Source organism: Oryctolagus cuniculus, chromosome 11, assembly GCF_051225735.1.
Source record: "Oryctolagus cuniculus isolate XC-2025 breed Fujian yellow rabbit chromosome 11, ASM5122573v1, whole genome shotgun sequence".
NCBI classification, from domain to species: domain Eukaryota; kingdom Metazoa; phylum Chordata; class Mammalia; order Lagomorpha; family Leporidae; genus Oryctolagus; species Oryctolagus cuniculus.
The window spans coordinates 15,334,115-15,471,939 of record NC_142877.1 but is presented as its reverse complement, the minus strand read 5'-3'; the positions used below and the strand labels follow the sequence as shown (position 1 = coordinate 15,471,939).

At 52.5% G+C, this 137,825-nt stretch overlaps 4 protein-coding genes and 2 long non-coding RNA genes across 22 annotated transcripts in view; 4 read left to right on the top strand and 2 right to left on the bottom strand.

Annotated features, from left to right (window-relative positions):
* L3MBTL1 (L3MBTL histone methyl-lysine binding protein 1) overlaps window positions 1-28,970 on the top strand; it is a 38,817-nt gene extending 9,847 nt beyond the window's left edge. For 4 of the 12 annotated variants that reach the window (XM_089307985.1, XM_089307988.1, XM_089307989.1 and 1 more), the window contains 18 exons: window positions 1-7; window positions 154-274; window positions 820-913; window positions 8,199-8,284; window positions 8,785-8,889; window positions 9,620-9,755; window positions 10,060-10,151; window positions 11,690-11,841; window positions 12,259-12,335; window positions 12,883-12,968; window positions 13,124-13,234; window positions 13,720-13,834; window positions 14,610-14,709; window positions 14,883-15,080; window positions 15,187-15,236; window positions 18,144-18,301; window positions 18,742-18,804; window positions 23,739-28,970. The exon at window positions 1-7 is cut by the window's left edge and continues 144 nt beyond it. In XM_089307985.1, coding sequence (XP_089164111.1) covers window positions 1-7; window positions 154-274; window positions 820-913; window positions 8,199-8,284; window positions 8,785-8,889; window positions 9,620-9,755; window positions 10,060-10,151; window positions 11,690-11,841; window positions 12,259-12,335; window positions 12,883-12,968; window positions 13,124-13,234; window positions 13,720-13,834; window positions 14,610-14,709; window positions 14,883-15,080; window positions 15,187-15,236; window positions 18,144-18,301; window positions 18,742-18,804; window positions 23,739-23,873 — 1,886 coding nt within the window. In that variant the 3' untranslated portion in view covers window positions 23,874-28,970. Of the gene's footprint in view, window positions 8-153; window positions 275-819; window positions 914-8,198; window positions 8,285-8,723; window positions 8,890-9,619; window positions 9,756-10,051; window positions 10,167-11,689; window positions 11,842-12,258; window positions 12,336-12,882; window positions 12,969-13,123; window positions 13,276-13,719; window positions 13,835-14,609; window positions 14,710-14,882; window positions 15,081-15,186; window positions 15,237-18,143; window positions 18,302-18,741; window positions 18,805-23,738 lie in introns of those variants that run through there. The other 8 variants (XM_089307986.1, XM_089307987.1, XR_016216567.1 and 5 more) reach the window with 8 other exon arrangements.
* LOC149123356 (uncharacterized) lies at window positions 8,248-10,064 on the bottom strand. Its single transcript, XR_016216572.1, has 3 exons — window positions 9,904-10,064; window positions 8,880-9,000; window positions 8,248-8,387 (listed from the first exon to the last, which is right to left on the bottom strand). It is a non-coding gene; the product is annotated as an uncharacterized LOC149123356 (long non-coding RNA).
* Window positions 28,098-31,647, bottom strand: LOC149123355 (uncharacterized). The gene is made up of 2 exons (XR_016216571.1): window positions 31,533-31,647; window positions 28,098-29,730 (listed from the first exon to the last, which is right to left on the bottom strand). It is a non-coding gene; the product is annotated as an uncharacterized LOC149123355 (long non-coding RNA).
* Window positions 31,648-31,963: 316 nt separating this feature from the next.
* SGK2 (serum/glucocorticoid regulated kinase 2) lies at window positions 31,964-52,835 on the top strand. 5 transcript variants are annotated; one of them, XM_089307997.1, is made up of 14 exons: window positions 31,964-32,329; window positions 34,914-35,065; window positions 35,653-35,712; window positions 36,221-36,270; window positions 36,804-36,861; window positions 37,019-37,102; window positions 37,965-38,093; window positions 39,012-39,124; window positions 39,377-39,413; window positions 40,357-40,443; window positions 42,532-42,627; window positions 43,318-43,473; window positions 45,876-45,965; window positions 50,565-52,835. In XM_089307997.1, exons 3-14 carry the CDS (start codon window positions 35,677-35,679, stop codon window positions 50,727-50,729), a joined length of 1,101 nt encoding a protein of 366 aa, XP_089164123.1. In that variant the 5' UTR covers window positions 31,964-32,329; window positions 34,914-35,065; window positions 35,653-35,676; the 3' UTR covers window positions 50,730-52,835. The 5 variants fall into 5 exon arrangements, with proteins under 5 accessions (XP_089164123.1, XP_089164122.1, XP_089164121.1 ...); XM_089307996.1 differs by having other exon boundaries at window positions 34,871-35,065; XM_089307995.1 differs by having other exon boundaries at window positions 32,003-32,329; window positions 37,962-38,093.
* Window positions 52,836-53,877: 1,042 nt separating this feature from the next.
* IFT52 (intraflagellar transport 52) lies at window positions 53,878-90,273 on the top strand. 2 transcript variants are annotated; one of them, XM_002721062.6, is made up of 14 exons: window positions 53,883-54,144; window positions 60,272-60,396; window positions 61,063-61,150; window positions 65,371-65,500; window positions 66,065-66,140; window positions 67,758-67,829; window positions 72,575-72,701; window positions 76,456-76,542; window positions 77,775-77,843; window positions 80,722-80,876; window positions 86,856-86,943; window positions 87,831-87,939; window positions 89,141-89,286; window positions 89,907-90,273. In XM_002721062.6, the coding sequence occupies exons 1-14, from the start codon at window positions 54,124-54,126 to the stop codon at window positions 89,952-89,954; spliced, it is 1,341 nt and encodes a 446-aa protein (XP_002721108.4). In that variant the 5' UTR covers window positions 53,883-54,123; the 3' UTR covers window positions 89,955-90,273. The 2 variants fall into 2 exon arrangements, with proteins under 2 accessions (XP_008272679.3, XP_002721108.4); XM_008274457.5 differs by lacking the exon at window positions 67,758-67,829 and having other exon boundaries at window positions 53,878-54,144.
* Window positions 90,274-106,411: 16,138 nt separating this feature from the next.
* Window positions 106,412-137,582, top strand: MYBL2 (MYB proto-oncogene like 2). Its single transcript, XM_002721063.5, has 14 exons — window positions 106,412-106,631; window positions 109,320-109,413; window positions 114,982-115,053; window positions 115,833-115,925; window positions 117,862-118,082; window positions 121,503-121,662; window positions 126,419-126,703; window positions 128,664-129,074; window positions 129,288-129,427; window positions 132,989-133,088; window positions 134,221-134,334; window positions 135,466-135,570; window positions 136,487-136,636; window positions 137,109-137,582. The coding sequence occupies exons 1-14, from the start codon at window positions 106,612-106,614 to the stop codon at window positions 137,235-137,237; spliced, it is 2,094 nt and encodes a 697-aa protein (XP_002721109.4). The 5' UTR covers window positions 106,412-106,611; the 3' UTR covers window positions 137,238-137,582.
* Window positions 137,583-137,825: the final 243 nt, after the last annotated feature.

The window sequence follows — 137,825 nt, the reverse complement described above, 5'->3', positions numbered from 1 at the left end:
AGGAGCGGTAAGGGGCTGCAGCCATACCTGTTCTGTCTTCGGCGCCCCCAATCCTGTTCCTGTTAGGGGCCTGGGTGGCGCGCGCGGGCGCGCGGTGGGGAGGGTACTTCTGTCTCCCAGACTGCCCTCCCCCTGCCCCATCCACCACCCCAGGTCAGTCATAGTGGAGCACTCTTCAAGCTGCGCCGGGGCCGAGCTCCTCAAACCCGTGAAGAAAAGGAAGCGCAGGGAATACCAGAGCCCGTCCGAGGAGGAGTCAGAACCAGAGGCCGTGGTAGGAGGGGACAGTGGGCAGGGAAGGGGAGATGGGCCTCGGGCCTCAATTCTCACTGCCCCCTCCCTCAAACCGCATCACGGGCCTGGGTCAGAGAAGACACCTGCCGCTGGTATTTTGGGCTCCCACCATGAGTCAGGTCCTGAACTTGGCTGGAGGGAAACCAGTAAATCGCTCCCCTGACTTTCCCACCGCCTGTCGTAGTCAGGTGTCAGGGTTAAGGCGTGTTCAGGTGAATGAGCTCCCAAGGTAGATGTGCAGGCTGGGGCGGGGGAACCCTCCCTAGGCCAGCAGGAGCACAGAGGTCCACTGCAGAGCCTGGGAGGGTGTTAGTGCTAAGCACCTCTCTCCCCAGGGGAGTGTTGTCAGCCTGTGTATCTAGGATGCGTGAGCCCGCGGGTCAAGTGGCAGGGCTTTGTCTGCAGAGCTGTGTCCCCGGGGGCAGGACACTGTGTGGCCGGAGAGCATACAAGTGCCAGGGTCACGGCTGGGCTTCACTCCGACCCACAAGGACAGGAAGCTGGGACCAGACTTTCCTTCCACAGGAGAAGCGAGAAGAAGGGAAGGAGCCAGAGGAACGGCCCACGGCCAGCACCCCCGAGAGTGAGGAGTGGAGCAGCAGCCAGCCTGCAGCGGCCTGTGCGTGTACAGCTTGGGAGGCTGGGTTGTGTTGCAGGAGCATGGGTTCGTGTGGGTTAAGGAGAGACACTGAGGGACAAGCTCGGAGCAGTCCAAGCTTGTGCGTTGGCATATGTGCATATGTTCTTGAAGGTTACATTATGTATTTGGTATTTTTTTTAAAGATTACTTATTTGAAAGACAGAGTCACAGAGAGAGGGAGAGGCAGAAAGAGAGAGAGAGAGAGAGAGAGAGAGAGAGAGATCGATCTACTGCTTTACTCCCCAAATGACCTGAGGCTGGGCCAGGTAGAAGTCAGAAGCCAAAGGCTCGCCTCTCTTTGGTTTATGGCCTCTTTAGACCTAAACATGGAGGGTGGGGGGAGCATCTGGCAGTAGTTGAGATGCTGTTTAAGACACCTGCATCTTTTTTTTTTCTTGAAATGCAGAGTTACAGAGAGAAAAGGAGACATGCACACACACATACACAGACAGAGAGAGACATGTTGAGAGAGAGAGACAGAGAGAGATCTTCCATTTGCTGGTTCTCTCCAGATGGCCATAACAGCCTGGGGCTGGGCCAAGCCAAAGTCAGGAGCCCAGAGTTTCTTCCAGGTCTCCCACGTGGGTGTAGAGGCCTAAGCACTTGGGCCATCTTCTGCTGCTTTCGCAGGTGTGTTAGCAGGGAGCTGGATGGGAAGTGGAACAGCTGGGTCTTGAACCAGCATCCTATATGGGTGCTGGTGGCATTGCAGGTGGCAGCTTAGCCTGCATTGCCACAGCGCTGACCCGGAGACACCTGCATCCCAGAGTGGGTGGTTTGAGTCCTGGCTCCTCCACTTCTGATTCATCTTCCTGCTGGGAGATGTAGATGGCCGTACGCATCCATCTACACCACTGGGAGGGAGGCAGTGAGGGGTGGCTCCCAGCAGATGCTGGGAGACCTGTTTTGAGTTCCAAGCTTCTGGTTTTGGCCTGGCCCAGCCCTGGCTGTTGCAGGCATTTGTAGCGTGAACTAGTGGGTGGAAGATCTCTGTCTCTCTTCCTTTCAAATGAAATGAAAATAAAAAAAGTAACAATTCTTTTTAAAAAGACATTCATAAGGAGAAGACAGTGTCTGGCTACTGTTGGCTTAACTGTTCAATCTAACTTAGGAAGATAGTTTCATAAATCAAGATTCTTCTAGCTGGGTCTCGCTGACTAGTAAAAAGTTGTTTCCGATTCATACTAACGCACTAGTGCACTGTGAACATTAATGTGATATTACTTTCTGGACATTCTTGCCCCCAACCCCATGCCTTTCCCCACCTCCCCATGGAAAGAAACTCTTACTAGTAGACAAAAGTTTTCACTTATGACTAAAATATTTTCCACTTACTACCTGGGTCTTCTGATAGAAGATTCTGGGGGTATGGATGAGGATGGGTGGGGATGGTGGGATTGCTGGAGTTTCTTATGCATGTACAGAATATGTCTTATCTATATTCCTTTTTAAAAAGATTTATTTATTTATTTGAAAGGCAGAGCTACAGAGAGGCAGAGAGAGAGAGAGAAATCTTCCATCCACTGGTTCACTCCCCAAATGGCCATAATGGCTGGAGCTGGGTTGATCTGAAGCCAGGAGCTTCTTCCAGGTCTCCCACGTGGGTTCAGGAGCCCAAACACTTGGGCCATCCTCTGCTGCTTTCCCAGGCACATTAGCAGTGAGCTAGATCAGAAGTAGAGCAGCCAGAACTTGAACCGGTGCCCACATGGGATGCTGGCACTGCAGGCGATGGTTTTACCCACTACACCACAGTGCTGCCCCTTATCCTTACTCTTTATGGTGGTTGGACGGCCAGCTAGGGAATTCATGTTCACAGCCCTTGCATGACGAGGCCCAGGGGCCTGCTCCAGTGGTTAGAGTTAGAGTCATGTGACTCTGTTCACTGGGCCTTCTCCCCACACAGGTGCCTCCTTAGCTTTTCAGCAGTGATCATCCTCTGATGCACTTTGGAGAAGCCTTCGCTTATTTAGTCACTAACAGCTGTTCTGATCATGTTAACAGTGCTGGTCTCAAGTCCTCTCACATTCTGCCCACATTCGGCTCCAGCATCCCTAGTGCCGTTCTTCAGCTTCAACTTGTCTTAGCCTTTTTAGATTCATAGCATCCAGTTCCATTTACTTATAGTTCTTTTAGGCCAACATAGTTGAGTTATTTATCTTCTAACTATTAATTCTTTACATATCCTAGAGGCAAGTCCTTTGTTAGATAAACAACACACCTATATAAAGATTTTCTTTTGGTGTCCTCTTTTTTCCTAAACTGTTTCTTTTGAGGACCAGGAAGTTTTCATTTTGATGATATCCAATTTATCAATTTTTAAGTGGATAGTACTTTATACATACTTTTTTAAAAAAAATTTTATATATTTGAGAGGTAGAGTTACAGACAGTGAGAGGGAGAGACAGAGAGAAAGGTCTTCCATCCAATGGTTCACTCCCCAAATGGCCACAACAGCCAGAGCTGGGCTGATCCAAAGGCAGGAGTCAGGAGCTTCTTCCAGGTCTCCCACGTAGGTGCAGGGGCCTAAGCACTTGGGCCATCTTCTACTGCTTTCCCAGGCCACAGCAGACAGCTGGATCAGAAGAGGAGCAGCCAGGACTCGAACCAGTGCCCATATGGGATGCTAGCGCTGCAGGCAGAGGATTAATCTACTGAGCCATGGCGCTAGCCCCTATCCATATATTCTTATAAAGTATAGGTTTTTAATAGCTTTATCAAGATGTAATTTACATTCCATACAATTTATCCATTTGAAGCATACAACCCAGTGGTGTTTCAATACATTCACAGTTGTGTAACCATCATCACCATCAGTTTAGAGCATTTTCATCCCCCCTAAGAGAAACCGACCAGTTACTGTCTCTCCACCCCTTACACTCTCCAGCCCTAGGGCCCCACCAATCTGCTTCTATCTAGATAGGAATTTCTCTATTTCTGACGTTTTGTATAAAGGGAATCATACGTGTGGCCCTTTGGGACTGGCCATGTCCGCTTCGCACAGTGTTTTTGAAGTTTACACATGTTTTAGCCTCTGTCAGCACTTCTTTTTGTTGCCAACTACTGTTGCATTTTATGGATCTACCACACCTCATTGGGGGATGTATAGGTTGCTTTTACATAGGGGCTATAATAAATAACGCTAGTATGAACGTTTGTGTACCAGTTTTTGTGTATATGTTTTCATTTTTCTGGAGTACATGGAGCACTATGCTTAACCTTTTGAGGAACTTCCAGACCATTTTCCAAAGTGGCTGCTCTGTTTCATGTTCAAGTCAGCGGGCTGTGGGGACGTCAGCTTATGCACATCCTCACCGTGGCTTTTTATTGTCTGTCTTCTCACAGTAGTCATGCAAGTGCCTGTGAAGAGTTATCTCATTGTGGGCTGGCTTTGCACTTCCCTGATGGCTAATGATGTTGAACATTTTTGTGTGCTTATTGGCTATTTATATATTTCCTTTGGAGAAATATCTTTCAGGTTTTTGCTCATTTTAAAATTAGGTATAAGAAGTGGATTCTATATTGAAATACAAGGAGTGCCATATGGAGTTGGGGAACAAGTAGAAAATATGAGTGTGTAATTCAGTACAAGACATCGATCAGTATGCCACTTGCAGCAACACTTTTTTGCTGAGGTCCTTAAAATCTGTTTACATGAAAAATTCTGTGCGTTGTTCATTTTGCAGGGGAAACAGCTTGTGGTGTTCATGATTTTTTAAAAAATTCAAATAATAGGGGCCAGCGCTGTGGCTCAGCGCATTAACACCCTGGCCTAAAGCACTGGCATCCCATATGGGCGCCGGTTCAAGTCCTGGCTGCTCCACTTCCGATCCAGCTCTCTGCTATGACTTGGGAAGGCAGTAGAAGATGGCCCAAGTCCTTAGGCCCCTGCACCCACGTGGGAGACCCAGAAGAAGCTCCTGGCTCCTGGCTTCAGATTGGCGTAACTCCGGCCATTGAGGCCAATTGGGGAGTGAACCATTGGATGGAAGACCTCTCTCTCTCTGTCTCCTTCTCTCTCTCTCTCTCTCTCTCTGCGTAACTCTGACTTTCAAATAAATAAATAAATCTTTAAAAAATTCAAATAATATGTTTTTCATAAATTTTACTTATTTGAAAGGCAGAGCATCAGACAGATAGGAAGAGAGGAGGATCTTCCTTCTGCTGGTTCATTCCCCCAAAAGACCCCAGCAGCCAGATCTGGGCCAGGCTAAAACCAGGAGCCAGAAACTCTATCCTGGTCTCCCACATGGGTGATAGGGGCCCTGGCACTTAAAGAGCTCAGAGTCTAGTTGCAAAGATCAGTTTTGTAAAGAGGTAGTTACATAGCAGCGTAATAAGTGTTGTGTTTGAGGGACCGTCACAGAACAAACTCTGCCTTATGGAGTCGAGGAGTACTCTGGAGTAGATCGGATGATACTCCTTCCTTGCATCAATCCACCCAGCCACCCATCTGCCCATCATTTAACAAACACTTGGTGATCGTCTATTTTGTGTAAGGACCCGTGTGAGGAGCTGGATTTATGACTGGATCTTGAAGGATGATGGAACGGTGGGAGGCTGGCACAAAGTAGAAAGGACCTGTGATGCAGGGGGGGTTGGCCTGTGCAAAGGCCCAGTGGCAGAGTGATAGAGTGGCCAGTTCACTGAAGTCTCTGTGCTGTGGAAAGCTGTTTGGATTTTTGTCTTTTGGGGAAAATGAGAAACCCTTGTGGAACTTAAAAAAAAAAAAAAAAAGTTTTAGAGATGTTCTGGCAGTAGAATAAATTTTAAGCAGAGAGATGAATGCAGAGGCTCTTGGACTAGTTTGAACGCAAAAAGGATGGCGAACATGGGTGGAGAGAGAGGGAGCAGATTCGAGAAAGAGCCGGGAGTCGGAGTCAGCAGGACTGAAGGACCCTGGGGAGTACCAAGAGGCGCAGAGAGTGGCTCCCAAGTGTCTGGCCTGTGTCACAGGATGGGTGCGTGGTGGGTCCCCAAGCTCGGGCAGAGAAGTTACAGGTTCTGGACAGGGAGCGCTTACCAAAGCAAGTGCTGGCCAAAGGCCTGTGGTCTAGGGAAGCAGGAACAAGAAAAGGAGCCTTTCTCAGGGGCCGGCGCCATGGCTCACTTGGCTAATCCTCCGCCTGAGGTGCCAGAATCCCATATGGGCACCGGGTTCTAGTCCCAGCTGCTCCTCTTCCAGTCCAGCTCTCTACTGTGGCCCGGGAGGGCAGTGGAGGATAGCCTGGGTGCTTGGGCCCTGCACCCGCATGGGAGACCAGTAGGAGGCGCCTGGCTCCTGGCTTTGGATCGGCATAGCTCCGGCCATAGCGACCATTTGGGGGGTGAACCAACGGAAGGAAGACCTTTCTCTCTGTCTCTCCCTCTCACTGTCTGTAACTCTGCCTGTCAAATAAATAAATAATCTTAAAAAAAATAAATAACATAAATAAAAAAAAGAAAAGGAGCCTTTCTGGACATCAAGGAAGATCACTGTGGCCGCTGGCCTCCACGGGGCCTTTGGACAAAGTAGAGAAAGGTGCCTCTTCTTAGCAGACTGATTGGAGAGAGGCAACCTGCTTCAAAGTAGACTCAGCTGTGTGGCCTGGCAAGCAGCCCCAGTGGATTTCAGTCCCCGTTCACGCCCTTGGCCGGGCAATCTATGCACCGTGCACAAGTTACACGGCTATACATGGAAGCTTTGGGACTAGGCTCAGCCCCTCGAGGCTCAGCCCATTGTTCCCCCACAGAAAAGGGATGCAGGGAGGAGCCTGGAGGCTTGGTCAGGAAAGGCATCGGGCTTGGTGGTCAGGCCTCTTTCCAGTGGGTTTCGGCTCTGCTCATCGGTGAAGCCGGTGAAGGGGTTGTGAACTCTGCCTAGCAGCAGGCATCGGGAGGACTAAGGGAAATCAGGTGTGTGGCGTGGAGGTCTCCAGAGCAGCTCTGGACACTCAGTTTCCAGCAGCAGACGTGGCACAGAGTGGGTAGAACGCAGTGACCTGAAGAAGGTGCACTGGCTGTGGGCAGTGACCAGCGAGACTGTCAAGACAGTGCAGGCCCAGGGAGGAATGTGGCCGTGTTGGGAGGTGTGTGTGTGGGGTGGGGGGTAAGAGACACAGCAGAGAGGGTGCTGGTCAGAGGCGTCTGCTCTGGAATGGGGGTGTTAGAGCTTGGCCATGTCCCAGTATGGCTAAAGGGAAGCGAACTCAGAATTTAAGTTCCCGGGAGCTGCAGAGGTGCCTGAGATGAGATCCGGGGCAAGTGGTCAGCCTCGTGGCTTACGTTTCAGTTTGGGAAGAGGAAGGCAGAAGGAAGGATGTCATCCAGGGAGGGCGGTGTCATCACAGTGACGGTTCTGGGAAAGTAAGCAGTATTCTACATGGGGATGGGGAATCCCAGTGGCAAGAAAACTGCTTGCTCTTAAGACTGAGTGGAGAACTGGAGGGAACCAACTCAGCGATGTGTTCTGTGGAGCAGTCCAAGTTCCACACAGGACGAGGAATAGCAAAGAGGCACACCAGGTACCCTAGCTTGCTGGGCTGGCCCAGGGCTCTGAGGGCTTGATGGTCCCATCAATTAGCTGATGATCAGAGTCCTGGCTCTGGCCTAATTGGGCCAGATAGATAGTTGAGTGTCCAAGCCTTGCTCCAGTGACTGAGGGGTATAGTAGGCTGCAAGGCAAATAACTTCTAACCACTTAGGCACCAACTAAGGGAAAAGGCATCTTGCTTGGGCATAGAGGACGCCAGGGCTTTGCAGGATGGTGGCCAAGAGAGCCAGGGAAGGCAGAGCTGGAACCCAGGACAGACAGACTTGGCAAAGACCCAGGAAGGATGGAAACTCCAGGCCAGCACTATGAGTTTGAGGGCAGAAGACTCGAGTCTCTCATTTCTGCGTGTCCAGCCTCCTCTGATTCTTCTTTGACTGTACTTCCCCTCCTCTTCCTCTGTGTTCCTTGTGAGCTTAGGTGGCACTGAGATTAAGTTCCCCAGCTAGGGACTCCTCCTGCATAACACGTCCGGCTCAGCGTCCCTCCACAGCAGAGACCTTGCGGCCTTCGTTGGTTGCTGTATAACCCAAAGAACCTCTGCTGACCGTGGCCTTGGGGGCGGGGCGGGGGGCCACCTCACCTGAGACTGCGGCTTGCCGTCTTGGCTGGTGGGACCCAAGGGTACATGTGAGTTCAGACACGGTGTATCGGAGATGTTAAGGCAGACTTCGGTCAGGGAAAACTGAGGCGAGCGGTGCATTAGGAGCCGGCCCATCTGTCTGTTCCCTACAGCATCAGGCGAGAAGGAAGGCTGGTCCTGGGAGTCCTACCTGGAGGAGCAGAAGGCTGTTACTGCCCCCGCCAGCCTCTTCCAAGACGTGAGTTGTGCAGTTTCCACCTGAGCAGCCATATCTTCCCAGTCCAGGGACTCCCACCAGACTCGCGCCTTCTGGTGTTTTCTGTCCGTCAGTCCTCAGTGAACTGGCAGAATGGAAGGAGAACTAAGTAAGAGCCCTAGGTAGAAAAGGTCCCCCAAAGGGGCTTCCAGGGAGGGAAGACCCGGGGGGTGGGACCTGGGCTCAGCCGTCACTGGGCCTGCCGGGTTCTGAACGCTGGTGCCTCCCACTCAATCCAGCGCTGACCTTTCCTTGACTTGGGCAAGAAGGAGCCTTTAGTCCAGCCCCGATTCAGCCCCCATTTTTCGAAGGACCTGGGAGCTTCTCTACCCTCTCGATCCCTGCAGTAAAGATCCCCAAACATTTGCCCTTTTGGAAGTACCAGGCAGGTGGGGCCTAAAGGCAGCTCCTTCACCCCAAGCCCACTAGGCAAGGATAAGGCTGCGTGGAAGCTGGGTCCCCTCCATTGTGTGCATTGGCAGTCCCAGGCAGTCCCTCCTAACAAGAACGGCTTCAAACTGGGCATGAAGCTGGAAGGCATTGACCCCCAGCACCCGTCCATGTACTTCATCCTCACCGTGGCCGAGGTGAGCTGGGATCCGGACTCTCCCTTCTGATGATGTCTGTCCGTGTGGCGTGATGGAGCCCCCTGGGGGATGGAGGCAGACACGGCCCCAGCTTGTCTTGGAAAGCACAGTCTAGCAGGGGATTTGGTAGGAACGCACAAAAAGTTTCTTTAAATAACAACAACAAACAGAAGTGTCATGGGACGGTGATGCCACCAAATGCTGGGAGCTTAGAGAGCCGAGGGCTGGAGAGGTTGGCGTGAGTCAGCAAGGTCCCTGTCCTTTGGAAGCCCACAGTTGTGTAGGGAGTCAGCCAGGTGGAAGTGTCAGTGGCAAGCCCCAGGGGTGCAGGGAGGGGCAGGGAAAGAGCGCTGAGTTCAGCTAGGGGGTGGGGGAGCATGGAGGAAGGGCCTCCTTTGCTGGGTCCTGCAAGATGGGTTGCAGGTGAGGAGGGGGTTGCAGGCAGAAGCAGCAAGTGAGCTGGGGCTGCGGGCTCAAGGAATCACTGTTAGCCCAGAAGGCCAAAGCAGGGCACGTGGAGAGCAGCCCTCAGCCCTGTGGGTGTCCTAGGGTCTACTTGTCTTGCACCCAGGCCTTGGGGCTGGTATGTCCATCAGTGTCCTCACTGTGGGGAGGGACAGTGCAGGGCAGAGGTCAGGATGGGGGAAACCTGGGAGTGATGGAAGGGGAGGGAGAGGGAGTGGGCCATCCGCGGACACTGTAGCCACCGTGATTCCCCTTGCGGGGCCAGGTGTGTGGCTACCGCCTGCGTCTGCACTTTGATGGGTATTCCGAGTGCCATGATTTCTGGGTCAATGCCAACTCCCCTGACATTCACCCTGCTGGCTGGTTTGAGAAGACCGGGCACAAACTGCAGCCTCCCAAAGGTAAGTCTGACTGGGTCGGTCCTGGTGAGCCAGGGGGTCCTCCCACCCCGCCCTTCTCCCCCTCCTTCCAAAGCCAGCCTCTCTTCATCACATCCCACGACTCTGCCCCAGGGCCAAGTTCACCAGAAGCCCTGGGGCTTCTGCTAACCCAGGTCCTGTCCTGCTTCCACAAGGGGTCCCTGGGCAGGTTCTTGAGGGTCGTGGGGTCTCCAGGCCTCCCCAGTTCTGCTGCTTCCACGTGGCATGCCTTCACCGCGGCCCAGCCTCTGCACAGCGCTCTGTTCGTCCCCCCCGAGGGGCCTAGGTTACAAGGAGGAGGAGTTCAGCTGGAGCCAGTACCTGCGCAGCACCAGAGCTCAGGCTGCCCCCAAGCACCTGTTTGTGAGCCAGAGCCACGTGAGTGCCCCTAAGCAAGAGCGGACATCCCCTGCAGCCAGAGCCCCGCAGCTGGCCCTGGGAGCCGTCTGGACAGAAGAGGGCTCAGCCTCTGGTGCTCTCAGCCTGTCCTGGTCTCTGCTGCCACGGAGAAGCTCACTGTGTCCCCCAGGCCCCCAATTCCTTTCCTCCTTCCTGTCTTAGTACGTATCCTGTGCTGTCAAGAAATACCCGAGGCTGAGTAGTCCCAGCTGGGCGGCTCCACCTGCTGGGCCCCTAGAGAGGGTCTCATGGCAGATGCGGCGTCAGGAGGGTGGAAGCACCATCACGCAGGGAGGGGAAACCACAGGGACTCCGGGCCAGGCTCACTCCTTTAGAGCTACTTGCTCTCAAGGGACTAACGGGGTCCTGCGAGAACTACGTGACCCTCTCCCAAGGGTGAGGCCCCCAGTGACCTCAGTAGCTCCCACTAAGCCCCATCTCCCTCTGCGTCCGCCGCCTCTCAACATCACCACACTGGGGGCCAAGCTTCCAGCACATGAACCTTTGTGGGACACCTTTTCCCAACACACACACACACACCCCGACCCCCACCCTCGGGACCCCTGGCCTGCCTCCCTCAGCCTGGGCGCAGACTCCCTGCTGCTCAGGTGTCTTGCTTCGGTTTGCCTCTACCCCAGCAGCTGCCCTTTCCTTCCTGTTGCGCCACGTGGAAGCTCTCCTGTTCATTCCCGGCAGCTCGCCTCCCGGCCTCTCCTCTGTTCAGAGCATCTGTCAGCCAGCTCTATGCAGCGGTCAACACGTAATCCCAGTGACAGGTCTGGAGATACAGGGAGCCTCCATGCAAAGCCTCACCACATCACAGGTCCAGGCGCCTTGGGCCATGGACTCCACCGTAGGGACTGTTACTCCCCCACCCTACTCCAGCCCCAGAGACCGTCCTTGCAGGTTCCAAGGTGACTGGGCGCCCCACCTGCTGTTGTGACAGGGCATGCAGACATCGCAGTCACACTGTGTACATACCTTAGTCCTGCTGCTGGCTGGCACTCTGTCCTGGAAGAAAATGCAGGTCGCACAGATTGTTGTAAAGAGGAAGGGAGGGGTTGGCTTTTGAAGCTCGTGCCTGGGACCTGGCAGATGCCCACTTAACACTGGTCCCCCCTCTGCTCCCTACCACACACGTCAGCACCGCCTTCCCTTCCACCTACCGCCCCACCGCCCCAGGCCGTGCCAGACCAGGCTGTGCCAGGTCGGGGAGACCTGAACTCAGCCTGCCAGGCTCTGGGTGAACGCACAGCCTCCCGCCAATCACTTTCCTTCTGCTACAATTCCAGCCACCCCTGAGAACACCTTGGAAGCCAGACATTCCTGAGTGGCTCAGAGCTTAGGTTACGATTCTGCCCTAGAGGGACCCCCTGATCCAGCCTGTTTCTCCCTCCTTCCCCCTGCCCGTCTCCCGGGAAGGCCTCCTAGAGCACCTACTTCTTCGTTTGCAGTGGGCTCTGGGCTAGCACTGGCCAGCCTGGCCCTGGCCGTGCAGCCCCTGTTCTTGCCCCTAGAGTCCCCCACCCCTGGGCTTCCAGGTGGGCATGAAGCTGGAGGCTGTGGACCGCATGAACCCGTCTCTCGTCTGCGTGGCCAGCGTGACCGACGTGGTGGACAGTCGCTTCCTGGTGCACTTTGACAACTGGGACGATACTTATGACTACTGGTAGTGGGAGGGCCCAGACTTGCCTGAGGGCTGAGGGGATGGCAGGGGTGATTCTGTACACATCTCAGGGACCAGCTGGCCCTGCTCAGTGCAGGCCTGGCATTCAGACCTGGTGCAGGGTGGGAGAGACTTGACTGTGGATCTGGGCTGCAGCATCAGAAACACAGCTCAGTGTTCAATGTTTCATCTCAAAATGTCCTGGCTAAGAGGAGCAAACCCCTGTGTTTCGTTCTTCCCTCGGACGGAATGGTGGCTCTGAGTTTTTAGTTAATGTGACCGTGTCTTTGTCATCAGCTGTCTGTCTCCCTGGCAGTAGCAGGTGGGATGAGGGTGGGCCCTAGGACCAGGCTGTCAGAAGACGGCAGGCGCAGGGCCTTGGAGCTTCTCTTGCGACAGTGACGTATTCTTTGGTTGCAGGTGTGATCCCAGCAGCCCCTACATCCACCCAGTGGGCTGGTGCCAGAAGCAAGGAAAACCCCTCACCCCTCCACAAGGTGACCCTGGAGCCTGAGCAAGTGCCCAGCCCGGCCCCACCTCCCCACCCCTGGCCCCTTCCCAGCGCCTCATTAGTTGGCTGTTTATATTCTGGGGTCTCAGCCTCTTGGTCTGGGAGTCGAGAGCCCTTGGGTTTTAGGGGGATTCTGCACACCCTGGCTCTGTTCATGTTTAGGCGAGCAAGTCAGAGGAGCACCTCAAGGGAGCAGGGAGCCCAAAGCAAGGAAGTGTGTCCTTCCTCCCAGGAGCATCCCACTGGCTCTGGCACCATGCAGGTGCAAGGGAGGCTGGAGCTGGAGGACCAGGGCCACAGCTGATGGCAGCCAGGGTCCCCAGATGCCCTGGGAGTGTTGGGGCGAGGCTGTGCTTGGCTAGCACTAGGACCCGTCCGCCCTGGGAGCTGGTACAAGCAGCTGCAGCTGTGTGTGTGTGTTGGGGGTGGGGGTGGAGATTCTGCTCCAAGGACCCCTTCCTGCTCCTGCCTGGGGACAGAGCTCTCCCCCGTGCACCTGGGAGGCTACACCTTGCTCGCACCCTCTCCTCCAGATTACCCAGACCCTGACAGCTTCTGCTGGGAGAAATACCTGGAGGAAACTGGGACCTCCGCTGTGCCTGCCTGGGCCTTCAAGGTGGTGAGTCTGTGCTCCTGGGCCCCAGGGCTGAGCTCAGCCAGGCAGGGTGGGGCCTCGGCCTCCGCTTTTTGGGGAGGCCACAGTTTCCCCAGGCACAGCACCCGTGCTCCCCGCTCAGCTGGGCTGGGCCTGAGGGCAGCTGTCCCCTCCTGCAGCGACCGCCTCACAGCTTCTTGGTCAACATGAAGCTGGAGGCCGTGGACCGCAGGAACCCAGCCCTGATTCGTGTGGCCAGCGTGGAGGATGTGGAGGACCATCGGATAAAGGTGGCCCCGGGACCCTGGCACTGGGGGAGTGGACAGGCCAGGTGGGCAGGGATTCTGTAGACTGGTTAGAGGTCAAGGGCGTGGCGTGACACAGACAAGGTCAAAGATCTTGGACCTCATTCTCACCTTATCCGTGCCTGCCTTTGTGGGCTTGGACAAGTCATTTCCCCTCTCTGAGCCTTTACCTTCTCATCTGTAAAGTGGGCCCAATCATCCTTGTCCCATCCATGGATTGACACAGGAGACGCTGATAGTTTAATGAGTGAAGCCCCTGGCAGTGTGGTGATTGTTACGGCATTGTGGCGTTGGCCCCTTGGATCTTCCACTGATCCAGAATCTTGCCTCTGATGGGCCCCAGGGCTGGTGGGGAGAGGCTGCTAGAGCTGGGGGAGTGGGGGAGGGAAGGTTAGTGGGGGCGGGGGGCCATCCCCACTGAGCTGGGATCCATGAGGAACACCTGACCTCCAAGGGCCTTCCCTCCACAGCTGCACTTTGATGGCTGGAGTCACGGCTATGACTTCTGGATTGATGCCGACCACCCAGATATCCACCCTGCGGGCTGGTGCTCCAAGACAGGACATCCCCTGCAGCCTCCTCTCCGTGTGTAGCCCAAGGGCACTCTGCCCCTGTCCCTGCCACCTGCCACCCCTCTGTCCTGCAGCTTGCCCAGGGGCCTCTGACCCCCACACCCAGGTCTGACACAGGGCTGTGGTGCCCACAACGAGCTCTGGGTTGCCTCAGGGCAGTGCCACACCAAGCAGTGCTGCTGCCTCCCCCGGTGAACTGTGGAGGTGTGGAGGGGCCGGCTCACCAGGGAGCTCGTGCCAAGGAGGTAGTTCTGCACTCAGGGTCCTCCGAGACGCAGCAGAGCTGCACGTGAGCGTGCGCGAGTCTGCTAAGGCAATGCTGGCCCTCCACACAGGCAGGGGTTGAGTGCAGCTCCTTCCACTCAGCCCTGCTCTCACCCAGAAGGTTCTGTATTTCCCTGCTGCCACTGTGTTGATAGCTGATCCTTCTTGGATGTTTGCCGCCGAGCACGGGCAGAGCATACGAAAGGTTACCCAGGTCTCGGGGCCGAAGAGCGGGACAGGAACGGAGCGTAACGTGAACCTGCCTGCTGTGCCCGGACCAGCGCTAAGTTGATCTTTCCCCTAAGGGAGAGGATCTGAGGCTGAGGGCCTGGCTTGCAGGGTCCAGCGAAGTATGTGGGAGCCGAGGCGTCCTACCCTGCCTTGGGGCACCTGTGCAGTAGCAGGCACTTGGGGAGCTCGTTCTGGTGCTGACCTACCCCGCGGAAGCTGCCCACCCCTGCCTTCAGTCCCCTCCCCCCACTGCCCAGGACCCTCTGCTGACTTTTTCCTTCCATCTCCTCCAGGGCCCAGGGAGCCCAGCGCTGCCTCCCCTGCGGACTGCAACCCCGTGAGCTGTAGAAGCTTGCCGCCCCCCAGGACCTCCAAATACAGCTTCCACCACCGGTGAGAGAAGGCCTCCTGCTGGCACGCGCCCGGGCGCTGCTCGGGGAGGGTCTCTGGCACATCTCCGTGCGGTGCACCAGGACTCACCTGCACGTTCTCCAACACGGCCAGGGGTGGCAGGGCCCAGTGGGGCCAAGTGCATCCTACCCACCCCAGGCCCTCTTCTGCCCCAGAAAGTGCCCCACTCCTGGCTGCGATGGCTCGGGCCACGTCACAGGCAAGTTCACAGCTCACCACTGCCTCTCGGGCTGCCCGCTGGCGGAGAGGAACCAGGGCCGGCTGAAAGCGGAGCTGTCTGACTCGGAGGCCTCGGCCCGCAAGAGGAGCCTCTCCGGCTTGTCCCCAAGGAAGAAGCCTCGCCACCACGGCCGGTGAGGAGCCCGGGGAGGCAGGACCAGGGCTCTCTGGCTGTGGGGCTCATGCCCTGCTGGGCCAGGCATGGATCGCCTGCCGCAGACTCACTCCTTCTCTCCGCAGGATCGGACGCCCTCCAAAGTATCGGAAGATTCCACAGGAGGATTTCCAGAGTGAGTCCCGTCTCCCCCTCCCAGGGCCCAGGGCAAGTTCCACGGCTGGTGGGCTGGCACGCCTGGGATGCCCTGAGCACCAGAAGCGGGCAGGGAGCTGTCTGTTCGTTGGAGATGCTCTGGGGGCATAGAGCAGTGGCAGGAGCAGAGCTAGGGGCCTCAAATGACCTTGAGCTCCCACCTTGTGGTCCCGCTGTGCCAGGGCCTTGCTGTGAGTCTCTGGGAAAGACACACAGACCCTTTCTGGGCCACTGGCTCTCCCCACGAGGCAGGATAACACCCCGGGCCCTGCTCTTGGCCGACTCCAGGCTTCCTGGGAAGGAGGCCATCGATGTCACTTTCTAGCTGTGTGACCTTGAACACGCCGCTTACCATCTCTGAGCCACAGTTTCCCAGGTAGAACGTGCCTCTCAAGTGTCACTACCTGACATGATGGTGGTTACTGCTCCACCTGCTCTCGGGTGGACGCTGTGTGGGTGCTCTTCACATGTGGTTGCCAACTCTCGCAAGTGCCCTGTGCTGTATGTGACATATGTGACAGGGAGGCGTGTGAGGCTCCGAGGGTAAAGTCACTGGCTCAAGATCGTTCACTGTGTAAGACACTGAGCTGGGATTGAAACTTGAGTCTGACTTCTGCCACCTGCTGCCGATACACCAGGCGGAAAAGCACCCAACTCAAACCTCGGTTCACTCCTCAATCCTTTGTATTAGTTTACACAGGTTGCTGCCACAAAACGCTATCACCTGGCTGGCTTAAGCGACAGAAATTTATTCCTCACACTCCTGGAGGCTGGGAGCGCAGGGCCAAGGTGTCAGCAGGGCGGTTTCTTTCAAGGCCCCTCTCCTTGGCTTGCAGGTGGCCACCTCCCAGCCGTGGCCCCACCTGGTCTTTTCCCTGTATGTGAGCACCCCACCACCACCATGTCTCATTGTATATCTAGATTTCCTCTTGCAAGGAGCAGCAGTCAGATCGGATTACAGCCCACCCTAATGGCCTTCATTTCACTCAGAGGCCCTTTCTCCAACCACACCAGCATTGTGAGGCGTGGAGTTAGTAGGAATTTTGCCAGGGACACGACGTGTTCTGAGGGGAGGGCAGAGCGAGCCTGTACTGGGTGGTGAGTTTATCTCGCGTCTTCGGCTGCTGGTGCAGGGCCTGCCACCCGGCAGGGACACTGGGCATCTTGTCTCGGTGGCATGGAAGGACATCATTTTAAGGCTAGAAGAGACCTTGGACACTCACCTGGTTCATTGCAGTTTCTGGGTCAGGCCCAGGCCACTCTGGTTCTTCAGGAACTGTTCTCTGATCCAGGTAGCGTGAGTGTGCACATGACACAGTGACGGGAAAACACAGCCCTGAAGTCGGATGGCGTTTTACGGGCTGGGAGACCTTGGGCAGGAGCACCACCTGTCCAAGGGCTGGCAGTGTCAGCACCCGGCTCCTAGTGCTGCGGCTCTCTGCCCGGCGCCCTCTTGCTGCCGTTCCACCCTCTTCTCTTGGTGGAGACAGAATTCCTGCAGCCTCAGGCCTGAGCAAGGATGAAGGGGGCCAGGGCTTCTGAGGCTCTTGTGGGCGTGGGGGTGGGGGGCGGTCCCATTGGTCAGCTCCCATTGCAGGGCCAGCACATGACCACCAGAGGGCACCTGTCTACCGTGTGGTCTTCTGAGCAGTTAAGTCCTGGAGACTAAGACTGGCCCAGAGAGAGGAAGGAAGGAGGAGGCCAAGGCCTCTAGGTACTTCAAGGACAGAGCAGGGGACAGAGTCCGTGTGTCCACCTGCTGGCCTCTGGCAGAAGGCACACTGGCCACTCTGGGTTTTGTCCCCAGGGAGACATCTGCGGATAGGTCTCAGGGTGGGCTCGGACTTTGCTGGTGAACTGCTCCACCCGGAGGCTTCCTGGCCAGCGCAGGACTTGGCTCTGCCTGCCCTGTAGTCTTGGGAGTGTCCACTGTTTGAAGAAACCAGGGCAGCCGTTTCTGACCTGGTGCCAAGTAGGTTGCAGTTAGATAAGATGGCGGAACTGCCCACGAGAGCTCCTGGCCTGTGCTCTGGAGGAGAAAGAAATGGAGGGAGGCGCCCTGCAAACACCATGCTGTCCCCCAGAGCCCACCCAGGTTGCAGGCAGGACCCTGGGCAGGGCGCGGTCGGGAGGCCCAGCCTGTGGCAGGTGGATGAGGTTACTGTGCTGGGTCTCACAGGAGATCCTGGTGCGTCCCGGGGGCTGTGGGGCTGGCTGGCAGTGCAGAGGGAGCAGCCTTGGGTGATACTGCAGTGGGGCAGTTGGGGCCCCGGGCGGGCACTCTGGCTTGGGCCTGGGGGCAGACAGGGCCCAGGGAGGGAGAGTCACAGAGCAAAGTGGTCAGGCAGGCTCCTGATGAAGCCAGAGAGGCTAGGGCTGGTGTGCAGGTGTCGATGCAGACCAAGCTGGTGGGAGTGGCAGGAGAGAGGCACTGGGGCCTGGGACAGCGGCAGCAGCCATGCGGTGGGACAACTGCGATTCTGAATCAGAAGCATTCCAGCTCGGAGACAGCCAGCCGGGGCCCAGAAGGACTTAGGAAGGGAAGGGCAGGCGGAGGACCTCTGACGTCAGGGCTGGGCTTGTTTGGGTTTGGGGGACCGTTTGGATGCAAGGTGTGCAGCAGCCTACAGACAGCAAGCATCCTTGTGGGCCCCCGTGTGACAGCCTCAGAGAGGCGGGGTGAGGGGTCGCCCCAAGTAACTGGCCTGCGAGTCTGCACTGAGGGACCCACTTTACTGGGAGGCGCAGTCAGGAGACACGATGACTCCCCTGGACTCACAGGATCTCGGGAGAGGCCCCAGGGTCCTGTGTGCTCCGCCCACTGAGCAGGCATCCGGGACGGGATGGGTCCTCAGCTCGGGCCTGCCAGCCTCCCTCTGCCTTGCAGCGCTCACTCCCGATGTCGTGCACCAGTCCCTCTTCACGTCGGCCCTGGCGGCCCACCCGGACCGCTCGCTGTCCGTGTGCTGGGAGCAGCACTGCAAGCTCCTGCCTGGGGTGGCGGGCATCTCGGCCTCGACAGTCGCCAAGTGGACCATCGAGGAGGTGAGGAGTGAGAGTCCCTCCCTCATCTGCCTCCTGCCCCTCTTCTCCCCTGGCGGGAAGGCTCGGGAGAACCCCTGGTCTGGGTAATCAGGGACCCAGGACCCCTCCCGACCCGAGCTCCTGCTCATCCCTTTTGTCCGTGGTTCCCTCTGGCTGCCTGGCAGGGGCTGATGGAGACACTGTCCTCTGATAGGCCCAGGCTGTGGGTGGGGGGTGTGGCCTGTGCCCACAGCAATCCCGCAAGGGAGTCAGGCCTCAGCCGTGCGCCTCAGGAGTGAGGAGCCTCACCTCGCCCACACACCAGCTCAGAGACGGGACTGGCGAGCAGAAGCGGCAGTGGCACAGCCCCAAGGGCACTGAGGCCACACGGGCTCAGGCCAGCTGCACGCACACACTCCCAAGCCCCAGCCCCTTGTCAGCCTGCTCCTTTGGTTCCCCAGGTCTTTGGCTTCGTTCAGACCCTGACAGGTTGCGAGGACCAAGCACGCCTCTTCAAAGATGAGGTAAGGTGTGAGTGCGGAGCAGGGGCCGGAGGCAAGGCCACTGTGTCCTCGAGGCGGCAGGAAGCAGGTGCCCTCCTCAGCACTGCTGCGGCCCAACTACTCACAGAGACCCGTGTGTCTGGGGGAAGTCTGGCCCAGCCTGGGGACCCTGTGTGTTCAGCGTCATCTTTAGGAAGGAAAACATACCCTGGAGATAGGACTCGCTTCACTTCTCTGCCCTATCTTCTATTTGCCAGACTTATCTCACCCGTCAACAAATTAAACTGATTTGAATGGCTCAGGCAATTCTGTCTACTGCAAAGATCCTAACACACACTTAAAAGCAGACCTGATTGCTTATGAAGATGAGAAGCAGTGAGTTGTGGATGAAAGAATGCTGGCTTGGGAGCCTGGGTTGGGATCCCAGGTCTGCTGATGCATTCCTTGTCTCTGGGCCTGTGTCTTCCTGACTATAAAAAGTGGTATACTGAGGACTGCCCTGTAGGGCCACTGTCAGCCCTGGAAATGAAGAATGAGACGTTGTATTAGAACATCTAGTGTAGTGACATCGCTAGCATGTTTGTGTGTGTATATGCAATAGCAATATTATTGAGTAACATGTAAATCATATTCCTATACCAGAATGCCTGATACAGTGAAGGTAATAAATGGTAATTCTGACTTTTAAAGAGATTTATTTATTTATTTGAAAGTCAGAGTTACAGAGACAGAGAGAGAGATCTTCCAACTGCTAGTTCACTCCCCAGATGGCTGCAACGGCCAGCGCTGAGCCAGGAGCTGCATCTGGGTCTTTCACGAGGGTGGCAGGGGCCCAAATACTTGGTCCATCTTCCACTGCTTTTCCCAGGCCATTAGCAGGGTGCTAGATAGGAAGTGGAGCAGCCAGGACATGAAGTGGCACCCATATGGGATGCCGGCATTGTAGGTGGTGGCTTTACCCACTAGGCCACAACACTGGCCCCATCTGAATTTTTTTTAAAAGATTTATTTGTGTATTCATTTGAAAGAGTGACTGAGAAAGAGGGCAAGACAGTGAAGGAGGGGCCGGCGCTGTGGCGTAGTGGGTAAAGCCGCTGCCTGCAGTGCCAGCATCCCATATGGGCGCCAGTTCGAGTCCTGGCTACCCCACTTCTGATCCAGCTCTCTGCTATGGCCTGGAAAAGCAGTAGAAGATGGCCCAAGTCCTTGGGTCCCTGCACCCGTGTGGGAGACCTGGAAGAAACTCCTGACTCTTGGTTTCAGATTGGTGCAGCTCCAGCTGTTGTGGCCAATTAGGGAGTGAACCAGCAGATGGAAGACCTCTCTCTCCCTCTCTGCCTCTCCTCTCTCTGTGTAACTCTGACTTTCAAATAAATAAATAAATAAATCCATTTTTTAAAAAAAAGGACAGTGAAGGAGAGAGAAATCTTCCATCCTCTGGTTTATCCCTCAGATGGCTGCCACAGTCAGGGCTGGGCCAGGGTGAAGCCAGGAGCCTGGAACTCTGGGTCTCCCATGTGGATGGCAGGGGCCCAAGCACTTGAGCCATCTTCTGCTGCCTTCCCAGGTGCATTAGCAAGAAGCTGAACTGTAGGTGGGTCAGTTGGGACTTGAACCTGCACTCCAATAGGAGATGATGGCTTTGCAAGCAGCAACTTCACCTGCTGCACCACAACACTGGCCCCTAGTTCTGGCTTCCAGTGCTCAGGTTTCCTTAAATAAAGAACTTCATGACTCTACAGAGTATGAAACAGTAAGGGACCTTTGATTTTGTATAGGGCTTCCTTCCAAACAATACGGATACCCTCCTTTGCAGCTCCTTCAGCCAGGGAAGCGTGGTCTCAGCAGCCCATCGCTGCCCACTCCAGGTCAGGTGGTCCTAACAAGGCCCCCATTTAACTAGCTTGTCAACCGCGGCAGGTGCTTACAAGTGAGGGAACTGGGCATCTTGGGCAAGGGCCTTCGCCTCTCTGCCTCAGCGTCCTCGTGTGTGAAATGGGGGTGACACTGGTATCGCTTCCTAAGGTTGTCGTGAAGGTTAAATGCATTAATGAGTGATGAGTGCTTGCTTAATTAAACAAGTGTGCAGCACCTAAGAAGCAACACGGAATGTCTTCTGTGCCTGATTCCCGAGGACCAGACATAGGAGCAAGGTTCTTCTCAAAACCAGCAGCCCTGGCCCTGCACAGCCTCCGCTGCCCCAGCTCTCTGGTCTGACTTCCTCTCTCACACCTGGCATCTTCCTTCCCTGACAGTACCCACCAGCCTGTCCCCAGAGCTAGCCATTAGCAACATTTTCTGTATTTGCTTCGCCTATTTTTGGTTGAAGTTTTGTTTTTATTTTATTCATTTGTTTGAGAGGTATAGTTACAGACAGAGAGAGGGAAAGACAGAGAGAAAGGTTTTCCATCCACTGGTTCACTCCCCAAATAGCCGCAATGGCCGGAGCTGGGCCCATCCGAAACCAGGAGCCAGGAGCTTCTTCCAGGTCTCCCACATGGGTGCAGAGACCCAAGGACTTGGGTCACCTTCCACTGCTTTCCCAGGCCATTAACAGGGAGCTGGCTCAGAATAGGAGCAGCTGGGGCATGAACTGGCGCCCATATGAGATACTGGTGCTGCAGGCGGAGGCTTAGCCTACTATGCCACAGTGCAGCCCAAAAATTATTTTATTATTTTATTAAAATATCGTAACTAGTGGTTCACAGGAACCTAACCATTTTTGAAGATTTATTTTTGTTTATTTGAAAGGCAGAGTTAGAGAGAGAGAGAGAGAGAGAGATCTTCCATCTACTGGCTCAAAAAACCATAATGGCCGGGGCAGGGACAGGCTGAAACCAGGAGCCTGGGACTCCAGCTGGGTCTCCCATGTGGAAAGCTGGGGCCTAAGGACTTGGGCAATCTTCCACTGCTTCTCTAGGAACACTAGCAGGGAGCTGAGTTGGAAGTGGAGCAGCCGGGACTCGAACTGGTGCTCATATGGGATGCAGCTGTCGTGGGAGGTGGCTTAACCCACTGTGCCACGACACCAACCCCTATATGAAGTCATTTTAAGGAAATTATAGACATCATGATGTTTTACCTTGAACACTTTCATTTGCGTGTCTTAAAGCTAAGGGCTTTCTGGCCAGGTATTTACCCTAGCAGTTAATGTGCCCCTGTCCCACGTCCAAGTACTGGGATGCGATGACTGCCTATAGCTCCCGACTTCAGCTCTTTGCTAATGCACACCCTGGGAGGTGGCAGTGACAGCTCAGGGGGTTAGATTCCTGTCACATGCATGGGAGACCTGGATTAAGTTCCCAGCTCTTGGCTTTAGTCCCCAGCCCAGTCCCACCCATCTTGGGCTTTGGGGGAGTGAACTAGCAGATGGGACCTTTCTCTCTAAGTCTATTTGTCTGTCTCTCTGTGTGTCTCTCTTCCTGTGCATCACAAATAAATAAATAAACATTTTCAGAAGCCACTAAGGATTTTCCCTATGTAAGCCCAACACTGTTGCCCCTCTCCAAGATGGACATGAACTCTGTTGTATGACCGCGTCCACTAACCAAGTCTGTATGCCGACATCTCCATTTCTCCATTGCCTCTGAAGAGTTGTTGGCAGTTTTTGAGGCAGGATCCAAACTGGGCCTGCATGATTGCTGTCCATTTTTTCATCTCTTAAATATCCTCTCTTTGGGAACAGCCCGTCTCATTTCTTTTTCACAATCTTTTTTTTTTTGCTTTTAAGATTTTTTTTTTTTTTTTTTTTTTTTGAAAGGCAGAGAGAGAGAGAGAGAGAAAGAGAAGTCTTCCATCTGCTGGTTCACTCTCCAGATGGCCGCAAAGGCCGGAGCTGCTCTGATCCAAAGCCAGGAGCCAGCAGTTTCCTCCGGGTCTCCCACGCAGGTGCAGGAACCCAAGCACTTGGGCCATCTTCTACTGCTTTCCCAGACACGTTACCAGGGAAGTGGATTGGAAGTGGAGTAGCGAGGACTCTCCCCGGCACCCATATGGGATGCTAGTACTGCAGGTGGCAGCTTAACCTGCTACGCCACAGTGCCAGCCCTCACTATATTTTAACAAGTCTTGTGAAACGTATTCTTCTGGGTTTTGTCCGTGGCTTCCTTGTGCTGACACTTAACTTACTCTTGTACCTTCTGCAATTCCCCAAATCCAGAAAAGCTTCGTCCAAAGGCTTGGTTAGTGTTGGGTTAGCTTGCTCTATCTACCTTTGTGTACCGTGCACCTAGCACTGCATCACTCTGGGACGCACGCAGGGTCCACCTGTCTCACTGTTAGCAACAGTGAGGTTGACCTGAGGGTCCACGTGGCAGCAACTACAGCAGGTTTGGGGTTCGGGGTTTTTTGTGTGATCGTTTTTTGGTTGGTTTCTGGCATTTCAAAGACTTGAATCACATGCCAGCGATCCATCCGGAGGTTGTTCAGGAACCGTCTGCAACAGGACGTGGGCAAGGCTGGCTTCCTGGAAGTGCGACCCTGCAGTCTGCCAGGGGCCAGATGGGGCCAAGCCCGCCCGGCCCCCTGCTCGGATCTCTCGCTCTCCTGAAATCCTGCATGATGTTTACATAAGGGCTCTGTGCCTACATTTGGTGCTGAGCCCACTGCGGCAGGTTTTTGAAGCCTCTGTCCGTAAGCACTTGACAGACTGAAAATGCAAATACTGACGCTCAGGCTGGTCAGCGCAGTGGGGAGAGAGAGAGAGGGGAAGGCTGCGTGCCGTGACGTGGGGAGACCAGTGGCTGCTGCTTTCCTTCTCCGTCCCCATGGCTGTCTCCTTTTTTCCTTTCTCTTCCCTTCTCTTTTCTCCTTTTCCTTCCTCCTCCCTCTCTCGTCCTCCCCCACATCCTCCCGTTCCATTGCACCCCCAATGCGCATCGCCGCCTTCCCTCCCCCGGCCCCCCACGGCCCTCTCCACCCTCTCCGATTTCCCCTCCCCTCCCCCAACCCCTCAGATGATTGACGGCGAGGCCTTCCTTTTGCTGACACAGGCGGACATTGTGAAGATCATGAGCGTCAAGCTGGGCCCAGCCTTGAAGATCTATAACGCCATTCTCATGTTCAAAAACGCCGACGACTCCTTAAAGTGACTGTCAGGCCCGGGGCCTTTGCTGGGCCTCCCGCGCCGGCTGATGCTTCTTTCCCAGCCTCAGTTCCTCATGTCCCGTTCTGTCCCTGTGCTCTGGGTCTGACAGGGGCTGGTCCTTCCTGGACAGCGGGTGGAGCAGAGGGGCCCTGAGAAGGTGGAGTCCTGGGGCTCGCTTGCCACCACGCATGTCAGGGAGGTGTCCCTGGGCTGGGGGCATTACCGACGGGGCAGGCTGAAGGGGCCCTGGTCCAGGCAGCCCCACGCCAAAGGTCTTTTTCTGAGCAGTGCACAGGAGTGGCGGGACTGGAGGTCTTTAGTCTGCTGTCCTTTCCCCTTGTTGGCTCCGCCACGACCACCCCCTTCTGTCTGCTGGCTTTGCTGCCCTCCTTTTGTGGCCTGGTTTCCTGGTGGCGCCCCCCAGCCAAGGCCCAGGCAAGCCCCTGGCTCTTCCCCTTAGATGTGTGGGCCTCAGAAACTTGTCCTGGGATCCACTGGGAACCTCCGGCCACCTTCCACCCTTTAGCTCAGAAGTGGGGGACCCTGCGCCTGGACACCTGCTAGAACATGCCCCATCCTGGCCCACTTGGCATCGTGGTGTCCTACGTCAAGTCCTAGTTCCGGCTGGGGGAAGGTGACGAGAGCCCGTGTGCAGCTGGCAGAAGTCTCCACTGCATTCTGCACACACCCGTCCTGTGTTGGGCCTGGGCGGGAGGAAGCCCGGCCTGGCAGGTAGCCCTGGCAGGAGGCCAGCCCGAGGGCCTGCCAGACCATCTCAAGTCTTTGGCCAGTGGGGCAGCTCCAGCAGGCTGGGACACCCCAAGCTGGGCACAGCATCCTCTGTGTGGCTGTAGATCTCAGCTAAGGTATTGCCCGGAGCGCGAGGGCCCCACGCCCGCCTGCCAGGCCTCTCTGTCTTGAGAATGTAGCACTGTGTCACGTGACGTCGCCTCCCGTCTGTCCCTTAGATGTTTGTTTAACGCTTACAGTGTTAGAACAGCCAGATTGGGAAGGTGGACTCCTCCCTTCAAGTATTCCAGGTCCTTTAAGCCCTTCTCCGCACTGCCACCTGGAGCCCGACTAGGGCTCTGGGACTTCCTCGCCCTGTCAGGTGGGTGCCCAGCCTCCTCCAAGCCACTGCCAAACCTGCGTGCTAGGACGGGCCAGAGTGCCCAGCAGGAGCCAGGGAGGCGAGGGACCAAGGCCACGCCTCCCCGCCCCCAGGTGCTGAGATGAACCTGCAGGGTGTGGGGTCAGGGGCCTTCCCAAGCCCCTTCTCTCAGTCATGTGTGTGCATGTGTGTGTGTGTGTGCACGTATGTGTAGGGCACTCTTAGCAGTGTTTGAAAGGGTGCTCAGCGTTGGGAAAACGTCAAGGGCTATTGTTGTTCAAGTACAAAGCTTTATTTTTTCCTTAGAAGAGGGATGCCCAAAGCTCTGCTGCTTTCCTGCCACAGCCCCTGGCAGGGGCCCCTGTCTCCCAAGGGGGAGGACAGCCATGCAGCCCCCTGCAGACCTCTGTGGGGCTTTCAGACCTGAGAGGCATCTCTGAGCACAACTTTCCTGGGAGGGCACAGGGCAAGGCCAGCTGTGAGGTGAGGGTCGGGTTTATAGAGGCCATGTGGTGCCCAGTGGCCCAGGGCAGGAGGAGCAAGTCCAAGCCTCTCTTTCATCTTGTCACCTGGGTTAGAACAAAACTCATCAACTGCTCATCCTGCGACGCTTGCCAGCTTGTGAGGTGCTCACAGCTGGTGCTGGGGGCCTCCTGGCCCCTAAGGACAGAGGCCACGGCAGCTTTGCTGTGCAGCTGCACCAGGCGTGCCAGCTACCTAGTACTTGCCTTCTGAAAGGCCAGCTGAGCCAAGGACCATGGAGAAAAAGTCTCAGGCTGTGGGGCCTCAACGCTTTCTGCACTGACATTGAATTCTTTGGGAAGAGAACAACTCATCAGATGTGGCAAGAAGTCTGGCCTCTTCACCCCATTCTGTCCCCAGCAGAGATCATCAGCCCTTGACCTGGGAATGCAGTGAGGGAGGGAGTTGGCCGTGGCCGCCCCCGCTGCCCTGTGCCCGGCTCTCTAGCAGTGGGTGCCACTTACCCTTTGACTCCTGCAGGCACACCCAGCCCCGCCCAGCCCTGGCCTGGGGCGGGGAGGACGGTCCCAGAGTCTGCGAACGAAGCCTTTTTGCACTTTTGATTCACATGCACTGTGGTGGGATTGCATTTCTGTACTTGCCTCTGCACATGTGGGTGTGCACGTGCGTGCGAGTTCTCTCAGAGAATCCACTGGTGTAAGCTGAAGCGCCTCCGACTCCGGGGTGAGAACAGGTTGCAGATGAGATGTGTGATGTGTCCTGTACTGAAACGTGGTGAATAAACGTGAGCCTCTGGGTGAGACGCAGCAGAGTCTGGTTCATTCCTCCGGAAACACCCAGAAAACGCAAAAGGAGCATGTCGTGAAGAGGCCGACGGGTTCTCCTGGCTGTACATTAGTCTGTGAGCAGGCAGGGAAGCGGCAGAAACACCAGCTGTGATCACCGTACCCTCTCCCTCGTCAGTATCTTTCATAGCTCTGCCTGCGGCTCCTCCAGACCGGGCCGAGAGAACGCACACCACGCAGCCAGCCACCTGGGAGTCCGTTGCCTCGACCCTGCCCTGGGAGCTTGCTTGCTTGACCCAGCACAGTGGTGCCACAGTAGCTTTGTCTCTGACTTTAGCATGAACAAGTGCCTAAGGGCTACCCAAGGAAGCCACTGGGGTTTGGGAAGGCTTAGCTCCAACTTCCCTTTCTGCAGTCCTGAAACCTCCTGTGCTGTTACCTTCTCCAGTGTCTGAATAGATGTCCATCGGCATCACGGAGAAACTGAACATCCACTCCTGCCTGCCACTACATCTGCTCGTGTCCCCCTCCCACACCCATCCTTCTCCCTCTCCTGTTCAGTGGGAGAGTTGATGCTTCCACTTGTCCAGAGCAAATCCTCCACCAACCAATGGTTGCAATAGGAGGAAAAGAAGCATTGAGAGACAACAAAGAGTTTTTGGAAGCTTAAAATGTGATCGCTGAGATTTAAAAAATCAACACAGGTTTGAAAGTTGATGACTTTACCCAGAAAGTAGAATAAACATAGATGGAAATAGAATGAAAGGAAGAAGTTAGAGAAGCTAAGAGGAATTCCAATGGGCAAGAAAAGAGGACATAAGTTTGATTAATCACAGACTTAAGGGGCAGGCTTTTGGCCTGCTGGTTAAAATGCCTGCGACGTGTCCCATATTGGAGCGCCTGGGTTCAATGCCCACCTCCGGCGCCTGGCCCTAGCTTCCTGCTGTTGCAGAGCCTGGGAGGCAGCAATGATGGATGGCTCAGGTGCTTGGGTTCAACAGAAAATGAACCGAGGTAAAACAACTTATCAACATAGTACAGGGGTGGAGGGGAGCAAGGTTATCTCAGTTGCCACAGAAAAGGCATTTGACAAAATCCATTTTCATGATTTAAAAAAAAAACACTCAGAAAACTATGAGGAGAAGGGAACCATGCTGTGAAAGGCTGAGTGCTTTCTCCCAAATATCAAGAATAAGACAGAGGTGCTTTTAAAAAAATATTTATTTGAGAGGCAGAATTACAGAGACAGAGGGAGAGACAGAGATCTTCCGTCTGTGGACTAATTCCCCAAAAGGCTGCAATGGCCACAGCTGGACAGGGCCAAAGTTAGGAGCCAGAAGCTTCTTCTAGGTCTCCCACATGGGTGTAGGGACCCAGACACATCAACCAGGAGCTGGATTGCAAGAGGAGCAGCTGGGACTTGAACCGTTGCCCATATGGGGTGCCAGCATCACAGGTGGGGGCTTAACCTACTGCACCACAAGGCCAGTCCTGACCAATGATGCTTCCTTTCACTTCTGCTATTGAGTCTTGTACTGCAAATTCTAGACAGGGCAATTCAATAAGAAAAGAAATAAAAGGCATCCAAACTGATAAGGAAGAAGGAAACTTACTCACAGATTACATGATATTCTATCTGGAAAATCCCAAAGAAACTACAAGAAAGTTGCTGGAACTAATAAATTCAGTCAAGTTAAAGATTATATATCAACACATAAAAATCAGTTGTGTTTCTATATACCAGCAGCGACCACTCAAAAAAGGAAAAAAAAAAAAAAGAAGAAGAAGCAATTGCATTTACAGGATTATCTAAAAGAATAAAATACCTAGAAATAAATTTAAAGGAGATGGGCCGGAGCCACAGCTCACTAGGCTAATCCTCCGCCTGTGGCGCCGGCACCCTGGGTTCTAGTCCCGGTTCGGGTGCAGGATTCTGTCCCGGTTGCTCCTCTTCCAGTTCAGCTCTCTGCTGTGGCCCAGGAGGGCAGTGGAGGATGGCCCAAGTGCTTGGGCCCTGCACCCACATGGGAGACCAGGAGGAAGCACCTGGCTCCTGGCTTTGGATCGGCACAGCGCGGAGGCTGTAGCGGCCATTTGGGGGGTGAACCAATGGAAGGAAGACCTTTCTCTCTGTCTCTCTCTCACTGTCTAACTCTGCCTGTCAAAAAAAAATGCAAATGAGACGAAAGACTTGTATGCTGAAAGCAATTAAAGACTTAACTAAATGGAAGGACATTTGTGTTTTCAAAGTGGGAAGACTTACTATTATTCAGGTGTCAATATTACCAGTGTGATCTACAGATCTAATGCAATCCATGTCAAAAACTCAAGCTGCCATTGCAGAGCTGGATTGATCCTCAAGTTCGTAGGGAATTATGAGGTGCTCCAAACAGCCAAAACAATCTTGACAAAGAAAAGAGTTGGAGAGCTCAATTCTCAGTTTCAAAACTTACTACAAAACTACAGTAATCAAAACCACATGGTATGTATTGGCATACTGCAGACATAGGCCAATGGAATAGAATGGAAAGTCCAGAAATGAACCCATATATCTATGGCCAACTGATTTTTTATGAGTGTCGAGTCCTTTCAGTAGGGAAAGAATAGTCTCTTAAACAAATGGAGCTGGAACGATTGGATTTCCAAGTTGTTGGATGATAACTTCACCTAATACAGAAAAATTAACTCACAGTGAGTCAGTTCACTAAATATGAGAAAACCCTTAGAAGGAAGCATGAAGATAAATATCCATGATTGCCAGTAGATTCTTAGATGTGACACCACAAACACAAGCAACAAAAGAGAAAGATAAATTGACCGTCATCAAAATGATATATAAACTTTTGTGCTTCAAAAGACATTATCAAAAGAGTAAAAAATCCCACAGGATGGGAGAAAATGCTTGCCATCATATCCAATAACTTCTTGGCCTTTTGGCTAAGATCAAGTGTAATTATATCCAACAAGGATTTAATATCCAGAACATAAAGAACTCCTAAAATTAACACAACTCAATGAAAAAATGAGCCAAGGTCTTTAATTTACATTCCTCTAAACAAGATATATGAGTACAAATGGCCAAAAAGCTCATTAGACATTAGGGAAATGCAAATGAAAACCACAGTGAGATAGCACTTCACATCTTAGGGTGGCTATAATCAAAACGAAGAAAAGGGGCCGGCGCCGTAGCTCACTTGCTTAATCCTCTGCCTGCAGCGCCGGCATCCCATACGGGCGCTGGCTTCTAGTCCCAGTTGCTCCTCTTCTAGTCCAGCTCTCTGCTGTAGCCCGGGAGTGCAGTGGAGGATGGCCCAAGTACTTGGGCCCTGCACCCCATGGGAGACCAGGATAAGTACCTGGCTCCTGCCATTGCATCAGCGCGGTGCGCCGGCCACAGCGCACCGGCCGCGGCGGCCATTGGAGGGTGAACCAACGGCAAAGGAAGACCTTTCTCTGTCTCTCTCTCTCACTGTCCACTCTGCCTGTAAAAAAAAAAAAAAAAGAAGAAGAAGAAGAAAATAAAATGCTGCCCAGATGAGGATGAGGAAAAATGGGGGCTCCTTATAGTGCTGATGAAGAAGTAAAAGAGTACAGCTGTTTTGGAAAGCGTTTTCCCCCCTCAAAAGCCTAAGCATAGAACTATATGACATTGCAATTCCACTTCTCGGTGGAAATTCACTTCAGGAAATCTACCTGAAAGAGTTGAATACAGATTCTTGTACACCTGTGTTCATTGCGGCACTGTTTACAATGGCCAAAAGGTGGAAGTAACCCAGGTGGCCATCAGGAGATGGATAGACAAACAATGGAATGTTACTCAGCCACACGAAGGAATACAGTTCTGAAACCTGCATCCATATGGATGAACTTTGAAAGCATTGTGTTAAGTGAAACCGGCCAGACACAAAAGGACAAATACTATATGATTCCACATGTATGGGAGATCTAGAATTGACAGATTCATAGACTGACAGTAGATGAGAGACTACCAAGCACAAAGGTAAGAGGAAATGTGGAGTTACTGCTTAATAGCTTCAGAGTTTCACTTTAGGGTGTTTAACGCGTTTGAGAAATAGAGAGTGGATTTGGAGAGACTTAGAAATAGTGGTGATGGTTGTGCAATATCATGAAGGTACTTGGATACCACTAAACTATACACTGAAATGGTCACAGTGGAAAAATTCATATTTGCATACATTTCCTGCAATAAACCACTGCTGGTGGCCATGTCTGTTGACTGAGCTTTTTACAGTAGTTTGGTAGATGGGTCAAGATTAACCCCAGAACTCCCACTTCACGGAGTTTACCAGACAGAAATACGACCTCAAGGCCACAGGACATGAATGCCAAGTTTTCTGAGGCTTTGCTACAAGTGTGAGACCAGTGAAAGCCTTCATATCTCATTAGCAAAGGAGCAGGACAAGGGTGGTGACGTGAATCCCACACTGCACTGAGAGGCAGCTGTCAAAAGGCTGAATCTCTGTGTAGTCTCTCACGCATGTGAGGGGGAAAGAAATGAATAGCTGAACAATATATGTAGAATAGGCCAGAATTCTTTTCTGGGGAAAAAGAATGGTAAACGGATACATAGGTTAGGTTAGCATGTGGACAGAAGTCTGGAAATATTGCCATCCTCGGTGAACAGCAACTACCTCTGGAAGTGAAGTTGAAGTTTGAGCTGGAAGGGAAACTTTTGCTCTGGATCTTATGGTCTTCTGTTGTTGGAATGCTTATGCAGTCGTGCCATTATGTGGATTTGTAACAAAAAAAAAGAACCAGAGCTCAGCTCTGGGAGTGCAGAAAGGGAGCTTGGTGGGGCAGCTTGGCTCAGGGAAGGGGCGGGGCCTCAGGTGCTGCCCTGATTTGCTCTGTGCACCTGGGCTGGCGCCTCCCCTTGCTGGGCGGAGGCCAGACCTGTGCTGATGTGTGTGTTGCTGGAGGCAGGGGGCGTGACCACACAGGGCCCCTCCAGAGCACATCAGAGCGATCGGTCTGTATGGCACTAGCTGATGGGAAAGTTGTTGACATTTTCATAAAGGAGAAAAGGAGGAAGCATTGTGAAAGGCAGACTCCGAGACGCCTACTGAGGAGGGGTTACTGGGAAGGGCTTTTCTCACGTGTCCAGCGGGCTAGCCCTTGCCCCTGCCCTGAGTTAGAACCCTCGACCCTGGGCGGCCTTGGGTCAGCCATGAGAAAACGTCCCGTGCAAGCTGGGAGGAGCTGAGCTCTGGTCCCTGAACCTCAGCTTTGCAAAGGGCAGAACTGGGCATGGGTCCCAACTCACCTGTGACTCACCTCCCAGGAAGGCGCCAGAGCAGGTGAGCTGCGGGTGGCAGGCTCGGCTGAATGTAAGAGAGTGCCAGAGGTGTCCAGCAGTGAGGGTCCCAGCGGGGAATGAGAGTCCCATCCCTGGAAAGGCCAGGCATTGGGGCTAGTAACCCCCATCAGGGAAAGGGTAGAAGGGAGGGTCCTGGGAGACAAGTCTTTCCACTGTCAGTCCTCCAGGTTGGAAGAGAAAGGAAAGCAACTCGGCTGATAGGGTGCCAAAAGGCTCTAGGGGCGAGTCAGCATTGGAGCTGGACCTTGGGCCCTTGGAGCACAGGGTAATTCCAGAGAATGGACATGTGACAGTGTCAGCAGGCAATTCAGAGACCCTCCCTGGAGTCAAGACACACACACACCATCCTCACCATGCAGTTCCCATGCAGCTCAGGTAGCTGAAGTCACTTGCCCAAGGTCACACAACTTAATTTGTGCAGTAGCTTTTAAAAGTTTCCAGGGTCCCCAGGGCAGGGCCATCCAGGAGCCAGTGGACACAGCCAGGCTTAGTAATCCACGTCCGGCAGTTAATCAGTAACGGCAAGGTCTTGAGGCCAGCTCCTGGTCGGCTGAGCTGGGAGGTTGAACTCCAGCGGGCTTGGGAGCCAGGACGACTGGATGACAGGTCACTCCTGACTCAGAAGGTTGCTGGGCAAGTCAGGATTGGACTTTAGGGCGGAGGAACCATGCAGAGGACGGACAGGAGGGCAGAACCGGGCACAGGGCTGCTGCCCAGGACTTGAGCTGGGACTGAGTTTGCAGGTAAGAGACCCATCTGAGAGCGGGACACCTGCCTGCTGGCTTCTTGGTTTGCTGATTAATTGACTAGTTAGCTAACTCCTAGCTACCTATTTACTTCCCTTTTTTCCCTCCTTTTTTCTCCCCTCCCTCTCTTCCTTCTTTTCTTATCTCCTAACCTCTTTCTTCCCAGCCATCCCTCTGCCCTCTCGGCTGCAGGATTTTCTTTCTCCCTAACTAACCTACTTACATCCTCACTTCCCTCCCGCTTCTACCCCTTTCTTGTCTAACGTCCGGCTTTTCCCTGAAATTCCAGGCCGCCGGATCTGGGGTCGCAGTGCCTGGGATCAGATTCTGGGTCTGTCGTTTATTGTCTCTGTGACTTGACCAAGGCACTCCCTGCCTCCATGCCTTGGTTTCCTCCTCTTCAAAACAGGGATGGTGATAGCTTTGAACCTGTGGGGTTGTGGGAACCAAGTGAGGCCAGGCTGGAACTTGGTGGGGCAGGTGGGTAAATGAATCCATTGCAGTGAAGACGGGGCAACCAAAGAGACAGGCACAGGGAAAGGAGAGAGGGTTCCCGGGGCCAGGAGGTGATCTGGCAAGGCTCCCAGGGAAGGCAATCGAGAACAGATAGCTAGGTTGGTTGTGGCAGGGGGTTGGTGTTCAAAAAGTTCATGGAAAATGCATATAAAAAAAAAAACTACACTCAGATTTCCAAAAATTTTTGTACCGAAATCAATTTATCTCTTCATTCTGTGTCTCCACAAACTTCTTGAAGTACCTTTGTGGAAGTCCAGAAATGAGGAGAGAATTGGAACTAGGGAGAGAGATTTGGGAGCTGTCAAGTATCGCTGCTTATGTCATTAAACTGGTTGCGATCGATTAGGGAGTAAGTGTAGACAGAGTTTCATGACCGCGCCTGCCGGCAGGCCAGTAGTTAAACATAAAAGGAAGGGGCGGATCCAGCAGAAGTGACAGAGGACGAGCAGCCAGGAGCCAGAAGGACACTGAAGCCAAGTGGGCAGAGTGAGTGCGTCAAAGAGGGAGTTGAGTAAGGTGAGGATGAAGGACCCCTCCCTGGCCTTGGCTCATGGAGACCTCCGGTCCGTTGTCTCGTTGGGGTGTTCGGATGAAAGCCTGTTGGGAACAGGTTCAAGAGAGCCGAGGGGGAGGAGTGGAGACCCTGAGTCCAGACTGAGAAGGGGAAATGAGACAGCATGTGGACAAGGTGTAGGTCTACCCAAAGTGGCCTTAGGTGGGACGTTTAGGTCATTTCTGTCACTATTATTTTGCTGTGATAAATGATGCTGCCAATTGAAAACCCCTTGTCATTGAAAAGAAATGTCCTTGTCTCGGGTGTGTGTTCTGTCAACACGACGTCCTGCCGATCTGTGTATTAGTTCAATATTTCCATTTTTTCTTTTCAAAGATAGAAGACTCTGATCTGTTCCTAGCATTTTCTTGGGACAACCCCCCCAGGTCCCTGGCATTTCAGAGCCCACAGAGAACTCTTCCCTGACTAATGCCCTCCGCCCTAGCTCCACGCGTCCCTCCCCTGTCATGTCCTGTAGCCACACGGAAGAACCACAAGGGAAGGGCAGAGTTGGGCCAGCCGGCACTTGCCCACTGCTCGGGAGCTCCTGGGGAGTGGAAGGGCCCATGAGTACCTGCTGACTGCTCTAGGCAGCAAGGCCCTCAGGAGCCAGGCTGCTCTGGGACCTGGTTTCTTACACAGCAGCAGAGCTCTGGACCAACCAGGCACAATGCACCAGAGCCCTTGAAGGGCCAGCAAGGAGAGGCCCAAAGAGCCAGGTGCCCAGGAGTATTCAAAGTCCAAGACCAGCTGGACAGAGCCAGACACCTGGGCCTCAAATTCTTCTTGAAACGTCTGCAGGTTCTTGGTGTCCAAGGGCTCTCAGCTTCAGGGGCTGAGGTCTCTGGGACCTCTTCTTCAGCCCCAGATGGTCCCCATGGGGCCTGGATAGGCCTGGGGCATCATAGTTTCTTATAGACAGGCCCCTACACACTTATACAGCTGTGCACACTGAGAAATTCACTGATGTACACCGATATGAGCAGACACATGATGCCATACCTATAGACATGATTACACAGTCATACACATATTCCTAGACAACTATATTCATCTTCAGACACACAGACACTCATGTGTGCACACTGACACATGCATGTTAACATACGTGAAAATGCACACTTGCACCAACTACATCCATACACATGCCACACACACTGAGCAGGGATGCACACAGTTCCAGAGGCACAGACACAGAGATAAATATACCAATGGGGTCACGTGGACACACACGTGCAGTCATCTCTACCCAGACTCATACACACTGACACAAATTCCTGAAATACACAGCTGCAGACACAAAAACACTGAAGCACATTGAGGCACAAAACACTTGCACACACACCCTGACTCACACAGTCACACACATTCTAACAAGCCCCGAGGGTTTCCAGGGCTCTCCTCGGGCTGTTGCCCTCCCCTCTTAACCCCTCCCCCACAGGGTACCAAGGTTTTCACCCTCTCCTAAGCTCTGCTGGACCCCACGTGACACTGACCAGCCCCTTGCTGCAGCGCTGGGAGATCCGAGCTCTGTGCTGGGGCCAGGCTGGCACCAGGCAGACACTTCGGCCCTTGTTGGGAGAACAGAGAGCCTCTCTTGTCTACTGCCCGTCCTCAGCCCCGACTGCTGGTTCCCTCTGGAAACCTGTCTTCGGACTGCGCAGGTAAGTGAGGCCAGCGTGGCCAGGGCCTGGGTGAAGGGTTGTCAGGTCGGCCCAGCCCTGTGGGTGCAGGTGCATCCATACTTGGCAGTTCTGCAGCTGGGTGGACGTCCTTGTGGCAAGGACGTAAGATTCAGCACAGGGCTCAGCCTGGGGCTGTCCGTAGGTATTCAGGGTCTCCAACGTGCCTGCCTGGGAGTCCAGGAGCTCAGCCTGCCCCCTCACTCAGTGTGACCCTGGGAATGTCCTTTTCTAGGCCTCAGGCTTCCCACCTGGGAGGTGGGGAGAAGGTTCAGACTTTCAAGCTGCCCTGGCTCACAGGGGTCTTGCCATCGTGGCTGTCCCTAATCCTTGATAAGACTCCGGCTGGGAGGGGGCCACCTCTGACTGTTCCCCTCCATCCCTCCTGAGATGTGTGGTGAGGAAGGCTGGGTCCAGCTCCTCTCCACACACGGGTTGTAGCCTCTGGAAGGTAGGAGCTACTCAGGCCGTGGCAGGTGCATGGTATTAGGGAGGAGTGAAGCCCTGGACAGGGAAGATACCCCACCCCACCTCAGCTCTTTCATGCTAACTCCTCTCTGTGCCCCCAGAGCCCACCTAATCACAGCTACAGAATGGCCTCTAGCCCCACCAGGACCCCCAACACACAGGTGAGTAGTTCTTGGCCCTCACACTCTTCATCGGGGGTCACTTCCTCCCAGGGCTGTAGAAAAGTGTAGAGACATGGACCAGCTTTGGGGGGGCTGTCCTGGACCAAGGCTGGGCATGCAGAGGGGTCACTGAACCCATAGAGGGGAACCATTAGCAGGGAAATTGAGAAGAAGGGGTTCAGGAAGTAGACGGGATGCAAAAAATGTGGGATTCATTGTGAAGACACCGAAATTCTAGTCGCAGCCCGATTACCTGTGAGACCTTGGACAGCTCCTCTCTGGGCCTTGGTTTCGTCACTCTCACAGTCAGTCAGCAGCTCCCCCCCCCACCCCCCCGGAGCTGTGTGTGATGGTGGATAAGTGGGTGGGTGGTGGATGGGTAGAAGGAGATGAAGGAAGGAAAGCAGGGAGGAATGGGTGCTGGCAGGGGTCAGGACCTGAGCCATGGGAGGGACTGGGGGGGAGGGACCTGCTGATCTGAGTCACCTCTTTCTTTGAATGTCTTTAGTCCGCAGGGGCCAGTGGGAACATCAACCTGGGGCCTTCAGCCAACCCAAAGTGAGTTCTGGTCTCTCAAGCTACTTTCCTTCCTGGGCTTCCCTCGCCTTAGCAATGAAAGCCAAGTTCTCTGATCTGGCGTTCGAGACCCTCTGCTGTCTGGGCTCAGGACCCTCTCCCAGCTTTTGCCTGTGCCCTACTCTCTACCTGGAATGCCCCCCAGACATCTGCCTCGTTAGCAGTTCCTCCCCCTCAGGCCTTCCTCAGGGCTCTGGGCCCCAGATCCCTGCCTCCTCCGCAGGCCTTCTGGGAATGTGCGTGGCTTTGTCTCCTCTTTGCCTGTTGAGAACTGGACTCTGGGCTTCCTGGGCAGGGGGAAGGTGGATCGTAGGGGCGCTCTCCTTACTGGGAGAAGGCAACTTTCCAAGGTATGGCTCCTGGAAGGCCCCCTATGTATCCCAGCCCCAAAGTTAAAAAGAACCCTGGCTCCAACAGAAAAAAGACCGTTTGGGAATACCAAGGAAAAAAAAAAAAAAAGAAAGCAAGTTTCCTGAGCTTGCAAATGTGACCCATGTTCTTCCGTTCTCCCCCAGTGCCCGGCCCACAGACTTCGACTTCCTCAAAGTCATTGGCAAAGGGAGCTATGGGAAGGTGAGTGAGTAGGTGGGAGTGGGAGGCCTGGGTCTCCCCTGCTCAGGCTCCTCTGCCTGCCACTTACAGGCAGAGGGTGCTCCCACACCTGCAGGGTGGAAGCGGGGGGAGAGGCTGGAGGAGAGCCAGAGTCACCCATGTTTGTGCTTCCGCTCAGGTGCTGCTGGCCAAGCACAAGTCCGACGGGATGTTCTACGCCGTGAAAGTGCTGCAGAAGAAGTCCATCTTGAAGAACAAGGAGGTACCAGGGCCCGCGCACCTGCTGTTCCTTTCCTGCCTCCAAAGATGCATCTCACCTCGGAGGGCTCCAAGGGCCTGGGTCGGGGGTGGTCACAGCCAGGGACCAGGTGGTGTCCAAGGTGCTGGCCCTCCCCAAGGCAGGCAGGCAGGCAGGCCGGCCACACTGCATCCCCTATAGGATGTTCAGGAGGGCCAGTGTGGCTCTTTCCCTTCCCTGGTGCACAAGTCATCTGCCCTGTTGGTGCCAGGCCCCTGATCTGTGCAGTGCGGGGGCCACACAGTTTACCCTCCAAAGGCCCTGCTGGTCATGGCCACCTGGATTTCTCCTTGCCCCAGCTGCCCTGAGTCCCTTTGAATACCTAACCCCCTGAGGAGGACTGAGAGAGAGAGGTTTGAATATCAAGTCAGGGACTCGAGAGTTATTGATGTTTACAAGGATGTTGTGCGGGTAGGAAGGGAAGGTCTTCCCAAGGGAGGTGGCCTTGGAGCTGGTCTTGGCTGTGGGTTTCGGATAATCTGAAAAGACGATGAGATGCTCTGTGTGTGTGTGTGTGTGTGTGTGTGAACAGCAGGAGCAAAGGTATAAATGTGGATGGTGTGGCCCTACCCCTGTGTCTTAAACTCAGCTGTCATAGATACTCTGTTTTTTACCCTGGGAGGCAGCAGTTTCTGATGCAGGGACCAGAGCTACACCTCAGTGGGTGGCTAGAGATGCGAATGACCACGCTGAGTCCTCAGTCCTGGGCGGGGAGCCTGGCCCTGGCCCTGAACGCAGTAGGGAGCCATGGAGGGTGTTTGAGCAGGGGTGTGAGAAGGTCCTGGGCAGGCGTGACCCTGCCCCCCACCTGCGCGACCCACAGCAGGGTCACATCATGGCGGAGAGGAATGTGCTACTGAAGAACGTGCGGCACCCCTTCCTCGTGGGCCTGCGCTACTCCTTCCAGACCACAGAGAAGCTCTACTTCGTGCTTGACTACGTCAACGGCGGAGAGGTGAGTGGCCCTGCCGTGGCGCCTCCCCTGCCCGCCGCACACCAAGTTATGGGCTGGCCTCACCTCACCCTGACAGTAGACCCATTGTGTAGCTGACAAAACCGAGGCCCAAGGAGGTTTATCACTTGCTCTCAGCCACCCGGCGTGTACCTGGCAGAGCCGGGTTGGAGTGCAGGTCTGCCTGACTCACAGAAGACCGTCCACAGGAAAAGGCGCTCTGTGGTCCGGGTTTCTGCAGCTCCCATTTTACACTAGGTTGCAGGCTGGGGGTAACCAGTCCCTGTGCTGCCTGGAGGCCTGAGCCACCAGGTGACCCAGGCACACGGTTGGGGACACACTGGACTGTCTCAGGACATCGCTGTGTCTATGGGCACAATCTAGTGGGACTCCCCTCAGTGACCCCAGGTTTAACCTGCTGCCAGAGGGGAGTTGTTGTCCTGTGTCCCAAAGTCAAGGGATTTTGGTACCAGCAGAATGGACCAAGGCGATTGGCCCACGGACAGACCCGGGCTGGGCTTCCTGTGGCAGCCGTGACCTGTGTCACTCAGTTGCAGGGGAAGCCCTTCTGTGAACTACCCAGGGCCTCATCCCCACTCTGCCCATCTCAGTCTCTGTGACCCTGGGCGAGTCACTGAGCTGTTCAGTCCCAGTTCCCCCTTACGTGAAACTGGAAAACCCGTTGGTCCCTTGAGGGCATTAGGAAGATTCCATGAGATAAGAGATGTGAAGGGCCTGGAACCCCATAGGTGCTTGGTCAGTGCTAACCCATCTGTCCTCCTGCTCACACTCTGGACACTGACTGCCCTGTGGGGCAGGGCAAGCCTGCACTCTTTGGCCAGGACTACCCTGCAGCTCGGGGAGGGGTGACCGTGGCAGCCAGAGCCCCAGAAGTCCTCTCACACACCTCCTCCTTGCCAGCTCTTCTTCCACCTGCAGCGGGAGCGCCGGTTCCTGGAGCCCCGGGCAAGGTTCTACGCCGCAGAGGTGGCCAGCGCCATTGGTTACCTGCACTCTCTCAACATCATTTACAGGTGAGACCTGCTGTGGCTCACAGCCAGCCCAGGCCCTTGTCAGCCCCACAGCCAGAGGTTGTGTAGACCCCTAAATCCTGATGAAGTCCCAGTGAACTTGGAGGTCTTCCTTCCTATAGCCACGTGCCTGACCCCCTGGGCTCTCCCTCTGCATCTCTGGGGTCATCAGTCCTCCTGCCAGGACCCTGGGTCCCCAGCTCTCCCACGAAATGTTAAGACATCACAGGCTTTTTTTCCTGCTATTTCCTGCAGGGACCTGAAACCAGAGAACATTCTCTTGGACTGCCAGGTTGGTATGTTTGTGTGTGTGTGTGTGCATGTCTACACATGCATGTTCACGGGTGGGTGTGCATCCTACATGCATGCAATATGGGAAGCAGATGCATTTCAGTCTATGTGTATAAGTGTGCCCATGCGTGTGTGTACACATGTATGTGCGCATTACATGCACAGGGACCCGTGTGTACCTGTGTGTACAAGGTCTGTGTGTGGCAAGGGCAGAGTCAGGTGTATGGCAGTGGATTCTTGAGACGGGGCTCACCAGAAACAGGCTGAGCCTGAGCAGTAAGTGCAGGCTTATCAGGGAACACTTCTGAGAGACAGACCTTTCAGAAGGGGACACAGACAGGACTGGGCAGAGAAAGGAACTGGCCTGAATTGAGGTTGCAAGTGAGGCCTCAGCTCATCTTACAGGAGTGAGTGAGCTTGGGTGGCCCAAGCTCTGATGACTCTTTAACTGGGGACCCAAATTGATGACCCAAATTTAATTGATGACCCAAATTGGGGCACTCAGGCAGAGCCTTTGTGCTACTACAGCAACCAGCCAGTGGCTGTGGATTGGCCCTGGGGCATAACTTTGGGTCAATGTCCAAGCAGTGAGGGGATGGGCTTGGCAGCTGTGAAAGAGGGCATCAGGACAGAGCCCACAGGACAGACAGAGCTCACTCCTCCACCTGCCTCCTGCCCGGCTGCTTTCAGTTCCCAGCCCTCTGTCAAGGAGGGCCTGTCCGGCAAGAGCACCCTGGAGCTGCCACTGTCATGGGGATGGATCTGTGATGAGCTGGGGGCAGAGAGAGACGTGCCATGTTCCCAGCTGGCACACCGAGTGGCCCTCCAGCCTATCCTGGGCATCAGACCCCCCCAGCTGCTAGCCTGGGCCGTGGAGGTCGAAGCCTCTCCGTACTGTCGGTTTGACCCCCTCCCCTTCTGCCCCTGCTGTCCCTCATTCACAGGGACACGTGGTGCTGACGGATTTTGGCCTCTGCAAGGAATGTGTGGAGCCCGAGGAGACCACGTCCACGTTTTGTGGCACCCCCGAGGTAAGTGTGAGCATCCTAAAGAGAACCAGCCTCATCTCTGAGCAGAGCCAACTGAGAGGACTCCTCCCTGTTCACCCAAGCACTTCCCCTGAGCTGACTGAGCACTGAGCCTTGGTTTTCTCATCCGTGTAATGGGGTCACCAGCTCCTGGAGCTGCTGGGACCTGCTTAGCTACTGGAGAAGCCCTTCAGCAATGCCTCCTATCCAACAGAAACACAAGCCATGCATGCAAGCTAAAAGTGTCCAGCAGCCACATTTGTAGAGGTGAAATCAATTTTAAGAATGTATTTTATTAAATCTAATATATCCAAAACATTATTTTGAGACACAATCAATATAAAAATTGTTGAAAGAGTTTGTTTGTTTTCTCCTAAGTCTGTGAACTCCGGCACATATTTCACATTGACAACTGGCCCATTTCTATTTGGACCGGCCACATTTCAAGTGCTCAGTAGCCACATGTGGCCATTGGCTGCTATGTTAGCACTGCCCCACAGGGTACAAAACACAAGTCCACCTTCTTCTTCCAGCCTCCAAGGGCCTAGAGGGTTAAGGGTTGTCTGTCTCAGCAGTAATTCACATGTCTGTCCATCCTGCAGCCTTGAGATTAAAATCCTTCCTTGAGTTCTTACCAATCTTGGACCTTGGAGCTTGGTCCTCAAGGGCTCCCCGGAGGCTTAGACGGACATCAGGGTGGGGAGAGAGGGTTGAGGCGGCAGCACTGGAAAAGTCCTCCCACCTGGCATGAGGCAGGACTTCAGCTGCTCTGTTTCTCTCCATATGCCTGAAAATCTGAGTCTGGGGTCTCAGATGGGCCTCGTCAAGGTGGTGCTAGCATAGCTGATGGGCAGATGACTCCTCTGAGCAAGAGACGCTGTCTGTGTTTGTAAAGAGAAGTCCACTGGACAAAGCTGCCTCCCCGAAGCCTGACAGCCCAGCCATCCCTTCCTGGGACACTGTCATGAGCAGGGAGCAGGGGAGGTGGAACTCTGGCTCATGAAGGAGGCACAACGGCCTCCATGCATCTCCTCTTCCCTGACTTGGCCACTGCCGTGGGGTCAGGGACACAGACGACAGTAGCCATGGTTGCTCCCACTGTTGGAGGGCCTGCGCCTGTGTCACACGTTTCCTTACAGCAGCTCTCCAGGAGAGCTTCTGCACCCCTTCCTGTAGATGAGGAACCGAGTTTCTGGGAGGCCAAATGACCTACCTGGCACCATGCTCTGAATAGGCTCAAGTTTGCGTGGGCCTCTGCCCTTCCACAGGCCCACGTTGCTTCCACTTCATCTGTAGTCTGCCCGCTGCTCTGGGAGAGGGATCCCAGGGCTGCCCTGTTCCTAGGACACTGGTAGCCTCTTGGATGCATTTGTGCAATCAGAAGAAGGCAGCCCCTCTGGACAAACTAATTGGAAAAAGCAAAGTAAGTTGCCAGATTCCCTGCTGGAGTAGGGCTATTGCCTAGTGAGTGGAACACATCCAGGATTTCAGTACCCTCCATCTAAAAATGTACTAATTTGAGGAGGTGGAGAGAGAGAGAGAGAGAGAGAGAGAGAGAGAGAGAGAGAGAATGGGCACCCCTCTGCTGGTCCACTGGTCTGCTCCTCAAATACCCACAGTGACCAGGACTGGGCTGGGCCAAAGCTGGGAACTAGAAACTCACTCTGGGTCTCCCATGCAGGTGGCGATTGCTTACATCATTCCTGCCGACTCCCAGGGTCTGCATTAGCAAGGAAGTGGGAGTCAGAAGCAGAGCTGGGTATCAAACCCAGGTGCTGCGACATGGGACACATGTGTCTTAGCCAGCATCTCAAGTACTAGGCTCAATACCCACCCTGAGGCCCCCTTTATCCCTTGGGCCCTTGTGTATGTGTACACATGTGCAACTGTACAGAGCAGTCCCGTCTGATCTGATCTCCCTGTGTCCCCGGGACGTGACAAAGGGCCCTGCACAGAGCAAGTGCTTGGTGAGGGGCTGCTGGATGGTCACAGCAGGACCAACCCCTGGGCATCTTCTCCTCCAAGTGCCTTGTCTGCAGAGGCAGAGGTTAAGACTGCAAGCCTTGCAAACGAGTGTGTTTCTCCCGACAGTACCTGGCTCCCGAAGTGCTTCGTAAGGAGCCTTATGATCGGGCCGTGGACTGGTGGTGCCTGGGGGCAGTCCTCTACGAGATGCTGCACGGCCTGGTGAGTGGGGCTCGGCTGCCAACAGGGCCTTGGGGTTCTGGGTGAGCTGTAGGTAGGGGTCTCCCCCTGTTGAAGCTCTGCTCAGGAGCTAAACCATCTATCTCGTCACTCCTCCCAAAAGATGACGTCAAAGCGAATACGAGAATTACATATTTCTTCCCAGCAATGTTAGTTCAGCACTTCACAGCTGGCATTGCAGAGAATGGAGGTTGTTCTTATTTTTCAGAGAGAAATGGAGGTCAGGAGAGGCCACAGTCCTGATAGAAACTACTCCTGAACGCAACCCCAGCTCTGTGCCCCCTGCGTGCAGCCTGGGGCCTGGCTCTCCTCCCAGCCTCTGAGCCTCATGAGAAACGACAGTCTCTCTCGATGGTTGTTACTGTAGTGGGAATGAGATGATGCAAGTTAAAGCGTAAGCTTAGCTGAGTGCAAAGTCGGCACACAAACTGGATTAGGAGAGATGGGATGGGGACCGAGGCGGGGAGGTCCACAAGCCTGGCCCTGGTGGGCAGAGCCCTCTCCAGGGTGCTGGGAGCCTGGCGATCCTGTCCTGTCCAGTCTGCCATGGGCGCCGCTGCCCAAGTCCCGGGGCCGGCTCAGTCCTCCCAGCTGTGCAGCTTGTTCCAAGACTCCCTGAGAGCTGTGCCGCTTTCACATGGGTGATCCTTCAGCTTCTCCTTGTCTCCCCAGCCGCCCTTCTACAGCCAAGACGTGTCCCAGATGTATGACAACATTCTGCACCAGCCGCTGCAGATCCCCGGGGGCCGGACCGTGGCTGCCTGCGACCTCCTGCAAGGCCTTCTCCACAAGGACCAGAGGCAGCGGCTGGGCTCCAAAGCAGACTTTGTAGGTGACCTGCCAGCTCACAGGGCACCGCTGCCAGGGGGCTCTCAGCTGCCTGCAGACACAGCTCAGAAGCACAGCAGCCTGCACCCTGCTGCCCTTGGAAACCAGGCCGCTCAGGCGTTCATTTGGAAACTCACTATCGCCGCTAGCTGGTGACTTTAGTTGTTTTAAAATTTGAGTTAATTTGTTTTCATTTTATTTCAAAGGCAGAGGGACAGACAGACAGGCAGGCTGCTATGCATTCCCCCAAATGCTCTGAACAGCAAGGGCTGGATCAGGTCAAAGCCAGGAGCCCAGAACTCCACCTGAGTGTCCTACATGGGTAACAGGGACCCAGGTACTTGATCCACTGTTAGCAGAATGCACATTAGCAGGAAGCTGGGTCAGCAGAGGAGACAGGACTCAAACCAGGCACTCTGACATGGGAGGCAGGCATCCCAAGCAGTGGCCTAATGGCTGTGCCAAATGCCTGCCCTTGACAACTTTGTTTCATTCTCTAACTCAACCACTATTGACCGAGCATCTACTGTGTGTTAGATATTGAGCTAGGTGCTAGGGAGACAACAAAAAGCAAGCATTATGTACAATTATCACAAGGTGTGACAAGTGTCAGGAAGGAAATAAATGACAAGAACTGAGGCAGCAATGGGAAGGGGGCAAATTCTCACCCTGAGATGGTTAGGGAGGTCCTCTCTAAGGAGGTGACAATTAAGCTGAGACTGGAAGGCTGAGAGGGAGCCAATCATGTAGACAGCTGGATGAAGACACAGCTCACAGCCCAGACATGGGCCACGGCATGTGCAGACATCCTTTGGTGGGAGAGAGGCGAGTGGTAAGCTGTAGTTTTTATTTTTTAAGATTTGTTTACTTATTTGAAAGGCAGAGTTAGAGAGAGAGAGAGAGAGAAAGGGAGAGACAGAGAGATCTTCCGTCCACTACTGGTTCATTGCTCAGAATGAAGCAATAGCTGGGGCTGGACCAGGCTGAAGCCAGGAGCCAAGAGGTTCTTCCAGGTCTCCCACGTAGGTGCAGGGGCCCAAGCTCTTGGGCCATCTTCTACTGCTTTCCCAGGCGCATTAACAGGGAGCTGGATCGGAAGTGGAGCTGCTGGGACTTGGAACCGATGCCCACATGGGACGCCAGCGCTAAAGGTGGCAGGGACCCAGCTACTTGAGCCCTCCCCTGCTGCCTCCCATGGCACACATCCGCAAGAAACTGGAATTGAGAGCAGAGCTAAGATTCAAACCCAGGCACTCTGGTATGGAATACAATTGTCCCAAGTTGCACCAAGTGCCTGTCCTAGGAGTTTGCTCCTGAGAACATATATGTGACTTTTAAAATGTTAGGCACTCACCTTGATCAAAAACTCAAAGGGCACAGAAGGGCATCGAGAGAAAGCCCCTCCAGGCGCTCAGTTCCTCAGTAGTGAGGCACTCCTGTTACTACTTTCATGAATTCCTGGAGGTATTTTAGATCTGGTTTTTAACCAGCCCGCAGTGGGGTGTGTGTGACAGACTCATTCTTTGAGAAGCACAGGTAGAGGGAGGGTCTCCCTGGGGTGAGAGGAAGTTGCTGCCAACATTGGTTTTGGTTAGAGAAGAAGTAGTGAGTTGGGGCCGGCATTGCAGCATGGCGAGTGAAGCCACAGCCTGTAGGCTGAAATCCCACTTGGGCGCTGGTTCATGCCTGGCTGCTCCACTTCCAATTTGGCTCCCTGCTAATGTGCCTGAGGAAGCAGCAGAGAATGGCCCAAGTGCTTGAGCCCTTGCCACTCACGTGGGAGACCGGGATGAAGCTCCTGGCTCCTGGTTTTGGTCTGGCCCAGCCTTGGCTGTTGCAGCCATTTGGGGAGTGAACCAATAGATGGACTCTCTCTCTCTCTGTCTTATCCTCTCTCACTGTAACTCTGCTTTTCCAATAAATAAATATATCTTTAAAAAAAAGAAGTAGTAAATCATGCCCAGGACTGAGTCCTGGGTCCTAGAATCTTCAGCTACTGGGGGGCTTGCTTTCTTAAACCTTCCTTAGGTGCAGGTCTGTTTTGCTGGTCTGCGTTCTGGAGGCTGACATAATGAGGCAGAGCTGGGGAGAGGTCCCCAAACTCTTCTGGGGCCCCTCGTCCCCTCCCAGACAGGCCCCGCTGTCTTGTCCACTGGCATAGCTCCAGGCCCAGTGCAGTGTCGGTGCTCAGCAAGTAGCTGTGGACGAAGTCAGCACCTGGGTGTGGGCGGGGAAGGGTTTGGCTTCCCGGGGGCAGCGCTCTTATCCCGGAAACCAGCCAGCACAACGCGTCACTTGCCAGTTGACAGTTTCTTGCGAGGAGCGTTGGGACTGGAGGATGTGGGGAGGGGTGGGAGTGCCTGTGGGAAGGGCCGTTGCTGATCAGTACCTTCTTCCAACAGCTCGAGATAAAGAACCATGTATTCTTCAGCCCCATAAACTGGGATGACTTGTACCACAAGAGGCTGACTCCACCCTTCAACCCCAACGTGGTAAGAGGTCACGGCCTTCCAGGCGCTGGATTCCCAGGGCTGGTGGGGGCCGACTCTAGAGAGATGGGGAGCATGGAGGGTCCCGGAGCTCCAGGATCTGCCCAAAGCCACAGGACCATTTCGGGGCAGAGCTGGCTCCCGCATGCACACGTTCCAACTACAGGCTGAGCCACGCTGCCACTCCCTTCTCTTTAGCACCGTACTGCTCCTGGCAGAGCCTTTTACAGTCTCTACAGTGCTCTGTGTCATGTAGCACGCCCAGGCAGAGCCAAGCCCACAGAAAGGTTTTAATCTTTTTCTATGGTTAGGGTTTTTCCTGATAATAAAAATGATACCGTTCCACTTGCTTGTGGAAAGTGTCTAAAACAGAAGTTCAAAGCAGCAGTGGAGAGACGCTTCTGATCTCACTGCCGCAGAGAAAACGCTGCTGGCAGGTTTCCTTCCAGCCTTTCTTCCTATGTGTTTTTTCAATTAGATCCCCTCCCTTCTTTAGCTAAGACAATGTCATTATTTCCCTGTTCATATAAAACTTTAGCATTTTAGTGGTTGTATAATATTTCTCCTTCTCTTTTTAAATTTGTATTTATTGATTTTAGTTGAAAGAGAGAGAGAGAGATCTCCAATCTGTGGTTCACTCCCCAAACGACCATGACAGCCAGAACTGGGCCAGGCTGAAGCCAGAGCCAGGAACTCAGTCCAGGTCCCTCACATGATTGGCAGGGACCCACCATTAAGGCCATCACCTTTGCCTCCCAGGAGGTGCTCCAGTTGGTATTAGGAATGAAGCCAGGCCTTGAACCCTCGCACTCCAGTATGGGATATGGGTGGCTCGTGCAGCACCTTAAGTACCATGCCAGATGCTCACCCTGTAATATTTCAGTCTTATGTTGGTCTCACAAATAGTGGTGTACTTTAGGCTGTTGCCGTTATTCTCCTCCATCATAACATGCTGGTGAACATCTTTCAGTACACATCTTTGCCCAGAGTTCTGATTGTTTCCTTAAGATGAATTCCAGATGAGAAATTACTGTGGCAAATTGAGTGGTTTTTGGTTCTTGATACCTATGTGCTGTCCACCGTGAATCAGGGAGAGCAGCCTGCTTCTCACCAGTAGCACCTGCTGACAAGTTCTCCTCTTGTTCACTGCTGCTGCATGTCCACTCATGGCTGTTTTTTTCTTTTTAATATTTTATTCATTTATATGAGAGAGAGAGTTACAGAGAGAGGGAGAGAGAGAAAGGTCTTCCAACTGCTGGTTCACTTCCCAAATGGCCATAAGGGCCGGAGCTGGGCCATCTGAAGCCAGGAGCTTCTTCCAGGTCTCCCATATGGATGAAGGAGCCCAAGGACTTGGGCCATCTTCTACTGCTTTCCCAGGCCACAGCAGAGAGCTGGACTGGAAGAGGAGCAGCTGGGACTTGAACCGGTGTCCATATAGGATGTGAGTGCCACCAGTAGAGGCTTAGCCCACTGTGCCAAGCGCTGATCCCACCGTGACTCTTTCCTGTGTGGCAAACTCTATCAGTGGAAAATGGCACTGTGGGATTTATACTTCTGTGACTCACCCAGGAGATGGTCAGTTTGTACTTGTCAGTTAGCCACGGCAGTGTGAAGCAGGAGGGCCCCATGTGAGATCAGGTTATCTGAGCCACCTGTCAGATGCAGCATCAGGCTGCCTCCATCCACGCAGTGTGCACACCTTAGACACTGCCACTGGTAATGCATTGTGTACGTTTTCCCTCTGACGAAGCACCTGTTCAAGAATGTGTCTTTGAACGCCAGATTCTGGGTGACAGGTACCAGATAGGACTTAGTAAATCCAGACACCTGAAGAGTTTCTCAGGATTGTAAAGGGGTGGGAAGGCAATGTTGAGTGCACAGCCTGGAAGAGCACAATACTTGGGCTCTTAGGCAGCGATGCACTTTACAGTGGGGGTGGATTCCTGGTCGGACCACTTACCACTCGTGGGACTGGATAAGTTTCTTTGGCATTGATTTCTTCATTTATAAAAATCCTAGAAGATACCTGCTTGTCTAGGACCACATAGATAGAAGAGCCAGAGCCAAGGCCAGGATTCCTACTTGGTCTTGGAACTCTGAGCCTGGGGCTGGGTCCTGTGCCCTATGTCCCAGCTGCTCTGCTTCTGACCCAGCTCCCTGTGAATGCACTAGGGAAGGCAGCAGCTGATGGCCCAAGTATGTGGGAGGCACAGATGAAATTCCAGGCTTCTGGCTTTTGGCCTGGACTAGCCCGACTGTTGCGGCCATTTGGGGAGTGAACCAGTGGATGGACAATCTCTCTCTCTCTCTCTCCCCCTCTCTCCCATTGCCTTCAGTTATTTATTGATTTATTTGAAAGGCAGAGAGACAAGTAGTTCTGCTCAAGTACTTGGTTCAAGCCCAAGTACTTGGGCTGTCACTTGCTGCCGCCCAGGGTGCGCATGAAAAGGAAGCTGGAATTGGAAGCAGTGGGATGTGCGTCTCCCTGCGCCAAACACGCACTCCCCATGAGTTTCTGAGAAGCTGGAAACCACGGCTGTTGGATGCCACAGCCTGCGATGTGCGTGCTAAGGCAGATCTACGGCTCCCTGCTCCCCTCATTTTTTTTTTTTTTTTTTTGGACAGGCAGAGTGGACAGTGAGAGAGAGAGACAGAGAGAAAGGTCTTCCTTTGCCGTTGGTTCACCCTCCAATGGCTGCCATGGCTGGCGCGCTGCGGCTGGCGCACCGTGCTGATCCGAAGCCAGGAGCCAGGTGCTTCTCCTGGTCTCCCATGCGGGTGCAGGGCCCAAGCACTTGGGCCATCCTCCACTGCACTCCCGGGCCATAGCAGAGAGCTGGCCTGGAAGAGGGGCAACCGGGACAGAATCTGGCGCCCCGACCGGGACTAGAACCCAGTGTGCCGGCGCTGCTAGGTGGAGGATTAGCCTGTTGAGCCGCGGCGCTGGCCCCTGCTCCCCTCCTTGATCATGGAACCCAGGGGGCAGAAGCTTCTGCACAGATGGGGCCTTCCCCACCAAGAGGCACCCTAACAAGCAGCCCCAAAGCCATGGGCTGACAACAGCAGTCTCTGGTGGGCAGGGTTTTTGGTGTGGGCCAGGCCACCTGGGCTCTAAGGAGTCCTGTGTCTTTGGTCACCAGCAGTTGATGACTGTGAATCACCTCATTTTCGTGACTGGGGGTCGCCAGGCTGGCAGGGTGACTGGGGTCCCCTTCATGATGGGGCTCGTACACATGGTGGCCTCAGGATTCCAAGTGCAGGGAGACAACAGCTGTCCATGGGCAGTTCCCAAGCCTCTGCTGGCCATACTTGGGAATGTCTCATCAGCCTAAGCAGGTCACCCATGAGGAACAGACCCCAACCCCTCTCCCTGGGTGGGAAATGAAAGATTTGCGATAATTTTTAATGCAATTTCCCAGAATAGCCCAAAAAGCTCCAGGTTCTCTCTGCCACATTTCCCTATTTTACCTTCTTTTTAAATTTTATTTTTTTAAAAAGATTTTATTTACTTATTTGAGCAGAAGAGTTAGAAAGGGAGGGAGAGACAGAGTGAGAAGTCTTCCATCTGCTGGTTCACTCCCCAAATGGCCACAACAGCTCTGGGCTGATCCGAAGCCAGGAGCTTCTTCTGGGTCTCCCTCACAGGTGCAGGGGCCCAAGGACTTGGACCATCTCCTACTGCTTTCCCAGGCCATAGTAGAGAGCTGGATTGGACGTGGAACAGCTGGGACATGAACTGAACTGGTGCTTGTATGGGATGCTGGCGCCATAGCGCTGGCCCTGCCCTGTTCTACCTTCTCCACAAGGCTTCCACGCCCCCAGCTCTCTGCCTTTGTGCTTATCAGCTCCCCTTCCCCAGCAGCACGTGAGCATCTCAGAAGCAGGGCTCCCTCTGTTTTGTTCTGTGAACAGGACCTGGCAGACATTCAGGGAGCACCTGTGGACTGACTTGTCCAGGGGTTGGTGTGCAGCAGGCAGAGTGCCACAGGATTAGAGGAGGTGGCCAGGGGAGTAAGGAGATGCCTGTAAATGCATGGGAGAAGGCCTAGTGTGTGGCTGACCCGGAGCCACTGTGGAAGCTGGGGCTTCACTGTTAGTTTGTGTTGGGAGGTGAAGTACATCACTCATCCCCCTGCTTCTGCCGTCTGCAGACGATGGGGAGTTAAGGTGGGCTTCGAGGATGGCCAATGGTGCAGCGGGTTAGGTCTCCACCAGGGATGCCCACATCCATGTCCAGTTCCACCTCTGCTTCTGAGCCAGTTTCCTGTTAACACACACCCTGGGAGGCAGCAGGTGATGCTTTAAGGACTTGGGTTCCTGCCACCCACACGGGGGACCCAGATGGAGTCCCTGACTCCTTTTGGCTTTGGCCTGGCTTCGCCCCAGCTGTTGCAGGTATTTGGGGAATGAACTAGCAGATGGTTCTCTCCCTCTCTCCTCCTGCCTCTCAAACAAATAAAAATGAACTTCTTTAAAAAGAGAGGAGAAAAAAAAAAAAGAAGAAGAAGAATGGAAGCCAGACATCACATTCTGGGCCCTGGGCTCCTTTGGCAGCTCTGACCCTGGAGTTCCCTTTTCAACCCCGGTTTATATTGACAGGCAGGACCTGCTGACCTGAAACACTTTGACCCAGAGTTCACCCAGGAAGCCGTGTCCAAGTCCATCGGCTGCACCCCTGACAGTGTAGCCAGCAGCTCCGGGACCTCAAGTGCATTCCTGGGATTTTCCTACGCGCCAGAGGACGATGACATCTTGGACTCCTAAAGAGATGCTCCTGTGAAACCGCGGAGGCCAGCTGGAACCAGCAAGGAATGGCTCAGAGAAGCAGCGGCTTCCAGGAGACACAGGCTTATGTAGAATAGCGTCAGGCGGCCCAGGGCTGGTGAGAGGTCATCGAGTGCTCAGAGGTTTTCCGTATTTCTACCCTGCCCGCCTGGGCAAACGGCTTCCTGTTTTAGGGTTGCTACACTACCACTCGAAGGTTCCTGGGGCTCCAGCTTCCAGTTTCGTGTTCTGGGTGGGAAAAGGAAGAAAGGTGGGGGGAGGAGGGGAAGTAAAAAGGCGCCTTGAAAGCCCTTCCCAGAAGCCTTCCCTCCCCCAGTGACTTCTGTGGACATTCCTTAGGTACCCAGTCCTACTGGGCTGGAGGCTGGCGATGTGGCTTACTAGCTGGACACATGGCTCTGCCTAGTACCAAGGGGGCTCTGAAATTGCGAGAGGAGGGAGAGTTGGGTAGACAACCAGCACTCTCCACCAGTGTTCTGGGTTTGACCTCAACGCCTAAAATGATGGAGATGGGACGGACCTAGAGGGGGTTACCTGACAGCTTGTACTGCTCCGTGTTGCTGGTGTCTTTCCTGTGGGTAGTACTGGGATTTGTTGTTGGGTTTGGCCGCCTGGCATCTGAATCCTTTCCTAAATTCAGGGAGTCCCTGACCTCATGACCCTTGATGAGGGGCAGTAACTACCTCCACTTCAAACAGCCGAGAAGCTGGAGACTGACCTTCGCAGCCTCCATGAGCCAGGGCCAGGCTCGGGGCCCAGGGATGCACCTGTGCGGAGCGTGGACTCAAAGGACGGACGGGGAAGCTCTTCCCTGTGGTAGCTGTGGTGACAGCACCCACAAAACCGAGTTCCTGGCATGGACGTGACAACAGGGGCAGCACCAGCAGTGGTTTCCTCCACCCACCAGAGCCGCAGCGTCATTGCTCAAAGCCTCCAGCCTCATTCTCAGGCTTTCCCTGTGATTTTTTTGAGCACTTCTGATCTCTTTAACACACTCCTTTTCTTGCTTGATCGACCAAGGTCGGCTTCCGAGCACCTGCCTGTCCTGCACCAGTGTCTGGGCTAGCTTCTTTCATGTCTGTTACCAGATTTCATGTAAACAATCTTAAGGTAGAAATTATTCTTTTTTTTTTTTTTTAACCAATGGAGAAATAATCAGAAAAGTTACTCCTTGCCTGTGGTTACAGAGCTGGTAAGGACACAGCTGGGACTGGGAGCCATGCAAGCCGGCTCCAGGGCTGTCCCTTTTCGTGTTCCTCCTCACACGGGGAGCCCAGGCCTCGCACAGAGCTGGAGGCTGCTGCAGACTTGGTGATGACAGCTTCCCGGCCACCCATGAAGCTCCGTGTTCAAAGTGCGACGGCCAGGACAGACGTGAGCATGCCACACCTCACGCGGCCGGGACGCCCTGCACCGGTGGAGAGCTCTGTGCCTTGCCGCAGCGGCACAGCTCCGTTCTCACAACGCAGCGGCTCTCACGTCCAGCGGACTTGCTAGCTCCTTGGTCTGGGGAGAAGAGGAGAGACTTCCTCGGGGTCAGTGCCCTGGTGGTTCTATCGCTTTTCCTCTTCTCTCAGTCCCACTCTTTCCCTTCTGCTTTTGTCTACCGAGTCCCCTGCCCCAGGAATGACGTGACGAGGCTGGGAGATCACACGGGAGTCATCAGTGACGCCGGCCTACGGGCGGTCAGGATGGGGTCAGGACGACTGAATGTTAAGCTCTGATGTGACCTCCTGATTTCCCTCCTAACGCTGCCTGTTAACTGCCAGCCGTGGATGATGGTGAAGGGGACATCAAGATCCCAGCTTCCCCAAGCAAAAACTCTTAGAGTGGAACTGTCAGGAATGTGACAGTACTGTCAAAAGCACACCGTTGGCCGTGGTTGTGAAACACCTAACGATTCTACCTGTTCTAAAGACTGTAAAAATCACATTGCCAGGACAGAAAATAAAACGAAGGAAAACAACGCTATATTATGGGTCATGCCACGACTGCGTTCGTTGAGCACGTCCCAAATTTTATATGCATCACCTACAATTCTCACCCTAAGTCAGCGCTTAGAAAGAAATCATTAACTCCACTCCACAGAGGTTGGGCAGTTTGCCCAAGGTCACTCGGCTGCTACAAGGCATAGCTAGGAACTGAACTAAAGCCTTCGCTCTCTCCGGAAGCTCCCACACGGGGAGCAGCGCTCTGGGCAGGTGCCCTCCCGGCCTCGCAGCAAACGCTGACCGCAGAGCAGGCGGCAGGAGCCCCAGGCCAGGCCGAACCCACCACTGCCAAGTCGCTTCCATTTTTCTCTCTGAAGACGGCATTTCACCCAAATACGCACCAGCGTACAGCATCCCCAAGACAAGCACTCCCGCCCCTTTTAAATGCTCGGCGACAGCAGCTGTGGAAAAGCAACACCACCTGGGTGTGTTCTCACACCCTCAACGCCGCCTGCTCTGCACAAGCTCAAGACAGAAACGTCAATCAACCCGTCGGGCTGAGCCTCGGAGGGGGCCTCACAGCGATCGCGGGGCACCCTGCGCGGGCCGACTCTCTCCGACAGCCGCCTGTGCCGTCCTTAGTCCCTGCTCCACCGAGGGCGCTTCTGCCGGCTCAGGCCCCTCACGACGCCCTGAAACAGCTCTTACTTCCACATCTGGGGGGACCTGGCCAGGGTCTAACTCCCAGCCTGAGGACGCCCAGAGGCAGGGGGGCGGGGGGGGGTCACTGGGGCGTTCCAAGATGCGGGGTTCCCGAGCGAGAAAGCAATCTCCCGGCACTTGTCCACCCTCTCCCGGGAAGCCGCCTCTGGCCTCCCGGCGCCCTGGCGTCACGCATCACGCCTTAGGCCGCCAGGTAGCCGATCCCACAAGCCCGCAACCTAACCGCTAGACAACAGTCCCCACGCGACCAGCGTCGCGACCGGAAAGCTCCGCCCAGGCCCCGCCCCCTCCCGCCCTCACCGCTGTGCGCCTGCGCGCTGAGGGTCCCGGAGGGTCCATTCGCCAGTCCCCGTCTCAAACTTTCGGTACCCTCTTCCCTCGGAGTGGATTACAGTTGGGGCCCTTGGACCCTAACATTTTTATAGGCTTGTAATAATAATTATTATAAGGAACAAAGTGTAAGGGGCTTACTTTTTACACAAAGTTAATTTCCATTGTGTTTGGATGTACCCCTCGTCGAAAGTAATGGTACAGTCCCGCGTTAGCTCCGCCTCTTCGCACTACCACGTACGGGCGTCTTCCGCTCTGTCGTCATCACGTCGCCCCGGAGGTAGCGGCACGTCGGGCTCCACGCCTTCCCAAGCGCACCCGGGCGCCCGCGTTGTTGCTAAGCGACTTTGAACACCTGGCGGCGGGATGCAGGGCCGCGGCAGGTGAAGATGGTGGTCACTGGGCCGCAGGTGAGGGGGATTCCGACCGCGGAGCGCTGGCCGAGGCGTCGGGGCGACTCCGCGGGGGCAGCAGCGCAGACGCAGGCCGGGACCCTGGACCTCGCACGGGCCCGAGTCGCCATCGCCTCGGGCTGCGAGCCGGCGTCAGGTCCTAGGTCCCGTCAGTGCAGCTGCTTGGCCTTGTCACCGCTCTCTGGGAAAAATCACTGGTTTTTAATGAGACAACGAGCGAGTGGGTGGTTCTTTTAAGTCCCTTCCTGTCCAAGCAAGCCCAGTTCGGGGTAGCCCTGCCGGGCCGCGCCGCGGACAGCTGCTGTCCTCTGTCGCGTCTGCTCCGTGGCGTCCGTCGCAGCGCAGCCCTGAGCCGCCACGGCCTGCTCGCGGGAGCCTGTTCTTGCTCAGAAGCAGAAATGAATAAATTCCAGTGCTGTCTGTGATGGCAGAAATGGAACAGATGCCAGGAAGCCGGTGGCCGAGTTCGTTATGCCTGACTGCAACTGATCATGCAGCCACCAGCCTTCCTCGGGAAGCGGGAGAGAGCGCAGTACAGAACTCACAGGCAGACCCAGTGGGAAAACGCGCGTGCCCGGTTGGAGTGGGACACTCCATGGCCGTGTCGCAGTAGTGGGGGCTGGGAGGGGGTGTTTTTCACCTGGACAAAGTGATTTTAAAATTGCACTGAAGAATACATGCGGGTCCGGCGCTGTGGCATAGCTGGTAAAGCCGCTGCCTGCAATGCCAGCATCCCATATGGGCGCCTGTTCCAGTCCCGGCTGCTCCCTTCTGATGCGCCTGGGAAAGCAGTGGAAGATGCCCCCAAGTGCTTGGGCCGCTGCTCCTGCCTGCAAAACCCGCATGGGATTCTGGGTGCGGCCATTTGGGGAGTGAACCAGCAGATGGACGATCCCTGCCTCTCTGCCTGGCCCTCCTCCCATAACTCTGCCTTTCAAATAAAATAAATATTTTTAGAAAAATACCTGGAAGGAAGCAACTTCTCAAATGTTGCTTTTTTAAAGATTTATTTATTTATTTGAAAGTCAAAGTTACACAGAGAGGGAAGGAAAGGCAGAGAGAGAGGTCTTCCATCCGCTGGTTCACTCCCCAGATGGCCGCAATGGCCGGAGCTGCGCTGATCTGAAACCAAGAGCCAGAAGCTTCCTCCAGGTCTCCCAAGACTTGGGCCATCTTCTGCTTTGCCAGGTCACAGCAGAGAGCTGGATTGGAAGTGGAGTAACCGGCGCCCATTTGGGACGCTGACACTGCAGGTGGCGGCTTAACCTGCTACGCCACAGCACCAGCCCCTCAAAAGTTGACTTAAAAAAATGTGTGCGACTAACCAGGAAAATTCTTTTTTTACTTGACAGGCAGAGTTAGACAGTGAGAGAGAGAGACACAGAGAGAAAGGTCTTCCTTCCGCTGGCTCACCCCTAAACGGCCGCCACAGCCGGCGCGCTGTGCCGATCCGAAGCCAGGAGCCAGGTGCTTCCTCTAACCAGGAAAATTCTAAAAACTAAAGGTATTTGAGGGCCGGCGCTGTGGCGTAGCAGGTAGGGCCACCACCTGCAGTGCCAGCATCCCATGTGGGCTGCTCCACTTCCGATCCAGCTCTCTGCTATGGCCTGGGAAAGCAGTAGAGGATGCTGCACCTGTGTGGGAGACCCGGAACAGGCTCCTGGCTCCTGATCAGCTCATCTCCGGCTGTTAAGGCCAATTGGGGAGTGAACCAGCGGTTGGAAGACCTCTCTCTCTCCCTCTGCCTCTGCCTCCCCCTCTCATCCCCCCCCCCCCTTCTCCCTCTGTGTAACTCTTTCAAATAAATAAATCTTAAAAAAAAAAAAAAGACTAAAATTAATGGAGGGGGAGATTAACTCTGGCAGGACCAGATATTATCACATAAAAGCACACAAATTAAATTAGTGTGGGATGGAGCAGAAACTTGCAGGCAGATAGAATATAACAGAATCAGAATAAGACCCAGATGCCTACATAGGGATTTTTTTTTTTTTTTGACAGGCAGAGTGGACAGTGAGAGAGAGAGAGAGACAGAGAGAAAGGTCTTCCTTTTTGCCGTTGGTTCACCCTCCAATGGCCGCCGCGGCTGGCGCGCTGCGGCCGGCGCACCGCGCTGATCCGATGGCAGGAGCCAGGAGCCAGGTGCTTCTCCTGGTCTCCCATGGGGTGCAGGGCCCAAGCACCTGGGCCATCCTCCACTGCACTCCCTGGCCATAGCAGAGAGCTGGCCTGGAAGAGGGGCAACCGGGACAGAATCCGGCGCCCCGACCGGGACTAGAACCCAGTGTGCCGGCGCCGCTAGGCGGAGGATTAGCCTAGTGAGCCGCGGCGCCGGCCTACATAGGGATTTATTATATAGTCAAGGTGGTGTTTCAAATCAAGACTGAAAAAACAGAAAATCAGTAATGAGGCTCATTATGAGTAGCAACACCATTCCAAATGGACCAAAATTTAAATGTTAAAAGATGATGTCATGAAAGTACTGGAAGAAAGCATTGTTGGGTGTATTCACGATCCTGGAATGACAAGAACTCGTAAATGTGTCATACAATCCAGAAGCTTTTTGACTGCATAAAATTTAAGATTTATATAACCTGCAGAATTAAAACAAATCCCAAAAGAGCTACTAAGAGCAAAGTCTACAGGGGCTGGCACTGCGATGTACTGGGTAGAGCTGCTGCCTGCAGTGCCGACATCTCACATGGGCTCTGGTTTGAGTCCCGGCTGCTCCACTCCCGATCCAGCTCTCTGCTATGGCCTGGGAAAGCAGTAGAAGATGGCCCAAGTCCTTGAGCCCCTGCACCCACGTGGGAGACCCAAAAGAAGTTCCTGGCTCTTGGTTTCAGATTGGCCCAGCTCCAGCTGTTGTGACTACTTGGAGAGTGAACCAGTGAATGGAAGACCTCTCGCTCTCTCTGCCTCTTTTACTGTAACTCCGCCTTTCAAATAAATAAAAAATAGATATTTTTTTATAGAGCAAAGTCTGAAGATAAACTTGTGAAAATATTAATTTAATGATAGATTAGAAATTTATGAAACCCAGTAGAAAAATGACCAGAGTACATGGACAGAATCAGAAGAAACACAAGTGACTGATACAGTAGTTGCCCCTTAACAACAAAGGGTCATGTTCCAGGACCTCTAGAAATGCCTGAAACCACACATAGTTCTGAATCCTATTTATGCTGTATGTTTTCCAACACATACATTCTATGAGAAAACTTAATTTGTAAGTTAGACACAATAGGAGATTAACAATGATAAGGCAGAACAATTATGCTCTATCTTACTGTCCTGTACTTTCCTTTCTTGTGTGATGTGAGATAATATAATGCTTATGTGATGACATAATGCTAAGCTTCTACGTAAGGGTCTCTTGAATCCAACTCCTGTGTTTCTACAACAGTCTGAGAACCAGGACCCATGGGTAGTCTGCATTTACAGTGTTATGCTGGACAAAGGGATGATTCATAGCCAGTGCAGGACAGGATGAGAGAAGCAAGATTTCATCACACTACGCAGAATGGCTCACAATTTAAAACTTATAAATTATTTGGGGCAGGCATTGTGGTACAACAAGTTAAGTTGCTACTTGCAATGCTGGTGTCCCATATCCAGGTGTGCCTTTGAGTCCCAGCTGCTCCGCTTCTGATGCGGCTTCCTGCTAACATACCTGGGAGGCCCTGAAAGATGGCTGAAGCACTTGGGCTCCTGCCACCTATGTAGGCCAGGATGGTGTTTATGTCTCCTGGCTTCAGCCTGGCCCAATCCTGGCTGTTGTTGCCAGTTAAGGAGTGAACCAGCAGATGGAAGACTTCTGTGTTTCTGTCTCTCCCTCTCTAGCTCTGCCTTCCAAATAAATAAATCTTTAAAAAAAAGGAAAACACTTATAAATTGTTTATTTCTGTAATTTCCCATTTAATATTTTCAGATCACAGTTGATCACAGGTAACTAAAACTGGAAAAACAACGTAATGGATAAGGGGTCAACTGTGTTACTGACAGATGTTAGAGGTTGGAAATAAGATTGTGTGCAAACAAATTTGTGAGTGAAACTGCAAGGTAGTACCTTTTTCTGGAGGACAATTTGTAAATGATTTTCTCAGCCATTCAACAGGTAGGAATTTATTCTACAAATATGAAACGTGCAAAAATCTTACATACCAGGGGCCAGTGTTATGGCACAGTGGGCTTAGCCACTGTGGTGACACTAGCATGACATATGAGCATGGTTCCTTTCCTGGCTGTCTGCTTTGGGAAGCTCTCTGCTAATGCACCTGGGAAAGCAGTGGAAGATGGCCCAAGTGCTGGGCCCTTGTACCCATGTGGGAGACCTGGAAGGAGTTCCAGGCTCCTCGCTTTAGCCTGGCCCAGTCCCAACCATTTGGGGAGTGATCCTTTTTTTTTTTTTTTTTATTTATTTATTTATTTATTTGAAAGACAGAATTACAGAGATAGAGACAGAGAAAGAGAGAGGTATTCCATTTGTTGGTTCACTCCCCAAATGACTGCAATGGCCAGAGCTGAGCCGATCCAAAATAAGGAGCAAGGAGCTAGGATCCTCTTCTGGGTCTCCCACGTGGGTGCAGGGGCCCAAGGAGTTGGGCCATCTTCTACTGCTTTCCCAGGCCACAGCAGAGAGCTGGATCAGAAGTGGAACAACTGGGACTAGAACCAACACCATATGGGATGCCGGTGCTTCAGGTCAGGGCTTTAACCCACTGCATCACAGCGCTGGCCCCTGGGTGATCTTGTGGGATCAAAGATCTGTCTTTTAATCTCTCCCTCTCTCTCTAAAATATACATGTGTATATTAAACAATGATATTTTCAGTATTTTACTAGCAAAAACTTGAAAATGGTATTAATCAGCTTATGGTTAAATTATGGTACATGCATAAAATAGAGTATTGTGTAGCTGTTTTAAAGAATGTTAGACTTATGGCCGGCGCCGCGGCTCACTAGGCTAATCCTCCGCCTAGCGGCGCCGGCACACCGGGTTCTAGTCCCGGTCGGGGCGCCGGATTCTGTCCCGGTTGCCCCTCTTCCAGGCCAGCCCTCTGCTGTGGCCCGGGAGTGCAGTGGAGGATGGCCCAGGTGCTTGGGCCCTGCACCCCATGGGAGACCAGGAAAAGCACCTGGCTCCTGGCTCCTGCCATCGGATCAGCGCGGTGCGCCGGCCACATCGCGCTGGCTGCGGCGGCCATTGGAGGGTGAACCAACGGCAAAGGAAGACCTTTCTCTCTGTCTCTCTCTCTCTCACTGTCCACTCTGCCTGTCAAAAAAAAAAAAAAAAAAAAAAAAAAAAAAAAAAAAAGAATGTTAGACTTATATGTACAGACATGGAAAGATGTCAGGTACAGATTGGGTGAGAAGTGTTACGGAGTAGAACAAATGGTAAGATCCTACTTTATAGAACTATATATTTTTAAAAGGTGTATTTATTTAAAAGGTAGAGTGACAGAGAAAGAGAGCTTCATCTGCTGGTTCACTCCCCAAATGCCCACAGTGGCCAGGGCTGGGACATGCTGAAGCTGGGGGTGTGCAACTCTATCCAGGTCTCCTGCGTTGGTGGCGTTCCCCACGTACTTGAACCCACGTACTTGAACCACCATCTAATGCCTTCCCAGGCATATTAGCAGGAAACTGGATCAGAAGCGGAGTAGCTGGTACTTGAACCGTGCTCCAGTATGTGATGTGGGCATTCCAAGTGGTGCTCTAACCTGCTGTGCCACAATAGCTGCCTCAAAACTTTATATTCATAGATAAATTAAAAGGAATGTGGAGGACTGTACTCCACACTTACTAGCAGCAGTCAGTGAGTAATGAGGTTTAATGGGCTTGGAAGCATTGTCTCAGAGTACAGGAGCTGGGTGAAGACTGGGCAGGGCCGTGGGAGAAGGCTGGTGGGAACACCAGGGTAAAACGCAGCGGTGGGCCGGCTTTGGTTTGGCCTCAGGTTTTTGCAGCTGTGGTCAAGCTTGTCACTCGCGAACTCTTGAGAGTTGTAGGAGTTTCATAATGAGATACATTCCTGATAGATGTGGAAGGAAAGTATTTTTTCCTCTTGGTATCTTTATTTTGGAATATTTTCTTTTGTTCTTACCCCATCTTTCTTCCATAAGGTAATCATGGAGAAGGAGCTGCGGAGCACCATTCTCTTCAATGCATACAAAAAGGAGGTGTTTACCACCACCAGTGGCTATAAATCCATGCAGAAAAGACTGCGGAGTAACTGGAAGATTCAGAGGTAACTGACTGTGAGTGTTGTTTTTCCCTTTCAAGTGAAAGCAGCCTGCAGGTAAAACTGAAAGTCCTTGTTTTCCTACATTAGACGTAGGACGGAATAACTCAATTTAAAATTGTTTAGAAGTAAGTAATTATAAAAATATCTCAGGTATTGATACTTTATTAAGTCATCCTCCCAATAACCAAAAAATTATTCTTGTTATACATATGTAATATTTTAGTTTGTTGAAGGCTTTCTCCATATTTTAACTTGGATCAAAACTTCAATTGAGAGAGAGAGAGAAAATGAGGAGACTGTTTCTGCCTTTGTGTGTGTGTGTGTGTTCTGAACAAGCAAAGATGTGTTTGTTGTACAAGCTAACGGTAAATGTGACTGAATTAGTGGTTGGTGCACTTTATGCTTTAGTGTGGTCTGATTGGAACCCTTGGGCTGTTGCAGTGTTTGAGCAGAGATCCAGGGACTGGAAGGCCCACCTGTGGAGGGGATTCTCACGTTGAGAGAGAGGCCAAGCCAGGTGCCGCTGAGTCCCTTCATCCCTAGACCTGGTTCTATACAGTTGGGAGACTAAAAGTGGCCTCTGGTTCTATAAAGTTGAGAGACTAAAAGACTTCATAAATTGGCTTAGCTTACGGAGCTAACACTTGCTTTTTAAAATCATGTTTCCAGCTTAAAAGATGAAATCACATCCGAGAAGCTGATTGGAGTGAAACTGTGGATTACAGCTGGACCAAGGGAAAAATTTACTGCAGCTGAGGTAAGCAATGTCACAAAGAAGAAATGAGGGCTGGTGCTGTGGCACAGCAGATTAAAGCCCTGGCCTGCAGTGCCGGTTCAAGTCCCGGCTGCTCCACTTCTGATCCAGCTCCCTGCTTATGTACGTGGGAAAGCAGCAGAGGATGGCCCAAGTGCTTGGGCCCCTACACCCACAAGGGAGACCTGGAGGAGGCTTCCGGCGCCTGGCTTTGGATCGGCTCAGCTCTGGTCATTGCAGCCATTTGGGGGAGTGAACCAGCAGATGGAAGACCTCTCTGTCTACATCTCTTTGCAACTCTGTCTTTCAAATAAGTAAAATAAATCTTAAAAAAAAAAAAAGAAAGAAATGAGTGCAGTGGTTAGGAGCATGGGCTCTGAAATCTGGAGTTGAAATCCCCTTTTACCTCTTGTGTTTCTTTTAGGCAATCACTGCATTTGTCCTCGTCATGGAGTTGTCATCATGATTAACTGAGGTGATTCATTTACAGTGCCAAGTCTAGTATAGGTTAATTAAATATTAGCCACCTACTTTGTCATATTTTTGTTGTGGAAGTGGGAAAAATTAATTTAAAATTATGCTAGGTTTCTATTCTGTTTCATAGAATAAAGAAAGATAATGTAAGACCCAGAAAACAAATTGTGTTGGTGAGGATATGAAGAAATTGGAACCATGCTACACCGTTGGTGGGAATATAAAATGGTATAACCATTAGTGGAAAAAAATATGGTGGTTCCTTTGAGCAATTAGGAGTAGAATTACCATATGATCCAGCAGTCTCCTTTCTGGTTATATATCCAAAATAATTGAAAACAGGGTCTTTTAAAATTATCTTTAATATTTATTTCAAAGGCAGAGTAAGAGAGACAGAGAGATCTTCTATCTGCTGGTTCACTCACCAAGTGGCTGTAAAGACTTTAGCTGGGACTGGTCTGAAGCCAGGAATTAAGGTCTTCAACCGGGTCTCCCAAGTGGGAGGCAGGGGCCCAAGTACTTGGGCCATCTTCCATTGCTTTCACAGGTGCATTAGTAGGGAGCTGGATTGGAAATGGAGCAACTGGAACTGGAATCGGCACCCAGATGGAATGCTGGGGTTGGCTTTGCTTGCTACACTACAATGCTTGCCCCACTGTAGCCTCTGTCATTTAAATTTGCAGAATTAATCATTCTACTTGTTTTTGGCCTTAAGAATTCTTTAATTTGTACCAAAACCTGTTCTTTCATTAAAAGGATGTCATTCAGAAGCATAGGTCAGCTTCTGTGGAAATTCTCAACTTTGCCTAACTTTGTTAATATATCCAAGTCCTTCATGTATTTGTTTTTCTCAAAATGCCCCATGGCTTGTAGAATATAGGAGAAAGCAGTATGAACGATGCATTTAGAAGACATGTCAAATCCCAGAACCACACTGTCGTAAGTGCCATGTTGCCAGTAGGATTTCCAAGCTAAAGCTGTGTTCTTTTATTTTATTTTATTTTATTGACAGGCAGAGTTAGACAGAGAGAGAGACAGAGTAAGGTCTTCTTTCTGTTGTTTTACCTCCAAATGACCGCTACGGCTGACGCACCACGCTGATCCGAAGGCAGGAGCCAGGTGCTTCTCCTGGTCTCCCATGGGGTGCAGGGCCCAAGCACTTGGGCCATCCTCCACTGCCCTCCCGGGCCACAGCAGAGAGCTGGACTGGAAGAGGAGCAACCGGGACAGAATCAGGTGCCCCAACCGGGACTAGAACCTGGAGTACCAGCGCCGCAGGCGGAAGATTAGCCTAGTGAGCCACGGCGCCGGCCTAAAGCTGTGTTCTGAGAATACATCCGTATGCACACGTTACAGACTGGACCTGGCTTGCTGGTATCAGTCATGGTGCACAGCAGCCATCTAGGATCGTTTGGAAAAGAAGTTTGACAGGAAATCAAAAGGAAGAAAAAGGCAGATAGAGTGTAGGGAGGGATTCAGTCGATTATACGAAGTCTTGAATCCATGAAGCCAAGCCTTGTTTGTTTTTTTGTTTGGTACTATTACTACATACTTATTTACTAAATAAATATTTATGTGCCAGGTTTGTATCAGATCCTGTGACAGATGGCGGGAATCAAACAACACATGATTCTTGCAGTTCTAAAGAACTGATAGACTAAGAGGAGTCCAACAAGTCAGCCACCCAACAATAATAGTATTCAAGTCCACCTTCCTGCAGAAGCACAGAAAATTGGCATTAGATTTTAATGCCCAGAGAAAATGATCTTTGGACTGATTTTTTTTTTTTTTTTTTTTTTTTTTTTTTGACAGGCAGAGTGGATAGTGAGAGAGAGAGAGACAGAGAAAAAGGTCTTCCTTTTGCCGTTGGTTCAACCTCCAATGGCCGCCACGGCCGGCGCACCGTGCTGATCCGATGGCAGGAGCCAGGTACTTATCCTGGTCTCCTATGGGGTGCAGGGCCCAAGCACTTGGGCCATCCTCAACTGCCCTCCCGGGCCACAGCAGAGAGCTGGCCTGGAAGAGGGGCAACCGGGACAGAATCCAGCGCCCCGACCGGGACTAGAACCCGGTGTGCCAGTGCCGCAAGGTGGAGGATTAGCCTAGTGAGCCACGGCGCCGGCTTAACTGATTTTTTTTTAATTAATTAATTTATTTGAAAGGCAGAGTTGCAGTGAGGCAGAGGCAGAGAGAGAGAGAGACGTCATCCATTTGCTGGTTCACTTCCCAAATGGCCGCAATGGCCAGAGCTGCGATGATCCAGAGCCAGGAGTTTGTTCCAAGTCTCCCACACGGGTGCAGGGGCCCAAGTACTTGGGCCATCTTCTACTGCTTTCCCAGGCCATAGTAGAGAGCTCGTTCAGAAGTGGAGTAGCTGGGTCCTGAACCAGCACACATATGGGATGCCAGCACTGCAGGCCATGGTTTTACCCATTATGACACAGCACTGGCCCCTGGGCTGATTTTTAAAAAAATTTTTTTAAGATTTATTTATTTATTTGAAAGAGTTGCAGAGAGAGAGGGAGAATTCTTCCATCCACTGGTTCACTCCCCAAATGGCTGCAATAGCCACAGATGCGCCGATCCGAAGCCAGGAGCCATCCCACATGGATGCAGGGGCCCAAGGACTTGGGCCATCTTCTACTGCTTTCCCAGGCCATAGTAGAGAGCTTGTTCAGAAGTGGAGCAGCTGGGTCTTGAACCCGTGCCCATATGGGATGCCGGCGTTTCAGGCCAGAGCGTTAACCCACTGCGCCATAGCACTGGCCCCCCGGGCTGATTTTTTTAAAACTTTTTGAAATAATTGTTTCATTTGTTTTCTGTACTGTGAGGAAGAAGGGGGTGAGGGAAAACCAGGAAGTGAGGAAGAACAAGAGGGCTGTACTGTGGCAAAGTTGGTCTGGGCCAATGGCTTCCAAAGTGGGATGCATGGATGAACCGCTGGGGTTCATTTATTTATATTATACTTTCTTTTATTATTTATACTTTCTTTTCCATAATATTTTGTTTTTGAGGGTACATTTTAAATTATAAATATACTCCATGTATATACATCCGTACATTTTAGAGTGCATGTTCAGATTTTTCTATGGGATGCTTGAAGAGAGCGGGATGACTCAGCACAGGTTTTCTCAGGTGAGGTCAGGAAGATCAGCCCTGATTTAGCTCGCGTCCTCAGCTTTGTGTAAGCCAGGGAGAGTGTCCCAGCAGTAGCAGACAGCTTGCCTTTCTCACTGTGACTTGGTCGGTTGGAACAGAATTCCTCCTGATTGCGGAATGAGTTGCCTTCATCCTGATATCCTTGGAGGGAGATGAGGAGAGGACATGGTTTAGATCTATGGTTCTCAACCAGGGGTGATTTCTGCTTCCTCTTCTCTTTCGAAGGGGACATTTGGTGGAGTATGGTGACAGTTTTAGTTGTCAGGGGAGGGTGGTGCACCTGGCATAGCGTAGGTAGAGATCAGGAGTGCTGGCGAGTGCAGAACTGCGGGATTCCTTCAGCCAGGAATGTTGCACTTTTGGTTTGCTGTGCAGATAGTCAGCTTTGCAGTGCATTTTGGGAGTGGCTGCTGAAAGACAAGCTTGGAGGTCCTGCAGAGTAAATTTCATGTTATCTCACATACACTTAAACTTAATTATGTCTAAATTTCGCTTATTTTCCAACCAGTTAAGGTCTTATTCACAATATTTTGGACAGAAATCTTTTGAGTATAGTCGTGGGTTTGTTTTTTTTTTTTCTCTTTGTTTAGTTTGAAGTCCTCAAGAAGTTCCTTGACGGTGGTGGAGACATCCTTGTGATGCTAGGAGAAGGTGGAGAATCCCGATTTGATACCAATATTAACTTTCTATTAGAAGAATATGGAATCATGGTTAATAATGGTAATTATTATCATTATTTTAAATAGAGGCAGGGACAGGTGCTTGGCCTGTTAGCCAAGATGCGGTTAAGATTCCCATATCCCACATCCTAGTACCTGGGTTCAAGTCCTTCTGGTTCCTAAGTCAAAGCCTGCTAAGGCAAATCCTGGGAGGCAGCAGGTGATGACTCATAGTTGAGTTCCTGCCAGCCCATGTGACCTGTGACCATGTGACCTGGGTTGACTTCCCAGCTATGGCTTTGGCTTAGCCCAGCCTGGCCATCATGTGCATCTGGGGAGTAAACCAGTAGGTGGGAGCGCCACTCTATTTGTCTGTCTCTCAGCCTCTCAAATAAACATAAATACAAAAGCCAATAGAGTCACTAATTTCATATTATTGATATGCTAGCCTCTGGGCCCACTGGGACAGTGGAAGAAAACCCTGGGCTTTTGGGTGTGGGCTTCTAGTTTTAAAGGAAAATTCCAACAGAGTTCCAGGGTTCCTTTCAGGTCAAATTTGTGTTAAGTCTATAATATCACATTTATTTCTAACTTAAAATGCACCTTCCAATCTCTTCCCTTGAAGATGCTGTGGTTAGAAATGTCTACTACAAGTATTTCCATCCTAAGGAAGCTCTGGTTTCCAATGGGGTCTTGAACAGGTAAGCATGATGATAAGCAGAAGGGTCTTTACAGATAGTGCTCATCTTTCCATCTTTTCTCCACCTTCCCTCTGCTGCCCCTTCCTCCGTCTTGTGTTCCTGTTTCATCGTCATTTTATTATACTGCTGCTTCTCACACATCGGATTATATTTCTCCAGCCTTTGAAACCTGGCTCATAGAGTAACCTTTTGTCAGGATACTTGTAGTTGCAAGTAACAGAAAACCCTATGCAAATGGATTAAAGAGTAAAGAGACTTTATTGGTATATGTAATTGAAACTCCCAGAAATTGGCCGGCACCAAAGCTCACTAGGCTAATCCTCCACCTGTGGCGCTGGCACTCCAGGTTCTAGTCCCGGTCAGGGCGCAAGTTCTGTCCGGTTGCTCCTCTTCCAGTCCAGCTCTCTGCTGTGGCCTGGGAGGGCAGTGGAGGATGACCCAAGCCCTTGGGCCCTGCACCCGCATGGGAGACCAGGAAAAGCCCCTGGCTTCTGGCTTCAGATCAGCGCAGCTCACTGGCCGCAGAGGCCATTGGGGAGTGAACCAATGGAAGGAAGACTTTTCTCTCTCTCTCTCTCTCTCTCTCTTTCTCTCTCTCTCTCTCTTTCTCTTTCTCTTTCTCTTTCTCTTTCTCACTGTCTAACTCTATCTGTCAAAAAACTGGCTGAGAATTTCATGTCATCAGGGCTTCAGTTTTATTTCTCTTTAGTTCTCTTGGCTTTGCTGTCCTGTTAGTGTTAACATCTCCCAGATCGGTACCGCAAGCTACATCCACCACGAGAGACCACACTGCAGTCCCAGCAGTCCCAGCAGGAGCAGTCCTGAGATTTGCTGTGTTTGAGCTGTCGTAGGCCACAATCCCAGCCTGAACTGGCAGAGTGCATTGTGCATGTGATCATCATCTGGAGCCTGGGATGGAGGCAGCGTCCTTTAGTCTGGATCCTAAAACTTGAATCAGGGTCCTTGGGGGAGTGGGAGATGAATTCCTGAGGGAGCAGCCTCAGACGCCCCCTGGGAGTAACTCACCAGTTACTCACTCCGCACTTGGATTTGTTTTATGCACACCACTGGCTCTAGATATGGTCTAGATGCAGGTCTAGAATACAGACTCAAGAAAGAGGAACTGATCATAGTAGTGTTAACTTTGCAAGCTTCCCAAAAGAGGTGTGAGTGTGTGGATGTACGTTCATTCCATTTTTGAAAATTGTTATGGGGAAAGACATTTGGTCCAGCAATTAAGATGTCAGTTGGGACAGCCATACTCCGTATCAAAGTGCCTGGGTTCAAGTCCCTGCTGCGCCCCTGGTTCTAGCTTCTGCTGATGGTCACCCTGGAGCCAGCAGATGAAGGCTCATGTAATTGAGTCCCTGCCACTCACATCAGAGACCCAGATTGAATTCTGGGCTCCTGGCTTCCTCCTAGCTGTTGTGGACATGTAGGGGGAGCTCTCTGTCTCTGTGTCTCTCTGTCTCACTGCCTCTCAAACTAAAAAAACAAAAAAACAAAAAAAAAGTGAAATCTGCAAAATCCTTGCATCTTGTTTATATTTACTACTAATGAATACAGTGTGAACTTCCTCAGTTTTTTATGTACCAGATTTAAATTGTTTTCTTCAAGGGAAATCAGCCGAGCTGCTGGAAAGGCCGTGCCTGGAATCATCGATGAGGAGAGCAGTGGAAACAATGCCCAGTGAGTGCTTTCTGAGACCGCGGCAAGGGGGATGCATCGTCCTGGAGAGCTTTGTTTTTCAGAGTGAAAAGAGTTTTCGTTTTTGATTACATAAGTGATTCTCTCCCCTCCTACCTCAAAACCAATTGGAACAGAGGACAAGGAAGGCAGTAGAAGCTCCGTGCTGTAAATCCATGCCCCTGCAGGTCGGCAGCCTTCGCAGTATGCTATTGTCCTGTCTAGATGGTTTTCCCATATGTAAAGACATAGGTATATACCTTGCCTTTCTTTTTTGCGAGGCAGAGACAGAGCACTCACATCCTCTGGTTCACTCCCAAGATGCCTGCAGTGTGGCTGGGGCTGGGCCATGCTGAAGCCAGGAGCCAGGAACTCAATCTAGGTCTCCTACGTGGGTGGCAGGGACCCAACTACTTGAGCCATTAGCACTGCTTCTCAGGGTATGCGTTAGCAGAAAACGAGTCAGGAGCTGGATGGAGCCAGATATCAAACCAGTGTGTGACACAGGCTAAGTGCCATTATCCTTTTAAATGACTGGATGAAATTGATATTTCCTGATTTATCTAACTAGTCCCCTTTTACTGGAGATTTAGGACACTTGTAATATTTTATTTTAATAATACAGATTGAGCATCTCTAATTTAAAAAACCTAAAACCTGAATGCTCTAAAGTCAAACATTTTGAGTGCTGACTTGACACCGTGGCGGAAGATTCTGCACCTGACCTCATGTGATGGCTCACAGTCAAAGCACAGACACACAGGGGCCGGTGCTGTGGCTTAGTGGGCTAAGCCTCCACCTGTGGCATCAGAATCCCATATGGGTACTGGTTCATGTCCTGACACCTCTTGTCCATTTCTCTGCTTATGGCCTGGGAAAGCAGTAGAAGATGGCCCATGTGCTTGGGCCTCTGTGCCCATGTGGGAGACCTGGAAGAAACCCCTGGCTCCTGGCTTTGGATAGGCCCAGCTCTGGCCATTGTGGCCATTTAGAGGAGTGAACCAGTGGATGGAGACCTTTCTCTCTGTCTCTCCCCCTCTCTAGAACTCTGTGTCTTAAAGAAATAAATAAAATCTTTATATATATATATATATATACACACACACACACACACACTAAAAGTATTATATGAAATTACTTTCAGGCTTTGTGCATAAGAAAAAAATTTTGTTTCTTTTTTTTTTTTTTTTAAGATTTATTTATTTATTTGAAAGTCAGAGTTACACAGAGAGAGAGAGAGGTCTTCCATCCGCTGATTCACTCCCCAACTGTATGCAACGGCTGGAGCTGTGCCAATCCGAAGCCAGGAGACGGGAGCTTCTTCCGGGTCTCCCACGTGGGTGCAGGGGCCCAAGGACTTGGGCCGTCTTCTACTGCTTTCCCAGGCCACAGCAGAGAGCTGGATTGGAAGTGGAGCAGCCAGGTTTCAAACCGGCACCCATATGGGTTGCCAGCGCTTCAGGCCATGGCGTTAACCCGCTGCGCCACAGTGTCAGCCCCCAAATTTTGTTTCTTATACTTGGATCACATCCCAAGACATCTCATCATGTGTACAGATATTACAAGATCCCCTTAGAAACCCAAATCTGAAACACTGATCCCAAGCATTTCATATAAGGGATACTCAGCCTGTACCACCTAGCATTTAGTGAGTATTTGCTGTGTTAAACACACATACTGCTCACCTGATCTCACAACAATCCAGAAGGTTAGATGCAAAACAGGAAATAGTTGCTGGAATTCAGAACTTAGGTTTATACCAGGCTGTGTACCCCACAGCCTGTGCTTTAATTTCTGCTCCTTAGTGTTATAAGCAGTTTTACACTAGCTATTATAAACAAAGCACAGGTGAACTTCGTCATGTATATAGTGTTTGTGCACTTGTGCTCATATTTCAGTAGGTTAGAGTCCTAGCTTTGGTATTTCTGGGTCGAAGGTCATCCAGCTGACATGCCAGATGTGATACATCACCAAATCACCATGCAGGCGGTTGGCAGCAGTTACAGTCCCTGTGACCATGCCCCTTTTTTTCTCTTGCCAGCATAGGTTATTCTGTGTCTCCTTCTTTTGATTTGCATTTCTTTATTAGTGCTTGAATAGCCCTTAAAATCAATTGCCTGATGTATTTCTTTGAATTTCTTATTCATTGTTTTTTAACCATATTTTTAAAAGATTTTATTTATTTTTATTTGAGAGGTAGAGCTACAGACAGTGAGAGGGATAGACAGAGAGAAAGGTCTTCCTTACATTGGTTCACTTCCCAAGTGGCTGCAACAGCTGGAGCTGTACCGATCCGAAGCCAGGAACCAGGCGCCTCCTCTTGGTCTCCCATGTGCTCTACTGCTTTCCCAGGCCATAGCAGAGAGCTGGATGGGAAGAGCAGCTGGGACTAGAACAGGCACCCATATGGGATGCCAGTGCCACAGGCGAAGGATTAACCTACTGCGCCACGGTGCCAGCCCCAACCATTTTTTAAAAATGTGTTTGCTTGCTTGCTTGTTTATTAATTCGAAAGGCAAAGAAGGAAAGACAGTGGGAGAGATCCCGTCCACTGATTCCCTTCCCAACTGCCTGCAATAGCCAGGGCAAGGAGAGGGTGAAGCCAGGAGCCAGGAATTCTCATCCAGGTCTCTCGTGGGTAGCGGGAACAGAAGTACTTGGACCATCATCTGCTGCCTCCCAGGCTTATTAGCAGAACTTGGATCTGAAGTGGAGTATCCAGGACTCAAACCAGGCACAGTGATGTGGAATGTGGGCATCCTAAGCAGCAGCTCAACTCACTGTACCCAATACCTCAACCATTTTCTGTTGATTTTTTTCCCTTTCTTTTTCATCATTCAACACCTCTACCTCCATGTGTTACAAATATTTTTATAAGACCTCTATATGTTACAAATAGTTTTCCTGGTTTATACTTTTTACTTTGAGATATTTTATCTGACAGAAGTTAACTTTTTATTTTTATTTATTTATTTGAGAGGGAGGGAGGGAAAGAGAGAGAGGAGGAGAGGAGAAAGCATACTCCTGCGTTCCCATCCACAGGTTCACTTCTTAAATGCCCACATTAGCCCTGTGGGCTGAGGCCAGGATCCCATGTGAGTGGTAGGAACCCGACTACTTGAGCCATCACTAATGCCTCCCATGGTTTGCATTAACGGGATAGTGGGATCAGAAACCAGAGCTGGGATTTGGACTCAAGTTGGGATATGGGATGCGGGCATCCCAGCCAGCATCTTAACTGTTAGGCCAAATGCCTGCCACTGCCATTTTTATGTTGTTGAGGTATGTTAAAAAGTTCTAGTAATTGGAGTCGGCACTGTGGCATAGCAGTTAAAGCTGCCACCTGCAGTGCTGGCATCCCATATGGGCATTGGTTCAAGTCCGCTTCTGATCCAGCTCCCTGCTAATGTGCCTGGGAAAGCAGCAGAAGGTGGCCCAAGTGCTTTTGGCCCCTGCACCCATGTGGGAGACCCAGAAGAAGCTCCTGGCTTCAGATTGGCTCAGCTCCAGCCGTTGCCAGTCATTTGGGGAGTAAAACAGCAGATGGAAGACCTCTCTCTCTCTCCCTCCTTCCTTCCCTCCCTCCCTCTTTCCCTCCTTCTGTCTCTCTGTAACTCTGCCTTTCAAATAAATAAGTAAATATTTTAAAAAATTCTAGTAATTAAAACAATGTACAGAAATGATAGAAAATAAATAATATAGGTTAGAATCAGACCGCCAACACATATAAGCATGGAGGGCAGAGGTTATTAGAATATAGTAAAAGTAGTATTTTAAATTATTGGGGATAGAAGGCAGAATTTTTGCTTGAAACATTTACATGTTCATACCATATCCCAAATGGATGGATTAAAAATGAAACCATTAAAATACCAAAAGAAAACATAGATAAATATTTCGTAATTGTAGAGTAAGGAAGACCTGTCTTAGTATGAAACCTTTGTCACCTGCTGTAGCCATGTCACCTTGTTTCGGTTTTTTAGTCTGCTCAGCTTATACGTACTGAGCTCATTCTTGCTCTTCCAGAACGTCTTTCCCAAGCTTTTCAGTTTGCTAATCTCATTCACTGTGATCTGAAAGAATCTTGTTTGGGGATGGGTGTTACAGAGAGAGAAGGGGAGAGACAGAGAGAGAGGTCTTGCATCCTCTGGTTCACTCCCCAAATGGCCATAATGGCCGGAGTTGGGCCAATTTGAAGCCATGAACCTGGAGCTTCTTTCAGGTTCCCTGCACAGGTGCAGGGGCCCAAGCACTTGGGCCATCTCCCACTGCTTTCCCAGGCCATAGCAGAGAGATGGATCGGAATGGAGCAGCCAGGGCTCGAGCTGGCGCCCATATGGGATGCCAGCCCTGCAGGCAGTGGCTTTACCCACTACGCCACAATGCTAGTCCCAGTTTTCAGTCTTTTTTTAGTGGCTCCTAGACATCTCACCAGCCACATCTGAGGGGGAGGGAGATACCCAGTTCTGACATGAGGCCTCCTCCTCTTCCTCCCCTCTGCAGGGGCTCCTTTAGTTCTTCCAGGCCCAGTCATGTGCACTCCTGTTAATTTACTCTCATGTCTGGTAAGTGCCGTATTAAACTTGTAGTTCAAGCTGTCCCCATTTTTGAGATAACAAACAGAGCATAGAAGGAATTCTGTGTGCGATGGTGAATCAAAGAGCATTGCTGCAGAAACACTGAGGTTATTTTCAGATTTTTTAACTCCTGTTTTAAAAATTGGAATGTGTTTCTTTCATTTCTTCCAGGGCTCTCACCTTTGTCTATCCTTTTGGTGCCACACTGAGTGTCATGAAACCAGCAGTGGCTGTTCTGTCCACGGGCTCTGTCTGCTTCCCGCTCAACAGACCCATTCTGGCTTTCTATCACTCGAAGGTACAGCCTTTCTTAGATAAGGTGCAAATGTTCGTGTTTACTTATGGGGAAACAGTGGATTGTGTAGTAATTGATGAAGTGGAGGCTTGAACCTAACTTTTTTTTTTTTTTTTTAGATTTATTCATTTGAAAGGCAGAGTTAACAGAGAGGCAGAGGCAGAGATAGAGGGGGGGGATGTCTTCCATCCACTGGTTCACTCCCCAAATGGCCACAATGGCCGAAGCTGGGCCGATCCAGAGCCAGGAGCTCCTTCCGGGTCTCCCACGTGGGTGCAGGGCCCTCAGCACTTGGGCCATCTTCCACTGCTTTCCCAGGTGCATTAACGGGACTAGGGGACTGGCACTGTGGCATAGTGGGTAAGGCCGCCACCTACAGTGCCAGCAACCCATATGGGTTCGAGTCCTGGCTGCTCCACTCCTGATCCAGCTCTCTGCTATGGCCTGGGAAAGCAGTAGAAGATGGCCCAAGTCCTTGGGCCCCTGTGGCTGCGTGGGAGACCCAGAAGAAGCTCCTGGCTCCTGGTTTCAAATTGGCGCAGCTCCGGCCATTGAGGCCAATTGGGAAATGAACCAGTGGATGAAAGACCTCTCTCTCTTTTTGCTTCTCCTTCACTCTCTGTGTAACTGTAACTTTCAAAGAAATAAATCTTTAAAAAAAAAAAAAAAAAGACTGAATCAGAAGTGGAGCAGCTGGGATTTGAACTGCCACCCATATTGGATGCCAGCACTGCAGGCAGTGGCTTTAACTGCTATGCCACAGCACCGGCCCCCTGAACCTCTTACCACCCTAAATCCAGAGCTTTTCTGCTATAGCGTGAGGGTACTACCTTACAAGTGTGGCTCTTGAAATGACTTTTCATCCAGTCTGACTGAGCAGTCACCACTGTAAGGAGAATCCATTCAGGGAAGGGCAGAGTTAGGGAGTGCTGCTGTGTTATTTTAGTGTGTGCCGGGAGAACGTCTAAGAAGACTGGCTGTCCAGTTCTCACCCTGGAGACCCCTCAGAAACAGGTAGCCCCGGAGGATGCGGCCCTCTCATTAGGCCCCACCAGGCCACTGCCTTTCAATGCATGTTTTACTGAATTGACCTTCGTCTGTCCACCAAGGGATAGATTCTTCTGCTGACCTTCCAGTTTTGTCCCAGGGACCTAGATGTCCATCTAGGTGCTCACAATCCTGTTTTTCCTTGTGGCAGCCAAGGTATGACCTTACCCTCATGTCCTTGTTTAAAAGCCCTCACCTCACAATTTTAGGAAGTAAATAAATGTGCTGTGTTTGAAATATTTAAACGAAATTCATAGCGCTCTTAGGGTAGTTAGGCTCTTCCAAACAGCTTGAAACCTTTGTTTTAAGTATTATTTTCAAGATGTAGAAGTGTATTAAGCTGTCTGTTTATAAGCACAGTCATTTAATTCTGTAGCTGTGATGATTTGATTTCTTAAGTGGGCACAGCGATTTTACCTGGCTTAATCAGGGATCTTTCGGAGCATGCACTTGCTGCCACATCCTGGGCTCAGTGACTCTCCTAAAACTTACCCTTTGCCCATTGCCTACTCATTTAAAGCATTTGCTCCTCCTCCGAAGCTTTCAGTCCTGCTTTATAACCACAGACTGAGAGGTCCTTGCCCGTCTCCCTTAATGAAATGAACCATTGGTAAGGAAGGGCGCACACTTCAGCCTCCTGGGAACCCTGAGCTGGGTCAGGCCAACCCTCGGGGTCCTGCCCTTCCCTGAGCAGGGTCAGGCCAACCCTCGGGGTCCTGCCCTTCCCTGAGCTGGGTCAGGCCAACCCTCGGGGTCCTGCCCTTCCCTGAGCTGGGTCAGGCCAACCCTCGGGGTTCTGCCCCCTCCCAGGGCCACTGCCTCCATCAGCCTGTCATCTTCAGTTTCCTGGGACTTTCACTATTGAAGGACAAACTTGGTTCTTGAGTGGACTTAAATTTACTTCATCGGAACAAATGCTGGAAAAGAAAGCTGAAGACAATGGTAGAATCACTGTCAGGACAGAATAAAAAGATTAAAGCAAGATTATAATTTATTTGAAATAAATGAGGTAGGAAAAAGAAATTAAATAATATTAATGAAAAACTAAATAGTAACAGGAAAGAAAATCTTACATATCTGCCTGTATTGACTTAGATAGGTAGATTCACATCTCAGCATGGTTCATTCAGTCACTTCCGCCTTGTTCTGTGGAATTCCACCAATATGACTTCCTGTTCTCAGTAGCGCATCTGTTTTCAGTGGTCATGTGTACTAGTAGTAGTGTTATTTTTCTTATGAATCATTTGCTTTTAACGTGGCCCAAGTCAAGTTTGTTTTGCTGATGGTTTTTTAACGTAGGAACCTGTGTCTTTGTAGCACTTGCGTTCTCTGGCTCAGGCATGTTTCTTTTCCTAGTGTGCTTAAGAAGGTGCCTGCTCCTCTTGGGTATAACCAGAAAAAAGGGATTTCACTTTGGATTTTTAATATATCTCTTTTTCTCATAGCAAAAGTAATACCTGCTCACTGTAGAAAAACTGAAAAACACAGAGATAAAAACAGAAAGAATGTCCCCCTTTCCCTGCTCCAGGGAAACTCACGTTTCCTGCCACCCTGCATACTCTCACATGTGCACACTGGCTCAGAGGCTTTGCACTGAGATAGGCCTATAGTAGGGCGTATACTTTTTTTTTTTTAATATAATGTTATGAGAGAAGCATTTTCCCATGTTACTAAAAACACCTTTTAGTATATAATGTAATGACTAAAAAAGGTCATTATTATTTTAAAAAAATATCTATTTATTTGGAAGGCAAGAGTTACGGAGAGAAGAGACAGAGAAGGATCTTCCACGAGGTAGTTCACTCTCTGAATGGCTGGAATGACCAGGATTGGGGCACACTGAAGCCACAAGCCTGGAACTCATTCCAGGTCTCCCATGTGGGTGGCGGGGGTGCCAGCTGCAGGCTCATTCGTTTTTTGTGTTTTTTTTTTTTTTTTTGGACAGGCAGAGTTAGACAGTGAGAGAGAGAGACTGAGAGAAAGGTCTTCCTTCCATTGGTTCACCCTCCAAAGTGGCTGCTATGGCTGGCGCGCTGCGCCGATCCGAAGCCAGGAGCCAGGTGCTTCCTCCTGGTCTCCCATGCGGGTGCAAGGCCCAAGCACTTGGGCCATCTCCCTATGCCTTCCCGGGCCACAGCAGAGAGCTGGACTGGAAGAGGAGCAACTGGGACAGAATTTGGCACCCCGACCAGGACTAGAACCCGGAGTACCGGCACCACAGGCGGAGGATTAGCCTAGTGAGCCGCGGTGCTGGCTGAACATTGAAAAATTTAATTAACCAGTTTATTATTTCTTTCATGAATTATTAATGCTGTGGCTTAGTTTTCTGAGTGGATCTTAAACTCTGTATTGTGGCCTCCATCAATGTCTTTAACTCTGTGCAGATTGTCTTTGGGTTTGTCTTTTTCCTTTAAAATTATGTTTTGTATTTCTCAGATAACTAACAATGGGAAATGCTATAGAACCAATTTACAGTACTTTTTGTTGAAGTCAAATAGAAGAATATAGAAACACCTAAAATGAGAGGCAGGTTAGTGTGTACTTGTTATCAGAGTTGTTATTTTTAGACTGTTAAAATCCTTGTGGGAATCGGCACTTATTAGCCTATACAACAGCTGCTAACACACTTCTGATGATAAATGTTTGGGGTCTGGCACACATGCAGTGTCTTTCAGGATCTGTGTACCTGACAGGGCTTTGTCATCCATAGAACCAAGGTGGGAAGCTGGCAGTGCTTGGCTCCTGTCACATGTTCAGTGACCAATATTTGGATAAAGAAGAAAACAGCAAAATCATGGTAAGCTTTTCTGATTCATCACAGTTATGTATAATGTGTAAGTTTGTTAATGCCATTTAAATACCAGTAAATTCATTTATTCATTTAGAACTGGCTCTTGAGAGCCATCATGTGCCAGGCAGTAAGAATACAGAGTTTGAGTCAGGTGTACTCCCTGCTTTGATGAAGCTGGAAGTACATGGAGGGGAGTGAGAGGGAGGTCCTTTCCAAGCATGCCAGGGGATGGGAGCGGGGCAGGAGTGGTGAGGGGCAGGTGTCACGAGGGCCTCCTGTGTTAACCAAGGAACCTGAACTTTATGCCTAAAGCCACAGGGGTCCCTTCCAAGTTTTCAGCAGCCAGGCCAGAGGATGAGGATGCGAATGAAGATCCAAAGGTGTGACTGGAGAGGAGAGGTCCTTAGCAGGCCTACATATAGAACTGGCTGAGTCACTGATGGAGTGGGGAGGGGAGTGAAGGCATTGCAAGTGCTCTGTGTCAGAGTGGTGCAAAGGAGGGGCAGGTGTTTGGTGCAGCCGTTAAGATGCTGCTTGGGACACTGTATCCCCTGAGTACCTGGTTCACGTGCTGGAATCTCTGTACTTCTAATCCAGCCACCCTGCCCCCACGCTGTTTTGTAGGATTTATTTTCTTATTCCTGGTAATGTGCCTGGAAGGCAGCAGATGATGGCCTAAGTACGTGGGTTCCGGCTACCCACATGGGAGACCCAGATGGAGTTCTAGGCTCCTGGCTTCTGACATATAGCCTGGCCCAGCCCTGCCTGTCACAGGCATTTGGGGAATGAACCAACAGATGGATAATCTCTCTTCCCCTTTCTCTCTCTGGCTCTCTCTCTCTCTCTTTGTGTTTCTCATTCTCTCTCTGCCATTCTGCCTTTCAAATAAATGAATAAATAAATCTTTAAAAATTGTTTTACTTTAAGTTCAGACTGTTAACACATTAAACAGGGTTTGATTTGGGATTGTGAACAAGGTTTAATACATTTTAACTTGTGGTTAGAATCAGAGTACCCTAAGCTAAACAATGTGTTTCTGATAATAAAGATTACACACGAAGATCTTTAGGTTTTCATATGATTTCACCAAGAGAAGGCTGGCTTTCCTTTTTTGAGTCACCGGTTTACATTTTTTTCTTTTTATCAGTTTTCTTGGGTGACTTCATTCTCTAGCACTGAACCTCAGCTTTCTCAAATAACCATCTGTCTCATTCTATGTTTTTTTTTTTTTAATCCAGGATGTTGTGTTCCAGTGGCTCACGACAGAAGACATCCACCTGAACCAGATTGATGCTGAGGATCCAGAGGTATGTGGCTGTAAATCATGCAGTGATTCTTAAAGACCGGCCCAGCTGTTCAGTGCCACTTCAGGAGTTCCCAAGGAAGATGGCATATGTCTGTCTGACCTTCTCTATAAGAAAGAGGGGAAGAAATGGTGCCTCTGGGGAGAAGGAAACCGCATTGTAAAAAAATAATAAGTTTATTTTTAAAGATTTGTTGATTATCTTTTTGAAAGAGTTACACAGAGAGGAGAGAGAGGGGAGAGAGAGAGAGGAGAGAGAGAGAGAGAGAGGTCTTCCATCTGCTGGTTCACTCCCCAGTTGGCCACAACGGCTGAAGCTGTGCCAATCCGAAGCCAGAAGCCAGAAGCTTCTTTCAGATCTCCCATGTGGATACAGGAGCCCAAGGTCTTGGACCATCTTCTGTGGTTTTCGTAGGCCATTAGCAGAGAGCTGGAAGTGGAGCAGCCGGGGAGAGGGGGGCCCGGTGCTGTGGCGCAGCGGGTTAATGCCCTGGCCTGAAGCACTGGCATCCCATAGGGGTGTCAGCTGAGGACCCGGGTGCTCCACTTCTGATTCAGCTCTCTGCTGATATCTATAAGCTTTTTAAAAAAACATTTTATTTATGATATATCAGTTGCTGTACGTCATGAACTTCCAAATCATCTAATTGCATCCCCACAACAGCCTTGAGAGGGAGAGGGTTTTCTTCCAGTTTTATAGATAAGGGTCCACTACATCTGACACTAACACTGGGCCTATTGAGAAGCAAATTCTCCAGAGAAAGCTGGTGGGAGGTTCCAGCATCATTCCAAGTTGCTGTGAAACTATGCGTATCTCTTCCATAGTAGAGACCTGTGAAAAGTGTACTTTGTATTATGAGGCTTTGGAATGTCAAACACACATGCAGTAATGGTGCAAAGTGAGAGATTGTGAAAAACTAAACTTCGTAACTAGGATTTCAGATCAGATCATGTTATGTCATAATGGGTTTCAAGACCAGACAGTAGCTTAAATGGTACTTAATAAAATCGTAGGTAGCTCAGTAAAGAGCCAGGAATTTACACCACATTTTATCATTCTTTTAATGTTTCTATATGGACATCTAAGGCCTTGCTGGTTTCTGAACTAGGATTTGTAGAAGGTGTGGTGTAGAGTGAAGAGAGGCAGCCTTGGGACCTTGGGGTTTGCTGGGCCCGTTTCTGGCTGTGTCATATTCTGGGTGTGTGTCCTGGCACAGTCGGTACCTTTGTTACTTAGTGTCAGACTTAGAGGGCTAAAGTCTCTAAAACAGCCAAGTATTGCTGGGAAGGACAGTTAATTGTTTATGTTCCTCCATTGTTTTTCATTTAGTTGCTTCCATCTTTATTATCTGAAAGGTGGGGGTGGGGGAGATACTGTGCATCTGGTAGTTCACTACCCATATCCCCGCAATAGCCACGGCTGGGCCAAGTGAAATCCAGGAGCCCAGAACCCAATTCAGTTCTACCATGGAGCTGACAGGATCCTGCATGCCTGCTGCCTCCCAGGCTGCGTCTCAGCAGGAAGCTGGGTAGGAAGCAGAGCAGGTGGACCGTGAGCCAGGCACTCCACTATAGGATGTGGCAAACCAACCAGAGACTTAATTGCTGTACCAAATACCTGCATTGTTTCTTGTCTGAAAAAAGGGTTTGAGGACTGGGGGAAGTTTTGATTCTAGTGCTATGGAAAAAAATGAGCTTGTCTTGACTTAGCATTTCTGTGAGGCCAGGCCTGTGAGTCCTCTAGTGCTGGGATGAGAGATTAAAGAAAATGTGTGTGGCAGGTGACTGCAGAGGACCAGTTTGTAAACTATTACCAAGTTGGCCGTGTTAGCTAAATGCATTTCAAAGGCCAACTCGCAATAAACTTATTAGCATGCATTTATTTAAATTTGAATTTGTATTTTGAGTAGGTAATGAATTCATATGGTTCACAATTCAGCAGCATAGAGTCAGCAGTCTTCCTTCTGTCTTTTGGCCCAGCTGATTTGTTCTCCCTAGTGACAACAGTATTAGCAGTGTCTTAGGTGCTTAGGACAGCAGAAGATGGCCTAAGTGCTTGGGCCCCTGCATCCACGTGGGAGACCTGGAAGAAGCTCCTGGTTCCTAGCTCCTGGCTCCTGGCTTCGGATTGGCTTAGCTCTGGCCGTTACGGCCATCTGGGGAGTGAATCAGACCTCTCTGTCTCTGCCTCTGTAACTCTGCCTTTCAAATAAATCTTTAAAAAAAAAAAAAAATTGTATTTCTCCTGTTGAACATCCAAGTTTTGCTGGTCTTTCATGTGCCATCTTTAAGGGCTGTCAGCAATGCTGGAGGATCTCTTTGGCTAGGGGAGGAGGGCTGGGAGCTAATGCAAGGTGGCGGGGGGTGGGGGAGCCCATACATAGCAGGAGAGAAGGCGGTGGAAATGGCCCTGGAGGGCAGGTGCATACTGTGGTGGGAGCTTGTGGACTCTCACGATTGCTTCTGTTTTCTCACTAAAATGGAAAATATAGCTATTAACTAAAATGACAAAAGGGAGAATTGGTTGACATGACAAGAGAAGCATTGCCTGGGAGAGTGGGAAAGTGAGTGGGTGAGGGAGATAAAGTTTACTGCTGAACTGTTGCATCAAAGATCATGAAATGAAAAGGAAACCAAGCAGCACGGCTGTGTTTCTCCGGCATGAGCGACTGGGGACTTGGGTTTCGCCAGCCTCGCTGGTGGCCATGGGGTTTTGTTCCTCTGTCCACATTAAGTGGCCTTCACCATGTAGTTGCCCAGCGTCCTGCACAGTGGCCTCTTGACCAGGGAGCATGAATACTGCAGTTCGACCTGAGACAGTGGAGTCACGGCAGAATAAAAACTCTGCTCCTACCCTGCTGAGAGGACCCTGTATCTTTCAGATTTCCGACTACATGATGTTGCCCGACACAGCCACCCTGTCAGAGCGGCTGCGAGTGTGTCTCCAGGAGGGCGATGAGAACCCACGTGACTTCACCACCCTCTTCGACCTGTCCATCTACCAGCTGGATACCGCCTCCCTCCCCAAGGTCATCAAGTCAGTACCTGGGGCGCTCTGAGCTGCCCGCACTCCATCCTGGGCCTGCGGTGTAAAAACAGCCTGTGGGTGGGAGTTAGGGTCACAGCCAGGGTGGTACATGTGTTGTCAGGTCTATGATGAGGCCAACAGAGAAAAGGGGGAGGAGTGCAGGGTTGGTGCACAGAAACCACAGGCGATTCTTAGGCCCCGTGGGTCCTGGCCTGTTTCCAGTTCAACTGAGCTCCTGTGCCTGAAACCTAGCTTTGTGGAGGATTCAGACAAAAGCTCTGGTGCAGGGTTATTATTCAGCTCCTACATGCAGAGTGTAAACCAGAAGCAGGAGCATAATGGAGAAAGGGAAACTGAGTGTGACTGAGGTGGGGGACAGCATCTTTGTGGAAGAGCCGCTGTTTGAACTGCACGTTGAGATTTCAACAGACATTTCTTGGAGACCTATGTCTGCTTGGCCCTGTGTTGTGTGCCTTACACTGGCGGCTGGGGAGGTGCGATGTTAGAGCATTCTGCAGCCAGGTTGCTTTATGAGCAAAGTCCCAGACACTCACATGTGCTGGGCATGTCCAGGCGGGGTTTGTCAACAAGATGCCAGGAGGGACAGGCTGGAATCCATGCTTTCCAAAGCAGCCCAAACAGCTTCTTGCAGCGGTTTGTACAATCAGCTAGAACAAGGACAAACAGACATGAAGGCCAGGTAGGAGACTGTTGAGCAGACCAGGAGGCTGGAGAGGGGAGCTAGCAAGAGCAGCAGCTGTGGTTTTGCGAGATGTCTGGGGAGAAAGAATCCATGGGACATGGCCACGGGAGGCTGGGATGGACATGTCCAAGAGATTCCTTTCTGGAGGTCTGGGTGACTGACAGTACCGTTGACTGCCCTGGGAAGGCAGGGAAAGGAAAATGGGTTCTGCCCCACGCTCTCCATGTGATGCAGCTGAGCAGTTCCCGGTGAGCCTGTGCGGGCAGAAGTGCTTGGGCAGAGATGAGGCCGTCTACAGGAAGTCGGGGAAGCTGCGGGGAGGCTGGGGGCCTGCAGGCTCAGCACTCGAGTGGGCTGGGGCTCAGGTTGGCCTTCACAGCTGCTGGTGCTGAGAGAGAGCATTTGTCTTCTTTCTCATAGTGCTGCATCTTACCTCTGGGGTAGTATTCAATGTTTTGTTTTTTAAGATTGATCTGTTTGAGGGACAGAGAGAGACAGAGACCAAGAAAGAGCTCCTATTCACCAGCCTGTTTCTCAATGCCTGCAACAGCCAGGGCTGGGCCAGGCCACAGCCAGGGCTGGAAACTCAGTCTGGGTCTCCCACAAAGTCACTGGGTATTTGCACACTGATGGCAATGTTCCTATAGAGGGAAACATGGATAATGTTAAGAGAGTGAGGAGAGTGGTTGGAGTGAAGCAAGAAAGAAGGGGGAAGGGCCTGGTGAGAGACATTAGGACAGGAGGTTTTAGATGAGAGGGATCATGGGTTGTCTAGTAATACAGAGGAAACACATTAAAGATGGGTGCAGATGCTGCTGGATGAGAAAAGGTGTTGCTTGAAGACTGTGGAAGTTCTTAATGTCTTCCGTGTTCTGTGTTTTTTGTTTTGCTTTTCTTTTTCTTTTCTTTTTTTTTTTTTTTTGATATGGGAAGAAGATCAGTAGCTGGAAATCGCAGAGATTGGGAGAGAAGTTTTGTGGGAGTGGACAGTGCATATTATGAAAAAACCGCATAGATTTCAAAATGCTTATCAAAATAAATATTTTTAATTTTTATTTTTTTAGATTTATTAATTTATTTGAAAGGCAGAGCCACAGAGAGGGAGAGGGAGAGACAGAGATCCTGTATCCGCTGGTTCACTCCCCAAATGGCATGACAGCTGGAGCTGGGTCAGATGGGAGCCAGGATCCTCCTCTGGGTCTCCCATGTGGGTGGAGGAATAATTCCATTTTTCCATGAATTTGTAAAAATTATTTATTTGGGGGCTGGCACTGAACGTAAGCCACTGTGTACATTGCTGGCATCCCATATGGGTGCTGGTGTGAGTCCCAACTGCTCCATTTCTAATCCAGCTTCCTGCTAATGCACCTGGGAGAGCAGCATAGGATGGCCCCTGCCACCCATGTGGGAGACCAGGAAGAAGCTCCTGGTTCCTGGCTTCAGCCTGACCCAGCCCTGGCCATCTGAGGAGTGAACCAGTAGATGGAAGATCTCTCTTTCTCTCTCTTTCTAATAAACTAAGATTTTAAAAATAAATAAAAATTATTTATTTGGAAGGCAGAGAGTTAGTGAAAGAAATACAGACAGACAAGACAGGGAGATCTGTCTGCTGATTTACTCCCCAGGTGCTTGCAGTAGCCGGGGCTAGGCCAGGCTGAAGCTGGGAGCCTGGACCTCCATCCAGGTCTCCCACATGGGTGGCAGGGACCCAAGTACTTGAGCCATCACTTGCTGCCTTCCAGGGTGTGCATTAGCAAAAAGCTGTAATTGGAAGCAGAGCTGGGCCTCTGCACTCAGAACCTAGACTGTCCAGTATGGGATGTTTATACTCCAAGCAACATCTTAACCACCACGCCAAGTGCTCACCTCCCTGTGAATATTTTTAAGTACCCTCATGTAGGGGAATGGTGGAGTGAGTGGACAAGGGTGCTATACAAGAACCACCCAGTAATGTTAAAGGCCCACTGGAAGTTAGTGGTCTTGGATCCAGAGTTCCACAAGCCAGCATGGTTGTGTGTTTTCCTCCAGCCTTATTTCCCCATGTGGCTGCAGCAAAGTGGGCTGATACATGCATTTAACCGCTGTTGTTTTGTTAAGCAGATGTGATAAAGAACAGCAAGGTCTTTTATGATGCCCAGGAATTATGTATTGCATATGTTAGTCTGCATAGTAATTGCTATTGTTGTGTATATTAATTAGCTTGTATCATAAAACCTTACACATGATATCTGAAAGTTCTTTTGTCACATTTCCCAAACAATTATTAGGCACTTACTTTCTGCCAGGAGCCTACAGATACTATCACATGTACTGTTGTTGTTATTTTGTTTTTTAAGATTTTATTTATTTATTTGAGAGACAGAGTTATAGACAGAGAGAGAGGCCTTTCATCCTCTGATTCACTCCCCAAATGGCTGCAGTGGCCGGAGCTGGGCCAACCAAAGCCAGGAGCTTCTTTCAGGTCTCCATGCAGGTGCAGGGGCCCAAGAACCTTCACTGCTTTCCAGGCCATAAGCAGAGAGCTGGATTGGAAGAGGAGCAGCCAGGACATGAACTGGTGCCATATGGGATGCCGGTGCAGCAGTGGCAGCTTAGCCTGCTACACCACAATGCCAGCCCCACTATCACATTTAGTGGTTATACCAATTCTGAAAAGTGGAGCATAGCTCCATGTTTGATTTTTAAGGAAGCTGAGGCTCAGGGAAAGCTAGGAAACTTGCTCAGAGTTAAACCCTCATTACTCAAGCCCTGATTAAGTCACTTGTTCTTAGCTTCTATCTTCACCTCCCTCCCCTTCGATTTTAGTAATAAAAAACTAGCATTCATTGAGGCTCATTGTAGAGCAAGTGCCATATGTGTATGTTTTCTGTGTATGTTGCATTGTCATGTGATGACCTTGATGAAATTATTATCCCCATATCAGAACACTGAGGCCAGAGAAATTAAGTGACTTGTTCAAGGTCACTCAAGGTCACACAAGTGGTTTTCAGTGGGGCCTGAATTTGAATCCAGATGATCTTGACCCTGAACCTGGGAAGAAGTTATCTAGAGATTTGTGACTGCAGGAGATGAGGGTGCTTTTAAAAAAACAGATTGAAAGCTCCCAGAGTTTGCCATGTGTGTGTCACCACTCCATGCCTGCAGCCTTCCACAGGTGTCGTCCAGGTCACAAATGCTTTCACTGCTGGCTTCATGTTTGACTCTTAGCTTGCTTGGTTTTGAGCTTTTATGTCTTCTCCCTCCTCTGCAGATTCCAGCTTTTCTTAGTCTAACAAAAGACATCAGACTGCTTAAGGCATCCAACCAGCTTTGCTGTTTCGCCCTAATTCTCTCCTGGAACGTTTAGATCAGGCTGTGCTGAGTGCTCTTCAGTGTTGAATGAAGGGTTGATTAGAACTGCCCCCTACTTTAGTGTAGCAGAGGCTGAGACAAGTCTTTTGATTGTCTCACACCATAGTGGAGGGCAGTAATTACTGGTTTCTGGTATCTGTCAGTACTTTTCATGAAAATAGTTTCCCTTTTCTGAGTAAAAATTCAGGCTTTAAATACTTATGTCAACTATAGGGTGTTGCTCACTTTTTGTCTGGCACTTGTCAGTGCTTCTTGGGTGGGAGGTAGAAATAAGTGATGTGGAGTGCTTGCCCTCAGAGTTCATGGTCTGATGGACGGGGGATTGAGATGTGTGGTAGTGAAAATGCAATACTAGAGGTTGGGGCAGAGCATTCTGAAAATACATAGCTCAGCCCCACTTCATTGATTTGTATTTAGCGTTGTCATTTGTTCTTTCTCCTCTCCTGTATGGATTGGAGTCTGAATTAGATTTTGCTTGGTTTTAAGATTAGTTTCATGGGGCCAGGCATTATAGCACAATAGGTTAAGCCACTGATTAGGACATGTGTATCACATACTGGACTGCTGCCGATTCCAGACCCAGGTTCTCCACTTCTGATCCAGCTTCTTGCTAATACACACCCTGGGAGGCAGCAGGTGATGGCTCAAGTGCTTGGGCCCCTACCATCCACGTAGGAGACCCAGATCGAGTTCTGGGCTCCTGGGTTTGGCCTGGCCCAGCCCTGGCTGTTGTGAGCATTTGGGCACTGAACCAGCAGATGGGGGGTCTCTTTCTTTCTGTCTCTCTGCCTTTTAAGTAGATGAAAATAAACATTAAAGAAAAGAGATTATTTTCTCTACTCTCTCACCCCTACCCTGTCAAGCAAAGGGAAGATTTGGGCAGGTGGTGAGCTTCCAAGCCAGCTCTCTGCTAATGACCTGAGAAGGTAGCAGGCCTTTGCCCAGGTGCTTGAGCCCTTGCCATCCACATGGGAAACCTGGATAGAGTTCCAGGCTCTGGCTTCAGCCTGGCCCAGCTCTGTCGTGACCATTTGGTGAGTGAACCAGCGGATGGAAGATTTCCCTCTCTGTCTCTCCCTCTCTCTCTCTCTAATTCTTTCAGGTAAATAAAATCTTTTTTAAAAAAAATTTATTTTATTTGAAATGCAGAGTTACAAAGAGAGAGAGAGGAGAGACAGAGTCTTCCATCCTCTGGTTCACTTTCCAAATGGCTGTAACAACCAGGGCTGGGCCAGGCTGAAGCTGAGACAGAACCTTCATCTGCATCTCCCACGTGGGTGCAGAGACCCAAGCACTTGGGGCATCCTCTGCTGCTTTCCCAGGAGCATTAGCAGGGAGGTGGATCGGAAGTGGAGCAGCCAGGGCTCAAACTGGCGCCCATATGGGATGCGAGCACTGCAGGCAGCAGCTTAACCCACCACACCACAGCACCGACCCCATAAATAAACAAAATCTTCAAAAAAAAAGTTTCCTTTCAGTTCTGAATAGATAATAAATGTATATTACAGTGGAGAGGGTTCCTGAAAGAATCATTACAACAGATAGAGCAACACATTTTGTTTGTATTTCTAAAATAGTGCTGAGCCACCACCTTTTCAGTTCTTAGATTTAGGCAGAGAGACTGAGACAGAGACAGATTTCTCATCTGAAACATGCTCCAAAGCCTGGGGCTGCACGTGAGTGCTAGGGACTACTGGAGCTGTCCCTGGTGCCTCTCAGGGTATGCATCAGCAGGAAGCTGGAGTGGAGAGTGGAGCTGGACTTGAACCCAGGCACTCAGATAGGGGATGTGAACATCCTAAGTGGTGTCTTAACTGCTTCACCAAACACCCGCCCCTGAACCGCCATCTTTGATGGAGAAACTCTGTGGTCAGTTAGATGTGCTTTGCCAGGGTTGTCTCACTGTGGTCCCTGCTTTTTTATTATTAACACAGGGCTCACGAGCAGCTGAACGTGAAGCATGAACCACTTCAGCTCATCCAGCCTCAGTTTGAGACGCCGCTGCCAGCCCTCCAGCCTGCGGTGAGTAGGTGTGCTTGACGGTCTTGCTGCGGCCCTCGTCCCGCCAGCTGGGCAGTGCTGTGTCTCTAAAAATAGTCAACCCCAGACCTGTTAGTGTTCCTAGGGGCTGTCGTGCGGCTCACCTGGGGAGTCAAGGCTGTGGACTTTCTGGCTGGTAAACATTTTCTATCTTGTGCAGGTGAGGAGCATATATGAGACTTCTGGGTAAAAAGGAAGAGTGACTGGGCACTCGGCTTTATAGAACAATTCTCTCACTGCCCAGAGGATAGTCATGTGTGTAGGATAATTCTCAACTTTTCAGCCCACTGGTAACTCAACTTGCCTCATACTGCCCTGCCCTGTTCCATTCTGCAGTGTTGTGAGCCAGTTGACTTTAACTTGGTGGCTTGAAATTGGCCATGGTGGGAGTATTTATACCACAGAAAACGGCAGATGCCGCAAATCAGGTTTTTTGTTGGAAAACTGGTAGTTGACACATTTGCTGACACCCGATTGGTTCACACCTATGAACTGTCTCCGGGTTCTGTACTTTTTATACTAACGTACATCTGTCCCCAATAATTTCTGTCCCTGAAGAACCCACGACTAAGTGAGGAATGAGTTGTCCAATCAGATGTTAACATGAACCTAGCCCGAAGCTTGTGTTGTGCTGAGTGACTTGGTAGTGCCTGTTGGTCAGCTTGGTCAGTGTCACGGCACACTTGACACTTGAGCTGTCCTGCTTGGTTGTTCCCAGTGGATCTAACGATGAGACCAGGAGGAGGTGATGGATGTCCAGGTGGCTCATCCCGGGGAAGGCCTGAGCTGGCCCCTCATTTCCTTGGTCCTTCTCAGGGCTGGTTATGGCTTTGGATAAGCTCTTTCATGAAAGCCTTTATTTCCTTCAGGTTTTCCCCCCTAGTTTCAGGGAGTTACCGCCCCCTCCTCTGGAGCTGTTTGACTTAGATGAGACATTCTCCTCAGAGAAGGCCCGGCTTGCTCAGATTACCAATAAATGTAAGTTGGCCACTTTTCACCTTTTCTTGTCAGAGTTTTATTTAACTGAGGGCTTCTGAGAGTTGCTTTGAGAGAAAGCTTAGGTTGTTTAGGGAGAACAAAATGTGAACAGGTTGCATTCATCTAGATGATACTGGATGTTTTTCTTGAGGCTCATTAGCACAGTGAATCTGAACGTGGTGCTAAGCAGAAAGCCAAAAGTCTCAGCTTTGATCCCTGCAGGCCTGGCCATCGGATGAGTCATGAAGGCAGCAATGGCTGACCACCCTACATGAGGGAATTTCAGAATGTTCCTGGATAATGGAATTAATGGGAGGTTTTTTTGGTGCAGAATACTCTGAAATCTGTGTATAATCTTTTCATAATATACATTTTCCATGAACTTTTTGAAGAATAAAATATTTTATTTTGCAAATTTTTTGCACCAAAGTAAACTTTTTTCTATTTTCCATGAATTTTTTGAAATTTTTTAAAAGATTTATTCATTTATTTGAAAGTCAGAGTTACACAGACAGAGAAGGAGAGGCAGAGAGAGAGAGGTCTTCCTTCTGCTGGTTCATTCCCGAAATGGCCACAACAGCTGAAGCTGCACTGATCCGAAGCCAGGAACCAGGAGCTTCTTCTGGGTCTCCCACGTGGGTGCAGGGACTCAAGGACTTGGGCCATCTTCCACTGCTTTCCCAGGCCATAGCAGAGAGCTGGATCAGAAGTGAAGCAGCTGGGACTTGAACCGGCACCCATATGGGATGCTGACACTGCAGGTGGTGGCTTTATCTGCTACACCACAGCGCCGGCCCTAAATTTTTTGAATTCTAGCATAGGACTGCTCAGGATAGTTCCACAGAGATATATGTTGTTGGAATTATAGGTGGTTTTTCTTTTCTATAAATTATAATAAATGTGATTTTAAAATAACCATATGTCCACTAACCATAGTGGGCCTTGTTGTATTCATATAGTTTGATTTCCTGCTGGGGATTAAGAGAACTAGGACTAGTTCAGCTTTATTCTAATTAAGAGTGTTGTAGTTTTGTCCCAGTTTATGAAAGCAATACATCAGCCATATCTACAGTTTGTCATTGTTGAAGTCCTGTGGTCTTATTACCCTAGGGAGAGCTAAGTGATCTTGAGAGAGAAGGAACTAGATAGTTGCCCATAAAACATAGTTACGGGTTTATCTCATTACCCTAACTGTGCCTAGGCACTGAAGAAGACCTGGAGTTCTATGTCAGGAAGTGTGGTGACATTCTTGGAGTGACCAGCAAACTACCAAAGGACCAACAGGATGCCAAACACATCCTTGAGCACATCTTCTTCCAAGTGGTGGAGTTCAAGAAATTAAACCAGGTACAGAGCCTCCAAGAGCCCTGAAGTGAGAGCCCCTCAGGTGGTGGACATCCTGCGTAAGCCACGCTGCTGGGATCAACGGCATCCGCTCACTCTGCAGTGCCTGTCAGGGATCTGCTGGGTGAACAAAACAGGCAGTGCTCCCTGTGTCCTCAGAGACCCTTTAAGGACTTAAAAATACATTCCTGGTGCAGAAAATGGAGGGAAGAGGGCTATAAAATAGTGTGTCAGTTCCTGTCTTTACAGATAATTGGTATGGCTGCTCTGCAGTGACTTGTGGGGTGGGGACCTAGGTAGCTTCCGACAGCACTCACCTGGGGGCATGGAGGGCAGCCCCCCAAGGCCATGGTAGGAAGTGTGGTGTGGCCGTTGCACCAGAGCCTTCGGCTGTGTTGACCACTCACTCATCATGGAGGGTGGTAGGCGATGGTCAAAAGCGGGGTCCTGCAGGTGAGCACCTGATTGCCTTGGGTTCCAGCCTGACACAGCTTGGGCTGGAATCAGCCTTAAAACCAGAGAGGACCCGTGTGTCCGGCTGATTCAGAATCTCTAATATGCAACAATTTACATTTCAGGTTTTGCACAGCGATACTAAAATTCTGTTTTATTCTCTCATCCAGGAACATGATGTTGATACAAGTGAAATGGCATTCCAGAACAATTTCTGAGGATTGTGCCTCTTGAAGCATTGTCGGCCTCCTGATTCTTTGTTTGGAAACTACTTTTTAATTGCTGTGTAATCCCTTAGCCAAGTTGTCTCCACCCTTTCCTCTGAGCTGTGGAAGGTCTGTGCATCTTTCATGGTACCCAGAGAGAATTTCTAACTAACAAAGTCCTTATGTAAGATATGTTCCATTTTTAAAATTAAATCTGTGATTGATTCTCCTTTTTATAATTCATGAAACAGTTTTTCATTGAAGACTTTTGTTTCTTTTAAATTCTGGTTCTGGATTTGAGCCTCTTATTAAAGGCATACATAACTCTCAAGCTTTTTGTAAGTACTGTGCAGCTTCTGGACTAGTTCAAAAGGACACAAAACCAGCCGAGCCCTCAGTCTGCCCTGCCGTAGCTGAGGGCAAAGATAAACGAGTCATTACTAGATGGTCCTTGTATGTACATGACTCAGCCCCCATCTCCCAGCTGCCCTGGGAAACAACCATGTGGGGCCAGAGTCTCCACCCACACTTCCTTCTCCCTCCCAACTCCCAAAGCACTCAGTTCTGTCATCAGCTTAGATTATAATGCAGGACAAAAGGTGACAGTCTGCCCCAAGGAGGCCGTCTGGCATTGTCATGGGGTAGTGGAAGAGACTGCACCTGCCCGTGTGGGACGGTTGATGTATGGAAATGCACAGAACTTTTCTGGGTTACACTGGAAACCAGCTCTGGGGAACCGTAAAAGCCACATAGAAGACTGCAGAGCTGCTGAAGGTGTGAGAGGGATGTTAAACAGTGGGAATAGTTAAGCTGGTGGGAACAGCAGAAGGAAAGCCATTTTTGTGAGAGTGTGTCACCCCGAGGGGAAGGAAGGAGGATGTGAACTAAGGTACTGCTATAGGGAAGGGTGACATTTTGAAACATTCTAGGGGTTGAAGGTCAGATTGGCAAGATTTGGGACCTGATTGCCTGGGAGGGGGGTGGAAGATATGGAGACTGAAGAGTGAGAGATCTAGGGATTTATTTTGTTATTTAAACTGAAGTTTTCTAATTCAGGTGTGACAGCCTCATACTTTTTAGTTTTATTTATTTTCATTCATTTGAAAGAGGGATAGTGAGAGAAAGCTTTCACCTATTGATTCATTCCCAAATGACACAACAGTCAGGACTGGCCAGGCCAAAGCCAGGCGCCTGGAGCTCCATCCAGTCTCCCATGTGGGTGGCAGGGACCCAAGCACCAGAGCATTACCCACCGCCTCCCAGGGTGCACATTTGCAGGATGTTCAAATGGAAGCTTAGTGGGAACTGGAACCCACTTTGCCATTTTATTGTTTGCATGGATTCTGTGGGACAGGAGTTAGAACAGGCCCAGCAGGTGCAGCTTGTCTCTCCTCCATGATGTCTGGGCCTCAGCTGGGATGGCTTAGAGGCTGGGTGACTCAATGGTTGGGTCAGGAATAATCATTTAGGGATATGGGAGCTGGCATCACGTGGAGCGTCTTAGCCGCTGTACTAAACGTCTGCGCTGGGTGAGCAGTCTTAGAGCGTGGGAGTCTGACAGAGGCGACAGCAGTTCACTCACAGGCGGAAGTCCCCAGCAGCAGCAGAGATCCCGGCTGAGGCCAAGAAAAGGCATCTGGTCTCGAGAACTGATGTATTCACAAGGAGCTGATCACTGAAGCCACGAGAATAGTTTGTAAAGGGATTAACATTTTTTACAAATTTAAAACTTTGGAAAGTAAGGCTCAAATCAGATTCTGAAGTTCAGATGATTGATTCAAATTAAAGCTCTGTTCACAGGTTTCTTGTTTTCTCACCCACCCAAATCCCAGTTCAAGGCTTATTCAGAATAGCCAGACAGGGCAGGGTGTTGGGAAGGGGATGGCCGCTTTGTTGGGAGGGCAGGGTCTGGAGCAGCTACTGAACAGTTTTGGGGAATGGTGGCAGTATATTTGGAATACACCCCAAAACTCTTCCTCAGTTGTCTCCCGAACCGTGTGCTCGGCTCTGTGGGCTTGATGCCCCTCCCACTCCCTCTGGACCTGGCACTGTGGAAGTGACGCTCTGGGAACTCTGAGGCCAGGCCGTACAGCTTCTGCCTGGTTCCTCAGCTTCGGGGCCAGAAGCCTCCATGTAAGAAGTGTGAGGTCACATGGGGAGGCCATGTCTAGGTGTTCTGGCCAATAGCAAACAAGTCCCAACCTGTACCAGCCTCAATGATAATACTAAGCATGAATGATGATATCCCTAAATGATTCCTGACCCAGCCATTGAGTCACCCAGCCTCTAAGCCATCCCAGCTGAGGCCCAGACATCACAGAGGAGAGACAAGCTGCACCTGCTGGGCCTGTTCCAAGTCCTGATCCACAGAATCCATGCAAACAATAAAATGGCAATTGTTAAGTCACTGATTTGGAGTAGTTACACAACAATAGCCAATAGATAGAATCTGCAATTGTAGAAGGAAGTTTTTGGAGCCATCTGAATTTAATCCAACTTCCAATGGGGAAACAGGCCTGAAGGTAGATAGCACTATGTCTGCCTATGGACCTGAGCTGCTGTCTCGCTCTCCTGCAGGAGGTAGGGCCTGACCTGCCACAGGAGTCTACAAGTTTTCCCTTTCATACATGGATGAATTGTGGCAAGGATATATTTGTTTTTTTTTTTTTACCGATTTCTTAGGAAAAACTTGAAACTTAGAAAAATAGAAAGAGGCCTGGAGTTGTGGTATAGCAGGTTAAGCCTCCACCTGCAGCGCTGGCATCCCATATGGGCACCAGGTTCATGTCCCAGCTACTACTCTTCCAGTCCAGCTCTCTGCTTATGGCCTGGGAAAGCAGTGGAAGATGGCCCATGTGCTTGAGGCCCTGCACCCACGTGGGAGATACAGAAGAAACTCCTGGTTTCAGATTGGCCCAGCTCCAACTTTTGGGGAGTGAACCAGTGGATTGGAAGACCTGTCTGTCTGTAACTCTGCCTCTCAAGTAAATAAGATCTTTATAATAACTGCTCGCAAGAGGGCAGTTTTTAAACGCTGTTCCCCTAACAATAGGTTTTGGAGCTCTATATATGCCTTATTGAAATTTAATTTGGGGGCTCACACTGTGGCCCAATGGGTTAAGCCACCACTTGCAATGCCAGCATCCCACAGGGAGCCTGCTTTGTGTCCTGGCTGCTCCACTTCTGATCCAGCTCCCTGTTAATGCACCTGGGAAAGCTGCAGAAGATGGCCCACGTACTCGGGCCCCTGCACCCACATGGGAGAGCTGAAAGGAGTTCCAGGGTCTTGTTTTCTGCTGGCCCAGCCCTGGCTGTGCAGCCATTTAGGGAATGAACCAGCAGATGGAAGATCTTTTGTCTCCTAACTCTGCCTACCAAATAAATAAATCTTTTTAAAAAATTGGGGGCTGGCATGGTGGCCTTGTGGGTTAAGCCACTATCTACAGCCCTGGCATCCATATGGACATTGGTTCATGTCCTGACTGCTTCACCTCCAATCCAGCTCCCCGCCAATGTGCCTGGGAATGCAGCAAAAGATGGTCCAAGTGCTTGGGCCTCTGCACTCACATGGGAAATCTCGAAGAAGCTCCTGGCTCCTGGCTGCAGCCTGGCACAGCCCCCACCACTGCAACCATTTGGGGAATGAACCAGCGGATGGAAGACCTCTTTCTCTGGCTCTACCTCTCTCTGTAACTTTCAAATAAATAAAATAAATCTTAAAAAACTTAAATGGGGGAACCCAAATTTTTTTTTAAGATTTATTTGTGTCGCTCCCCCTCTTCGTGGAGGAACGACACTAAACCCTGCCTAGGTTTCCTATCCGAGTCACGGCACCATTATGTCGCTCCCCCTCTTCGTGGAGGAACGACACAGGACCCTGCGCTGTTCTTTCGTCTGCTCGGCCCTCCCCGGGTTTGCTGCTGGTTCTTCCCGGGTTGGCTACCGTCCCTTCCACCTCCGTGGAAGGGCGGTTCCCCCTGCCACTTTCCCCACTTCCGCGGGGGAGCGGCACACCGCCGGCCAGCTCTCTCGGGGGCTGCTCAGATGTTCCTTCAGATAGATGTTCCTGGTGCATGGTGTCTCTCTCCTCCTTTATAGTCCTCTTCCACCAATCCCAACTCTACTACCCACACGCCGAGTACGCTGCTCTCCTCCAATCAGGAGCAGGATCAGCTCCTGCAGGTCATCACTCAAGTTGGCGAGAGGCAGCTGCGTAGAAGTTGTTACTCCCTTCTCAGCGCCATATTGTGGGAGAGCAGATGCATAGAATAAGTCTTAATTCCAGTAACAGTCTAGTCCGAGTTGCTCCCCACAATTTGAAGTCAGAGTTACACCGAGAGAGGAGAGGCAGAGAGAGAGAGGTCTTCCGTCCGATGGTTCACTCCCCAATTGGCCGCAGTGGCCGGAGCTGCGCCGATCTGAACCCAGGAGCCAGGAGGTTCTTCTGGGTCTCCCACACGGGTGTCGGAACCCAAGCACTTGGGTCATCTTCCACTGCTTTCCCAGGCCACAGCAGAGAGCTGGATCGGAAGTGGAGCAGCCAGAACTTGAACGGGTGCCCATATGGGATGCCGGCACTGCGGGCCGACTGCGCCACAGTGTCGGCCCCATGAGACCCAAAAATTTTAAGTGGTGTGGAGAGGGCTGCCATTTTATCTAGTGGTTAGGACATCCATTGGAATGGCTGCGTCAGGGTTAATTTCCTGCATCCACCCCGATCCTGGCCGGCCCCAGGTGATGGTACTTGAGGTTGGGTCCCTGCCACCCACGAGGGCGCCCTGAATTGCCTCCCAGGCTCGGGCTGCACTGTTGAGGGCCTTTGGGAAAGGAATCCGCGGATGGGAGCTCTTGTCTGTTCTCTGGGCTTCAAATAAAAAAATGGGAAAAAACAGTGTTGGCTACTGAGTTCCCCTCTGGCTAACCCCGGAAACACCTTCTTTCAATGCCTTCAAGAAACATGGAAAAATACCTACTTCAACACGTAGCATCTTGTTACGTGGCACAAATTTTAACCTACAGCCTATTAAGGTATCATTCTAGGCCTGCCCCCCTGCAGCTCACCATCTGATCGCATAGAGAGTTTTAACCCAGTAAGTCTAACGACGACCAAGAGCAGGAAGAGAACTTGTAGGCTAGGAGCTTGCCCAGGGCCGACACACGCTGGGGAGTCGGGCCGACGGCTGGGCGAGGCGGGAGCGGTGACGCCCACACCCCGCCCTTGCTCCCTCTCCTCCTCTGGGTCTCCTGGGCTCCTCCGCGCGACCGAGATGGGAAGCCTAGCGAGAGACCTCAGGTGCCCCGAGGCAGCCTAGACCTGCGTGCCGGCGCCCCCGTGACGTCAGCGCCGCGACTCCCGAGCTGCCCCGCGCGGCGCCAGCGCCGGGCCGTGGGCACCGTGGGTTGCTTTCGTGCCGGCCGTGCTGCCCAACGGCCTAGGGCCTCCAACCTTCGACCTCGGTTCACACCCGGAGCCCCCCGAAGCAGGCCACATCCCTTGCTCCGGGTCACCTGCGAGCGGTGAGGCCTCCCGGGATATTCCAGGGCCAGGATGCTGCCCAGTGCGGAAGTCAGGCCCGGGCTGCTGGACGCTGGACAGTCGCTACCCCGAGAGTACCGTGACTCGAGGACAATGTGTTTATTAGCGTGGCCGCGCGGAGGACGGCGGCTCATCGCCCCCGCATCTGCAGGCCACAGCACGGCTCCTAGAGGACCGCTGGGCTGGAAGTCCCTAAGTCGGAAGGCTGCTAGTTAGCATTGATGAAAATGCGAAAAGGGAACGTCCGTCGGCGGCCCTCCCTGGCGTTGAGCCCTTCCCTTTCTATTTTCGAACAGATTTATTTCTTTGAAAGAATTAACAGGGGTCGGCGCTGTGGCGTAGCGGGTTAACCGCCGCCTACAGGGCCGGCATCGCCGGTTCGAGACCCAGCTGCTCCACTTCCGATCCAGCCCTCTGCTGTGGCCTGGGAAAGCAGCAGCAGAAGATGGCCCAAGTGTTGGGGCCCTGCACCCACGTGGGAGACCTGGAAGAAGCTCCTGGCTTTGAATCGGCCCAGCTCTGGCTGTTGTGGCCATCTAGGGAGTGAACCAGCGGATGGAAGATCGATCAATCGATCGATTTCTCCGTCTCCCTCCCTCCCCTCCCTCTCCCTCTCTGTAACGTTGTCCTTCAAATAAGTAAATAAATCCTTGGGGGCCCGGAGCTGGGCCTATCAGGAGCCTGGAGCTTCTTCCGGATCTCCCGCGTGGGTGCAGGGGCTCAAACACTTGGCCCATCTGCTGCTGCTTTCTCAGGCGCATTGGCTGGGAGCTGGATTGAAAATGGAACAGCCGCCAGCACCGCGCCTCACTAGGCTAATCCTCCGCCTTGCGGCGCCGGCACATCGGGTTCTAGTCCCGGTCGGGGCACTGGATTCTGTCCCGGTTGCCCCTCTTCCAGGCCAGCTCTCTGCTGTGGCCCAGGAGTGCAGTGGAGGATGGCCCAAGTGCTTGGGCCCTGCACCCCATGGGAGACCAGGAGAAGTACCTGGCTCCTGCCATCGAATCAGCGTGGTACGCCGGCCGCAGCGGCCATTGGAGGGTGAACCAATGGCAAAGGAAGACCCTTCTCTCTGTCTCTCTCTCACTGTCCACTCTGCCTGTCAAAAATTAAAAATTGGTCCAGTAACTAGCAGGGACTCCTAAGGTCATGTATGTGGAGCTTGGCCATTGTCCCCCAGAACTTCTGTGTCCTCCAGCATTCCATTTTCTCTACAGCCACTGTCACTTCAGATTGGTTTCTGTCTTGTACATTGACGGCGTTCTCCAGAGTTGTGTATAATTACATCACAGTGTGTTCTCTTTGGCTTCTTGCAGCATAATTAATTTGAAATTCATATATATTGCATTACTCCTTTTTATTGCTGGGTTGTATCCCACTGTATGGATGTTTGTTTTGTATCTCTAATTTATTCACCCAGTTGACATTTGGCTTGTTTGGGGGCTATTACAAATAAAGCTATGTAAAAGTCTGTGTGTGGACAATTTCTTAGAATAGCTGGGTTATAAGTCTTTAAGAATCTGCTAACAGTGTTTCCAAAGTGATTGTACAGTTTGACATTCCCACCAGCAGCACCTGAGAATTCTGCTGGCTCCCATCTTATTTTTTTTTTAATTTTTATTTATTTTTGACAGGCAGAGTGGACAGTGAGAGAGAGAGACAGAGAGAAAGGTCTTCCTTTTGCCGTTGGTTCACCCTCCAATGGCCGCCGCGGCCGGCGCGCTGCGGCCGGCGCAGCGCGCTGATCCGTTGGCAGGAGCCAGGAGCCAGGTGCTTTTCCTGGTCTCCCATGGGGTGCAGGGCCCAAGCACCTGGGCCATCCTCCACTGCACTCCCTGGCCACAGCAGAGGGCTGGCCTGGAAGAGGGGCAACCGGGACAGAATCCGGCGCCCCAACCGGGACTAGAACCCGGTGTGCCGGCGCCGCTAGGCGGAGGATTAGCCTAGTGAGCCGCGGCGCCGGCCCAATTTTTATTTATTTTTGACAGGCAGAGTGGACAGTGAGAGAGAGAGACAGAGAGAAGGGTCTTCCTTTGCCGTTGGTTCAACCCCCTCAATGGCCGCTGCATCCCGCTGATCCGAAGGCAGGAGCCAGGTGCTTCTCCTGGTCTCCCATGGGGTGCAGGGCCCAAGCACCTGGGCCATCCCCCACTGCACTCCCTGGCCACAGCAGAGAGCTGGCCAGGAAGAGGGGCAACCGGGACAGAATCCGGCGCCCCGACTGGGACTAGAACCCGGTGTGCCGGCGCCGCAGGCGGAGGATTAGCCTAGTGAGCCGGCGTGCCGTCCATGCTGGCTGCTGTCTTCACCAGTATGTGGGACGGTGAGTCTTTTTAGCTGTTCTAGTAGGCAGATAAAGCTGATGCTGTTTGAATGTATGTTTCCCTAATAACAAGACATTGAGCATCTTCTCTTTTGCTCTTGCTCCTCGATACCATTTGGGGGAAAACCAATATGATTTGAAGATTGTGATGTGAGAAAAGTGAGAAGTGACTTTCTAAAAAAAAAGAAACTTTTATTTCTTTATAACGGGACTCCCCCATGCACTAGTTTACTGCCCAGATGCCTGCAACAGCTTGGACGAGGCCAGTCTGAAGCCAGGGTCAGGGAACACAATCAGGTCTGCACGTGAGTGGCAGGGACCCAGCCCCTTGAGGTATCACCTGCTGTCTCCCAGCGTGCACATTAGCAGGAAGCCGGAATTGGGAGCAGAGCCAGGACTCAAACCCAGGCACTTCATTTGGGCTTGTAGACACCCCAACTGGCGTCTTAACTGCTGTTTACCCCGGAAGATGACCTGAGTGCTTCCTGATCTTCCTCCCGCCTGCCGTGCACTGTGCCACTCCCTGCATTGGCTGCCTTGGAGATTCCTCCATCACGCAGCTCTAAAGGGCCTTCCGTGACTGCTGGGTGGGTGGTAGGAGCTAATGTTCTGTTGCCTTGGCAACCCTACCGGCTGGTCAACTTCTGGAGACCATGGGTGATTAGAGCATCGCATGACTAGCGACTGGCTGCAACCCAGCTTCAATCTTCATGGTGCATTTTCTTTTTAAAGATTTGTTTGTTTGAAGGGCAGTTACGAGGAGGGGGTGGGGTGGGGATCTTCCATCTGTTGGTTCACTTCCCAGATGGCCACAACCACCAGGGCTGGGCCAGGCCAAAGACAAGTTAGGAGCCTAAGCACTTGGGCCATCCTCCACTCCTTTCCCAGGCAAAGTAACAGAACTGGATTGGAAGCGGAGCAGCTGGGACTCGAACTGGCACCCCAATATGGGAGATCGGGATGTCAGCATTGCAGGCAACATCTGAACCTGCTGCGCCACAACAGCATTTCACAAACATTACTCTTCAACGTTACACTTCAGATGGTGGGTGCTTGGCTTCGTTATCAGCCCTAGCTGTGTGATCAGCTTAACTGAGTTTATATCCTTGTGCTTTAGTTTCCTTTTCTTCAAATGTTACCCGCTGGGGCCAGCGAGATGGCACAGTAGGTAAGGCTACTGCCTGCGATGCTAGCATCCCATGTGGGCACCAGTCCAGCTTCCTGCTGACGATCTGAGAAAAAGCAGTGAAGGCCCTGTCACCCATGAGGGAGACTGGCTGAAGCTCCCAGCTCCTCGCTTTGGCCTGGCTTGGCTCCCACCCAGCCGTTGCTGCCATGTGGGGAGTAAAGCTAATGGAAGACCTTTCTGTAACTCTCACTTTCAAATAAATAAATACATCTTTTAAAAATGTTACCTGCCTCACACAGTGATGAGCATTAAATGCAAAATGGCCATAAAGCTCTTAGTATGGTACCTGGCATATGGTATCTTCCCCAGTAACACTGAACTATTTTTAAAATTATTTATTTGAAAGTCAGAGTTACAGAGATAGAGGAAGAATTAGATCTTCCATCCCTGGTTTACTCCCCAGATGGCCACAACAGCCAGAGCTGTGCAAGCCAGGCTGGAGCCAGGAGCTTCATCCAGGTCTGATGTGCGTGGCAGGGGCCCAAGTACTTGAGCCATCTTCTGCTGCCTTTACCAGGCCATAAGCAGAGACCTGGATAGGAAGTAGGACAGCCGGGATTCAAATCAGTGCCCAAATGGGATGCTGGCGTCTCAGGTGGTGGTTTTACCCACTATGCCACAGTGCTGGCCCCTGAGCTGTTGTTTCCTGATCTGAATACTTTGTTGGTCCCATTTCTACTTTGCTAGTAGTAACCCAGCTCCCTACTTATACACCCGGGAAAGCAGCAGCAGATGGCCAAGTTCTTGGGCCCCTGCACCCAGGTGGGAGACCTGGATGGAATTCCAAGCTCCTGGTTTTGGCTTGACCCAGCCCTGGCCTTTACAGCCATTTGGGGAATGAGCCAGCATATGGAAGGTCTCTCCCTCTTTCTCTGTAACTCTGCCTTTCAAATCAGTCAATCAAATAATTTTTTTAAAGTGTCTGGAAAAATATTCCTTTGCTTCAAAATATTTTTAAAAAGATTTATTTATTTATTTGAAAGGCAGAACCACAGAGAGGCAGAGAGAGAGAGAGAGAGAGAGAGAGAGAGTCTTCCATCTGCTGTTTCACTCCCCAGATGGCCACAACAGCCAGAGCTGTGCCAGTCGGAAGCCAGGAGCCAGGTGCTTCTTCCAGGTCTCCCATGCAGGTGTAGGGGCCCAAGCACTTGGGTCATCCTGTGGGATGCCAGCACCGCAGTGTGGGGAGCAACTGGACTAGACTAAGTTACTGGAATTAAGACTTATTCTATGCATCTGCTCTCCCACAATATGGCGCTGGGAGAGAAGAAAACAGCTTCTACACAGCTGCCTCCAGTTCAGCCAATAAACTGTAGGACTTGCTCCTGATTGGAGAGCAGCGTACTCGGCGTGTGGGCAGCCGAGTTGGGATTGGCGGAGGAGGACTATAAAGGAGGAGAGAGACGGCATGCACCAGGAACATCTAAGGGGAACATCTGAAGGAACACCTGTGCAGCCCCCGAGAGAGCCGGCCGGCGGTGTGCCGCTCCCCTGCGGAAGTGGGGAATGTGGCCAGGGGGAACTGCCCTTCCACGGAGGTGGAAGGGACAGTAGCCAACCCGGGAAGAACCAGCAGCAAACCCGGGGAGGGCCGAGCAGACGAAAGAACAGCGCAGGGTCCTGTGTTGTTCCTCCACAAAGAGGGGGAGCGACACCGCAGGTGGAGGATTAATCTAATGCACCATGGCACTGGCCCCATTTTTTTTTTAAATTTATTTATTTTAAAGAGTTATAGAGTGAAGGAGAGGTAGAGAGAGAGAGAGAGGTCTTCCATCCACTGGTTCACTCCCCAATTGGCCGCAAAGGCCCAGCTGCACTGATCTGAAACCAGAAGCCAGGAGCTTTTTCCCGGTCTCCCACGTGGGTGCAGGGGCCCAAGGACTTGGGCCATATTCTGCTGCTTTCCCAGGCCATAGCAGAGAGCTAGATTGGAAGTGGAGCAGCCAGGACTTGAACCAGTGCCCATATGGGATGCTGGCGGGGCAGGCGGCAGCTTTACCTGCTATGCCACAGTGCCAGCCCCTAAGTAACAGAATTTCTGCCACCCTAGTGGGAACCTGGTTTGAGAGCTGGGTCCAGTTCCAACTGTTGTGGGCATTTCGGGGATTGAGTCAGTAGATAGGTGCTCTCTCTCAAAATAAATAGGTAAAAATAAACTCAAGCTAAAAAACGTGCATGGTGAGAAAACACTAAAATTGCAGGTGGGGGAAGGGTGGGAGGACAGGAACGGGAAGTTCTCAATAGGTGGAGGGGAAGGCCTCAGCCAGAGGGCCTGTGACCCTGCTTATTTACCTGGCATCTGTCTGTTCCGTGTCCAGCCCGGTGCTGGCCCCAGGCATTCAGAGTCGGTCTTATCCTTGTCTTTCCAACACAGGGCCAGGCCCTAGGTCTGGAGCCTGAGGTGGGACAGACCATGGAATGACCAAATGGCTGGAGCCTCCCTGTCCAAGGATGACACAGCTTGGAAAAGATTTGCAGCTGAGTTCACTCTGCAAGTTATTATCAGACCTGTGCCCAGGGGGCTTCGCCCTGGACGCCGGAGTCCTCTTTCCAGGGCCTGTGTGCTGGATGACAACCGCAGAGCACACGCCTGCAGACATCAACAGATTCTATCTGGCATCAGAGTGATCTTCCTGCAGCCTGCCTCGCCACTGGCTCCAGGCTCCCACAGCTCCGCTTTATTGGTCAAATGGCCCCAGTTTGTTTCCAGGTGGACTCTGCAGGTGCTCCCTACCTCTTGCCTTGGGCAAAACACCTGCCCCACGGGGCCAGATCCGGCCTGTGTCTGAAATGGGACTAAAAATCCATGTAAGAGTATGTGTTGCATGCAAAGCAGCTTCCTAGGCCTCAAGGGACAAGTGTGAGGGCAATGGAAGGATCACAGTAGTAATAATGCTAACAGTAGTATAGTAGTTTAATTTAATACATAATATAGCCAGGGACTGTTCTCTGCACTGTGAGCTTTTAAGTTATTTAATTCTATAACCACCTTTTTAAATTTTTTTTTTTTTATTTTTTGACAGGCAGAGTGGACAGTGAGAGAGAGAGACAGAGAGAAAGGTCTTCCTTTGCCATTGGTTCACCCTCCAATGGCCGCCACGGCCAGCGCGCTGTGGCAGGCACACCGCGCTAATCCAAAGGCAGGAGCCAGGTACTTCTCCTGGTCTCCCATGGGGTGCAGGGCCCAAGGACTTGGGCCATCCTCCACTGCACTCCCTGGCCACAGCAGAGAGCTGGCCTGGAAGAGGGGCAACCGGGACAGAATCCGGCGCCCTGACCGGAACTAGAACCTGGGGTGCTGGCACCGCAAGGTGAAGGATTAGCCTAGTGAGCCGCGGCGCCGGCCTACAACCACCTTTTAAGTAGGTACCAATGTAGTGATTAGGAACAGAATGTTGGGGCTCAGGACACAAAATGTGACTACAGGAGACCAGAATGTGCCACTCTACAATATATGAGGACATTTCAAAAACGTTTTGTGGAAGGGGCTGGTGTGGTGGTGCTGTGGGTTAAGCTGCCACCCACAATGCCGGCATCCCATATGAGCACCAGTTGGAGTCCAGACTGCTCCATTCCCAATCTGGCTTCCTACCAATGTGCCTGGGAAAGCAGTGGAAGATGGATGATTGCTTTGGCCCCTGCCACCCACATGGGAGACTCGGATAGAGTTCTGGACTCCTGGCTTGGACCTGGCCCAGCCCAGCCCAGTGCTGGCAGTTATGGCCATTTGGGTAGTGAACCAGCAGATGCAAGGTCTTTCTCTGTCTCTGTCTCTCTAACTCTGCCTTTCAAATAAGTTAAATCATTTAAAACATTTTGTGGAAAATAGAATTAAAAAGTTTATTTTGGTGTGAAAAAATTTTGAAATCCATGTACACCAGAGGTCTTCAAAGTTCACTAAAAAAAGATGTATTACGACAAAACCTGTGTGGATTTCACAAATTTTTCTCAAAAGTGAACTTTAAAAAAAATTTGGGGGGACCAGCATTGTGGCACAGTGGATTAAGCAGATGACTGTGACGCCAGCATCCATATGAGAACTGGTTGAGGTCCTGGCTGCTCCACTTCCGATCCAGCTCCCTCTTAACATGCCTAGGAAAGCAGTGGAGGATGGTCCAGTGCCTGGGCCCCTGCCACCCGCCTGGGAAACCCAGATGGGAGTTTCTGGCTGCTGGCTTCAGCCTGGCCCAACCCTGGCTGTTGTGACCATCTAGGGAGTAAGCTAGCATATGGAAGAACTCTGTCTCTCCCTCCTTCTCTTTGTAACTCTTTCAAATAAATAAATAAATAAATCTTTAAAAACTTATTTATTTGAAAGGAGGAAAAGCAGTGGGGGAGCAGGCTGGCTTCTCTAGTGGGGACTTAACCTGCTGTGTCACAATGGCCCCTAAACTAAACATGCCTTTTTTTTTTTTAAGAGTAGTAGAGTGTGAGAGAGAGAAAGGGACACAGAGGGGGATCTTCCAGGCTGAAGCCAGAAGCTCTGTCTGGGTCTCCCACAAGGATGGCAAGGGGCGAAGCAGAGATGCATGAGCAGGAAACTGGATTGGAAGCGGACCAGCAGATACTCAAACCAGGACTCGGGATGTGGGAGTCCAGCATCTCAAGCAGTGGCTTAGCCTGCTGTGCTACACGGCTGGACCCTAAATTATCATTTTACAAGGGAGGGGGAGGGGAAGGGGGAGAAGGAGAGAGATCTGGGCCATCTTCCATTGCTTACCCAGGCGCATTAGCAGGGAGCTGGAGCAGAACTGGAGCAGCCGGGACATGAAGCAGTGCCATACGGGATGCTGGTATCATAGCAGCATTACCTGCTCTGCCACAACACCAGCTCCTTAAACTTAAACTTATCCTTTAATTCCTTTTTCCGCAGACTTTTTGACGTACGCTGGTACTTTTTTTTTTTTTTGGGGGGGGGGCATGTGGTTGTCTGAAAGAAACTATAGATACCAGAGTGGCCCTGAGAAACCATCTTCTGTAAAGGAACCACGCACCTTACGGGAAATTTAGTAAAGTAGCTGAAACGAAGAAACTCCTACCACCTGGGAGCCCTCCACTGCAAAACCGGACAACCTCCGCCCAGCGTTCAGTTCCTCTGCGCACCCTCCCACCCCCACCCCCACCCCAGCAGCACCACGCCCAGCCCCCTCCCACAGCACACAGTGCTATAAGAGCTTCAGTCATCTGACCAATTCTCAAGTGCATATGCACGAAATTAAATGTTTTTTTTCCTCTTGTCGGTCTTGTGTCAATTTCACTCATAGCTCAGTGAACCTTAGAAGGATGGAGGAACCCATTTTCCTCTCCTTTGCAATACATTGCCCAAGTGCGGGGACTTTTGTGCCTCAGTTTCTCCATCTGCTTGAAGGAGTAATATTAGTATCTAAGACACCAGGATGTTAATAAGGATTAAATGAATTAAAATTTATGCACAGGGAACAGGTGCTTGGGACACCCTCCTACAATATCAGAGTACCTGGGTTCAGTTCCTGGCTCGGCATCTGATTTCAGCTTCCTACTAACGTAGGGGCAGCAGGTGACGAGGTGATGGCTCAGGTAGTTAGAGCCTTGCCACCCAGTGGGAGACCCCCATGGAGTTCTGGGCTCCTGGCTTTAGCCTTGTGCAGCCCTGGCTGTTGAGGCCGGTTGGGGTGGGGGAGGAAAGCAGCAGTTGGAAGATCTCTCTCCCTTTCAAATACATTTTAAAAAAATTAAACTTTATACAGAGAACTGGCCAGTACAGATGCAGAGACAGGGTGCACAGGGAGCCAGGCGTTTTGTCTGTGATCAGGAAACCTGTAAGTGGTGGACTGGGAATGGAACCCCAGGAAGTCTGGCTAGCAGTGCCCAGGGACCGTCCACGCGAGTTACTTTAAGAGGGGAGTGGGTGAGCCGGCGCCCCGGCTCAATAGGCTAATCCTCCGCCTTGCAGCGCCGGCACACCGGGTTCTAGTCCCGGTCGGGGCACCGGATTCTGTCCCGGTTGCCCCTCTTCCAGGCCAGCTCTCTGCTGTGGCCCGGGAGTGCAGTGGAGGATGGCCCAAGTGCTTGGGTCCTGCACCCCATGGGAGACCAGGAGGAAGTACCTGGCTCCTGCCTTCGGATCATCGTGGTGATCAGCAGCAGCCATTGGAGGGTGAACCAACAGCAAAGGAAGATCTTTCTCTCTCTCTCTCTCTCTCCACTCTGCCTGTCAAAAAAAAAAAAAAAAAAAAAAAAAAAAAAAAAAAAAAGAGGGGAGTGGGTGAGGAAGCCTTGAATCAAGTGCTGTAGAAGCGCGAGGTCAGTCTGGTTCTCCGTGGCTGCCTGGTCTGCCCAGCAGGACAACCGGAGGCCTTGGCGGGGGCTGGGAGGCTGGGCTTGGGCCTGGGCTGCCCTGGCTCCTGCTCTTGGAGTTCATTTAGCTTCATCACAGCTCTCCTGCTAGGAAGCCCACCCCAGCCAGACACACTGTAGGTACTCAGTAAACGAAGGTCTAAAATGGAAAATCCTTGCTAAACGTCTAGCAGTTCAAGCAGGTGGTATCCAGAGCTTAAGTCAGCACACCTTTACCTGGGGCCTTCTACGGCAGGTCGCGTTCTGGGCTCTGGGACACTGGGGTGACCCGAAAGCTGCGAGGATCTCAGAGTGCTCACGGTTCAAAGGAGCAGACGGACAGAGCCACACACAGATGGTGGGCAGGGGACAGGAAGTTTCCAGGTGGAAGGGCAGCGCTTCCAGGTCCCAGGGCCGGCGCAACCCAGCGCCAGGAGGCTGCTGCCTTCGGCCAGGAGCAATCCGGCCCGCGGGCCATATCCGAGACCACTCCGCCTGGCCGCCGCAGGCGGGTCTCCACATTCACTCTACAGTAGGCTAATTTTTAAGTCCATGCTTTTGTCTCGCCTGCGGATGCTGTAATTATCCAAATGGCCTTTGGCAGAAAAAATGGTGCCCTACCCCGCCAGGGTTAGGTGAATCCTGTCAGCCTGACTCCGGAGGGAGGAATTTACCCTGCAGGAGAGGCGAGATGTCCAAGTTCCTGAGACACAAGGGCGGACTCGCGTTCCACGAGGGTCGTTCCGAAGCAGGAGACGAAGCTGGGCTGGGGGCGCGGGCCCAGCGGCGGCCAGGTGGGGCTGAGGGTCCGCCCTGGGAGACGCTGCAGCTTGGGTTTTGCCTGCGCGTGGCTTCCGCCCGGCCTCTCATCCCCGCGGTGCGCTCCCTCTTCTCAGTCCTCGCCGGGAGGGCCACTCCCAGACCGTCCGCGCTGGGCACTGGGCCCCGGCAAGGTGCAGCCACCTGCCAAGGCGCTTAGGCATCGCCGTCGCCCCGCCCCGGCCCGCGTCGCCCCGCCCCCGGCCGCGTCGCCCCGCCCCGGCCCGCGTAGTCCCGCCCTCGCGCCCGCGCGCCAGGCCCGGGCGGCGCCGACGCGCTTGGCGGGAGATAGAAAAGTGCTTCTGTGCGCGCCGGCCCAGCTGCAGTTCCTCTGAGCGAGCGGTGCGACCTGTGGACGTGCTGAAGCCGCCGAGCGCGGCCCGGGGCCCGGAGCGGCCGGAGCAGCCCGCGTCCTGACCCCGGCCCGGCCCCCGCTCCGGGCTCAGCCGGCGGGCGGGCGAGCGCGGCGCGGCCCGGGCCGGGGGGGATGTCTCGGCGGACGCGCGGGTGAGCCGAACCGGGCGGGCTGGGGACACCTCCCCTCCCCCCGCAGCTCCCTCCCCACCCCCGCACCGCCACCCTCTCCAGAGGTCCCGGATAGGGGCAGGGAGGGGATTCTCGCGGGTAGTGGAGCGCCCCGGGCCCCCGAGGCGGGGGGCGCGCGCAACGCCGAGGGGCTCCTTGGGGGCCCTTCGCTCGGTTCCCTGGACCTGCTGAGCCTCGGGGCCGGGCCGCGCGGGTCTCCTGGGCCTCGGGCCAAGTCCGGCGTGATGTCATCTGTCTCCCGCCTAATTGCGGGGTGGGGGTGGGACGGCCGGAGTCAGCTGGGAAGGCCTTCGCTGGGCTGGGAGGCGACCTCCCGGTTTGGGTCCCGTTTGCCGGTGAGTTCCGGGGTGCTGGCTCTCGCGTCCTGAGAGGGGTGCCCGGGCGAGGAGGGGGCTCCTTTGTCTCCTGCTTGCGTGCTGCGCCCCGGCGCGGTGTTGTCTCCGAGACCTCTCTTCCCGGCAGCCGGGGTGGAGAGACCGACGAGGCGGAGACGGCTCTGCCCGCGGCCCCTGGGGCGAAAGCAGGAACTGCGGTCTCCATTTTAGTCCCCCCAGAGAATACGCGGCGGCCTGGAGCCCAGCCCCGCGTCTGCAGCTACACCTGTGTGCCCCAGCCGCGGTGCCCTAGGAGCTGGAGGTGTTTGTCCCCTCGGGCTGGGGGTGTGGGAGTGGTAATTCCCCGTGGAGCCTGTTCTTGGGAGGGGCGTCTGGTCCCCGGAAGGGTGGTCGAGGCCCCCGAGCCAGGGACCGACTTCCTTAGGCGCCAGGTTCCAGGGCCACAGCAGTGCCCAGTGGTTTCCTGGTCAGGCACTTGAAAGATGTTTATTGCTGGAGTGATGGCCCTGGGCTGACCCCAGGTTCTCCGCTGCTGCTCCCCTGGGGCTCAATGGAGCACTGTTCAGTGGCCTGGGCACTCTGGTGCCCCCGTGCCCCACTTCCGGCCGGGCCTGTGACTCGCCCTGCCCAGGAGCAGAGCCCAGCACCCCGAGGGGCTCTCACTGGCCTCCGCTTTTCCAGGCTGGGGTTCGGGGGTGAGGGCTTAAAGGTGTGGCGCTCAGGGGGTTCTCAGAGCCTTGCCTCCTGGACTTGGCAGGTGGCATAACCACCGTGCGCCTCAGTTTCCCCTGCGTTAAATGGAGCCAGTGAGAGTGAGTGCACTTCCTGTCAGGAGGGGCCTGGGAGCACCTTCCTCCCCTCCCTGTCTTGGCGGTCTTTGCCTGTTTGGTGTTGGTGGAGGATCCAGGAATTGGGTTAGGAATGACAGGCAAGGTAGAATTCCAATCCTTCCGTGACTCGATGTATTGCTGAGTTCAGACACCATCCCTTCCTCTCCTACGCAAAAAAAAAATGTAATCAGCATGTCTTATCAACTGATAGCAGCTCTGCACATTCATTCATTCATGTATCCAGTCCTTGCCCGAGCGGACATTTCTTTTTTTAGAGTTACAGACAGTGAGAGGGAGAGACAGAGAGGTCTTCCATCTGCTAGTTCACTCCCCAAATGGCCACAACAGCCAGAGCTGGGTTGATCCGAAGTCAGGAGCTTCTTCTGGGTCTCCCATGCGGGTGCAGGGGCCCAAGGACTTGGGCCATCTTCCACTGCTTTCCCAGGCCACAGCAGAGAGCTGGATCGGAAGAGGAGCAGCTGGGATTAGAACCGGCACCTGTATAGGATGCCAGCACCACAGGCAGAGGATTAACCTCCTGAGCCACAGTGCCGGCCCGTGTGCAGACATTTCTAAAGGGGTTGTGGTGCCAACTTCGGTGCAGGCCCAATGGAGACAGCAGTGGGTGGTGGTAGGATGAGCAGTTTCAACATAAGGGCTTGAGAGAGGAGTTTGCAGCGTGCCGTGGGAGCAGAAGAGGGACTGGGACAAGCAGTGCAGAGCTTTGGAGAAGGCATGGGACGCAAAGGAAGCCGCCTGCCTTCTTTTGGGCACAGAGGCCCGTATTTCCCTGCTTCTGTGGGAATCTGTGGCCCTTCCCCGTTTACAAATGCCCAGCCTGGAAACATCGTCCACAGGTGACCTGATGCAGGACCTCCCTGGGGGATTCCAGTCTTGATGTCCGTGGAGGAGATAGTGGGAGCCGATAAGCTGAATACAAATGAGGACTTTTGGAGCACTTGGGAAATTGCCTGTTAGACAGTAAACGCATCCAGAATTCAAAGTTGCTTATGATTTTTTTTCCTCCATTAACTATGCCTTTGTTTAGGGAAATGCAAAAATAAGCAACTATTGCGAGAATGTATTTAAAATGTTTTTCCCAAATAAGTAATAATAAAATCCTGGTGCCTAAGTATTATAGCCATCATCAGTTTTAATCTGTAAGTCTCAAATGGCAAAATATTAAAGTGGGGGTCTGGCTTTGAGTATCGTACTGTTCATGAAATCTTAGCTTTTTTTTTTTTTCTTGTTGCATTTGAAATCAGTAAAGTGGTCCTGAAAATAAAAGAACAGAAAAAATTAAGCCTATAACCCTATTCAGTTAAAAATGAGGAAGGCAGAAGTGCTCGTATTTTCAGAAGCAGGAAAAGTAAAAGCTCACTTCTCCCAAACCTGTTGCTCAGTTGGGCCGGCCGCTGGCCACACACCTTTGCTGTGTAAGTGTAGATGTGCTGCCCTTGACCTTCAGTGTGCCCTCCCCACAGGGAGGAGCTGGATGAGCTGCACTGCCAGGACACCGACTCCGACGTGCTGGAGCAGAGAGACAGCAAGTGCAAGGTGAAATGGACCCATGAGGAGGTGAGTGAGAACGCGGCTCTGGCCTTGGGGGTGAGGGTTCCTGGCAGCCCGGGGCCCAGCTGTAGAGCTGAGCCGGGGGGCTGTCAGTCCTGAGGGTGCAGGAAGCCCTCTCAGGGCCCTCACTGTAGTGTCCCTGGAGCTGGCATGTGCCATCCCGTCATGGATGCTGGCTGTACTTTTATTCCCCCTTAAGACTGATTTATTTGAAAGGCTGAGCATCACTGAGACTGGGTAGCTTGAACCCAAGTGTTCAGGCATCTTCCACTGCCTGCCTGCATTAGCAGGGAGCTGGATGGGGAGTGAAATAACCGGGACTTGAACCAGCGCACAAATGGGACGTGAGTGTCCCAGGTGCTGGCTGAGCCTCTGCATCACCACTCACCTGGATTTGTCCTGCCCTATTGCTGGATAGTATTCCATGATAGGTACACACAGCATGTTTGACTCGTTGATGGATGCTTGGATGTTAACGGTTTTTAGCTGTTGTGGATAGTGCCGTTACGGGGATTCTGGCTAAGTCTTTGTGTGGGTGTATTTTCATTTCTCTAGGAAAGATATTTAGATAGGGTTATGGAATAGGTGTATGTTTAGCTTTATAGAAACAGACCTTTTTTTTTTTTTTTTTTAAGGTTTATTTATTTGAAAGAGTTACACACAGAGAGAAGGAGAGGCAGAGAGAGGGAGGGAGGTCGGGAGGTCGGGAGGTCTTCCACCTGCTGGTTTACTCCCCAATTGGCCGCAACAGCTGAAGCTGCGCCGATCCGAAGTCAGAAGCCAGAAGCTTCTTCCGGATCTTGCCGTGCAGGTGCAGGGGCCCAAGGACTTGGGCCATCTTCTGCTTTCCCAGGCCATAGCAGAGAGCTGGATTGGAAGTGGAGCAGCCGGACTTGAACTGGGACCCATATGGGATGCCAGCACTGCAGGCGGCAGTTTTACCCGCTATGCCACAGAGCCAGCCCCTAGACCTTTTTCTTAACAGGTTCCTGCTGGCCTTTTTTTTTTTTTTTTTAAGTTTTATTTATTTAAAAGAATGATATGGAGAGAGAGAGAGAGAGAGAGAGAGAGATGGAGAGATCTTCCATCCACTGGTTCACTCCCCAAATGGTCCTAACAGCCAGGGCTGGGCTAGGCTGAAGCCAGGAGCCTGGAACTCCATCTAGATCTCCCGCATGGGTGTCCAGGATACTTGGGCCATCGTCTGCTTCTTTCCCAGACACATTAACAGGAGGCTGGATTGGAAGTGGGCTGTTGGGGCTCAAAAAACTGTATGCTGTGTTACTGGATGCTAGTGTTGAAGGCAGCAGCTCAACCCGTTTTGCCACAGTGCTGGCCCCTGGCCTTATCTTTTTTTTTTTTTTAAAGTATTTATTTATTTGAAAAAGTGACAGATCTTAAGGCCGGCACCGCGGCTCACTAGGCTAATCCTCCTCCTTGAGGCGCCGGCACACAGGGTTCTAGTCCCGGTTGGGGCACCGGATTCTGTCCCGGTTGCCCCTCTTCCAGGCCAGCTCTCTGCTGTGGCCAGGGAGTGCAGTAGAGGATGGCCCAAGTCCTTGGGCCCTGCACCCCATGGGAGACCAGGATAAGTACCTGGCTCCTGCCATCGGATCAGCGCGGTGCGCCGGCTGCAGTGCGCCGGCCGCAGCGGCCAGTAGAGGGTTAACCAGTGGCAACGGAAGACCTTTCTCTCTGTCTCTCTCTCTCACTGTCCATTCTGCCTGTAAAAAAAAAAAAAGAAAAAGTGACAGATCTTTCATCTGCTGGTTTAATTTCCAAATGGAGGCAACAGACAGGGCAGTCCAGGCCAAAGCCAGCAGCTGGGAATTCTCTCCCCTTCTCCCACGTGGGTAGCAGGGACGCAAGTACCTAAGCCATCACCTGCTGCCTCCCACACATTAGCAGGAAGCTGGAGCCCAGGCACTCCAGTACAGGTGCCGCTGTGCCACAGTGCCCGTGCCAGACCTTTTTATTCTACCTCTGTTTCCTTTGATATGTTTAATTTTGCAGGTTTTTTATTTTTGGCTGTTTGTGGTTTTTTTTTTTTGTCTTTAATGTACTGGATGATTGTAAAACCCTCTTCATTGTTTAAGAAGTTTGTTCAGATGTGTGCTGAGCAGATCTTTTCTGTTCATCCCACTGGGGTCCAAGGAGGGAAGATGTCACGTGTTCAGCTCCTGCGGCTCAGGAGAATACACGGATTGGTTCTTCATCCAGAGCGGGACGCGCGTCATCCTGGTCTTCGCAGGACCTCGCGACGGCCGGGGTGGTGTCCGTTGTGCTCCTGTTGTACCTGCATTCTTGTCTTGCACAAGGCTCGTGGCACACGGGGGCTGAGAGTCGCCTGTCCCCGTGAGAGCCGGGAGCGTACAGATACCTGTGCTAGGAGAGGTGACTTCCTTGAAGGGCTTAGGGAAAGTTCATGGAGAACGTGGCCTTCGAGCCTGGGTGAGAATTTGGAAATTCAGCCCCCAGGAAGACAAGCTGTGTAGAGAGTTTGGGGTGTGTCCCAGCAGGAAATGCCATAGCGCCCAGAGTCGATTGGAGGGGAGGGTCCTTGAAGGGGCAGAATGGTTGATGCCGATGAAAAGATAGAATAGGACCAACCCCTGGAAGGCCCTGAGGTTCTGCTGTGAAGTGTTGGGCTTGTTCCACTGGCACTGTGAGTTTTTTTTCCCCCTTCTTAAAGATTTATTTATTTGAGAGGCAGAGAGAGAGAGCTGTCTTCCATCTGCTGATTCACTCCCTAAATGGCCACAGTGGTCAGAGCTGAGCTGATCTGAAGCCAGGAGCCTGGAGCTTCTTCTGATTTTCCCGCATGGGTGCAGGGGCCCAAGCACATGGGCCATCTTCTGCTTTCTGATGCCATAGCAGAGGGCTGGATTGGAAGTGGAGCATCCGGGACTAGAACCAGTGCCCATATGGAATTCCGGCACTGTAGGTGGAGGCTTAGCCCACTACGCCACAGCTCCGGCCCCAGGAAGTGAGGTTTTAAAGCAGGGGAGCCCTGCCTCCTGGTTTGGACAGCTACCCTGTCCCTCTCTACGTCCCCTGGCTAAGGGAAGCTTTCCTTCTGTTTTATATGCACTAATCTGTGTAGGTAGCTAGGAGTAGACATTGGGGCGGCATTGGGCTAAGAGATTGGTGTGGGGGCCTGTGTTGTGGCTTAGCAGGTTCAGCCACAACCTGCCGTGCTGGTGGTTCAAGTCTACTTCCGATCCAGCTCCCTGTTAACGCACCTGGGAAAGCAGTGTGGGAGATGGCACAGGTGCTTGGGCCCCTGTGCCCATCTGGGAGACCTGGATAGTTCTAGTTCTGGCTTCAGCCTGGCCCAGCCCTGGCCTTAACCCTTTCTCAGGGCACAGTATGGCAGTGTTAAGTATTCCCCATGGTCTACGGGGCAGCAGATCTTAGGAAGCTTTCTGTTTTCTGAGAAATGAAACTCTTACCTTTTGGGCACTAATTCTCTCCCCAGCCCTTGGCTGCTAGGTGCCTGCTTTCTGTTTCTGTGGCTTTGACTGCTCTAGGTACCTCGTGACTGGAAGCACACAGTACTTGTCCTTCTGTGACTGGCTTATTTCATGGAACAAAATGTCCTCAAGGGTTGTCCCTGTTCCATCTAGTATGTTTCAGAATTTCCTTTTTTTTTTTTTTTTTTTAGTTTGCCTTCTTTTTAATTAGAGATTTGTTTATTTACTTATTCAAATGGCAGAGTGACAGAGCAAGAGAGACAGAGCTTCCATCCACTGGCTCATTCCCCGAATTGCTGTTGACAGCTGGGGCTGGACCAGGCAGAAGCCAGGAGCTCAGAGCTCCATCCAGGTCTTGCACGTGGGTGCAGGGGCCTGAGCCGTCTCCTGCTCTGCTAGTCACATTAGCAGGAAGCTGCGTCGGGGCCGAATAGCCCGGGACTCGAACCCACACTTTGATATGAGATGCTGGTGTGGCAAGTGGTGGTTTAATCCGTTGTGCCACATTAGCCTCTGTTTTTCTTCATTTTTTTTTAAGACTGGGTCATATTTCATTGATGTCTTTACCATGTTTTCTTTGTGTATATCATATTTTTTAAAAATTTTACTTATTAGACAGAAATCTTCCATATGCTGATTTACTCTCAATGCCTCTAACAGCTGGGGCTGGGCCAGACCAAAACCAGGAGCCAGGAATTTCATTCAAGTCTCCTGCATGGGTGTCAAGGACTCAGGTACTTGAGCCATCATCTGCAGTTCTCCTAGAGTGCACATTGTTAGCAGGAAGCTGGAATAGGAGCAGAGCTGGGATTTGAACTCAGGCACTCTGATATGAGAAAGTGTGTCCCAAGTGACATATTTTTTTTTTTTAAGATTTATTTATTTATTTATTTGAAAGGCAGAGTTACAGAGAGGCAGAGAGACAGAGAAATCTTCTATCTGCTGGTTTACTCTCCAAATGCCCACTACAGTTGGAGCTGGGCTGATCTGAAGCCAGGAGCCTGGAGCTTCTTCCAGGATTCCCGTGCGGGTGCGGGGGCCCAAGGACTTGGGCCATCCTCCACTGTTTTCCCAGGCACATTAGCAGGGAGCAGCGTTGGAAATGGAGCAGCTGGGACTTGAACCGGTGCCCATATGGGATGCTGGCAGTGCTGGCAGTAGCTTTACCTGCTACACCACAGCGCCAGGCCCCCCAAGTGCCATCTTAACTGCTATTCCAAATACTCCTATATACTTTATTTCTATAAAATTGAGAAATACTTTATATACAATCAACTGCCATTCGACGTACAGCTCAGTGAATTTCACAGGTGCTTGTTTACAGCCACGAATAGCAGCAGTCACGTTCCAGAACATTCCACTACCCCCAACACAGTCCTCGCTCTCCTTGCTGTCTCTTGTGTCCGACCACTGGCTTCCTTTTTGTTCCTGTATCTTAGTTCACATCTTCTAGATTCCGTGTGCGTGGAATGATCCGGTATGTCCCCGTTTATGTCTGACCTATCAGGATCCCGAGATGCACGTTGTGTGACAGTAGCTCCTCTTCAGGAGAACGTGTCTTCTGCCTGCTCTCAGTTCTGCCCATGGCTACCCCACCTCCAGAGCCGAGTCCTGTCACCCCGGGCCTGGGTGCAGTATTGGCCTCGCATGTCCATTCTGCCTCCTTCCATCCCCTTTCCTGCCTTGCAGCAAGCACGTTGGAGCCCTTGTCACAAGCCACTGGACCGTAAACGCCCACTGCTCGGATGCCGCGGTGGCTTAGCCTGCTGCAGAGGCGTCAGTTTTGTGTGAGGCCTGGTCCCTGCCGTCCCTCCAGAACCATCTCGCGTCCCTTGTTCACTTGAGTCCAGTGTTCCAGCTTTGTGTTCCCATTACTGTGGATCTCTTTGTGTCTCTGAGCTTTCGATGAGCTCTCCCTAGACCATAAGCCCCGCGGGGTTGCTGCCTGCCGCTGTGACTGCCATGCCTGGCGCGCAGTAGGTGGTCATTTTAAGCCGGGATGGAAGGACGGAGCTGTTCTTGGAGGGGCTGCTGTTGGGGGCGCCTGGGAGGCGGCCTCCTGCACCGTGTGCGCTGAGCTCTGTCTTCCTCGTGTTGGCAGGACGAGCAGCTGAGGGCCCTGGTGAGGCAGTTCGGACAGCAGGATTGGAAGTTCCTGGCCAGCCACTTTCCTGTGAGTATGGCAGGGGTTCTTGCCGACCTACCACTGTGCCGGGGACAAGCTTCCTGCCAGGGAGAAGGCGAGGGAGTTCTTACCAGTTCCCTCCAAAGGAGAACCACGTAAAAGATGACTGTGTTCATGGGACCTTGCTTCCCAGAGGCGAAGCCTCGGCCCACAGCTGCCTCGTGTGTCCGGGGCTTTGCGGGGTTTGTAGCTGTGGCCAGTGACATGCTTATTTGCATTGCTTCGTGCACTGCTGGAGCGGATGGGTGCTGGGTTCCTCAACAGTGAGGCTGCAGCTGGGGGCAGGTGGTGCTTCCGCCGGCTGCGGCTGCACAGTAAGGCCCTGCAGCCACCCCACCCCCAGGCTGCAGGTGTCTGCTCTCTGGCTTACTGCCTGGGTCCCCGGGGCCACTAGAGGTCGGAGCCACCAGAGCCCTTTTGTCCACATTGTTCATCTGCTTCTCTTCCATGTGGTGCTTCAGAAATAGAAACACTCTCCCAAAAGAAAGCAGGGATCTGGAACCTCATGAGTCTGTTACAGGCTTGGCAGGGGTGGCTGCCTATGTGGGTAGTGGGAGGTGATCTTCTACAGGGGCCCGAACCTGTCCCCGTCTGCAGCAAAGGGAAGCCACGCGTGTCCTCGTGTGTGAGCCTGCAGTGTGTGGTGGGGGTGGTGGGGGTGGCATACACCGGGCCCTGAACCCCTGAGCCCAGTGCTCCAAAGGGTCCCAGCCCATGGATCAGGAGTTCTCACAGGTTCCTGAATGTTCTTCCTGTTCGCTTCCCAGAACCGCACTGACCAGCAATGCCAGTACCGGTGGCTGAGAGTTTTGAATCCAGATCTTGTCAAGGGGCCCTGGACCAAAGAGGAGGACCAGAAGGTAACTCAGCCACCTGTATTCAGTGGGCCTTCACCCACCTGCAGGGCAGCAGGCACCGTTGTGGGCATGTCCATGCACATGAACCTGGGAGTGAGCCAGCCTGCGATCAGCCCGGGTGTCCCCACAGTGTCCAGTTCGAGGCCCCAGGTCCTGATCCAGAGGGTCTCCAGTCAGGAGCTGGGGCTGTTGGGCAGAACACTCAGCTTCTTGGTCCCTGTAGTAGGGTTTTTGTGAAGGTTGGACAGGTGATGCACGGGAGGGGTTTGTGTGGTCCCTGCACCAGCTGAGCTTACAGAGGGTGGCAGGTGCTATTTTCTTGTTATAACGGCGACTGTGCCTGGTGAACCGTTTTCCTGGGCACTGAGCCTTGTAAATGCTGTGTCCTTTTGATCACAGTCGTGTGAATGGGTACAAGGGGACATCAAGGCTCAGAGTAGGGTGCCCCCAAGCTAGGAAGAGGCAGCACCGGGACCCCCTGGGCTAATTCTCAGGAGTCTTCTCTCTGGTTCTTCCTGAAACCAGCCCAGAGAATGCCACTGCACTGGCAGGCGCAGCCCAGGGAGAAGAGGGAGGTGAGAGGACTAGATGTTTTATTATTATTTTAAATTTAGCTTTTTTCATTTTATTTGAAAGGCAAAGAGATATTTCATAATCTGGTTCATTCCCCAAATGCCTACAATTGCCAGGCCAAAGCCAGGAGACAGAAACTTCATCTGGGCTTCCACTGTGGGTGGCAGGAACACAAGTACTTGAACCGTCTGCTACTTCCCCGGGTGCGCATTAGCAGTAGCTGAATCAGAAGGACAGCAGCCGGGACTCAGACCAGGCCCTTAGACACCGGATGTGGGCATCACAAGCAGTGGCTTAACCTGCTGCACTGTGACATCCACCCCAGGTTTGTTTTTAAGGGATTGTAAGTCTTAATTTTAGGCGGGGGCTTTGTGGCGCGGTGGGCCAAGTCTCTGCTTGGAGCACCTGCATCCTTTATTGGAGTGCTGGTTCCAGTCCTGGCTGCTTCATTTCCCATTCAGCTGTCTCCTAATGTGTCCTGAGAGGCATTGGATGATGGCCCATGGTGCTGGGGTCCCTGCCACCCCTGTAGGAGACCCAGATGGAGTTCTAGGCTCCTGGCTTTGGCCCGGCCCAACCCTGACTGTTGCAGGCATATGGGGAGTGAGTCAGCAGGTGGAAGTTCTGTATCTCTCTCTGTCCCTCTCACTCTTTCAAGTACATGAAAATAAATAGTAAAAAAATCAAAATGATACGTGGTTGCTATGAAAACTAAGACCATACAGAAGTGAAATAGGGTATTTCCCCATCGAAATCGTTTTGCCGTGAAGTGCCCACTCTTCCTGTGTGTACGGGAAAGCGTGTCGAGAATTCAGGAGGGGCCTGGTTGGCCGGGAAGCTGCGAACGTTGTGGTTTGTGTTTTGAGCAACGTGACAGTCGGCCCAGGTTGGCCAACCAAGCCTAGCACAGTGACTTGGACTGTCCCTCTCTTGATTGCCAAAAATGTGCTGGATAGCCTTGTGGCAGCCCTGGTGTGGCTGGGGAGGGTCTGTCCCTGACCTTGGTTCACGTGGATATGCTGTGGGGCATGAGCCTTGGTGCCATGTCTTGGACCCCTGTGTGTAGGTCCTCTGACTGCTCTTTTGTACTCAGTGTGTTGATTGGATTGTGCCCCGAGAAGGGAGATAGGACCCTGACTCCTTTTTCTTTCTCTGACACTTTGGGCCCCTGTCCCAGGTGCTGGGTGACAGGGACATGGTAACATCCTGGGGTAGGTACCTGTGGACTCCGACAGCCATCGTGATGGCTTCCGTGTTGTCCCGTGCCCTGGGGTTGGTGGTGTTTCTCAGGGCCATAGTGATGTGCCAGTGCTGGAGTCGGGGCAGGGCGGGGGGGTCCCACTGGCCTCACAGAAGCCTCTCCCAGGTTATCGAGCTGGTCAAGAAGTACGGCACGAAGCAGTGGACACTGATCGCCAAGCACCTGAAGGGCCGGCTGGGGAAGCAGTGCCGTGAGCGCTGGCACAACCACCTCAACCCTGAGGTGAAGAAGTCCTGCTGGACCGAAGAGGAAGACCGCATCATCTGCGAGGCCCACAAGGTGCTGGGCAACCGCTGGGCCGAGATCGCCAAGATGCTGCCCGGGAGGTGAGCCTGCCCTGGAGCTGGGGGCTGGGCCGTGCAGGGTGGTGTTCCTGGGCAGTGACGGCCGCGCTCAACTCGGGGGCTTTCTCAGGCTACTGTAGTTCTGTGCTCTCCTCTAACCCCCAGCCTCAGCCATAGGGCCTCCAGAGCACTCATGGGAATGGTGGGTTCCCCCAAGAAGGCCTTGACTTCTGTTGTCTATAAGGACAGACAGCGCCACACGTGGCCTCAACCAGAAACCAACTGGGGGGCCTGGAGTGAATTGTTCTGATCCCAACTCGTCTCCTTGGTCAGCCCCTTCCTTCTGGATTTCTCTCTTTTAGCCCATGTAAAATGATCTGGGAGAGTATGGGGTGATGGACTTTAAGGAAATAAAAGGACAAGTTCAGGTAGTAAGTACTATACTCTAAAAGGATTATAGTGAAAACATTAGTTCCGGGTCTCCACTTTCTACTAAAACAGACTCTTTTTTTTTTTTTTTTTTTTAAGTTTTTCTGGTATTTCCTCCACATTTCTATATTATGTTATCGTAATCATATATGTTGGTTTTCTGCCACAGGACATTTCACTTTCTTAGACTTCACTCCTGCCCCTCCCCATTGCTTCAGTATCCTGCCATCACTTTTAGTTAAAACAGCAGTGTTTGCAGTATTACGACCCTGTAAGTCAGTCAGTTACTGAAGCTAACTTATCCAGGATTATACTGTCATGTCTGACACCTGTTTTTCCCTGGAATTGGCGATTGCTTTGGTTTTTCATTCATGTAGTTTTTGATAACAGCTGTTGATTTGTTGGGGGCCCACTGCGTCCTGGGAGCATCGGTCAGTGCTGTTTTCCGGTGCCCAGGGCATCCTGGGTGACGCATCTGCCCCTGTTTCCCTCTGAGAACCCTCCTTTAGAGCCCAGCTTGTCCATCCTGCGGCCGTGGGCGGAGCTCTGGTGTCATCCTGGAGCAACCTGCTCCTCTCCTGTGCTGGATCCTCCTTTTTATGAGGTTTCTCTTCTGGCTTTTGGTGGAGTGCATTCTTCTGAGATCTGTACAGGGAGATAGGTTTTTGGTAATTTCATATTCAAAAAAGTCTTCTTTCTACCTAATTTTTAAAAAAAACTTCTAGAGTTTATTTTCATTTTATTTGGAAGGTAGAGAAGAGAGACAGATCTTGAATCTGCTTGTTCTCTCCCCAAATGTCAGTTGCTCCATTTCCAATTCAGCTCCCTGCTAATGGCCTGGGAAAAGCAGCAGTGTGGGCATCCCATGTAGGCGCTGGTTCAAAACCCGGATACTCTGCATTTAGGATGAGAAGAGGTTCAGGGGGCACTGTGACGTAGTGGTGCACTGTGACGTAAAGCCACCGCCTGCAGTTTTGGAATCCCCTATGGAAGCCAGTTCGAATCCTGGCTGCTCCACTTTGGATTCAGTCCCTTGTGTTTTTTTTTTTTTTTTTTTAAAGATTTATTTATTTATTTATTTATTTGAAAGTCAGTTACACAGAGAAAGAAGGAGAGGTAGAGAGAGAGGTCTTCCATCCGCTGGTTTATTCCCCAGTTGGTCACAGCAGCCAGAGCTGCACTGATCCAAAACCAGAGGCCAGGAGCTTCTTCCGGGTCTCCCACATGGGTGCAGGGGCCCAAGCACTTGAGTCATCTTCTGCTGCTTTCCCGGCCATAGCAGAGAGCTGGATCAGAAGTGGAGCAGCTGGGACTCGAACCGGTGCCCATTTGGGACACCGGCACTGCAGGCCCCCATACTTTACAAGTTATTTTATTTGAAAGGCCAAGAGACAGATGGAAAGAGATTTTTCTGTCTGTTGGTTCACTCCCTAAATTACCACAACAGCTAGGACTGGGCCAGGCTGAAGCTAGCAGTCCAAAGTTCATCTGGTTCTCCCACAAGGGTGGCGGGAGCCCATGTACCTGAGCCATCATCTACTGCCTCCCAGTATCTGCATTAGCAGGAGGTTGGATTGGAAACACAGTAGCCAGGACTCAAACCAGTGTCCTGTGTCATTGGGTGCTGGCATCCCAGCCGACAGCTTAACCTGCTGCACTGTAAGGCCCGCCCTGGTGCAAATAAGTTTTGAAATCTGTGCATATGAGGGGGTCTTTAAAAAGTTTGTGAAAAATGCATGTTATGGGAAAATTATGTGGATTTTTAAATTTTTTTTTTGCATCCAGATTTATCCCCTCCCCTCCACCAAGATTGATTTTTTTTTTTTTTTAAAGAAAGAGATACAGAGTGAGGGGAAGATTTTTGGTCTACTGGTTCATTCCTCAAATGGCTGGAGCTGTCAGGTCTGGGCCAGGCTGAAGATGGTAGCCTGGAACTCCGTGTGGGTGGCAGGGACTCAAGCGCTTGGGCTGTCTTCCACTGCTTTCCCAGGCTTTAGCAGGGAGCTGAATGGAAGTGGAGCAGCTGGGACTCAAACTGGTGTCACGGGTGGTGACTTAACCCACTGTGCCACAACCCCGGCGCCCCAAATAAAGATATCTTTCAATTCCATTTCCACTGACTTTCCTTTTTTTTTCTTTTAAAAAAAGACTTATGTTTTATTTATTTGAAAGGTGAGTTAGAGAGGGAGAGACAGAAATCTTCTATGTGCTAGTTCACTCCCCAGACAGGTCAGGAGCTTCTTCCAGGTCTCTCGTGTGGGTGCAGGGGTCCACGGTCTTGGACCATCTGTTTTCCCAGGCACATTAGCAGGGAGCAGGACTGGAAGTGGAGCAACTGGGACTTGAACCGGTGCCCATGTGGGGTGCTGGCATCACAGGCGGCGGCTTAACCTGCTATGCCACAACATCAGCTCCTCTACCAACTTTTCAGGTATTCTTGTACATTGATAGATGTGGCAGTCTGTCCTGCCAGATTAGACTCCAAGTGACAACCACCTGTCTTTTTTTTTTTTTTTTGACAGGCAGAGTTAGACAGTGAGAGAGAGAGACAGAGAGAAAGGTCTTCCTTTTCTGTTGGTTCACCCCCCAAATGACCGCCACGGCTGGCGCACCGCACTGATCTGAAGCCAGAAGCCAGGTGCTTCTTCCTGGTCTCCCATGTGGGTGCAGGGCCCGAGCACTTGGGCCATCCTCCATTGCCCTCCCGGGCCACAGCGGAGAGCTGGACTGGAAGAGGAGCAACCGGGACAGAATCCGGCTCCCCAACCGGGACTAGAACCCGGGTACCGCCTGTCTTAGCTGCTGATGTAGTGCCAGTTGTGTCATCTCAGAGATCCGGGGTAATGCTCTCACTGTTAAGGGATAGAAACCTGTGGAACTTCATCTTCACCTTGGAGCTGCAAAAGTCCCTGAGTTCCTGCAGCTGCACACTCACGGGCAGCGGCGGGAGCGGCCCAGGGAGGTCAGCGCTGTCGGGGGCGGGGTGCTCCCGGCCGCCGAGCTGGGAGGCTGAGGTCCCGTTTTCCCCTGCAGGACAGACAATGCTGTGAAGAATCACTGGAACTCTACCATCAAAAGGAAAGTGGACACGGGAGGCTTCCTGAGCGAGTCCAAGGACTGCAAACCCGTGTACTTGCTGCTGGAGCTCGAGGACAAGGACAGCCCGCAGGCTGCCCGGGCAGCCGAAGGCCAGGTGGGGCGTCCTCCGCACTGCAGCCCTGGGTGGTCGCTTGCTTTGATGTTTTTGTTTCAGACTTTGCAGAGTGACAAGAAAGAGAGCTCTTCCATCTGCTGGTCCTCTTCCCAAATGCCCACAACAGCCAGGTCTGGGCCAGGTCAAAGCCAGGAGCCAGGAACTTTCCCCTGGTCTCCCGCTTGGGTGGCAGGGGCCCAAGAACTTGGGACATCTTTCGTTGCCTTCCCAAGCACATTAGCAGGAAGCTAGATGGGAAGTAGAGCAGCCTGGACTCAAAGTGATGCTGGTGTCACAAGCGTTGGCTTAACCCGCTGAGCCACCATGCTGGCCCCAGCTGGTTTATTTTACGTTTGTTCCTTGCTGTCTCATTGAATGCCTGTCCTCAGCTGTTCCTTAGCCTCTGCCACAGGGTGTAAAGGCAGGTGCATGTGTCTGGCACCTTTGCTGTGACACACTTCTGCTTGGCATGCGCACTTCCCGGTGAGGGGTAACACCAGCCCATTAGGTAAAATTGAGAATAAGGTTGAGGATGTCCTTGGCCTCCTGGCCTTGTCACAGCTTCCTTCTTACCTGCTGTTCTTTCCAGTCTCTTTCTCTCTCTCTCTTTGTTTCTGAGAGACAGGAACAGACAAATCTTTCATTCTCTTCTTCACTCCCAGAATGCTTGCAACAGCCAGGGCTGGGCTGGACAGAAGCCAGGAGTGTGGAACCCACTCTGGGTCTCCCACACAGTCTGCAGGCACCCAGCTACGTGAGCCATCACGTCTGCCTCCTGGGTGTACATTAGTAGAAAGTTGGGGTTAGGAGCCTAGGCCGAGATACCAACTAAAGAACTCCAACATGAGATGCGGGTGTCATAAGTGAAAGGTGGGGGCTAGTGTTGTGCCACGCTGGGTTATGTGGCCACTTGAGGCACCAGAATCTCGTTAGAGTGCTGGTTTGCGTCCTGGCTGCTTTATTTACGATCCAGCTTCCTGCTGATGTGCCTGGAAAAGCAGTGGCTGATGGTGCAAGTCCTTGGGCCAATTGTCGGAGGCCAGGATGGAGTTCACGGCTTCTGGCTTTGATCTGGCCCAGCTCCTGCCTTTGCTGATAGTTGGGCAGTAACCCCGTGGATGGAAGATCTCTTGTCTCTCTTTCAGTCTCATGTCAAATAAATAAATAGTATGTAAAAAGCATGTTTGTCATTAACAGTCAGATGTATGGAGTTAAAATCTGTATTAAATGTTTGTGTTTGTGTTTGTGTGCGGTTCTGAGATGAGCAAGGTAGAGAGTGTTTCCATCACCTTTAAAGTTCCTGGGTGTGGTCAGCTACTGACCCTCACCCCCCCCCCCCATCCCCCCACCCCCGCCGTGACAGCTGCTCCCCTGTTTTCTGTTTTTGTCTTTGCAACAATGTGTGTGGAGTCTGGACTTTGTGTTGTGTTTCTATGGAAACTCATCAGGGTGCGTGTGCATGGGAGACTGCAGGTGGCTTTCCCTTCTCTGGGATGCATGTGTTGAGCAGAGTCTTGTAGGGAACCGGTTGTCTAAGTGGCCTTCTCATAGTGTTTGTGGAAGCCCCCTGCCTTCCATTAGAGCATGTGTGTTTTTATTTTTAAGATTTATTTTATTTATCTGAAAATCGGAGTTACAGAGAGATTCCATCTGCTGGTTCACTCCCCAAATGGCTACACCGGTCAGAGCTGGGGTAATCTGAAGCCAGGAGCTTCTTCCAGGTTTTCTACCTGGGTACAGGGGCCCAACCCAAGCACTTGGGCCATCTTCTGCTTTCCCACGTGCATTATCAGGGAACTGGATTGCAGGTGGAGCAGCCGGGACTCAAACCAGAGCCCGTATGAGATGCTGGTGTTGTGGGTAGTGGCTTTACCACTACTCCATAGCTCTGGTTCCCAGCTATACATTTTTTTTTTTTTTAAGATTTATTCTGTTTATTTGAAAGGCAGAGTTGAAGAGGCAGAGAGAGAGAAAGTCTTCCATCCGCTGGTTCACTCTACAGATGGCCGCAATGGCTGGAGCAGCACCGATCTGAAGCCAGGAGCTTCTTCTGGGTCTCCCACATGGGCACAGGGGCCCAAGGACTTGGGCCATCTTCCACTGCTTTCCCAGGCCATAGCAGAGAGCTGGATCGGAAGTGGAGCAGCCAGGACTAGAACTGGCACCCATATGGGATGCTGGCACTACAGACCGGGCTTTAACCCACTGTGCCACAGCGCTGGCCCCATCCCATCTATAATTTTTTTTTTTTTTTTTTTTGGCAGGCAGAGTGGATAGTGAGAGAGACAGAGAGAAAGGTCTTCCTTTTGCCGTTGGTTCACCCTCTAATGGCCGCTATGGCTGGCGCGCTGCGGCCGGCGCACCGCACTGATCCGAAGCCAGGAGCCAGGTGCTTCTCCTGGTCTCCCATGGGGTGCAGGGCCCAAGCACTTGGGCCATCCTCCACTGCACTCCCAGGCCACAGCAGAGAGCTGGCCTGGAAGAGGGGCAACCGGGACAGAATCCGGCACCCCGACCGGGACTAGAACTGGGTGTGCTGACGCTGCGAGGCGGAGGATTAGCCTAGTGAGCTGCGGCGTCGGCCCCATCTATAAATTTTTAATGAAATCTTTATCTCATCCCCTTGTCTTTCTGCTCAGTTGGCAGCAGTGGTGATAAAAGCTAGCATTGCAGTAGGATCCTTGACCTTGCCTTGCTGATCTGCGTAGCGTCCTGATGGCCTTAGTGTTCTTGTTTTAGAAGGAAGCAGAAACCCAGGGAGGGCGCACAGCCTCCCCAGGGTCAGAGAGTCGATGGCAGCGTTCTGTTAGCCCTGAGCCTCTGCCGGCTCCCCAGCCCCACTCTGCCCCTGTTCACGTGGATCTTGCTCCTTGCTCGCCATGTGTTTCACGGGGCTCAGCTCCAGGAGAACAGGTCCAGGTTTAGGCCGGAGAGCAGCTCGAGAGCCTTCCGGGGATTTGTGCCTCTCGTCAGTGAGGGGAGAGCACACACAAAACACAGCTGCTTGCTGCTGGAGGCCGACGACTGCGGCAAGCAGGTCGGCGCCCGGCTCTGCCCTCAGCTGGTTAGAGATGTTTTACAAATGACGGTGGCAGGCAACCAAGGAGCTACACGGCAGAGCTGTTAGTTCCTTGGCCCGTGGGTGCCGTGACCACCAGGGGACCTGATTAACTGTTCTCCCAGCAAGGTAGTGTTTATAAATCACATTGAAAAGGCAGAGACTTTGCATGACAGAGCTCCCACCTGCTAGTTACTCCCCCAATGCCCACAACAGCCAAGGCTGGGCCAGGCCAAAGCTAGGAGCCTGGAACTCCATCCAGGTCTCCCACGTGGGTGATGGGGACTCAGGTAATTGAGCTATGTCACCTGTTGCCTCCTAGGCTGTGCATTAACAGGAAGTTGGATTGGAAGCAGAGCTGGGGCTCAGCTGTACCAGATGCCCTTCCCACAAATGTTGTTTTCCAGGCTGCCTGGGTCTGCCAGGGCCAGCACCCTGTTTCCAGGGTCTCCCAGGGCGAGCGCCCTGTTTCCTGGGTCTGCCAGGAGGCCAGCTGCTGCAAAGGATTTTTCTCAATTTTTTTTTCATTTATAAGCTACATGCATTTTTTCCCCTCTTTTGAAAATATTTATTTGAAAGTCAGAGCTGGGGGCCAGTGTTGTGGCATAGTGGATAAAGCTGCCACCTGCAGTGCTGGCATCCCATATGGGTGCCAGTTTGAGTCCCGGCTGTTCCACTTCTGATCCAGCTCTCTACTAGGGCCTGGGAAAGCAGCAGAAGATGGCCCAAGTCCTTGGGCCCCTGAACCCACATGGGAGACCTGGAGGAGGCTCCTGACTCCTGGCTTCTGATTGGCATAGCACTGACTGTTGTGGGCATCTGAAGAGTGAATCAGCGGATGCAAGACCTCTTTCTCTGCCTCTCTATAACTCTTGCCTTTCAAATAGATAAATCATTTGAAAAAAAAAAAAAAAAAAAGAGCCACAGAGAGAGAGGTAGACATCTTCCTTCCACCTGCTAGTTCACTCCCCAGATGGCTGCAGTGCCAGTGCTGGGTCAGGCTGAAGCCAGGAGCTTCATTTGGGTCTCTCATGTGGGTGCTGGGGCCCAAGCACTTGGGCCATCTTCTGCTAATTTCCTAAGCACATTTAGCAGGGAGCTGGATTGGAACAGCCAGAACTTGAACCAGTGCCCATATGGGATGCCGGTGTCTCGGCAGCTTTACCTGCTACACCACAATGCTGGCCCCAGCTACATGCAGTTTTCAGAGTTTAATTTTGAAATAATGTGAAGCATTCAGGAACCAGATTCATTGATTTTGAACACTTAGCCAGAGTTGCCCGATCTCTCTCTCTTTTTTTTTTCTCACCTGAGCCATTTGAGAGCTGGTTGCTGCTGAATGCTTTTCCCCTTCATCCTCCAGTGTGGATGTCCTCAGGGTCAGGGGCCCACATCCACGGCTGCACGCAGCTGCAGCCGGCTCAGGACGCGTGTCTAGTCCTCCGTGCGTGTCCCATTGCTCCTGCCCTGGTGCAGCCAGGAGCAGGCCTGCACTAACTTGTCCTGGTGCTGTCACCTGCCCTGCTCAGTTAGTCTCACAAGATTGAGAGTGTGTGGCCAGGTATCTTAACAGAGCGTCTCAAATTGGACTCATCCAGGCTCCCTTACTGTTAGACTGAGTGCATGTTTTGCTGGAAGCTACTGCATAATTTGTATTTCAACCAGAAAATCCAGACGGTGTGCCCTTGTGACCCACAGGGCGGTCTTGTGACCGGCTGGCCCCCGGCGCCCCCTGCCATGAAGGAGGAGGAAGGCAGTGAGGAGGAGGCGGCCGCAGCCCCTTCTGCCGAGCCGGAGCTCGCCCCTGTACAGCTGGACAGCGTGCACACTCCGGAGCCCTCGCAGGAATTCCCCAAGCGCGAGGACCAGGAGGGCTCCCCGCCGGAGACGAGCCTGCCCTACAAGTGGGTGGTGGAGGCCACCAACCTCCTCATCCCTGCCGTGGGCTCCAGCTTCTCGGAGGCCCTGGACCTGATCGAGTCGGTATGTGGGTTGCGCTGGGTGAGGAGTGCTGCTGTCGCGGCCTGCTTCCCGCTCACTCCATTGCTGCCACTGAGGGCGCAGGCTGAGCACCCGGCCCTGGGCCTGGGCCTGGGGTCACTGAGTCAGCCACTGGGCAGTTAGTTCTTTCCTTTGGGGGGGGTGTGCAGAGTGGATCCTAGCCCTTTTGTACCCCATAGGGTGAGGTGGGAAGGCTTCCCTATGTGGCTAACTGCCAGGGGACTGGGATATTTGTGGCTTTACAAGGTTGGGTTTCCCTGGAGAGGGGACTGGGAAGTGCTGGGGTGGAGCGGTGAGTGGGTCTCCCTGGCCTGCTTACCTTGCTCCTGGGTGGGGGAGGGGCACACCTGGCCCTGACGTCCTGCAGGGCGGGTCTGGGGAGTTCAGCCCCACACTCGCTCCCTTCCTCTCAGGCGTCCTGTCTGCTGAGAATAAGGGCGCTCTCGAGTCACCATCTGTGTACTCTTGCTGGGCTCTGAGCTTAATTAAGTGCGGTTCATAGGGTGCCCTGTCAGGTGTGTCCTTTCTCTGGCCAGTAGATGAGAGTGAGGTTCGGAGTGAGCCTGGTGCTCTTGACTGTGATAAGGGGGAGGGTTGGACGATGCTGTCCCCAGGGGAGAATCTGCTCGGTGCCCCCCTGACCTTGTGTTGGCACCCTGTCACGGAGTCCACTGTGGGGCCCGCTCGACCCTCGACCCTCGGGGCTGTCATTGCTGCTTGAGATGTGAGACCGGCAGACCCTGATCTGTTTTCACAAGTAGCCTCACCTCCACCCTCTGGGTGCTGAGAGGGGCGTGGAGGGGAGAGCTGGGCCAGGCTGAGCCTAGGACGGTCAGTACCTCCCCCTGAGAGTCACAGTGGAGGGGGAGCACCTGCTGTGTGCTGGCCCACACTTAATTGTACAGGTATCCCTTTTGATCAGGAGTGGTGTGAATTTTGCGAAGCATGTGTATCGTGGTTAGATATGGGGATAGCACCAAGTCTAAACGTGAAATTCATTTATGTTTTGTGTGTATGTTGCCTGAAGGTAATTTCACAAAATATTTTTTAATTTTGTGCATGAAACAAGGATTCATGGTATGGAATTTTCCACTTGTGGCATCATTGTAATTCTTAAAAACTTTCAGAGTTGGGGGCGTTTTGGTTTTTGGATTTTCATATGAGGGATACTCACCCTGTATCCAGCCATCGAATGTGTGCTGGGTGCCAGGCCTGTTCCAACCTGTGTGCCCTTAGCTGTTGGGCAGCTCGGTGATGTGGGTAGGACTCCCAAGCTCAGAGGGTAGGGGACTGGTCCAGTGTCACGGAGCTCTGACCGTCTTGCTCTGCTATCTGGGGTCACAGCATCTGCAGAAGCCACTCCAGACAGTCCTCAGAGGTTGTGCTTCTGGTCTGTTCGATGCTATCAGTTCTGGGCCTCCCTGAGACTGGAATGTGGGCCTGCAGTTAGCACTGCCTGGAGCCGGCCTCCATGCATAGGAGTGAACTGCCTGAGGCTCCTGCAGGTCCTAGTGAGCAGAAATTGCCCCTGGGGTCTGGGCCTAGAGACCTCCAGGGGCCACAGGGAAGCCTCTGTCTGCAGAGCCTTGCCTTGTAATCAACTGCATAGAGGTGGGAAGCCCAGGAGCAGTCTCAGGTTTGCTGTTAGAAACTCAGTGACACCAGGCAGGTGAGGGCCCAGTTCTTTGTAGGGCTGTTGTTGGGGTGGGGGTGGGGGATAGCTCATGAAGAGCTCCAAGGAAGCCCCACCATTGGACAGGCGGCCCGACCGCTGCACTGGTTCACCTCCAACAGAAAACTGAGCGGATGCCTGACCCCGTGAACGGTCAGTCCTGGGCTGTGGGCTCACACCTGTCACCTGTGTGCTGACCTTGGTGAACGAGCCCCGCTGTAGTAAGAGCAGAGTAACTGTGGTTGTTGCTGGCCTCCCTCCCTCACCCAGGACCCTGATGCTTGGTGCGATCTGAGTAAGTTTGACCTCCCCGAGGAGCCTTCCGCAGAGGGCAGCATCCACAGTAGCCCAGTGCAGCCTCAGGCACCACCCCAGCAGCAGGCACTGACACCCCGCCAGCCGGCGGGCCTGGTGCCCAACGTGACCGAGTACCGCCTGGACGGCCACACCATCTCGGACCTGAGCCGCAGCAGCCGGGGCGAGCTGATCCCCATCTCCCCCAGCACAGACATCGGGGGCTCCGGCACCGGCACCCCGCCCTCGGTGCTCAAGCGGCAGAAGAAGCGGCGAGTGGCCCTGTCCCCCGTCACGGAGAGCAGCGCCAGTCTCTCCTTCCTGGACTGCAACAGCCTCACACCCAAGACCACGCCTGTCAAGACGCTGCCCTTCTCGCCCTCCCAGGTGTGTTCCCCTGGCCAGACACTCAGCAGGTGGAGGTGACGGACACCTGGGCCCAGCACACACTCCACAGCCAGCATTTATTGAGCACCAGCTGTATGCCTGGCTGGGTGCTCGGCCGTGACGTCCCAGGGCTCTCTCCCCTCCCCTGGCTGGGCCTTGAGGACCCACAGGCAGGCCATCATGTTATCTCGCATCCTTTCTCTCCCTTGGCAGTTTCTTAACTTCTGGAACAAGCAGGATACCCTGGAGCTCGAGAGCCCCTCACTGACGTCCACTCCAGTGTGCAGCCAAAAGGTGGTGGTGACCACGCCCCTGCACCGGGATAAGACACCGCTGCACCAGAAGCACGCCGCGTGAGTGTCCCGCCGCGCCTGCTGGCCGTCCCGGGCGGGCGCCCTCGAACACCTGCAGACTGAAGAGTCTCCTGGCCACCGCGCTGCCTCTTCCTGTTCTTCCCCTTTGCTCTTCCTGCCTTTTTTATGTTTTTTGTTTGTTTGTTTGTTTTTATATTTTTATTTATTTATTTTTTGACAGAGTGGATAGTGAGAGAGAGACAGAGAGAAAGGTCTTCCTTTGCTGTTGGTTCACCCTCCAATGGCCGCCGCGGCCGGCGTGTTGCGGCTAGCGCACCGCGCTGATCTGATGGCAGGAGCCAGGTGCTTCTCCTGGTCTCCCATGGGGTGCAGGGCCCAAGCACTTGGGCCATCCTCCACTGCACTCCCAGGCCACAGCAGAGAGCTGGCCTGGAAGAGGGGCAACTGGGACAGAATCCGGTGCTCTGACCGGGACTAGAACCCGGTGTACCAGTGCGGCTAGGCGGAGGATTAGCCTAGTGAGCCGCGGCGCCAGCCTTTGGTTTGTTTGTAAGATTTATTTATTTATTTGAAAGGCGAAGTTACAGAGAGAGAGATTGCTCTTCAAGCTGCAGGTTCATTCCTCAAGTGGCTGCAGCGGCCAGGGCTGGGCCAGTCCGAAACCAGGAGCCCGGAACTCCACCTGGATCTCCCTTGTGGGTGGCAGTGCTCAAGCACTTGGGCCGTCCTTTGCTGTCTTCCCAGGCTCTTTAGCAGGAAGCTGGATTAGAAGTGGAACAGCTGGGACCCAAATTGGTGCTTACATGGGATGTTGGCATGGCAGGCGGATGCTTGATCCACGGCACCACAACGCCGGCTCCCATTTTAAAATTTGATGGTTTTTTATGTCAATCGCACAGAGTCCAAATGGCTGTGGGAAGTGTAATCCCGTGGCCTCCCCGCCCTTTTGAAGTTGCCTGAGCAGGTTGGTTGTGTTTGAGTGGCTTCGCGTGCAGAGCAGCAGGACCCCAGCACTGGGCTCCGAGGAGCACTGTCAAGAGTGATGGTGGTGCCCCTGCCCTCCTGGCTTATGCAGCACAGCCTTCCCCACACGTGGGCGCGGCTTCCCTGCTCCTCTGCTTGCCACGTTTGCTGCAGGAGAAGCGTGGCTGTTACTGCGTGAGGAGGTTCTGTGACCTCGGCACCGAGCGTAGTCGCAGAAAAGCCTTACGGAGCCCTCCATCAGAGCTGTTGAACTAGAGCGTAACTTGGGAGTGAAACCAGACTTCGAGGCCATTAGACAGTGGTGCTGCGGGGAGCACTGCTGCTCTTGACTGCTCCGACTTGTCCATGTCCTTGCTCAGCTTCCCTTCTCCACAAAGAGGCTCCTCCTCCCCCGTCCGCCGGCTCGCCACCTGGTTCTGTGCATCTGATTTTCTGAAAGAGGCTCTCGCAGGGAGTAGATCTCGGCTGCCAGTTGTGTCTTTAGTGGTTTAAAGGAGTTTGTGCGTCTGCTGTGCGGTTTCTCACGGGTTGTCAACAGCTTGAATAGAGCACACCATGGTGTGCTTTTCTTTGTTTCTTTTTTTAAAGATTTGTTTATTTGCTTGAAAGACAGAGTTACAGAGAGGCAGAGGCAGAGAGCGAGATCTTTCATCCTCTGATTCACTCTACAAATGGCTGCAATGGCTGGAGCCAGGTTGACCCAAACCCAGGAGCCCGGAGCTGCTTCTGCGTCTCCCACGTGGTTGCAGGGGCCAGGGACTTGAGCCATCTTCCACAGCTTTCCCAGGCCATAGCAGAGAGCTGGATCGGAAGTGGAGCAGCCAGGACTAGAACTGGTGCCTATATGGGATGCTGGCACTGCAGGCTGTGGCTAAACCAGCTGCACCATGCTTACATCTGATGTTGGTTGAGCTCTTTGGACCTGTGTGTTTATAGTTTTCATCAGATTTGGAAAAATGTCAGCCATTATTTCTTCAAAAACATTTGCTGGCTGTCCACCTGCAGCCCCTCGGGAGACTCCACAGTGACACGTGTGTTAAGCCACATAGTTATCCCCCAGCTCACCAGGGCTATGCTTATTTTTTTTTTTTTAAGATTTTTATTTATTTATTTAAAAGAGCGATCTCCCATCTGCCACTTCACTCCCAAGTGTCTGTAACAGCAGCCAGAGCTGGGCAAGGTCAGAGCTGGTGCTGGCACTCTGTGTGGTCTCCCACGTGAGCGCTGGGTACGCAAGTGCTTGGAGCCCTCATCTCTGCCTCCCAGAGTGCGCAGTAGCAGGAAGCTGGAAATGGAAGCAGAGCCGGGGCTTGAACACAGGCGCTCTGATGCGAGAGGAAGCCATCCCAGCAGCTGCCCCTCATGAATTCTTCCTGCTTTCTGCCCCTCATTTCCTGCCTTAGCGGGTCCTTCATCCCTCAGTCTACATCATTTTCAGCTTAATCTCTTGTCCCTCATCTTAAGCTGGTTAGCCAACCTTGGTGGGACCGTTGTGGCACTGTTTGCTGGTTCACCGGTCTGGTCACTTGCCAAGATCGCTGGCTCACGGGATTTTTCCATCTGCAAGCAGCCAGGTGCACCCCCTTTCCGCGTCGGCTTCCGTGGGTTTTCTCATGGGTCTGTGCTCATCCTTACTGATGCTGCAAAATAGAAGCTCCAGGGTTTGCTCGTGGGGCTGAGTTGACCCTTCACTGCGCTCTGAACTGTGGGTGCTCGCCTGAGCAGTGCTCCTCCTCATGCAGCGGGCCTGTGTGTCCCACCAGGGAGACAGCAAGAGTTGGAGAAGAGATTGTGTGGGTCCTTTCTTATTTCTAGTCCCAAAGAAGGGAGAAGAGTGGCCCACCTTCTTAACCTTTCACCTCCTCCTGCAAGGCTGGGGCCCAGTGTCCAGGAGGGCGCCTCTGCCTGCCCCCAGGTGCTGACCAGCTGGGTGTTTCTGGTGTCCTTGAGAGTCAGCCAGGTCATGTGTCTAGGCTGCTCAGGCCCCGCGGGCCCAGCATGAGGGACAGTGTTCAGGGTCTGGTATCTGCTGGCAGAGTGAAGTTTGCCCACAGTGCACCCTGCCCCTGCCATCCTCATTGTCCTCACCCAGCAGGGGTCGTGCATGGGGTCCTCTCCCAGGCAGATGAAGCGTTTTGGGAGTTCTGCTTCTGGGCCAGGCCGTCCCAGGGATTCTCTGCTTGTGTGCGCATACCGAGGTGATCTGCAGACACCCAGGGAGATGCTGGCCTTGCCGTCTCAGCCTGCAGTCCTTGCTGTCCCGTGTGCCCTCTGGAGAGGGGCCCGGCAGGAATGCAGTCTTCCCAGTCCCCGCCCTACCCCACTGCTGCTGCCGCCGCTCCTTGTGCCTACAGCATGGCCCCTGCTCTGTCTGCTTGTGTTCTGGAAGCCCTGAGTCTGGACTCTGAGCAGCATCCGTTACCACCTTCTTGATCCTTTCTGTTTCCAGGGAGGGCCCTCTCTTGGAGCCCTGGCTTGGACCTGGGCAGGGATCAGCTCTGTACAACCTGGGGCCAGCGGTGCAGGGCAGGGGAGATCAGAGCCATGGGCAGCAGTCTCTGTGCAGCCACTTGCCCCCAGCCCCCATCACTAAGCCTCCGCCCTTGGCCCCCGCAGGTTTGTGACCCCAGATCAGAAGTACTCCATGGACAACACTCCCCACACGCCCACCCCGTTCAAGAACGCCCTGGAGAAGTATGGACCCCTGAAGCCCCTGGTATGTGGCGTGGTCACCGCTGCGGGTCTCTGCCATGGGGTCTGGGGTTCACCCAACCCACCGACAGCTCCCGGGGCCCTTTTCCCCCGAGGTCTCATCGGATTGCTCTCTTGGGAAGGGGCAGGTGGTGCCAGTTTTACAAATGGGGAACTGAGGCTGTTATGATTGGTTCTCTCCACATTTCCTGGGCGCCATCAGTGTACCGGGCAGGCCACGGCCTGTGCTGGAGACACACAGGCTCCTAAGCATGTAGGGTGCTGGATACAGACAGTGAACACGCTATACAGCACTTTCAGCATGGTACGTGCTGGGGAGAAAGTGGACGGTACTGGCATGGGGAAGGCTGTCCTGGGGCGCTGTGCGTCCTCAGAATTGTCCCTCGCACTGGCAGGGTGGCCATGTGTCCCCTGGAGACAGCAGGTGTTTGGGAAGTCCCTAGAAGGGGAGAGAACAACCTGGCTGGAGAGAGCCTCAGCCTGAACACAGCCTGCAGCAGCTCCTCTGCCTTTGCTGCCCGAGTCTCCTGGGATGACCGAGGCAGCTGGACTGGGCTGGAGCTGACGCCGTTAGGCAGGGTTTCCAGGGCCCGAGTTACCGGCTGGCGAGGTGGGGTGCTGGTTCAAACTGCTGCTCCACGTCCGACTGGAGGTGCTCAGACCGCGTGCTGTCCAGACAGCCTTGAGAGGGCATCTTGCCACCTTGGCAGCCTTAATTAAGTAGGCAGGTGTGTCTCATGATGCCTGGGGCCACACCGTTCGCTGGGGAAGTGGAATTGAGCAAATCCATTAGTGAGCCTGGACTGTGGGCAGAGCCAGGCTTTTGGTCAACAGCCATTGGCTCCGGGTCAGACTCTGGGTCTCTGAGCCAGAGCTTCCGCCCTGCATGGATGACGGTTCTTGCCCAGGGCTAATCCCAACCCTGGCCGGCTCTGAGAGTCAAGATCAGAGCCAAGCTCGCCATCCCCTTGTCCCAGACAGGACAGTTAACGGCCCTCAATGATGCTTGTGAGGTGATGTCCAGGCCCCAGACCACCTTCCTGGTCTGCCCAGGACTGTCCACAGGAACAGGCTCTGTCTGGCACCAGACAGCCTACGTGTGGGGCCTCACTCGGTCTCTCCCACCCTCGCCCCAGCCGCAGACCCCGCACCTGGAGGAGGACCTGAAGGAGGTGCTGCGCTCCGAGGCCGGCATCGAGCTCATTGTTGAGGATGACGTGAGGCCCGAGAAGCAGAAGAGGAAGCCCGGGGTGAGGGCTGCTGGCCAGCAGGGCGTGGGTCCTGGGACGGGGGGCTGCGGTGTGCCCGGTGCCCCCCATGGTGATTACTGCTGAAACCCATCAGTGTCCTGGTGTCTCCTGCCCCCTCTCCCCTTGCTCCCTTACCTAGCGTTGTGTTTGGTCTTTGCCCAGTGGGCCCTGGGCTGCGTGTAGAGGGCGGTGCTGGGATCCAGACCTTCTTCGAGTTCAGTGGGTGGAGACAGCATTACCCTGGCACGTGGAGGACCAGCCTGGTGTGCATGGTGTGGAGGGACACAGGGGAGGCCAAGGGCATCCTTCTGATGGGCAGGGTGGTCTGGAGCGGCTGGCCAGGGCCAGGTGTCTGGGCTCTGAGCAGGAGTGGGAAGGGGTAGCCGTCTGCAGAGGAGCAGGCCAGGACGGTCCCCGGCTGGTGTGAGCCCAAGCCGGCCTCCCCCTGCTGTGTTGTCTTGAGTCTCCCCTTGGCTTTGTGCTGCTCTCCTTGTGTGTGTGTAGGGTGGGGGATGTTGGGTGGGCTACAGAGGGCAGCTGGCACAGACGCCTTCCCCAAGTGGACTCAGTGGCCCGTGTTTGGATGGACAGAAGTTGGCCCAGGGCCCTCTTGGGCCTCTCCACAGCAGTGGGGATAGTTCTGAGCCAGGGCAGCAGCTACTTGGGGCATGGTGCTGGGTTGGGGACATTGTCTCGGAGCCCCTCCCTGGTGTCGAGCAGACCCCTGGCTGTCTTCTTGGGTGCAGGGTGAGGGCTGGGGCATTCCTTGTGCAGGCTGTTTGTGCCAGATGCACCCCGAGGGTTGGCATGGCTGCATCACCCATCAGTGGGCCGCCATTCTCTGTGGCACTTGGTTCAGTGTTGGGCCTGTTTGTGGAAGGGGTGTTGGTCCCTTGGGGTGAGGAGCAGGTTTCTTTGTGGCTGAAAGTCAGTGCTGTGCCCTTGCTCTCAAGTCTATCCTGGGCATAGATTGAAGGTGCCCAAGTCTCCCTGGCAGAAATCCCCAGCAGCCACGCCTGGCTTGGAGACTCACCTGCTGCAGGGCCTTGTTCCGGGGCCATCTGTGGCAGCCCAGGCGCTGACCTGGGGACCCTGACACCCACCCTAACCACTGCCCTTTCCCACCCCCAGCTGCGGCGGAGCCCCATCAAGAAAGTGCGGAAGTCTCTGGCTCTGGACATCGTGGACGAGGACGTGAAGCTGGTGATGTCCACAATGCCAAAGGGTCTGGCTATGGTAAGGGGTCAACCACCCGCACCCTGGGCTGCAGAGGGCTCTGGGAGGGTGGGCTGTGTTGCTGGAACACCTTGGAAACTGTGACATGGGTCTCCAGGGTCTTCCCTTGCATTCTGCTCGTGGGGTGGCCGCAGAGAGTTACCAGGGTGCCTTGAGACACAGCCAGTTGGGTGGGGCCGCACCAGCCCTGGGATGGGGCCAGCCAGCTCCCAGGCTAGTGTGCTCGTCGAGCGAGGAGCCCTGGCCACCAGAGCGGTTGCTGCCTGTGCCGAGTGTGGGACCCAGATCTGTGCTATGCTGCTGATCCCTTGCAGCCAACATTGGGATGAGCCCCGCTCGCGCCAGTGCCCAAGAGAGAAGCAGTGAGCGGGGAAGGGGGGCTCATGGGCAGCTGTGGCTCTCAGGGTGGCAGCTGTGGCTCTCAGGGTCCTTGCGTAAAGGCCTCACTGTGGCTGGGCCTTCCAGCCAGGCAGGGGTCCTAGCACCCTCCAGGCAGACCCACCTCTGCCCCGGACATGGGAAATCACTGCCGCAAACATTGCAGCACGTGGTGGCGAGCACAGACTTGGAGCTGGGTGGGCGCGGGTTTGAGTCCCGACGCCCTGCTTGCTCCCTGGATCTGCTTCCCTGAATGCTGTCAGGAGGGCAGAGCCCAGCGGGAGGTGCGTGGTCCAGCCTCATTGCCACGGTGCGGGTCGCAGAGATGGTGGGGAGCTTTCCTGGCACCCTGGCTATGCCCGCGGCTGTGAGATGGGCCCTTCCAAGCCCCTTCCCCTCACCAAAGAGGCTTAGAGAAGTGAGCGTCCCACCCAGCAGCTCTGGAGCCAAAGGCGGGCTGGGATTGGACTGCACTTTCCTCTCCTTCCTGCTGAGCACTCCTGGCCGAATGGCGACTTGGGCTTGGTTTTGATTTCAGCCGACCAGCGCCCCCTCCGGCTCTGCCAGCCACGTCCTGTCTGGAGTCAAAGAGGACAACAGCCTGCTCAACCAGGGCTTCCTCCAGGCCAAGCCCGAGAAGGCAGGGCCAGCCCCGAAGCCCCGAGGCCACTTTGTGGCACCTGCTCCCGTGAGTGCTCACCTGGGGGCCCTGGCACAGGCTGCTCCCTGTGCCCCCGTGCTCCTCATGCCACTTCCTGGGGGAAGCCTCCCCCAACTCCATGCCCTGGACAGAGCCCCAGCTCCCAGCCCCTGTTGTGGCCTGACTGAGCTGTGATGTCTGTATTTGGATCACTCGACAGTGCTGGCCCTGCTGCTTGCCTGCCAGCCAGTGGCTTCTCTTGAGGTTGCTGCCACCCTGGGGCATGACAGGGTTTGGTCTCCTGGTCCAGCCTCCTCCTTAAGAGTTGGGGAAGGCCCCACGGATGGGGCGTGGCTTCTCCAGAGCCACCCAGGAAGGCAGACACAGTGCAGGGGGCTTCTGGCTTGGGGCTAGGAGGAGCTCATAGACATGCCCCACCCCATCCCTGCCTGGGACCTTCAGGGTCTCCCTGGGACGTGTGTCCCTTCCCTGCCTGGTGGTGACTCTTACCTCTCCCCAGATGACCAGCGCCTGGAAGACGGTAGCCTGCGGGGGCACCAGGGACCAGCTGTTCATGCAGGAGAAAGCCCGGCAGCTCCTGGGCCGCCTGAAGCCCAGCCACACGTCTCGGACCCTCATCCTGTCCTGAGGGCTGGGGGCCGTGAGCCGCTCTCATGTTTACAGGGGTTGGGGGCACAGGGGTACAAATGTGAGAGTCACCCTCAGGTGCCGCCAGCCCCTCCCCAGACTGCTCAGGTGGGGGCAGAAGGGCCACACACTGCAAGTGCAGCTGCGGGCGGCTCCTGGTGCTAACAGAACAAAGTCCCACTCCGGGGCCTGCCTGTCCCCTCCCCAGTGTTCCCGGGAGCCCGGGGCTGGCCTGGCCTCATCTCAGACCCCTGCTCAGGGCAGGGAATGTGGCCGGGCGCTCTTTTCCTCATTCAGCCTCTGTTTCATTTCCTTGAAAGAATAAACTAGTTTGTTTCTGTGTGCAGCTGCTGTTCCCCCAGGGAACATCTCTGGGGACAAGGGCCTCTGCCTCCTGCATCTTGTCTGGCCCTGGTCTCCACTGAGCTGCCTCCACGTCAGACTGGTGAGCAAGGAGGCATGGTGGACAGCTGGGCAGAGCCTTCCGGCCATGGTGGCCCGAGGCTGAGCAGGAGTCAGGACAGGCCTGGTGGCTTCGTACTCCTTGAGCGTGGCACCGGTTGCAGCTTGGCCTGCGTCCTGCCCTGCA

What these genes read in the sequence shown, in the direction of transcription:
- MYBL2 (XM_002721063.5), top strand. Translation starts at nt 106,612, where the DNA reads ATGTCTCGGCGGACGCGCGG. An exon ending in TGCCCTTCTCGCCCTCCCAG is followed by an intron (nt 129,075 to 129,287) that starts GTGTGTTCCCCT and finishes CTCCCTTGGCAG; the next exon opens with TTTCTTAACTTCTGGAACAA. An exon ending in ATGGACCCCTGAAGCCCCTG is followed by an intron (nt 133,089 to 134,220) that starts GTATGTGGCGTG and finishes CCCTCGCCCCAG; the next exon opens with CCGCAGACCCCGCACCTGGA.
- IFT52 (XM_002721062.6), top strand. Translation starts at nt 54,124, where the DNA reads ATGGTGGTCACTGGGCCGCAG. An exon ending in TGGAATCATGGTTAATAATG is followed by an intron (nt 65,501 to 66,064) that starts GTAATTATTATC and finishes CTTCCCTTGAAG; the next exon opens with ATGCTGTGGTTAGAAATGTC. An exon ending in TGCTCAGATTACCAATAAAT is followed by an intron (nt 87,940 to 89,140) that starts GTAAGTTGGCCA and finishes AACTGTGCCTAG; the next exon opens with GCACTGAAGAAGACCTGGAG.
- SGK2 (XM_089307995.1), top strand. Translation starts at nt 35,677, where the DNA reads ATGGCCTCTAGCCCCACCAGGACCCCCAACACACAG. An exon ending in CCAGGACCCCCAACACACAG is followed by an intron (nt 35,713 to 36,220) that starts GTGAGTAGTTCT and finishes GAATGTCTTTAG; the next exon opens with TCCGCAGGGGCCAGTGGGAA. An exon ending in ACATTCTCTTGGACTGCCAG is followed by an intron (nt 39,414 to 40,356) that starts GTTGGTATGTTT and finishes CCTCATTCACAG; the next exon opens with GGACACGTGGTGCTGACGGA.